The 144,179-nt window shown below is 44.4% G+C and overlaps 3 protein-coding genes across 3 annotated transcripts in view; 1 reads left to right on the plus strand and 2 right to left on the minus strand.

The window, feature by feature from the left end:
- Positions 1-47,981: 47,981 nt before the first annotated feature.
- Positions 47,982-98,349, minus strand: TRPM8 (transient receptor potential cation channel subfamily M member 8). Its single transcript, XM_069985197.1, has 26 exons — positions 98,234-98,349; positions 85,760-85,880; positions 85,605-85,678; positions 81,382-81,538; positions 79,228-79,405; positions 77,006-77,178; positions 75,796-75,970; positions 74,517-74,584; positions 73,261-73,461; positions 70,810-70,912; positions 68,581-68,699; positions 67,494-67,775; positions 65,201-65,296; positions 63,287-63,416; positions 60,727-60,872; positions 60,256-60,368; positions 59,941-60,154; positions 58,531-58,622; positions 54,323-54,464; positions 52,953-53,124; positions 52,680-52,857; positions 51,515-51,705; positions 49,875-49,971; positions 48,876-48,909; positions 48,703-48,780; positions 47,982-48,044 (listed from the first exon to the last, which is right to left on the minus strand). Exons 1-25 carry the CDS (start codon positions 98,347-98,349, stop codon positions 48,730-48,732), a joined length of 3,423 nt encoding a protein of 1,140 aa, XP_069841298.1. The 3' UTR covers positions 47,982-48,044; positions 48,703-48,729.
- Positions 98,350-128,160: 29,811 nt separating this feature from the next.
- Positions 128,161-131,075, minus strand: LOC138800920 (SRSF protein kinase 1-like). The gene has a single exon (XM_069983139.1). The coding sequence runs from the start codon at positions 130,845-130,847 to the stop codon at positions 129,075-129,077; it is 1,773 nt and encodes a 590-aa protein (XP_069839240.1). The 5' UTR covers positions 130,848-131,075; the 3' UTR covers positions 128,161-129,074.
- TRUB2 (TruB pseudouridine synthase family member 2) overlaps positions 130,630-144,179 on the plus strand; it is a 16,845-nt gene continuing 3,295 nt past the window's right edge. The window contains exons 1-7 of the mRNA XM_069983140.1: positions 130,630-131,217; positions 131,544-131,677; positions 135,882-136,013; positions 136,097-136,171; positions 140,787-140,848; positions 140,997-141,078; positions 142,538-142,610. Coding sequence (XP_069839241.1) covers positions 131,560-131,677; positions 135,882-136,013; positions 136,097-136,171; positions 140,787-140,848; positions 140,997-141,078; positions 142,538-142,610 — 542 coding nt within the window. The 5' untranslated portion in view covers positions 130,630-131,217; positions 131,544-131,559. The remainder of the gene's footprint in view (positions 131,218-131,543; positions 131,678-135,881; positions 136,014-136,096; positions 136,172-140,786; positions 140,849-140,996; positions 141,079-142,537; positions 142,611-144,179) is intronic.

Raw genomic sequence — 144,179 nt, forward strand, 5'->3', positions numbered from 1 at the left:
TGTTCTCAAATTATCGTTGGTCGTTCACTGAAAATTAGCAGATCGCTTCGTCTAAACAGTCTTTCACCGATTCACCCTATGTGTGAGATGGGCTTAAGCGATCTTAAAACGATCGCAATAACAATTTTTTCAAACAATATATTGTTCCGTCTAAACGCTGACCATTATAAAAAACACATCATTACTAGGAAATCGTTAATCGTTTAATTGGGTGAATTATCACTCTGGGCAAAAGGACCGTTAGGGTTACATTACTGAAAACTAGTCTAGGGCAGCAGGGGGGAAGCACTTTTTACATCCTCTTGTGGCAAGAGCCACTTATATCCCCACAGCTGCAGAAGTTGGATGCCACCCTAGAGCTGGCAGGAAAACATGAATACAGCATATGGCTATATATCACTGCCTCGAGAATCATAAAACTTAACTTTTATTATGTTTTAAAATGTCACCATATAATCAAAAACTATATTGTGCACCCACACCAATTGCCAAAAATAAAAAATAAAAAATTTAATAAATAATACACAAACTCAAACACAAACACCTAAAATTGCCAGTTATTCACTGGTCTTACCAATATAAGGTGCCTGAGGTCTGGTCTTATTACTGAGGTTTCCTGCATGTACCATACACTAACCAGTAGGGAACTCTAAAATGGAAGTCCCTATACCTATGCCCCAGGTGCGGGATAGGGTATAATTAGACAAGGGCAGGGCCGGCCTTTGGGGTGTGCGACCAGTGCTTTTGCACAGGGCGCATCACTCCTGGCCAGCTGGGGGGGCGCTCTGGCAGACAGCTGCACATCTAACTGTTTTGGCAGACAGACGTTCTATCTGTCTGCCAGAGCGCCCCCCTAGCTGTCCGCTCACCCTCCGAGCACAGTGGTTGTTTTGGGGCGCTTCTAAAGTCAGTGTCGGGTAAGTCCCAGTAAGCCCCGCCTCCCGCCGATAAGCCCCGCCCCGGCGCGTACTGCGAATACGGACTCTCTCCTTGCAGAGTGCACTCTCCTTGCAGTGTGGCCATGACATTATCTGGGTCCCCCTCACTATGTCATCCTCTGTGCCTCCTCCTGTCTCCTTCCAGACCCCCATCTGTATCTCTACCTTACCAACCTCCATAGTGTTATGTGGACACTGATGTGGTTGGGAATCTCAGACATTAGGAGGATTGTACAGCATTAGAGAAACATGGCTGCTTTCCTCCAGCACACAGCACCACCCCTGTGCACAGGTGACACCAGGTATTGCAGCTCCCTCCAGTCTCTTCTCTGGGGATGAGCTGCAATACCACAAACAACCTGGAGCAGTGCTGTTTTATTTTTAAGCAAATTAAATGAAATCCTTTGATGTTTCTCACAGCTGAGGGTTTGCTACGAGTACATGTACTCTATTCCCTGACAGACAGCAGAGACACTGGAAAGAACTGCAACTATTAGAGAGTTCCAGAACTTTTCATACAATAATCCCTTTAATTCCCCTCTGACCTCGGGAGTCTTTGCCGCAGTCACTCATGACCCCCTCGGTGACTCTCCATTTAAATCAAAAATTTTACGTTAATCTCTGTCAGTGTGGAGTCATCTTCCTGTATGGCGGTGGCGGCTCCCAGGAGCTGAGGTACCGAGTAGCCAGGACGGTTCCCTGAGGAGCCATGAGGGGGCGATACTGAGAGCTCACTGATTGGTCACCAGGAGCAGCGATCTCCAAGGCCTGATGATAGACATGGAGGTCACGCAGCGCCGTTTCTAGGTTACTGGCTCTCTGTGTTATGGCGGGAGTCTGTGCGCCATGTTATCCTGTATGTGCTGAAGCCGCAACGTGTCTGCTGTGGTGCTGACACAGTATCTTATACTCAGTATGATGGAGGTCACCCAGCTTTCCAGCATCTTATACTCAGTATGATGGAGGTCACCCAGCTTTCTGGCATCCTGTAGTCAGTATGATAGAGGTGACCCAGCTTTCCCAACATCTTATACTCAGTATGATGGAGGTCACCAGCTTTCCCAGTATCTTGTAGTCAGTATGATGGAAGTCACCCTGCCTTCCCAGTATCTTGTAGTCAGTATGATGAAGGTCACCCAGCTTTCCCACCATCATATACTCAGTATGATGGAGGTCACCCAGCTTTCCCAGTATCTTGTAGTAAGTATGATGGAGGTCACCCAGCTTTCCTAGTATCTTATACTCAGTATGATGGAGGTCACCAGCTTTCCAGTATCTTGTAGTCAGCATGACGGAGGTCACCCAGCTTTCCTAGCATCTTGTAGTAAGTATGATGGAGGTCACCCAGCTTTTCCAGCATCCTATAGTAAGTATGATGAAGGTCACCCAGCTTTCCTAGCATCCTGTAGTAAGTACGATGGAGGTCACCCAGCTTTCCTAGTATGTTATACTCAGTATAATGGAGGTCACCCAGCTTTCCAGCATCTTGTAGTCAGTATGATAGAGGTCACACAGCTTTCCAGCATCTTGTCAGTATGATGGAGGTCACCCAGCTTTCCCAGTATCTTGTAGTCAGTATGATAGAGGTCTCACAGCTTTCCCAGCATCTTGTAGTAAGTATGATGGAGGTGACCCAGCTTTCCCAGTATCCTGTACTCAGTATGATGAGGGTCACCCAGCTTTCCCAGTATCTTGTAGTAAGTATGATGGAGGTCACCCAGCTTTCCTAGTATCTTATACTCAGTAAGATGGGGGTCACCAGCTTTCCCAGCACCCTGTAGTCAGTATGATGAAGGTCACCAAGCTTTCCCAGCATCCTGTAGTCATTATGATGAATGTCACCCAGCTTTCCCAGCATCCTGTAGTCATTATGATGAATGTCACCCAGCTTTCCTAGCATCTTGTAGTAAGTATGATGGAGGTCACCCAGCTTTTCTTGTGTCTTACACTGAGTATGATAGAGGTCACACAGCTTTCCAGCATCTTGAAGTCAGTATGATAGAGGTCACACAGCTTTCCTAGCATCTTGTATAGTAGGCAGTATAATGGAGATTACACAGCTTTCCCAGCATACTGTATAGTACTCAGTATGATAGAGGTCACCCAGCTAGATAGATACTGTAGATTGATAGGTAGATACCTAGATAGATAGATAGATAGATAGATAGATAGATAGATAGATAGATAGATAGATAAATAGATAGATAAATAGATAGATAGATAGATAGATATAGAGATACAAAGAGAGATAGATAGTCTATGTTACTATTGGGGTATCAACAGGGGGGGGCGCCAAAAGAAAATTTCGCACAGGGCGCCATCTACCTTAAGGCCGGCCCTGGACAAGGGCGTGTGGGTCGGTAAGGTGGGAGTGACTATCTGCCCCTAACTTGGGGGTCCCTACCCTAACCTGCCCTAGGCGGAGTTGTCGCCCTAAGATCCTAAGATCGCTCCTGGATCCTAGCCCTCGACTCCTATGCTCCTCCTAATCCTAATGACGGCTAGCTGTCTCACTGATTGGCCCTATGATATCTCAGGGAGCTAGTGACACCGTCTAGGCATATATAACTTTCCCATATCTAATAAAGTGCATACGTATGAGTAGGTGCATATGTTTAGTAAAGTGCTTCCATAAGATAAGGTGCACCTTAAGATAAAGTGTATCATGCATAAAGTGACAATGCCAGATATTGCACTATTCACTATCTATGGTACACTGCAGATAAATATAATAATTTATGCATCCAATAAAGTTGTGATATACTGAATAATATACTGAAAAACTCATCCCGCTGCACAGCCCATTGGGATGAGTATTTTCAATACGTTTTTTGATTTCATAATATCTCACTGGTCTGTTGTTGTGAATTAATCATCTTATGGAGGTGCACATTATAGTTTTTGATTATATGGTGGCATTTTAAAACATGATAAAAGTTAAGTTTTATGATTCCCAAGGCAGTGATAATATATATATATTTTTTCCAGCATATGGCTATACCCATGTTTTCTAGGAGTCCCAAGGGATGCATCCAGAGTTTGGGTTCAGAGAACATTGCTGAACCCGAACAGTTTGAAAAGCCTGCTCAACACTACTCTGCGCCCAAACTCAACAAAAAGCCAATGCATGATAAAACAAGCTACATAACATTATAAAACCAAGCTGACCATGGATAATTTTAAACCCAATAAAGAAGTGATTACTGCTATATTAGTAGGGATAGGGCCTGTCAAGGTACTAGTTTTGTATTTGTTTGTGCAACCTAGTGAATCCACTTTAAAAAATATTAAAGGATTATTCATATAGTGTAAAACCAAAGCATATTACTTAGTTATGTCATCACTGGTTGATTGGTGGGAGTCCAATCCAGTGGCGAAATTAGTGGGGGGCAAAGGGGGCGGTCGCCCCCGGGCCCACCAAGGCTGGGGGCCCCCCCGGGCCGGTCCCCCCCAGTACACTTAAGAGCCGCAGAGGCCGGATGTTAATTAGGCTGCTCTGCCACTTTAAGGCTGCCCAGAAGTAGCGGCCGCTGCTCTCAGGGTAGACACTGCACCTTCCTGTCTGTGTGTCTGCTCACTCTATACCAGGGCAGAAGAGACACAGACAGGACCCCCTCCTCACAGCCCGGGCCCCTCCCCCACTCCCTCACTACCTCCTCCGGCTGCTTCCTGCTCTCCTGGATGTCGGGACAGAAGAAGAGGAGGGGCCCAGAGTCCGACTGTGAGGAGAAGATCAGAGAACTGCACCACATGGCCCCCTCAGAGCTTCCCTGCAATTACAGTAAGTGCTGTGTGTCCTGGGTGCATGGGATGTGTGTGTGTGTCCCTGGGTGCATGAGATGTGTGTGTCCCTGGGTGCATGGGATGTGTGTGTGTCCTGGGTGCATGGGATGTGTGTGTCCTGGGTGCATGGGATGTGTGTGTCCTGGGTGCATGGGATGTGTGTGTGTGTCCTGGGTGCATGGGATGTGTGTGTCCTGGGTGCATGGGATGTGTGTGTCCTGGGTGCATGAGATGTGTGTGTCCTGGGTGCATGGGATGTGTGTGTCCTGGGTGCATGGGATGTGTGTGTCCTGGGTGCATGGGATGTGTGTGTCCTGGGTGCATGGGATGTGTGTGTGTCCTGGGTGCATGGGATGTGTGTGTGTCCTGGGTGCATGGGATGTGTGTGTGTGTGTGTGTGTGTGTGTGTGTGTGTGTGTCCTGGGTGCATGTGATGTGTTTGTCCTGCGTGCATGTGATGTGTGTGCCCTGGGTGCATCAGATGTGTGTGTCCTGGGTGCATGAGATGTGTGTGTGTCCTGGGTGCATGTGATGTGTGTGCCCTGGGTGCATCAGATGTGTGTGTCCTGGGTGCATGAGATGTGTGTGTGTCCTGGGTGCATGTGATGTGTGTGCCCTGAGTGCATGGGATGTGTGTGTGTCCTGGGTGCATGGGATGTGTGTGTGTCCTGGGTGCATGGGATGTGTGTGTGTCCTGGGTGCATGGGATGTGTGTGTGTCCTGGGTGCATGGGATGTGTGTGTCCTGGGTGCATGGGATGTGTGTGTGTCCTGGGTGCATGGGATGTGTGTGTGTCCTGGGTGCATGGGATGTATGTGTGTGTGTGTGTGTGTGTGTGTGTGTGTCCTGGGTGCATGTGATGTGTGTGCCCTGGGTGCATCAGATGTGTGTGTCCTGGGTGCATGAGATGTGTGTGTGTCCTGGGTGCATGTGATGTGTGTGCCCTGGGTGCATGGGATGTGTGTGTGTCCTGGGTGCATGGGATGTGTGTGTGTCCTGGGTGCATGGGATGTGTGTGTGTCCTGGGTGCATGTGATGTGTGTGCCCTGGGTGCATGGGATGTGTCTGTGTCCTGGGTGCATGGGATGTGTGTGTCCTGGGTGCATGTGATGTGTGTGCCCTGGGTGCATGGGATGTGTGTGTGTGTCCTGGGTGCATGTGATGTGTGTGTGTCCTGGGTGCATGTAATGTGTGTGTGTGTCCTGGGTGCATGTGATGTGTGTGTGTGTCCTGGGTGCATGGGATGTGTGTGTGTCCTGGGTGCATGAGATGTGTGTGTCCTGGGTGCATGGGATGTGTGTGTGTGTGTCCCTGGGTGTATGTAATGTGATGTAAGAAGAGATAAGTAAAACTTAGTGTTTAAGGCTATGTTCACACTACATACAGTAAGTTCCGTAGTAATCATGGCCGTTGTAACAATGGCCGTGATTTCTACGGAACTTATGTAGTACTGCCTTCTGAGGAATCCCGGCTGGAGTGTATACACATAGGTAGAGTTTATTTAGTAGTGTTCTCAAACCTGTGACAAAACTACAGCTCCCATCATGCCCTTCTGGCAGGAGATAGTGGGGATTGTAGTTTAAGAACAGCAGGAGGGTCACATGTTGGAGAATACTTTACTAAATAAACTGTACCCCTAAATGATTGCTTCCTAACAGTGGCTCCTGAGCTGTTACCAAACTAAAACTCTCATCATGTCCTGCCACCAGGGTACAATGGGAGTTGTAGTTTTGCCACTGGTAGGGAAACCATAATTTAGGAGGGAGGTTTATTTAGTATAGTGTTCTCCAACATGTGACCCTTCAGTCGCTACAAGACTAGAACTCCCATCATGTCCTGACATAATGGAGGTTGTAGTTAAGGAACAGCTGAGGAGACACTGGTTGGAAAACAATGATTTAGGAGGTCAGTAGTAAAGTACATTAGAGGGGACAGTGGTACAATACATTAGGGAAGGACAGTGGTACAGTACATTAGGGAAGGACAGTGGTACAGTACATTAGAGGGCAGTGGTACAGTACATTAGAGAGGACAGTGGTACAGTACATTAGAGAGGACAGTGGTACAGTACATGAGAGAGAACAGTGGTACGGTACATTACAGGGGGCAGTGGTACAGTACATTAGAGAGGACAGTGGTACAATACATTAGAGAGGACAGTGGTACAGTACATTAGAGGACAGTGGTACAGTACATGAGAGAGGACAGTGGTACGGTACATTACAGGGGGCAGTGGTACAGTACATTGGAGGGCAGTAGTAATATAGTTTATTAGGTAGGCAGTGGCAAACTACATTGTGGGCACAGTATAATACGGGGACAGTGGCACTATTTAATATAAAAACAGTTTATAAGAGGCACAGTTTATACAGGGGGGCGGTGGTACAGTTCATTAGGACAAAGGGGTACCATTTATTTAGCACAAAGGGGGGGGGCTAACTGCAGATGGAGGCACAAAGTGGGGGCCCAACTAGTGTTGAGGGCATAAGGGGGGGGGCTAACTACAGAGGGCAAAGAGAGGGAACACAACTACAGATAGGGCATGAAGAGGATGTCTTACTACAGATGAGGACACAATGATGGATCCTAACTACAGATACAGGCATAAAGAAGGGATCTAAGTATAGAAAGAAGCACAGAAAAGGAAAAATGACTACATATTGGTCTTCAAAGAAGTCTCTGTTACTGTTTAAGGGCACTATGATGGAGAGTTTGTATAGAGGTGGTTAAAGGTGCTGTAAAAGTAAGGTGCTGAAGATGTTTGTCTGGCAGATACTGCTGTGATGATTTGTGGTTAGAAGAGTCTTCACAATGAAAAAGAAAAGGAAACCTGACCCACTCATCAGAGAAGACGTCACCTGTGAGTCACTGGATGTGTCTGCACTTTACTTACACCTCTATTTGTTTGGGGTCTACTGAGGTTCCCTATGGGTAACATAATAGGTTGGGGGCCCACTCAGACTCACTCGCCCCCCCTAGGCTGAACCCCTAGCTACGCCCCTGGTCCAATCTCTAGGACATCATCATCCCCTTAAACAAAATGATAGCATATCCCAACAGCCATCCCTTTACAAGAAGAGGATAAAGCGAATAGCCCCTTGAAGAGGTTGACCCAAGAACAAGTCTTAGCTTATATTCCCACAATGATTTTTCCTCTACGGTTTTAAAAATAAAAAATGACGTCTGTCATTTTGCTGTTTGGCTGCCCTTCGGTGCAATGATGGCTGTTGGTACATTATTCTAATTTAGGCGGACTAATTGCCCTTTGGGTGTGTCTATAGTTGAAAAGTCTATAGAATTTAATAGTAAAAACAGTGAATGGACAGCGGAAAAAGACAAACTGTGTGTGAACAACTAAAAAATATCATCCGGTGTTTGCAAAAGACGTCCGAAAATAATTGTCATGATTGGGTCTGTCATTCCTTTGACTTTAATACGGACATCTTTTCAAATAGAAAAAGCGGACGCCTTTTCTCTTTTTTTTACCATAGTGTGAACATAAAGGGAATCTGTCAGCTCTATATCATGCTGCACAAATGGGCAGATAGCTGAGATAAAACAAATGACACACATCTATTAGCTAATGGCTTTTTGCAAAGTTATAAAAACATGTTTTCCTTCCAAGCTCAAATGTAATAGAAGAAGTGCTGAGCTTCAGAATACATGTCTCATCTGTGCCTTACTTACCCCACTATGCTCTGCATGATTTATGAACAGAGCTCAGTGCTAGACTCTAAGTTCTGCACATCAACCATGTAGGGCAGGGATGGGGAGGAAGGGAGGTGGTTCCCATACTTCAGCTCAGCACCCACTCCTTGAAACTTGAGCTTGGAAAGAAAACATTATTTTATAACTTTGCAAACAACCATGAGCTAAGAGACAAGTATGATTTGTTTTATCTCCCAATCAATTGTCTGTTCATGTCTTCAGCCCTGGGCATGATACAGAGCTGACAGATTCCCTTTATGTCTTAACTACAGCTTCACATAAAGGGGTATTCCTCCTAAAATTATTATTGCTCTGATATATAGCTAATCCCACACTTGAACTCTTTGTAATATACTATAATTACGCTCTATGTGCAGTCACTGAGCTTTGACTGAGACCAGGTGGGGTTTGGAAACGTTTTTCTAGGTAGGGCATGAGCAGAATACTCCTTTAAGGGATTAAAATTAAATTAAAGTCAACATTCACTTTTAGGTGCGATCATGCTTAAAAGCTTTAATTTCACAGAATAATTTTACAGTTTATTTATTTAAAAATGAAGACAAATATTGATAATGGAAAGAAATAATCTGTATGTCATGTCCATATTGTCTCACATGGTGTAATACAGGCCTAAACCACACAACAGAACAGTGGTATTATACAGAAACCATTGGGAAGCTATGACAAGCATTTATGTCTGACTGAGGCATAAATAATAAAACACCATACTGGGAATTCAAGCTAATAATGAGGACAGGAGGAACATTATACTTGTACGACATGTCAGGCGTAATTGGTAAAAAGCCTGAAAATATCGCTGGAAATGGACACTATGGCCCAGATATTCTAACGCTGTCTCACACTCTGTGGATGCATCAGACCTGTGGTTGGGCCAGGACTTCTGGCCCTAGTAAAAAAACACAAAAATGCATCCATATTATGCCAGTGTGAACTAATCCTAATAGGGAAAACAGTGCAAAATGTGTTTTTGTATTGTAACAAACTCAGAGAAAATAATGAGATTTTTATTGCTGATGTATTTAGCTCACAGGCTCGCAGCAAACACTTAGCTATAAAGGGGAATACCCAGGGGGCTTCTATAAGGGGACATACACAGGGGGCTTCTATAAGGGGGAATACACAGGGGGCTTCTATAAGGGGAGACGACACAGGGGGCTTCTATAAGGGGAGACGACACAGGGGGCTTCTATAAGGGGTGACGACACAGGGGGTTTCTATAAGGGGAGACTACACAGGGGGCTTCTATAAGGGGTGACGACACAGGGGGCTTCTATAAGGGGAGACTACACAGGGGGCTTCTATAAGGGGAGACTGGACTACACAGGGAGCATCTATAAGGGGCGACTACAAAGGGGGCTTCTGAGAGGCGTGACTACACAGGGGGCTTCTGAGAGGGGTGACTACACAGGGGGCTTCTATAAGGGGTGACTACACAGGGGGCTTTAAGGGGAGACTACACAGGGGGCTTCTATAAGGGGAGACTACACAGGGAGCTTCTATAAAGGGAGACTACACAGGGGGCTTCTATAAAGGGAGACTACACAGGGGGCTTCTATAAGGGGAGACTACACAGGGAGCTTCTATATGGGGAGACTACACAGGGGGCTTCTATAAGGGGTGACTACACAGGGGGCTTCTATAAGGGGTGACTACACAGGGGGCTTCTATAAGGGGTGACTACACAGGGGGCTTCTATAAGGGGGGACTACAAAGGGGGCATCTATAAGGGGGATTACACGGGGGCATATACAATAGGGCATGCACAGAGTGGTATGCATGTACTATAGTGGTCTACTCAGAGGGGGGGCATATACTATAAGGGGGTCACATAGAGTCAGCCTACCCACTAAACGAGGGTGTAAAGTGGCCAATACAGATGTGCTGTTTGTATAAAGATGAGGATGGTGCCAGAGTGAGGAGTCTAATATGTCTGTCTGGCAGATTCTGTGGATTCGTGGCTCTGAGAAGTTCTCATAATGGCCCAGGGCAGATGGAGAAGATGAAAAAGGAAGAACTCCGATCAGAGAAGATGTCCCCTGTGAGTCCCTAAATATAACTGCGCTATAATGTATATGGTGTATATGAACCTGTGTAGAGCTGCGTCCACCTCTATAGGACTGGATAAGGTGATAGTGATCTGCGTACAGTGGGTTATTCAGTAGCAGCGGTGGTGTTAGTATACTGGATTTGGTCTGTAACAGTATGGCGGTATTATGTATGGTGATAATATTTCCTTCCTATGTACTGGTATTATTGGTAATAGCAATTAAGCAATAGTATCGCTTGGTCGAGGAAGGGGGGGCCCCAAGTTGGCTTCTTGCACCAGAGCCCAGGAGACATTAGCTACGCCTCTGGGTGGGAGGATCCCTGCCGGGCGGCGGAGGAGGGCTCTGGCTAGGGGATCTGCGCCGCGATCCTCCTCTGGATCACGGCATGGATCGTGTGAATGAGCCCTAACTCCATGGCATTTTTTTTTAAATGCCAGCAGCCTGATGTTAGCTGGAAGTCAATGGAAGATTATGATCTGCCTTACACACATGGCATTTTTGTTGGAGGTGGCGTTTTTCTCTCTACTGGTGTTTTTGAAGCTGTGGCAGTTTTTCCAAAATGCAGCATGCTGAGGATGTGCTATTTTTTCTGCAAACTGTTGTGTTTTTTTCTCCCACAGACTTCAATGGGATTGTTCTGGTTGTCTCAAAAAATGCCATTGCCGTGCGTACTTTTTTTATGCGTTTTTGTCACCTCTTGTGGTCCAGCAGCTAAATTATGTGATGGAAAAAAGTTCAGCACACAAAAACACCTAAACCACAAATAAGATCATTCAAACATAAAGGGAAAAAAAAACCAAAAATCCAAGAAAAAACGCATGTGTGTATTGGGGTTTTTTATTGCTTTTTTTTTTTAGGCCTGAAAAATGCCAGACAAAACGTGTGTGTGAGGTCAGTCTGACTTGTGCGCTGCACTCCACTACAGTCCAGATTAAAAAAAAAATCACACAATAATGCTTTTCAGCGGTATTTATACTCCCTTCATCAGATTGATGTAAAGCATAGCATTATATACATTACAAGATGTCACCACTGGGGTCAGTGGGCATTGCCTGAGATGTTACAAGTACATAAAAATAGATTTAAAAAAAAAAGAGTAGTAGATGCTTGGAACACACTTCCAGCAGAGGTGGTTGGTAAATCTACAATAACAGAATGTAAACATGTCTGGGATAAACATATATCAATCCTAAGGTAATAAGAAGGGAAATACTAAAGGGGCAGAATAGACAGTGGTCTTTTTCTGCTGACAATCTTTTATGTTTCTATAAAAATAAACCAAAATTTATAAAGGCTGTTATAAAATTCTTATAAATCTATACAATTAATTGAATCAGTAAAAATATATAGTTACACTTAGTAATACAAAAAACAATTCTGACCTCAGGGAACTGAGATGGAGGCCTGGATTGATACAGAAAAGTTGCTCAGATATAAGCCTTTCCCATACCTGAGGTAATATACAAGGTATTGTCATCTTTTTTGCCATTTGGCACACCAAAAAACTTTGCATAGATCAATAGTACACGTATACATCATTAGTTCTACTTCATTCACTTGAGGGACAAGGGACTCCCACCAATCAACTAGCTATCCTGTGGATTGAGACAACCCTTACACGCAAAAACCCCTTACTGAAAAATATGACAAGTGATCATAGTGTAAAGATCAGATGGTAGAAGAGTTGACCATGTTTAAGACTGACATCAACTTAAAGGGGAACTCCAATAAAAAAATTTCTTTCAGCTCAACTAGTCATTTATTGTGGTGTATTCTTCCCAGTCTGACACAGTGCTCTCTGCTGCCACCTCTGTCCATGTCAGGAACTGTCCAGAGCAGCAGCAAATCCTCATAGAAAACCTTTGTTAGCTTGTTGTACAAACATGTTAACTTTACTATTGGCACTAAAGTCAGTGCTTATAGATTTTCTCTTTTGTAATATGTTCTTAAAAAACCTAATAAAAACATTGAACCAGAAAACCTTTAGAGTTGCTGTTCCTTTTCCTGTTCCTTTTACAGTTCCTGTCACAGACAGAGGTGGCATAAGAGAGCACTGTGTCAGACTGGAAAGAATACACCACTTCCTGCAGGACCTACAGCAGCTGATCAGTACTGGAAGACTTGAGATTTTTAAATAGCAGTAAAGTACAAATCTATATAACTTTCTGACACTATTTAATAAATAAAAAAAATCTTTGAGAATTTTTAATATTTTTAATATTGTTTTTAATAGTTTTAATATTTCATCATCTATACAAAAAGGCAGAAGTTATTTTTTCTGGTTTGAGAACTTGGTACAGTTTAAATAGAGTAACCGGCAATGTAGTTTTGGTGAAAACAGTTCTTACTTTTTATCATCACTTCTGTCATCCTTATAATGATAAAATGTAATTGTAATCCCAAATTTAGTCAGGTCATACCATAACCAAAATAATATTAATCCTAAAACAGGACGGGATTGCTGTCTTTTTACAGTTTGGTGCTTTATTATTTCGATATAATGTATTGGGAATCGTGCACTGTTATGCGGCATGCTAAATAACAGTTGAAAGTGTCTGGTGCTGTGGTCTACAGATAGCAGCGATTCCACAGAACATCAGAAGAAATGAATCTTCAGCAGCTTAGAAGCACTGAGTCTCAGGTCATAAATTATGTAAAATTGATTGAACAAAGATGAGGTTCATACAGAGTTCTCCTGCAGGAAATATCTATTGTGTTACTCTGCCACCTGCTGGTGACACCAGGTAACACAGTGTTCAGACTGGTTAATAAAGGTTAGCTCTAGGCCCTTATCATTTGTGAAATCTAACACTTCCTTCACACTTTCACTGTATCACTGTCTTTATTCATTACAATAATACACAACACAATGGCAGATGTTCTCACATTTCTGTGTTTTTGCTAACAAATACAGGAGCTTATTATTATGCATTTTCCATTGTATTTCTTCTATTGAAATGGGAACTACTGTACTAGCTTGGCCTGTGGGAAAAATCAGTATCTGACAAACTGGTATTCTATCTGGAATAAAGTTACATCTAGCAGTACCTGTAAGCAAGTTTTATGTAAAACAGTAAAAGGAAATTGTTGCTCAGTCTCAAATGTCACTTTTTATAAATTGTTTCTGGCCTTCTGGTCTTTAAAGAAATTACATTACTAGATCAGTGTTTCCCGTGTTCTTTGTAACCTTTCTTTCCCCTATAAAATAGCAGAAGCCAGAGTCATGACTCTGGTGAGAGGGTCACAGCCTCCTCAGTAGCACCAGTCTGTTAGTAGTGGTGATGCACAGTACTGCAGCCTTGCACCATTTCCATTAAAGTGGAACTCCGGATAAAAAAAAACTTTTTTTCTATTAAAAGTACATTAAAGGGAACCTGTCACCCCCCATGCCAGGGTGACAGGCTCCCGACCCCCCGTTAGAGCCCCATATACTTACCTCATCCCGCGGGGTCCCGCTTCTGGAGGTGGTCGGGTGATGAAGATGCGATGCCCTGGCCCCTGGGGGCCACTTCCGCAGTGCTGGTGTTATGAGCGGGCAATGACCGGGGCAGCTGCAGGGTGTATACTTGTCACGGTATAGGCCTGAGGGCAGCACAGCTGCAGGGCCGGTCTGAGGAATCTGCGGGTGATGATGGGCATGCGATTCTTCGCTGCACTTAGTCGGGGCACCAGTTAGTGGACACCAATGCCAGGGTTCAGTAACAGCGGTTTTATTATAGATAAGGTAACTAGTAGCAACAGTTCTGTCCGGATGCAACCGGGTATATAGCAGGCTTTGACAAATAAGGCAGGAGTGGTGCTGCATAGGCTGTGAGAATACGTGCCGGATGATGGGAGTAGGAGTATGAGAGGAATAGCGTTGCTGGGTGGATTAGCTTGAGAATAATACTTGCTGTGAATCCTTGCAGCGATGAGGAGAGATAACGGAATGACACCCAGATGAGAGAAAAGAATCCGGTCACTTGAGCAGGCAGATACAGCCGAAGACTGGTATACAGCAGCAGAATCAGTCACTCTTCTTATGGTGAAGAGGCTGCAGAGAAGAAGCCCAACTCCTCTGAGGCAGGAGAGGGACGACACACATCCTCCTTGCTTGGAAGCAGGGGGAAGACTAACTTGTTAGGAGGAAGTGGGAGGTCACATGGTTGCTCCTGGCCAGAGCTAGTCGGCCATTGGAGGAACCATGGTTACAGGTCACGTGATCAACAGCCTTGCATACCACTGTACACTGTAATAATACACAGGAATACATGAGAATACACATGAAAATGCACAATACCAGAGAATACTAGGGGAAAACCAGCAGCAGTTGCAGTGCAAACACTTACCAGAACAGGCATTGACACAGAAATAGAAATGGCCATAATAGGAGTAGTAGTCTGCATGTTCTGGGACACTGCATACCTCCCTAGCAAATTTGAGCCGACCTCGGCGAATCTAGAAGGCAGCAAACATGAATAGACTGGACAATCAAACAACAGGAATGAATGATGAGAGTGAGTGTGATGAGGTGTGTGTTTCCCACGCCCAAGGCACAGGTGAGAAGAGAGAGAGAATGAGAAACCCTAGTGGCAGGACTTCACCTAGGGGTGCCTAACGTACTCTGGCGACCAGGTAGCTAGTGCGTGAACCATCTGACGTGTCAGCCAGGACAACTTAACTGCTGGCGGGTGACCCTCCATATTCCAGCCAGTTAGACAGTAGGTTTTCTGTTAAATGTGTTACCCTACTGGAAAAGAGAACTGTGAAGACCTGTGTACTACCTTGGCGTGTCTGAGTAGTGTCTTGGATACCTGGAAGAGAAAAGAACAAAATAATAAAAGCAAACATACATGGGGAGCTCCCTTTCATACCACTCAATCACACACACAAGCACTCCACAGGCCAAACACACGAAAAGGCATCCAAGGTGCGATATGTATGGACCAGTGTGAAGGTTAGGTATGACTATGTGTGATAACTACTGTGTTGGGACAAGACAGAGGCGAACAAATACTGGAAACAAAAGGAAGGGAAACACAAAAGACAACAAATACTGCGAGGTCTTGAGGAGAACTGGCTCACATGAAACCTGAGAGAAATCTGAATGAAAATCTGAGAAAAATCTGAATGAAAATCTGAGAAAAATATGCATACGAACTGGCTCAACTAAATCTTTCCAGCTAAAGATATGATAATAATACACAATAATGAGACTGGATGAGAAAATACACTCCTACATAAATTGGACTTTCTCTGAGGTATATGCAAACTAACTTCTCTTACTCAGAGGAGGAGCTATCTGTCTTAGACACTGGAAAAATATACTGTTTTACAAAAGAGGCACTCTACTCTGAGGCAATCTATGTAACCTTGTGCTTACTCAGAGGAGGAAATACAAATGACTTCGATAACACTGGAATGCAATAGAAAAAAAAAAGTGCAATAATGAAATAAGTGCAATAATACCCTGTGTGGAACACACAATCACAGGAAAGTGCATCAGGAAGGAATGGGTTAAGTGTCTCTGTGAGGTAGAGTCTCTTTTAGGCAATTGGAACATCGTCCATGTAAAAGGCTCTGGGACAGGCACTAGAGAACCTTTTGTTATTGTAAGTGTCCATCAGCTCATGGCTGGTTAGTACAGGGAACTTGGTCAGGAGGACCAGGCACGAACCTTGAACGTTGCATACACTGGAATAATTAAACAGTTAGACAACAGAAACAGTTAAGGACTCTGGTCTCTGTAGCGAAGTGGAGGAATTCCTCTGGTAGAGCGCTCGGACCGTCTCAGCGGAGGATCCTCTTCAACAGTGATTGGTGCAGGTACAGGTGGAAGATCACCCCCAGTGTCTGGTTGTAGAGATGGAGTTGTTGGAGGCACAATTGGAAGTGGAGGGGCCACTGGAATGTGCACAGGGACCGCTGGATAGCCTATGGCCATGAGGAACGGTTCAACTTGGAACATTTCTTCCAGAGAGAGAGGTTTAGCTGGAGCTGCTGGGGGAGCCGGAGGTGTGGATGCAGGTACCGGACACGGTGCTGTAAGGCCCTGTAGGTCCTCCTTAGTGCAACGTTTTATCCTATTCCGGTGCACCGTCTGCGGGGCTAGCCCTGGTTTTTTGACTTCATACACATCAGTCTCTGGGTAAGGGATAGAAGAGATGACATAGGGCTCAGGCTCCCAAAGGCTTTCAAGTTTGTGAGAGCGATGATATTTCTTTAGCCAAACTTTATCTCCCACTTGTAGTGGTGTGGCATTCGCCCTTTGGTTGTAGGCATCCTCTTGGCGCTGCTGAGCCTCCCCCATCCTCCGGTCAACAATTTCCCGGGCATCCTGGATTCTCCTCTGATGCTCCCGAACCCAGTCAGTTTCAGGTAGGGGGTTGAAGGTGTCAGGAGCTTGGACTCCAAGAGCACGGTCCTGAGGGAGTTGGCCTTGGCGGCCAAACATCAGGTAGAACGGGGAGTAGCCAGTGGAACAATGAGTGGTATTGTTATAGATCTCCACTAGTTCATCCAACAAGTGGGGCCACTCTACTCTCTTCGTCACTGCAGCCGTTCGGAGCATGTTGATAAAGACCTGGTTAACTTTTTCACACAGACCATTCCCTTGGGGGTGATAGGCCGTGGTACGGAGCTTCTTACATTCATGGTAGGCACACAGCTCCTGGAAAAGTTGCGACTCGAAGGCCGGACCCCGGTCCGTCAGCAGAGACTCTGGGCACCCATAGTGCTTTACATACTCCTTGTAAAAAGTAAGGGCGGTGGTCTTGGCGGTCAAGTCCCTGACAGGTACCACGACTACCCACTTGGAGTAATGGTCGACCATGGTGAGGGCGTAGGTGTACCCGCATCTTGTAGGGGCCAGCTTCACATGGTCCAGGGCGACTAGCTGATTCGGCCGGTGGGAGGTGATTGGGTGCAAAGGGGCCCTGACTTCTCTTCCCCCAGCTTTGGAGATATTACAGGCAGGACACTCGGCACACCAGTTCTCAATGTCAGCCCTCATCCCGATCCAGTAGAACCGCTGTCGGATAGTGGCCTCCGTCTTGTGTACCCCAAAATGACCGGACCGGTCATGGTAGGCATCTAGCACCATCTTAGCGTCTCGTCGGGGAATGAGGATCTGGTGGCACCTCTCCCCGGAGACCGGGTCAAGAGAGTTCCGCAGGATCAGTCCCTTCTGTAGGAAGAGTCTCTTTCTTTGCCTCCAGAGTCGCCTTAGCTCGACATCAGGATAGGGCCTCTTTATCCGCATGGGGACCCGACCAGTAGAGAGGTAGTCATAGATCTCCCCCAGGACGCGGGACTCTTCCTGGATGGTCTGCCACCTGGCCAAGTCTTGCGGGGCCCTAGGTGGAGGCGAAGGCGCTTCAGGCCTAGCTGCATCAATAGCACTCTGGGTAGCAAACCTTTGGTAGAAGGGAGGCATTTCTACATCTTCCCAATCGCTGTCCTCTGGGGCCTCTTCGCCCTTGGGTAGTCGGGACAGGAGGTCTGCATTGACGTTAGCCTTGCCACTGCGGTACTTAATTTCAAACTGGAAATTGGCCAGTCGAGAAGCCCACCGCTGTTCCAGGGCACCCAGCCGAGCAGTGCTGAGATGCGCCAACGGGTTGTTATCCGTATAGATGGTAACAGGGGTGGCAGCCAGGTAGTCCTTGAACTTTTCGGTGACGGCCCACACTAGGGCTAGTAACTCCAACTTGAAGGAGCTATAATTGTTGTCGTTCTTTTCAGCGCCCCGAAGACTCCGGCTTGCATAAGCTACAACTCTCTCTTGGCCATCTTGAACCTGGGACAGCACAGCTCCCAGGCCTTGGAAGCTGGCATCCGTGTAGAGCCGGAAAGGAAGGTTATAGTCCGGGTAGGCCAGTATAGGAGGCGTAGTCAACAGGCGTTTCAGGGTTTGAAAGGCAACCTCTTGCCGTTCGGACCACTCTACGGGGAGCCGTCGGTTGTAACTTTCTCGAGGGCAACCCCGGAGTAACTCATTGAGGGGCTCGGCCACTTGGGCAAAGTGGGGAATGAAGCGGCGGTAATAGCCGGCGAATCCCAGAAAGCTTCTCACCTCCTTGACGGTCTTAGGGGTATCCCAGTGTTCCACAGCCGAGATCTTCTCTGGATCGGGTCGTATCCCCTCAGCACTCACAACATGCCCCAGATAGTTCACTTGGGGTTTGAGAAGGTGGCACTTGGAGGGCTTAATTTTCAGGCCGTGATCGATCAGGACCTGGAACACTTCAGCCAGATGATGGACGTGGTCTTCATAGGTACGTGAATAGACAATCACATCATCTAGGTAGAGCAGGACACTCTGAAAGTTGAGATGGCCGAGACACCTTTCCATCAACCGCTGGAAGGTAGCGGGGGCGTTGCACAGACCGAAGGGCATGCTGGTGAATTCGAAGAGCCCCATGGGGGTGGTGAAGGCTGTCTTCTCACGGTCTTCGGGTGCCATGGGCACCTGCCAGTACCCACTGGTGAGGTCCAAGGTGGAGAAGTAGGCGGCTGACCCCAAAGCAGCAATAGACTCTTCGATCCGGGGCAAAGGATAGGCATCCTTGTGGGTGATTGAGTTTATCTTCCTATAATCCACGCAGAAACGGATGTTACCGTCTTTCTTCCTCACGAGGACAATAGGGGCAGCCCACGGACTCTGACTTTCTTGGATAACGTTAGAGTCTTTCATCTCCCTGAGCAGTTTCTTGACCTGCTGATAGCTGGCAGGAGGGATTGGCCGATGTTTCTCTTTGATAGGCAAATGGTCCCCAGTGTTGATCCGATGCTGGACCAGATTGGTCTTCCCGAAATCGAGGGAGTGTTTGCTGAAGGCCTCGTGATACCTTTTGGCCACCTTGAGGATGCCGTGGAGGTATTCAAGTGGGGTATTGGTATCGCCAATATGGAGTTCATCCCACCAAGGGGCGAGAGCCCTGTTTGAGTCCCTTTGAGTGCCACGGATGGAGCTCTGATAGGCGATGGTCTCCTCACAGACGATGTCCTCAGGATCGAGTTGGTATAGCATGGCCACGGTGGTGAACTTGGGTAGGTCAGCTGGGGAGTCTCCAAGGTTCACCAGACGGACAGGGACCTGACCATTGGAGACGGTCACCAGGCTTCTAGCGGCCCTGACAAGAGGTTGCCCCTCAATTTCAGTAGCATCCAGAAGAGCCACATAGTCAGCATTGTTGAGGCCCGGACGGACCCTGCACCAGATGAGGAACTCACTGTTAGCTGGGATGGTGATTGGACGAGCATCTCTAGTGCGGACACGGCAGATTTCTCCTCGAGGATTGGCAAATTTCCACTGAGCGGTGAGCACTTTTATGGTCTTCTGGACGGCTTGCCTGTACTGAGGAGAAGCACAAGACATAGAGGCATTCAAGGCATCCAACACTTCAGTGAATACATGACGGATAATATTCATGCCTAATACCACGGTCCCACTATCTCCCTGAGCCTCAGTAACAATGATACCCTGACGTGCTAGCTCTCGCTTCCCTATGCAGACAGTGGGTTCCCAGTAACCTAGTTGCACAATAGGACGACCATTACTAGCAATAAGTTTCAGACGGTATTTCTCAACTGGACCTAGGGTTCTCAGATCCCAATGTTCTTCAAACACATGCCTCGGGATAGTGGTAACCTGGGAACCTGTATCCACCAGAGCCTCCAGGGGGACTCCGTCCACCCAGAGAGTCACATGCGGGCATTGTGAGAGGAACCTTGAGAACCACTGTGCTTCCTGCGGGCCTGGATCTCGACCTCCTGGGTGTTGGCCCTCGGACCCAGGGGTAGCCCGTTTAACTGATAGCACTGAGAGCGGTAGTGTCCATGTCGCCTACAGTGGCGGCAGTAGGGGTGCTCAGGGGATCTACGTCTCTGTGGAGGAGGCCGATCGGGAACGGCATACCCAGGGCAGGGGTCCTGTGGTGGTGGAGGTGTTGGATAAGCCCCTTGTAGCCCCCTTAGGGCGTGGCAGAGAGAGTCAACCACTTGCGTAAGGAGAGCAGGGATCGCTGGAGAACTAGCCGGGATAGACTGTTGGGCAGCTTGTATAGCGGAAACCGGCGGAACCATAGCGGGCACTGGAGGTGAGGGTATAGGTCCCACCGGGTCCGGGCAATCTGAACCTGGAGTACAGCCGGCACAGGGATTGTCAATGCCAACCACCCTCAGAGCCAGAGTCTTGAAGTCCAGGAAAGGCATTGTAGGGTTTTGGGCAGCTAGCATACGCAGTTGGCTCTGGATGAGTCTAGAGTCCACCCCCTCTATGAAGCGGTCAGTGATCATACTCTCCACAGCCGAGGGGGCTATGGTATCAACCTGTCTCAGGGCCCGGTAGGCAGATTGGAGGGCTAGTGCATAGTCTCTGAGGGTCTCACCTGGCCTTTGTCGTCGGTCATAAAACTTAAGGCGGACCTCCGTGGATGTCTGTACCTCAAATTCTTTACTCAGCCGGGCCAGGATCTGTTGTACATTAGCTTTCTCCGTAGCTGGCCACGACCGCACCTCCTCTGCAGCGGGACCCTCAAGTTGTCCTAGCAGCAACTGCACCTGCTGAGTGGGAGAGAGTGAGACAAGTTCAAGGGTGCGGGAAATTTTTTCCTTGAAATCAGCCAACGTGTGGGGTTCCCCTTTATAACTGGGAAGATTGTTGGGCCCAATGAAGAACGGGACCGCTGCGGTAGCCATAGCAACGGGAGCCGCAGGAAGTCTTCGCCGGGCCATCGGCGGACTGCCGGACCCGTCAGAGTCACTGTGATGGCCGGTGGACATGATGAGGGGTTCTGGTGTAAGGCGTCTGGAAGAAAGCAGAGGTGAGGAGAGCTTGCGGGAACAGCAGGCACCAATAGGCAGGGTGTCCGGGACCGGAGAGGGATAGGGCGGAAGTCAGCACCAACGCTTCCGGCGGTCCGGGCACAATCTCCTTCCCTCCTGCAACAGAGGCTTGGATACTGCAGGGCCGGGGCGGAGCTGGGGCGGAGCGCGCGCGCGAAGATAGTGCGTCACCAGCTGACTTGACCCCTTAGCAGGCCGCAGCGCGGCAATAGCAGAGTCTCTGAGGATGATGAGGGGTAGCAAATATGAACACCGCGGGGTGTACGCGATCCTGTTCGTGACGCCAAATGCGATGCCCTGGCCCCTGGGGGCCACTTCCGCAGTGCTGGTGTTATGAGCGGGCAATGACCGGGGCAGCTGCAGGGTGTATACTTGTCACGGTATAGGCCTGAGGGCAGCACAGCTGCAGGGCCGGTCTGAGGAATCTGCGGGTGATGATGGGCATGCGATTCTTCGCTGCACTTAGTCGGGGCACCAGTTAGTGGACACCAATGCCAGGGTTCAGTAACAGCGGTTTTATTATAGATAAGGTAACTAGTAGCAACAGTTCTGTCCGGATGCAACCGGGTATATAGCAGGCTTTGACAAATAAGGCAGGAGTGGTGCTGCATAGGCTGTGAGAATACGTGCCGGATGATGGGAGTAGGAGTATGAGAGGAATAGCGTTGCTGGGTGGATTAGCTTGAGAATAATACTTGCTGTGAATCCTTGCAGCGATGAGGAGAGATAACGGAATGACACCCAGATGAGAGAAAAGAATCCGGTCACTTGAGCAGGCAGATACAGCCGAAGACTGGTATACAGCAGCAGAATCAGTCACTCTTCTTATGGTGAAGAGGCTGCAGAGAAGAAGCCCAACTCCTCTGAGGCAGGAGAGGGACGACACACATCCTCCTTGCTTGGAAGCAGGGGGAAGACTAACTTGTTAGGAGGAAGTGGGAGGTCACATGGTTGCTCCTGGCCAGAGCTAGTCGGCCATTGGAGGAACCATGGTTACAGGTCACGTGATCAACAGCCTTGCATACCACTGTACACTGTAATAATACACAGGAATACATGAGAATACACATGAAAATGCACAATACCAGAGAATACTAGGGGAAAACCAGCAGCAGTTGCAGTGCAAACACTTACCAGAACAGGCATTGACACAGAAATAGAAATGGCCATAATAGGAGTAGTAGTCTGCATGTTCTGGGACACTGCAAAGATCTCAGCCGCTGCAGCCCGGCGCGCGCGCTGAGAGATGAGTCCAACACCCATAGAGAATGACAGGAGAGTCCAGCGCTCCGTCATTCCCTATGAGCGTTGGACTCATCTCTCAGTGCGCGCGCCGGGCTGCAGCGGCTGAGATCTTCATCACCCGACCACCTCCAGAAGCGGGACCCCGCGGGATGAGGTGAGTATAGGGGGCTCTAACGGGGGGTCGGGAGCCTGTCACCCCCCTTTATGGCTGGGTTCACACTACGTATATTTCAGTCAGTATTGTGGTCCTCATATTGCAACCAAAACCAGGAGTGGATTAAAAACACAGAAAGGCTCTGTCCACACAATGGTGAAATTGAGTGGATGGCCGCCATTTAACAGTAAAGAACTGCCATTATTTCAATATAACAGCCGTTGTTTTAAAATAACAGCAAATATTTGCCATTAAATGGTGGCCGTCCACTCAATTTCAACATTGTGTGAACAGAGCCTGTGTTTTTAATCCACTCCTGGTTTTGGTTGCAATATGAGGACCACAATACTGACTGAAATATACATAGTGTGAAACCAGCCTCAGGGCGGATAATTGTTTGGTGTGATAGGTCATGTTAAAATGCAACGATCAGCTGACATGCACAATGTCAGCTGATCGTTTTCTTTCGTTGTGTTCTATCACCATGATCACGATAGTGAGGGTCCGCTGCATGTCGCTCTATGTAATAGGAGCGGTGGCAGCAGACCGCCACTCTCTTCAAATAGCTTTGGCAGCTCTCCGTGGTCCCTTTGCTTCTCCCTGCTGTTGTCTGTGATTGTAATAGCACAGATAGTGAGTGGGAAATAGGAAGTAAACGAGTGCTGATCTGACAGGTTGGTGCTCGTGTAATACTATAGATTGTGCCATGTAATACGGCCCTAACTCTGAATATCTTACAATGAAGTTCCCTTAAAGAGGATGTACCATCAGGTACATCCTCTTCAATATGACCCGCGGATAGAGCGGCATCATCACGGGGAAGCCAGTGTCTTGATCCATTTTTTTGAACCGCGGCCCGGTTCCCGTGTACGGCGCCATTCTATCCGCGATTACCGGGCCAGGGCTGAAGCACTGGAGGCAGGCCAGCCCGCCCCCAGTGGGAGGGAATTAGAATCAATGGAGCTGTGTCATAGAGGGGCGGGGGTTCCCCCCACTGGGGGTGGGCCCGGCCTGCCTCCCGTGCTTCAGCCCTGGCCCGTTACCCGTGGATAGAATGGCGCTGTACATGGGAACTGGGCCGCGGTTCAAAAAACGGACCGCGGCACCGGCTTCCCCGTGACGGCGCTGTTCTATCCGCGGGTCATATTAAAGAGGATCGACCATCAGGTACTCTAATGCTTTTAGAACACTTTATATGTAAAATCAAGTGACATTTCATTGTTGCTCTACCATAGCTTTCACCCTAGGGCCACAATCAGACCATTTCCCAAAGGTGAAATTTATATCAGGGCCAATAATATTACAATGATCAGGGAGTCTAAAGCATCTTATATCATTGCCTGGAGCACACATCCCGAAACCTAGACCATCACGCCAGTGCTTAGTAAAAGCAAATCTTTAAGGTAATGTCCCTCCTTTCCTTGACACTGCGGCAGTGTTATTGATTTTTTATATTATATTGTAATATTATTTAATATCCTTTCTCCTTTCTGCTGATCCCCCAGGAAACAATGGGGCACCCATTGCACATGTATTTACAATCTTACAATATGTGCCAGTATATGCAGAAACCCAGCAGAAAGAAAGTCATAGTCATATGAAGATGGAGGAGAGATCATTTTGCAGGAAGGTTAGTCAGTGATATGCTTGTAATTTTTGTTACATATGACTTTAGACTCTCATTCAATTTAAGAAAAGTAATTTATTCATCTTTTACAAAAACCACATTCACGGATCTGTATTTTCTTTATCTATGGACAAATCTCCTGCATCTGTTTACATGTAGCTTATCTCAAGGGAGTTATGTAGGCTCTGACAGTATATGTATGTACATTGCATGCATCTATTCTGCTAGGTAATAGTCTTGGATCCTTTCCTCTTCTTCTTCCCAACGAGGGTTCACATTCTGATGTCTCGTTCCATATGGATCCCACTCAGACGGGAACCTGCCTGGTGGGCAATGAAGAAGTGTAAATGCAAACAGACTGGATTAAGCTGGAACATCTGCACGATAAATAGGTTTTACAAGATTTTGGTACTGATCTCCTATTGGTGGCAATGTACCACGACCCTCACCAATTAGGTGAGGAAGACAACCATGGTGCCCCACAAATGCTGCACCCCCTTGACTTTTTATGTACACACAAGCTGAACATAGGGGAAGTGAGCTGCTAAGTGTTCTATTTATATGTGTGTACACTGTACGGGATACACTGTACTGTGTCGTGATCTGTGCCCAAAAAAATGCAGTGGTCTGTGAATTGCGGAGCAGTATGGTTGCACATGTGTAGTTGTAATTGCAGGTCCACAATTATGGGTCGCACTACTGATAAGGCCTGAATAAGGCCTAAGAAAAGCATAGACCATATTCCACAAGGGGAAATTTCACAATAACTAGTTTTATCAATTATGTACATTTATAAATGATAAGATTTGGGTCAGGTAGTGGTCATGGAAAGATAGTTAATAGTTTTCTAGATGCATAATAAAGCTTGGCTTGTCAGCTTGTCTTTATTGCATATTCAGGCTATGTACACAGACTGACAAAATGACGTCCTTTTATATTGGACGGCCATCATTTAATGGCAAATAACGTCCTTTATTTTATAACAATGGCTGTTGTTTTAAAGGAAAACATTCAGCAGGTTCATAGTTCCTGGTAGCTGCTTACTCTCTCCTACCGGCACCAATCTTCTGAAGCTTGTAAGTCCCGTAGGCATGGGCCTTAGAGTCCGCGGACGGGCCAAACGGTGCTCTGGGGGGCCAAGAAACACCCCCCAGTGCTCTTTAGGGCCACGTTCACTCAACGTATGTTATCATTAAACAACAGCCATTGTTGCAGGTTTCCAACATTACAGCCTATGGAATCCTGGCCGTAGTGTATACACACTGTATACACTATGGCCAGGGTTCTTTGCAGCCGCACAGAAAACTGACATGTCTATTTTGTGCAGCCACCATTTAGTGAACAGCGGCTGCACATCATAGTCTGTACACACAATGTAAAGTACGGCTCCCAGACGTACTTTACATTGTGTCCTATGGTTAATTGGAGTGCAGGTACACCCGAATTAATATAAAGAGATGTTCATCCAGCCGATATTATATACTACTGCACTACTATTTGCTTATTTTTATAGGATTGAATTTCACTAAAATCGGGGGACTTGGGGGGGCGTGGCGAACCGCCGATGAGACCGGCCGCAGGATAGAGGAGCTCCCGGCCGCACAGCTCTTTTACCTGACCCAGACCCGCTACACAGCACCCAAACACCCCAGCATATGTGGAGGACGAAGCGGGGACCCCCTAGACCGCAGCCGCCTGCAGCGGATCCGGCTCCCAGAGCTCTATCGGCGCACCCGTACCTTACACGTGGTGCCGCCTGTAAGCTGCAGCCGTGGCCATCTTCTCCGGCATCCTCCCCTGGTCTGGTGCTGCCTGCTCGCCTGGCCCCCGGCGCACAGTGTCCCGCGCTGAACGGGCTCCCCTCCGGACTGAGCCATCCTCCCCTGAGTCCCCGGGATCACGCTTCAGCCCTGGCTGACCCCTCCGTGCACAGGGTACCAGTGGAGGCGCCATCTTGTTGCACTGCACGTGCTGCCGGCATCGTGGGTGAGTTAACCCCTTCCCTGCCGCCTGCCAGCTGTCAACCTCCAATCCCCCTGCACCCTGACCAGGAGCTCCAGCACACTGATATTCTGGACTCTTCTCCCTCTCCTAGCCTCCCCAGTGCCACTGCAACAAAGCCCCATAACCTCTTAAAGGGCCAGCAGCACATTTACTCTTATATGATGGCAGCTGCCAAACCGCCTAAGAAAGACAAAACTAAAGCCACGGGAGATAATTTGGTGGCCTCCCTCCCTAAAACCTCTCAGCCTAGCAAACCTGGCGCCCTTTGCAACCCTGGAGGCAGAACCTCGGACTCGGACTCTGATGCCTCTCTAATGGGCCCATCTTCTCCCCAGGGTGTTCGAGACTTGCTTTCCCAACTCCCTACAAAGAATGACTTACAGACCCTCATCTCAGAGGTTAAAGAGGCATTTAGAGTTGAAATTGCTGTGGTCCGCAAGGACATTCAGCACATTGCCCTCAGGGTTGAAACCCTGGAAGAGGACCATGACTCTACACAGGAGTACATTTCTAGTCTACAGACCGCAGTATCTACTCATGCGGCAGCCTTGGACGATATGCAGCGCCACATTGAGGACCTGGATAATAGAGGCAGGCGCAATAACATCAGGGTGCGGGGACTCCCAGAGGCGACGCAGGACAATGATTTGGAGTCCACCCTCGAGGGCCTCTTCAATATGCTCCTGGGCGAACCATCTACCCACAAAATCAAATTTGATAGAGCTCACCCTGCGGCCCAAGCCTGCGTCCGGTCCCCCCAGAGATGTCGTTTGCTGTCTGCATGATTTCACGCTGAAGGAAAGTATTATGAACAAGGCTCACTCCCTACGAGAGCTGGACTTCTATGGTGCTCGAATACAACTCTTCCCGGACCTCTCCTGGATTACCTTGCAAAAGCGCCGGATCTTGCGACCCCTCCTCACCATCCTTAAGGATCACGATGCATCTTACCGATGGAATTTTCCCTTTGGGCTCACGGCCCGACGAGATGGACGCTCTGCCGTCTTCCGGAATTTGGCCGACCTCCCTGAATTCTGTGACACTTTGGAAATCCCGCTCCCGAAGATCACAGACTGGACAGTTGCCCCCCCTCCTCCTCCCCCACCATCTGTCTGGCAGTCCGCTAGTCAGAAGAGGCGTCGTCCTAGATCAGAGGGTTCGCGCTCTCCCCCTAGCCCTACAGGCTGAAGAGGGCCTCCTTATGGGAATGGGGTCGTCCCTCCTATGTTCCTCACGCTGATACTGCCCTTTTTTGCTGATGTTCTGGGTCTCATTGCATTAGTATTTTCTTCATTGCATAGCTGTGTGGTTTTCCACGATTCTCCTTTCTCCTAGTTCTATTTTTTCTGTGTTCTCATGTTCTCGGTTCTCCCATGGTGGCTCCTTCTCCCCCTCGGGGGCCGCCAGTTGACAACTTTGGAGTTGTTTTGGTACAGTTTTTGCCTCGTTACTGGCCGACTAGACCTGGATGTTGGGCCTTGTTGGGCCCTTACCCCTTCGGAACTACTTGTTCTTTTAATGTTTATCGTTTTCGTGTGTATTGTTGTTTTGTGTTTCTCCTTACCCCTTCCCCCCTTCTCCCTCCCCTCTCCTTCTAGGAATGTACTTTGCCTGGTGGTGTCTCGGAGACTGGTCCCGTCTGACTCCCGAGAAGGGGTGAGTAACCACATTCTCATAGTCGCTGTTACTACCCTCCCCAATGGCTAAGTGTGTCTCCTTGAATGTCAAGGGCCTCAACTCCAATGTGAAGAGACGCCTTCTCCTGAGAGAGCTCCGCAGCCTTCACGCAGATGTGGCGTTCCTTCAGGAGACACACTTTGACCACGAGGCCTCATTTAGATTTGCCCGTCATGTCTATCCTACAGCCATCTCGGCTTCTAAGGTCAACAAAACGGCGGGGGTAGCCATTCTATTTTCTCGTACTTGCCCCATACAGATTTCCTCTTCCTTCTTAGACCCCGGTGGGAGGTTTGTCATTGTAGACGGCACCCTGCAGGGTCGACAAATTATCTTTTGCAACATTTATGCTCCTAATCGGTCCCAAATACCCTTTCTCCGTAGGGTCCTCAATAGGCTAGCTAAATACCCTCCAGCCCCCCGGATCCTTGGTGGGGACTTTAACTTACCATTCTCAGAAGTAGTAGACAGGCACTCAGTAGATGGCCGGCCTACTCCACCAGAACAGACTAAACTCTCATCAGAATTCCGCAAGCTCATACGTACTCATAAGTTGTATGACCTTTGGTGGATTGATCACCCTACGGAACGGGGGTATACTTTCTTCTCCCACCCTCACAAACTCCACTCTCGCATAGATTATTTCTTCGGCAACTTTCCAACAGTGCGACTCCTACAGAGCGCGGCCCTTGACCCCATCTCCTGGTCTGATCATGGCCCAGTCATAGTTCACCTTAAGGCGGTAGTGTCCCCAACACGCCAATGTCATTGGCGCTTGAACGACACTCTCCTGAAGAACCAGATCTCCAGGGACTCTATTAAAGTGAATATTTCAAATTATTTCTTAGAAAATGGGGGGTCTGTCACCTCTGAGGGGACTCTATGGGAAGCCCACAAGGCGGTGATTCGAGGACATTGTATAGCGCTCAGCTCTCGCCAGAAGAAGGACTCCCTGCTAGCTATCCAGAATGCCCAAAACTCTATAGCTTCCCTAGAACAGCGTCTAGCTCGTCGCCCCTCTCTGGGCGTCCTGCAGAGACTCACAGCGGCTCGTGCACACCTTAAGGAGCTGTTGCTCTTTAGGGTGGAGAAGCTTCTCCTTTACTCCAAACAGCGCTTCTACGAGAAGGGTAATAAAGCTCATACTCTCCTCGCTAAGATGCTCAATGACCGTGCTGCTGCTCAGTCCCCCCAGGTCCTCAGAGTTTCGATGGGAACCTTGCGATACAACCCTAGAGATATCTCCTCTATCTTTCTTCGATATTACTCCAATCTTTATTCTCTCCCCTCAACCTTGCCGTCTGACCCGGAGGCTCGCGCCCATTGTCTATCTGAATTCCTCAGCGAATGTAATCTGCCCTCTTTAACTCCCAGTGCACTTGAAGAGTTGAATGCACCTATTACCGCTGAGGAACTTGCGGAGGTTCTTAAATCTCTCCCGACGGGGCGAGCCCCTGGACCACATGGGTTCTCTTATCTCTACTATAAAACTTTCTCCTCTGAGCTATCCCCCAAACTACTCTCCCTCTACAACTCCTTCCTTCAGGGCTCTCCTATCCCTCCCTCTATGTCCCACTCTTTCATTACTCTTATTCCTAAACCTGGCAGAGACCCCATGGACTGCACAAACTACCGTCCCATAGCCCTTTTGAATTCGGACTTCAAGATTTTCACAAAAATATTGGCCACTCGGTTGGGTTATTGGCTCCCTTCCCTCATCGATGCGGACCAAGTGGGATTCGTCCCGGGTCGACAGGGTGGGGACAACACGAGGAGAGCTATAGACCTTATTGACGCCGTTAATCAGCAAAATGGGAGAGCCCTTGTACTGAGCTTGGACGCTGAAAAGGCCTTTGACCGCCTTGGCTGGTCTTTCATGTTTGAGGCATTGAAGTCCTATGGCTTTACTGCGCCTTTCATTACGGCGATCCATGCCCTGTACTCTGGCCCCACGGCTGCGCTCAAATTCCCCCATATGACTTCTGAGACTTTCTCTCTTTCTAATGGCACTCGCCAGGGCTGCCCTCTATCACCCTTGCTTTTTGTCCTCTGCATTGAGCCCCTGGTGGCTGCGGTTCGAAATTGCCCTGACATTAAAGGGGTCTCAGTGAGATGGACTGCCGACGACGTCCTCCTCACCCTGTCTGACCCACTTACCTCCCTGCCAAACCTCCGGGCCCTACTTACTAAGTATGGTCGCCTGTCTGGCTACAAGGTCAACACCTCCAAGTCAGAGGCCATGCCCCTAAACCTCACAGGTCCCCTAGTTACTCAACTTCAAGTGGGCCTCATCCTCCATAAAATACCTAGGTATCCGTCTTACCGCCTCATATTCATCCCTCTACTCTGCTAACTACCCTGGTCTTTTCCGAAACGTACAGACTCTCATGTCCAAGTGGTCCTCTCACTATATTTCCCTTCTAGGCCGAGTAGCGGCGATAAAAATGACCATATTACCCAAACTTTTGTACTACTTTGAAACTCTCCCGGTCCGCATTCCCCTCTCTGAATTACGCAGAATTCAAAGGGCGATCTTCCAATTCATTTGGGCATCCAAGAGACATCGCATACCCAACTCGGTCATGATGAGTAGCAAATCCCAAGGCGGGCTAGCAGTCCCTAACTTCCTCCATTATTGTTGGGCGACTCACCTTCGCCAAATCACAACGTGGTCCAAGTATCTGGCCTACAAAAAGTGGACTGAGATAGAAAAGATTTGGCTGGCCCCCTCCCACCCCAACTCCTTCCTTTGGCATGCCTCTCTGCCCAGTTTCTCCCACCTCTCGCTCCTGGGCCCTATTCGTTTTACTCTCCATATATGGTCCTCTTGCTCTGCCAGGTTTAGGCTTGTCTCTTCTGACTCTCCTCTACACTCTTTCCTCCTTTTTCCGAACTTTCCTCCGGGTCTCCAATCCCATACGATTAGACTTTGGGGCTCCAAGAAGCTCTTTCAATTCGCAGATGTAGTTGACCCCCTCTCTCGCACACTTCTCCCTTTCGACAAACTTGCTGATAAATATGATCTCCCGACTTCAGAGCACTTTGCCTACCTCCAGCTTCGCCACTTTATGGTGGCTCGTCTGGGGGCCCTCATGGTCTCTAAACCTTCAGCCTTCGAACAGCTGGTCAGGTTGGGAACTTCGACCTCTGGCCTAATCTCTGACATATACCGCATTCTTGGATCACCTGCTGAGGGTACCCAGGCGAGACATTCTTATATGGCTAAGTGGGAAACTTTGCTAGGACGGACACTACCCCCAGAATGTTGGAATACCATATGGGATAGAGCTGCTACCTCTTCAATATGCACTACCTACAAAGAATCCCATTACAAGGTACTGATGTTCTGGTACCATACACCAGAATTACTCCACAAGCTCAATGCCTCAATATCCCCGTTATGCTGGAGGTGCTCCAGAGGGTTGGGTCCCCAATTCCACATCTTTTGGGAATGCGAGCTTGTGCGGCCATTCTGGTCGGAAATTTGTGAGGTCTCTTCGGCTATACTTGGGGATAAGATTACTAGGGACCCGGGTCTCTGTCTCCTCAACCCCTTCCCTAAAAATCTCCGGAAAAAACAGGCTAAACTGTTACTGGTCCTCCTGACCGCAGCGAAGTCTCTAATTGCAAAATGTTGGAAACAAAGTACCCTTCCCTCAATTCAACACTTTAAAAACAGGGTCCGGGAGCTGCGCTCCCTTGAGCGTCTCACGGCATCCATAAACAATAAGCTGGGCGCCTTTGACACCATTTGGGCTCCTTATAGTTCTCCCTCAGCGTCCACTGGCAGTGCATCCTAGAATCCCCCCCCCTCTCCTTCCCCCCTCCCTATATCCCTTTGTTGCCCCTTTTTCCCTATCTTCTCTTCACCATCCGTACCTCCTACTAGCCATTGTCCTGTGTCCATGTCTTGTTTGTTGTTTAAAGTGACTGGCTTAATTCACCCCGATGGCCTGCACCAGTCAGATATAGACTACAAATGCCCAGACCAGGGCTCTGGCAGTTAATCTTGTTAAGCTACATTAAGTTCCATGTCTGCCCTGTATTACTAATATGACTGTTTTTTCTTTGCCTTTACTGTATGACAAAAGCCTGGCTGAACCTCTGTCTATGAAGTCCAGTCTATATGTTTACTTGTTCTTCTTCACTGTACAAACTTATAAAAAATTAATAAAAATTACAATTATAAAAAAAAAAAAAACTGGGGACTTACAAGCTTCAGAAGATTGGCGCCAGTAATAGGAAGTAAGCGGCTACTGGAAACTGTTAGCAAGTTCGTACGCACAAACCTGCTAATAGTTTTCCCTTACATTAATGCCCATCATTTGCTGTTAAATGACGACCCTCCAATGAAAACAGCAATCATTTTGACGGTGTTTGAACATAGCTAATTCAAAATCCAAAATCCACAATACATTGGCAGCACAAATATTACCATATTGGTTTTCATTGCGTCAAATCCACATTAACATGGTGAGATTTTCTGCAGCGGATTTCAATGGGAAAATACTGCAGGTTTTTCTCTTCATGTCGCTGTACTCTGAGGCAATGAAGTTTGCTGTTATTTACTACATACCTGGTTTGGCCCTTTTATGTCCTTGAGCAGAGCTGATGGTTCTCAAGAGCATCTTGTGTTATAAAATAATAAAAAAAAACATTAGATCTGCAAATCTGGACAAATTCCTTCAAAAGTATATTATATGAAATGCGAAAAGTGATCAGAGAATGGGATGTGTACAATAACCTACAATGCATTCAGGAAGTCTTTTTTGTTATGTTGCACCCTACTAACTAAAACGTCATGTTTTACATATATATATACATATATACATACATATGTATTCAAACCCTTTGCTATGGCTTCAACTTTTGTTCATCATCTCTGAGATGCACATTGACTGGACCTTGACTGTGGCAAATTCCTTTGCTTGGAGAGGAGTTGGAAGTATATAACCCTGTCTATATAAGATCTCACAGCTGACTGCATATCAGAGCAAAGACCAAGCCATGAGGAGGAAATAACTGCCTGTAGAGCTCAGAGAAAGAATTGTATGAAGAGAAGGGTATCTGGAGAAGGGTAAAAAAAAGATTCTGCTGCACTGAAAGTTCCTAAGAGCACATCGGCCTACATAATTCCTAAAAGAGGCACTGTCACGAAATTTTATTTTTCAGAAATTAACAGGGGTTGTGATAGCAAGCAGTTTTTCAATATACTCTCTTTCTTTCTATGTTTAAATCAACTTTATACATATAGCCACTAGGTGTCTCCCTTCCTGTCAAACTGCTGTCTTTGGTTCCTCCATGCCAATATTTGGTCTTTTCTCTGTTAAAATAAAAGTCTGAACCCAGGAAGTCCCAGTCTTTTGCAAACGGAGCAAAACAAGTCTTCACTGCGCTTTCATACAGCTGCTGCGCATTAACATTCAGTAGCAAAAATTCCTGGTGTTGCTTGCATTGTATGGTCAGCTCTCCTGTTGCAAAGCACCTCAACCCCTGTAACCATACAGTGACATTATACTGACTGAACTCTTACATAACAAAGAGCATTGTCTCCTGGTTAGTATGCAGAGTTGAGAATATAATTAGTAAAAGTTAATTGCCCTCAGGTGATATCCAACCTGCATGATGAACAGGTGTCTTTCCTTGCATGAGTGCACAAAGGACTGGGACTTCCTGCATTTGGTCTCTAGAGTCGATAGAGCCATTGGTAATGTACCCTGGCCCCTACATTATTCGTACCTTCTGAAGGCACTGCAAACGAACGCCGATGTTGCTTGCATCCTTGCCAAGCCCCATATCGAGCCATGCAAAAGGAGCCTTTTTTTAGAGAATTTTTACATGCATTCCTGAACCACACAGCATTGGTTTCTTACCTCCTCACTGCTCTGAGATTCAGATGAGCTGGACATCCGTAGGTTGCAGTGGGCTTTTAAGACTATAGCTTTTCCTTGTGACATTAATACTCGGCTTTCACATGGTGTTTCCTGCTACAAAGAAAGAGACCATAAGAGGACATTCTTGGCACCTCTTTAGCTTACAGGACAACTCCGGCGTTGAAAAAAAAAAAAAACAAGAAAAAAACACTGACATAAATTGTATACTTACCATCCTTCCTGAGTCAATCGCTGTTTAAATTTCCTGCCGGCCATGGACACCTTTAGCTCTGGTCAGCGTCTTCAGATCTAGCTCACTTCTGAGTTCCAGTGTAATGAATAGGAGAGGAAAGGCTACTGGCTAATGGCACCAGATGGTTTATTAACACACATTACATAGTTATAGAACTTTGTAATGTGTGTTAATTAAGGGGAGAGAACACCGGAGTTGTTCTTTAAAGAGGTTATCCAGAGAATAAAAAAAACTTCATATTTTCATAGGGATAACCAGGAAAAAAAAAAAAAAGACAATGACCCTGACCTTGGACGAAATCTTTACTGCAGTAATTGCTAGTGATGAGCGAATACTGTTCGATCAAATATATATTCGATCAAATAGTAAGGTATTCGATCTATTGAATATTATCGAATAGTTCGCAGAATATTTGATAAATATTCGATAAGCGGTCAAATCCCCCAGCTTCCGGTTTTTACCTCCAAGTGGTCGAATAGATGTTTTTCAATAATTGAATACTTGTTCCCATAGACTTTAATGGGATCGAATATTCTATCAAATATTTGAATATTCGGGAGATATTCGTACGAATATCGAATATTCAAATATTTCACTATTCACTCTTCACTAGTAATTGCCCATTTTGTCTTTCCTCCCCTACTTGCAGCTGCAGGAAACCGGGAAGCCAAAAAACATCCGCACAGGCAATTTTACACAATTTGTGTAAACTCTATTGACTTCAGTGGGAGTTGTGTTAAAGGGGTATCCACCTAAGAGCTAAAAATGAAATGCTCCCGTACCCACCTGGTCCTACCAAGTCTTCCTGAGTATTTGGGGCCTTCTCCTGTCTTTCTAACTTCTGCCATTCCTACAGGTTCTTCTAAAAGCTGATCTATATCCAAGATGGCGGCAACCAGGAAACTACATTTTCTATCATACATCTCCCTGATTGGTATGCCAGCGTACTCGCTCCCTTACCTTTCTTTCCTGCCCACTGCTGTCATTACTATTGCTCAGTAAACACAGGACTGTTTTTTTTCACAGAATCTGCATCACATCACCCCAGTATGTATTCCATACTACATAACGGCCGTGATTATTACAAAAATATATGTTACCTTTCTGTCTATCGGATCCCAGCCGGAGCGTATACACATAGTATACGCTTCATCCGAGATCCCTCGCGGCGCAGCAAAGAACTGACATGTCCATTTTCTGCAGCCGCTATTCATCAAATAGCGGCCGCAGAAACCCATGTCAGTGCACACTGTGGAGCAAGCGGCTCTGGCCACAAGCTCCATAGTGTGCTGTGGGGAGTTCGGATGCAGGCGCACACAGATGCGCCCACATCAGGACTTTGCGGCCCGAAAGATCATCTGATCATCCAGGATGATCTTTTCAGAGAACGGCCGGTCTCAAAAGCTGGGAACATAGCCTTATGATGTAGCAGAGCTGACGCGCGCATGATGTAGCTATGTGCTGCATAATGGGCAGCTGTTTAGGTTAACCCTTCAGAGTTGACAAGGGTGATATTAGTGCTCTCACTGCTGTTATTGAGGTGCTGAGATTCCCTCCATGATATATAGGTATTTCTCATTCTCTTCATTTTACATAAGGGCTGTCTTTGACTTAGTTGCCTGGCCTACACCTACTTACTACAGCACTACACATACTCTTCTCTGCTGGCTGCACTGTGGTGGGGGATGATTTACAGTACACTACTATAGATGGCATGTGTAAGGTGAAGTGGTTAATAATTGCAGGTGCACGGCTCAAGCCATCTCCTACACACAGCAGTAGCTAAGCCCTGCCCCAACATCCCATATTTTGTATTGTTTTCTCTGTTTCTTTAAGCTGGCCCACCTGCCAGTGACTGACAGCTTTCTGTCTATCCACAGTATGAGGCTGCATTCCCATGTTCCGTCATCCTGACGAATCACGGACGTGGAATGCATGTACCGGAGTCCCCCCGTATCTGTAATTAGATGCTGGGAGCGGGGGAGACTGTATTCATAAGCGCCGCGCTGTAGTGAATCAGCCGCGCGGTGCTGTTACTACAGCGCGGCGCTTATGAATACAGTCTCCCCCGCTCCCAGCATCTAATTACAGATGCTGTCCGGCGCGGGGGGACTCCAGTACATGCATTCCACGTCCGTGATCCGTCAGGATCACGGAACGTGGGAATGCAGCCTTAACCAAATGTGGTCAGTCACTGGCAGGTTATGAGTGGCTGTGGTTTGGAGCAGAAGGTCATGAATATCGCGGACCACTGAGCACATGCTCATTTTTTGGGTACAGGTATCTTCAAAGAAAACTATAAATGGAACTAATAACAAAGCTTTTGGATTTATTCTGCCCTTATATGATCTCCAGCTTGAAAAGTCAGTTTGCCATAACACAAGCTGAGGCTGCGTTCACACTACATATATTTCAGTCAGTATATGTATATTTCAGTCAGTATATTTCAGTCAGTATATTTCAGTCAGTATTGCAACCAAAACCAGGAGTGGATTAAAAACACAGAAAGGCTCTGTTCACACAATGTTGAAATTGAGTGGATAGCCGTCATATAATGGCAAATATTTGCTGTTATTTTAGAACAACGGCTGTTATATTGAAATAATGGCCGTTATTTACTGTTATATGGCGGCCATCCACTCAATTTCACCATTATGTGAACAGATCCTTTCTGTGTTTTTAATCCACTCCTGGTTTTGGTTGCAATACTGACTGAAATATACGCAGTGTGAACATAGCCTAAAAGTGAATATATTTCTTCTATATTTCTTTACTACAATCCTACAGATATCATTTAGTACTTACCATGTATAACCCTTCTTTAAACTCACAATCCGAGAGATCAATAGCTGTATTCTTGTTGCATGTCGTTTCTCTTACTGTGAATTTTAGTAATACTTCAGTAACATCTTCAGCCTCTTTTCTGTCTCCCAGCTACAACAAAACAAATAGGGGTGAACTGCTGTTAAATATATCTGGTATTTTATTATCTTGGTGGGCAATAGCTGGCCATAAACTTAAAGGGGTACTCCGTAAATTTTTCCTTCTTTCAAATTAACTGGTGTCAGAAAGTTATACATATTTGTAGTTTACTTTTATTCAAAAATCTCGTCTTCCAGTACTTATTAGCTGCTGTATACCCTGCAGAAAGTGGTTTATTGTTTTCAGTCTGACAAAGTGATCTTATCTGTACAGTTCCTGTAACTGACAGAGGTGACAGAAGAGAGCACTGTGTCAGACTGGAAAGAGTACACCATTTCCTGCAGAACATTCAGTGGATGATAAGTAATGGAAGGCTTGAGATTTTAAAATAGAAGTAAATTGCAAATTTATATAATTTTCAGACACCAGTTGATCTGAAATAAATATAATATCTGTACATAAAAGTACAGATATTATATTTATTTCAGATCAACTGGTGTCTGAAAATGCAAACACCATCACCATAAGGCTATGTTCACACTACGTAAAAGTACAGCCGTTGTTGCCATCGTCAACAACGGCCGAACTTTATGCGCCTGTGAACATTGCCTCTTGTTCTATGGGATTCCGGACAGAGCGTATACACATCGTATACGCTCTGTCCGGAATCCCATGCGGATCCGCAAATAACTGACATGTCAGTTTCCTGCGGCCGCAATTCAGTAAATTGCGGCCGCAGACAGCTCTGTCAGTTCCGGCCGCTTGCTTCATTGTGTGCTGTAGAGTGTTCTGATGCGGGCGCGCGCTGATACGCCCACATCAGAACACTACAGCCATAAAGATCATCCGGCCGTTACTGCAGTATCGGCCGGGATGATCTGTGCAGAGACCGGCCGTTCCGTGACCCGGCCGGGGTCACGAAACGGCCGGTCTCTTACAGAGTGGGAACATAGCCTAAACATGCAAACAAAATGCATATGTCTGCGTCTGGTCTATTCTTTGAAGGCATTCCAAGGTATGGGATATAGTCCCAAAGTGTAATGTAAATGTAATATAACAGATGGAATATGGAAAATGAATCTTACCTGGATCAAAGGTTTCAACTTTATTTCCCCAGTCCTTGACAATTTTAGTAGGTTTCTTCCCTTAAATTGGTTGTTCAGCTCATCAATAGAAGCATCTAATGCGCTGGTGATTGTTTCTTGCCTGGGGCTGGGATTATATGTTGGTAGGCCTGGGAAAATTAAAAGAAATATTTGTGTTTGCTAATTTAAAGGGGTTGGACACTTTATAGTAAAATTGTCTTGTGTGTCATATAAGTAAGTGTACTCACATTACTTACTGACAGCAGCTCCCTGTGTACCTCATAGAGCTCAAATCAGTCTCCCCTCCTCCAGGCTGTGCTGTCCTGCTCTGTGCTCAGTCTGTCCATAAGATGGCTGACATGGAGGAGCATGTGACCATGCCTCACCACCAGTGTCCACCTTAGACATATACAGGCTCAGTGTTTGACACTTAGGGCAGAGTGGGCAATGGTCACATGCTCTTTCATGTCAGCCATCTTATGGACAGACAGACAGACTCGCCACAGAGCAGGGCAGCACAGCCTGGAGGAGAAGAGTCTGATTTTATCTCTATGAGGCACACAGGGAGCTGCTGTCAGTATATACAGTGAGTACACTTAATAATAGGCCCCGTTCACACTGAGCAAAATGGTGAAATCAAGCCGCGGAATCCCTCCATGCTCAGTGTCCTGCAGTAAGTGAATGAGAGGGTGCATGCGCGTCCGCTCCCGACGCTTTCCGCTCAAAGAAGTGTGAACGGGGCCATAAGGTACACTGAACTATTTTACTATAAAGTGGCCAACCCCTTTAACTGTTTGCCACAATATAATATCTGTCATGTGACTAGAAATAATATGGAGCAAGACAGAGGAGGGCATTATTACTATCTAGGGGTACAAATGAGGGCACTATTATTTTCTGGGGGTACAAAAGTAGGAACCAATTACTTCAGCTTCAGAGCTGCTAAGCACATAATTCTTGCATAAGGTGACAGATAACCTTCAAGAGACCCAGCGATGAAGTTGAAATTCATGGACAAGGTGGGACCGGCATCAGTCAAGAGAAGTTGTGCAGAAAGGGGAGGAAAGAGGGTTGTAGCAAACTTTTACACCAGAGCCTATAAGCTTTCAGGTATGCATGCTGTGGGGTATGTAATATCTGGGACACCATGCGTTGAGAAATGCGCGGTCATAGTATAAATTTTATGGACAAAGATATTGTGCAACTTTTTTTGGGCACATGCCAGGTAAGGACATTCTAGGGCCTCCAAATCGCGTTGGTTTTAGGCTTTGATGTATAATAATGTTTAATTGTTTTACAGAGCTGGAGGACCTCTCTTTGTGTGCTACATACAACTGTAGGATCCTGTGGTATCCTTACATGCTCCAATCTATACCTCGAGGGAATCTCAAGATTACTCCAAGAGAGCTGATACTTTTCTTGACATTTCTAATTTTGTCACCCTTTGTAACAGCTCTGAACTGAGAACAGGGGATCCCGCTCCACTGTCCTAGAATTCTCTAACATAGTGCGAGAAAATGAAAATATAAAAATGGGTTTTCTAAACTGGACAATCTCTTTAAGCATGAGAACAATATATATAGAGAGACAAAAATGTCATTTTTTGTATATCAAAAACAGGAAATACTTTTTGCCAAATAGTCTTTCATACATTACCAGAGCAATAGGAAAAAGACACCAACAGAAGTAAGTTGAGCAGCATCTTTCTCGTCCCTGCAGAACACGGCAAATGAAATTGCTGTACTGTACAGAGGCCCTTATGTCTATACCACTGTCTGATCTCACCGAATGTAAATTATTAACACACATTACAGATTTGGCCTTTGGCCTTAAAATTTCTGTAAAAATGTAGAAATAGATGTGGTAAGATGTTGCAAAAGTTTGCTGTCTTTTAACAGAACAGGTATACAGTATATATATATATATATATATATATATATATATATACACACGTGTATATATATATATATATATATATATATATATATACACATATATATATATGTCTCTGCTATATATTATAATTCTGTGTGTAATGAATTGTAACTCCAATCATGTTATGTGTAGGGTTTTCCTGGAATGTATAATTAAATGTCAAACATTTGAAAACTGCTGTTTTTTTCCTATTGTCTACTAAGGTTTGTGCTGTGTAATAGAAGCAAGCAGACAGGAATATCATTGGCTATGAGTGAAAACAATCCAGAATTTGGATATTTGACAGCAATGTGAAACTACAGATCCCAGAATGACCTAAGCAATAGTGGGTATGCCGGGAGTTTTGGCTTTGCCCGCGATCGCTGCAGACCGCAGATAGAACACAGGCAGAATACACAATGACATTTAGTGACTCATTGGAGTTCTCTCTAGTTGTTCAATTCTTTTCCATCTGGTCCAGACCACCATGATTTCTTTCAGCCGCCTCTCACCTCTGTAGAGCATAGATGAGCACAACTTAAGTATGCTTGGGTCCGTCTAAAACTGAGCATGCAGCATTTGATTACCGGTGGCTAAAGAAGTTGGATGCAACCCTAGGGAGTCCTGGAAAACATGGATACAGCCTAAGGCCTATGACTGTGTCCATGTTTAGCAGGCAGCCTTAAAGCGACTCTGTACCCACAATCTGTCCCCCCAAAACCACTTGTACCTTTGGATAGCTGCTTTTAATCCAAGATCTGTCCTGGGGTCCGTTCAGCAGGGGATGCAGTTATTGTCATAAAAATAACTTTTAATCTAGCAGCTCTGTGTCTAACGGCCGGGGCTTACATTTGTATATGCATTAGGCTGGCACACCCTCTCTGTCCTTCCTTTCCACCCTCCTCAATATTTACTGCTGTTTGAGCTTTGCAAAGGTGTATTAATGATCCAGCCCATGTTCATTATACAAACAAGTGGGGAATAGGGAGCAATCTGCCTGGAGCATTCCTAATGCTGAGGAGGGTGGGGAGGAGGGACAGAGAGGGTGTGCCAGCCTAATGCATATACAAATGTAAGCCCCGGCCGTTAGACACAGCGCTACTGGATTAAAAGTTATTTTTATGACAATAACTGCATCCCCTGCTGAACGGACCCCAGGACAGATCTTGGATTAAAAGCAGCTATCCGAAGGTACAAGTGGTTTGGAGGGGTCAGATTGTGGGTACAGAGTCGCTTTAAAGGGGTATTCCGAGAAAAAATTACTTTTAGTAATTAACTTTTAAACTAACTTTAAGTCGGAGATCGCGGGGAGTCCGACCCCTGAACCTCCTGTGATCTCCGTATTGGACCCCGCCGTCACTGTTATGAATTGATTGACGTTCACTTATCTGTAATATTGGGCCGTGCAGTACGGACCTTTTAATTGTTCCTTGAACCTAACAAAATTGGTCTTCCTGTCATGTGTGTAAATGTTTGGAGCTATAGTATAGTATACATCACAGTTGATAAAGGCTATTGCCGAAACACATTCTGTGTTCGTTATATTGGATATGTGAATCTTTAATAAAACTACTAAGCACATACTGGTGAGAGCTAGTATTTACTTTGGATAATATACTTCACAAAATGGTGAGAAATAATTTATATACTGGGGGGCTGTCTTGTGTGGTTTTGTGTATCGAGATGCTGGTCTCATCTCCTTTCCCATTTTTCCAGGCCTCTATTTTGTCTCCATGCACCAGCACATATAATTGTCGAACCTTGGTCTCTACCAATTGAATTGTTTTCAATACATTACAATAGGAGTTGTTCTTGTAGCATCATCATGACCAATAGCAACACTGGTGACATTGTGCAGCCCTTGCGGTTAAGAAAATCCCAGGACTCACCTAGTAAAGTTATGCTTGTTTATTATGTGCAAAACATCATAGGGTACAGGAGGACGCGTTTTGGCATGTAGCCTTCACCAGATCTAGCTTATGAACGGTAAATGTGAAACACGTCCTCCTGTACCCTATGATGTTTTGCACATAATAAACAAGCATAACTTTACTAGGTGAGTGCCGGGATTTTCTTAACTGCTACTTCTGGGACGCCATCCTGCCACGAGCACCACCATCGCAGAAGTGCACTCTCCCCTACAATACAAGATTGTGCAGCCCTTGGGCATTGCGTGTGGATGTGGTTTTGCCGAGACTTGATGATCAAGATAAACAGCCACCCCCTTTTGTCACCCACCCCTCTTCTGCAGCCATTGAACATTATTTGTGAATGTGGTTTTTGCCGAGACTCGATGATCAGGATCTACACCCATCCTCTCTTGTGCAGCCATTGGACATTACGTGTGGATGTGGTTTTTGCCGAGATTTGATAATCAGGATATACACCTGACTTCCCAGAAGGTATACTTATATACTTCTTAAAGTGACTCTGTAACCACAATCTGCCCACCCCAAACAGTTTGTACCTTCAGATAGCTGCTTTTAATCCAAGATCTGTCTGTTCGGCAGGTGATGCAGTTATTGTCCTAAAAAACAACTTTTAAACATGCAGCCCTATGTCAAACTGGCGTGGCCTAGAGTGTCCGTGCATTAGGTTGGCACAATCTCTCTGTCCCTCCTCCCCGTCTTTTTCATCATTAGGAATATCCAGGCAGGTATTCTCCTATTCATCAGCTGTGTGAACACGGCACATGGGCTGGATCGTTAAGGCACCTGTGCAGTGTACACTGCAGAGGAATAGGAAAAATCCTGCCAGTGGCATTCCTAATGATGAAGAGGGTGGGGAGGAGGGACGGAGGGGTGGTGCTCGGTTAGGGCACAGATACTCTAGGCCACGGCAGTTTGGCGCAGGGCTGCAAGTTAACAAGTTGTTTTTTAGGACAATAACTGCATCACCTGCCGAATGGACCCCAGGACAGATCTTGGATTAAAAGCAGCTATCTCAAGGTACAAGTGGTTTGGGGGGTTAGATTGTGGGTACAGTGTCTCTTTAAGCCCCTTTTACACAGGCTGATTATGAACAAGGAGCATTGCTAGAAATGCTCCTTTGGCCCTTGTAAAAGCATCAGCAATCAGCGTACGCTCTTTGGCTGATCGGCTTTAAAATTCATCGGCTTGTTTAAACAGGAGATGTGCAGCCAATAGCAATTTATTGAAATGGCAACACAAATGATACAGTGATCATTTATGTGGCCCTGCCACGCCTTGAGTGATCTTATGATGTCTGCACAACCCCTTTAAATCCACTGTCAGTCTGATCTCTTATGGTGAGTGTTAGTCAGTTGAGACTGCACCAGTGAATCCCTGTTCTTCCTGAGCATATCCGTACTGCTCTGATGTGCATACTCATTCTCTTGCTGTTGAGTTTGGTGATGGCTGCTTATATGGTGGTTGTGCCTACAGGATTACCATGCATTCCTTTGTTCATACTTAATGTTTTATTTGCATTCCTTTCTGATATTCAGATGAATTTGTAAAAAATCTGACATTTCTGTTTAAAACCTGCTGCATGTAATATAGCCTTGTAACCAATTTATACAGACTTGGTCACAGATTGCAATTACTTATGCTGCGTTTACACACAGAGATTTATCTGACAGATTTTGGAAGCCAAAGCCAGGAATGGATTTTAAAGGGGATAGATCCCAGTCTTTCTTTTATGAACTGGTCCCTGTTTATAGTCTGTTCCTGGTTTGGGCTTCAAAGATCTGTCAGATAAATCTGTCTGTGTAAACGCACCATTAGTCTAATAAACCAACCATGTTACCTGAGATTTAACAAGCAACCTGAAAGCTGCCTTTGTACTATAATAGTGTACATTAGTAATCAGAACTGTACAGTACATTACTTAGTACCGCACTGCAGGTTGGAGACAGTCAACCCGTCTATTCAGTATGAAATCTATTAGTGCAATGACCCAGGACATGAGCTGTACATTAACTGGACTAATAGGAACACCAGCTATCAAGGCCATTTTGTGGGTTCAGTGAAATGTCATAGTCTGTGATGAAGCCAAATGTATGACAGTTATCTAAGAATATAAATGACCTACACATCATTTTATGTTCTTGCTTATATAAATTATTCTATTCCTGGGTCTAGAAGCAAAGAAACAGTCAGAACACAGTGTACTTCAATGGGATGTTTTACTGAAGAATGAAACAAAAAACAGAACACGTACTGTCTCTTCTCTAAAAAGGTAAAGCACTATTGTAATGTATACGTTCATAAATTGATGACATAACAATGGGTATCACCTTCCGCAGGGAAAATGGAGGATAGATATTCTTTATCCTAACAATTCGATGGATACTTGTGAAAAAGAAAGAAAATAAGAAAGAAAGAGAAAAAGTTCTCATTATAGAAAAATAGAATGATGATATGTATCATGATTATAGTATCAATATCCATATAGAGACATTTATGAATAAAACAAGATACAGATCCCACAAGTATACAGCATAGTGCACAATGTAGAGGCTCTGGGGAGCTATTATAGTCAAAACTGCCAACTAGCACAGATTAGTCATTTTAATGTGTCACTATGTATTTACTGCAACCAATTTTTCATTACCAAAATGCAACCAAAATTTTACAAAAAAAAATTAAGTTTGCAAGTAGTCTTGATATATAACTTTGTATTTTTATAGTTAGAGACCAAAAATTAACTTTGTGTAGTCTGATCCTGCCTTTATTACATCTGTCACCCAGTTCATGCTAACCTACAAAACAATAGAACTTAGAGAACTTTACTAAGAACATTGACATTTTTTTGTTTAATCATACAGTATATAAAATGCTATTTTCTTATAGTCAATACTTGCTTTTAGACTTGGGCGAATCTACAGTAACCAACCCAAATCTTACGAATCAGCAATAGATTAAAGAGGTTGTCTAGAAGGTTGTAAGAAACTGACAACACAGATATGCGTATAACCATGCCGGAAGTTTCCAGACGCTGAGCAGTGCATACTTACCTTCTACACTGCACTGTGATCCGGCTTGTACATGAAAAATTATCTTCCTTCCAGACTGACAGTGTCACAGAGATGTGTCTGCAACACTGTCAGCGCCCCATACAGTCGAGATCGGGCAGAGGCTATGCAGGTGCTGACAGTGTCACTGTCAGCCCAGTGTTCATGAACACGCCGGATCAGAGAGCAGCTCAAAAGGTAAGTATGCACTGCTTGCGTGATCGGCGAGGAGAAACTGGCAGCATGGATATATGCATATGTGTGCTATCAGTTTCCCCTTAAAGTGTCATTGTCATTTATTCATAGTAGGTCCCACTGCTAACACCTGCTGTGATCCTGAGATACAGCCAGATGGAGTATGTGGCAGTGAGTATTTCTCCCAGGCTGTCAATCTTTAACTTCATTATAGTCCAAGAAATGAAATAGTAGAATCTACAGGCAGCTGAGGAGTCACCCCAGCAGTATCTAAGGATCGCAATGGGTTTCAGCAGTGGGGCTTCCTGGTTGAGGGTTGTGATAACACAGAACTGCTCAGCCAATCAGCAAAAGAGACCAGAGCTACATGTGAGGGAGGTGTGTATGTGTTTTTTTTTCTTCCCAACTCCCAGGGCGTTATTTAAAAAAATAACTGGACAATCCCTTTGACACTACCTTACTACCAAATATATGTCAGCAATGATAAAGTAATAGATGCAAGGGACTGTCCTTATAGTATCTGAGAAAAAAGAGTCTGTTCGTTGTCTATTACCACAGCAACTCAGGTCTGTATAATAGCTGTAGACAAATTTTAATAGGACATTTTTAATTAAATCCATTTGAAAAGTTGTCTTAGGCTTCTGTCACACACAGCAATTTTTATGGAAAATTAGCACTAAATTAATATTCTTTTATTCTGGTGTGCGAGAATGCAGAGAGTTGTGAACTTGTCATCTGGGCCTTGACTAGTCTTGTCTCTCTGCCTGTCAGCGTGGTCTGCAGGATGATTAACAAGAATAGAGGCTTCTAACTGGCCTCTTTTCCTGTCAATCATCCTGCAGAGCACGCTGACAGGCAGAGAGACGTGACTAGTCAAGGCCCAGATGACTAGTTCACAACTCTCTGCATTCTCGCACACCAGAAGGGAGCGTTTTAGCAGATCTTTAGAGCGCTGCTAGTAGCGTTACCTGGAAAATCTGGGTGATTGGTTGTCTTTAAAGTGTAACTGTAATTTATTTTTATTTTTTTTTGCAGAAATCAATAGCATAAGTGATTTTAAGAAACTCTATAATAGATTTTATTAGGCAGAAAAGCCTCTTTCTGTGCTCAAAAAGCAGTTTCCCAGCCTCCCCCCTCCCTCACTTCTTATCTGTGCATTACCAGGCAAATCTGTCTTCATTACAGAGAAGCAAAATGTAGACGGGTCTGCTGTGTCCATTATATCCTATGGAGGGGGGAGGGGCCGAGGGAGATGAGTGAGCAGGAAGAAGAGACATGAAGGTCAGCTGTTTGTAGGCTGTCTGGGCGCCTAATATGCTGGATTGAGAGGTCAGAAAGGTCAGTGCTTATCTAGGAACTTGCTGAGAGAAGATTGCAGGGTGTTGTTAAGTGAGGGGGGAGCTAGGAAAACAGCTTTTTCAGTACAGAAGGAAACTCTTTTGCTAAATAAAACCTATTACAGAGCTTTATAAAATCGCTTGTACTATTGATATTAATTGTTTTCAGAAAAATGACATTGAAATGACAGCTACGCTTTAAATACACTTTCAGTTTTGGATCAAAAACATCAGTGACAGTTTTCCAAGAATGCTGCCATGTGTGACAGCAGCCTAATTATTCATTTCAGATGCATGGCCCTAGACTTCAAAGCTTTCATATTGGAGAGACAGTAGGAAATCAGACTCCACACTTGTTTTATATGTGAAAAAAAAACAACTACAGCTGTTTCTGTTCATCCGTCTATTGTGCGATAATAACTATTCATTTGATTCATTTCATTAAACAACAGACGTAGTTGCAGGTTTGCAACCAAGGACATTATTTTGTGAAATAACTGATCAAATTAAAGTCTATAGAATCCCAGATGGACTCTATACACTCTGTATACACTCCGGCGGGAATTCAAGCAGCCGCACAAAAAACTGACATTTCAGTTTTGTGCGGCCGATATTCATTGAATGTGTGGCTTCGGCCGCACTTTATATTGTCAGCTATGGTGATTTGAAATGGAAACACTGGAACGTGCTGTACTGCAGTACCGTCAGAAATAAACTTCACTGACACTATAGGGTCACAGAATGGCCGGTGTCATACACAGTGTGAACCCGGCCTGAAAATTATAATGTCAGGTACACTTTAAGGATATATAATACCTTCTGGAGTCGACCAGTTGTTCTTGATTGAATTGATCTTATATACTGGAAAGTACAATAAAATTGCCCCATACTTTTTGGAAACTGTTTCTTAAAAACATTGGAGGGGTTTTGCCCCTGTGGGCACTTGATTGATTAATGTATTCCTATTTTATTTCCATGTTTTTATGTCTCTGTTCTGATATATATTTTATATTGTGGAGATCTATATTTATCATTTATCCATAAATGTCAATGTGAGGATATTGATCATTCAAACTAAATAATAAAATGTTTAGTATAATAAAATAATATGTGAAGATTTTCCTTCTAGTCTTAACTTAGTATGAGAGTCAAAATAAATCTTGTACTTCCGTTACATACATTATAGCCATTCATCCTCTTTAAATGTGGTCAATTCAGTTGTTGTAGGGCTTACGCTGGGGAGATTTGTTAAGTTTCATAAAAAAAAGTATTTGATTTAACATGATTAATATGCATTTTGGATTGGGGTTTTTAACTTTTCTATTTAACTATACCATTTTATTACTGGAAATAGAAATATTAAGGCTAAGTAATAAGAGAGGTATAGTATGGTATTAAGTAGTTAGGTAATTCAGGAAAGGCAGCAAGGACATCCAAAGACGATCACATTGTCAAAACCTGTGCAGAAAAGAGAAAGAAGATTCACAACAAGCCCAACCAATTCCTCATAACTACTATTTGTAATTCCGATTGTAGTCATGGTTTCATCAAGAAATACTCATCAGATTACACTTGATATTGTTAGAGGATGTAACATGCAGAATTTTAATCTTCTAAAGCCACCCAAAGCCACCATCTACCAAGCACCTCCCTCCTTAGACCGATGGAACCATCAACAAATGGCCACTGTCATTGGTTGATTAATATCATTAAAACTATTCAGAGGAATGCTCATTCCTGATAACTGGCCAATGTAAAAGGGCCACCAGTCAATCTATGCACGAGCAAGTGCTAGCTCCTAGCTTAGAGGGTTACTCTTATTTCCGAATGTAATACCCTATCCACAGAATGGGAGATAACTTTCAGAGAGTTCCAAAACTGTAGCCCCAAATAAATAGAACATGGCACTGGCCATTCTCTACGGACCTTCCAAGCATTGGTGACATATGACTAGGCAGGTTGTACAACTCTAAAGCCGCCCCCTAATTGTGGTCATACTGTTTCTTCATTAAGACTTAATAGGCATGGTAAGCTGGTGTACTAGATTAGTCACCTAAAAGTTTAATGACCTGTACAAAGCACCCATCATCATTATTCTTTAAATTGAGGGACTCACCCATATTCTCCTCCTAAGTAAACAACATCACTTTATCTTGTTTCTAATGTCCTTCATTATTGTTTTCAAGTCATTTAGCTGCACAGACAGAATGGCAGATTGAGTTAGTGGAGAATGCATAGAAAGCTATATTACACTTAATGACTAGTAGCATAAAAATACATTAGCGTTACCTTCATTTCCAACTGTTTGAATCTATTCTCCATTCTGACAGGAAAGAAATTGTGTAAAAAAAAAAAAGTTAATTTATATAAACTCTCAGCTTGATGATTTTTTCTTTATATAAAATTACCATATTAACAAGACATTTAGCGAGCAAACAAAATATATTAGTTGCAGTGCACAATGGATTGGACACATGGCTGCACACAGTAGTAGCAGCCATTTAGAGCAATTAAAGTGTCTTCTAATTCTTCATTAGTCTTCCAAACTCCCTAGTGAATGGGCTTCCTTAGTTGCCCTGCTTTCTAAACAGCTCGAGTATGTTTAGGCAGTTCCTAAGTAAGGCTATGTTCCCACAAGGTTTTTTCTTGTCCGTTTCTAAGTTTTAAAATGATGTCGGTCATTTTGAGTCTAAAATTACATCCATTATTTTGAGGATTGGCTGGCCGTCAGTGCAATAACAGCTATTATTCTAGTTTAGGTGGACTGATTGGCCTTTGGATGTGTCTTTAATGAAAAAGTCCATTGAAATTAATAGTAAAAACAAAGAAAGGACGGTAAAAAAAGAAAAACTGTGTGTGAACAACAAAAAAATTAACATCTGCTCTTTGCAAAAGACGTCGAAAAATAATTGACAATCATTTTGCCGTCCGCGCAGATAACGTTCGTCATTTTATATACTGTGGGCATTGAACATCGGTCATTCCATTGACTTCAATACATTGCATGGCAGTTAGTTAAAACGCGGCAATTATGGACATCTTTTTAATTAGAAAAAGCGGACGCCTTAGGCGGTTTCTCACCATCCAAACTTTTACTTGCAAAGTGCAAACCCACCTTGTTGGAAGAGCTTACATTCGGCTATAAGTCTATACTATGCACCTAATTAGGCAGATTCTACCATTGGCTAATACAGTTTTCCCTTTCCTTCATAAATTCTCTTGGGTAATTCCATCGCTTCTCCTGTGTCCTCTGAAGCCCACATAGACCTTTATGTAGAAAGCACTTACTCCATGTTATTGTGTGTCTGACTGATCAGTTTCACCAAATAATTCTCCTTCATCACAGCTTCCCAAGCCAGCGTCTCAATATCATCCTTCTTATGGCCTAAAGGAACAACCAATACAAAACATACAAGGACACCTGATGAGATTGACGCTAGAAGGAACATGTCTACACATCTGAGAATATTATTTATTACAGACATTTGTTTCTCACATTGGTTTCTGTTATAGACTATTTTAGACTTTTATGCCAATTTGAGTTTGGTTTAAAAAGAAAATCTAGGACTATATTTTGGAGCACTTTGGGGCAGTGTATTACGTGTTACTCCATGCCCTTTGTTGTTGAGCCACGCCCCACCCTGTTAGTCACATCTACATTTCGGTGCAAACAGTGTCTAAAGGTCCTATTAGATTTTAATGATTTAAATAATTACCAATTGCAAACGAGATTGTGTATCGTTAACCTGAAATTGTTCACCATATTACACAGATCAATAGTCATTAGTTACGATCGTTACTGTGATCGTTTACTCCATCTGATCCCAGAAAATGAAAAAATGATGCTGAATTACACTGAACGATTAGTGAACAAATGTGGAATTACAGCAAACGATTAGGAGAGGTCTGGTATTGTATTGCCCCCCTTAAGTTATACAAATCCCCAATATACACTTATTATGGGAAATGCTTATAAAGTGTTTTTTTCCCTGCACTTACTACTACATCAAGGCTTCACTTCCTGGATGACATGGTGATGTCACGACCCGACTCCCAGAGCTGTGCGGGCTGTGGCTGCTGGAGAGGGTGATGGCAGGGGGACTCTGAGGGACACAGGGCACTGGAGGGACACTGAGCATCCCTCTGCCATCATCCTCTCCAGCAGCCACAGCCCGCACAGCTCTGGGAGTTGGGACGTAACATCACCATTTTATCCAGGAAGTGAAGCCTTGATGTAGTAGTAAGTGCAGGGGAAAAACATTTTATAAGCATTTCTTGTAATAAGTGTATATTGGTAATTTGTATAACTTTTGGGGGGCAATATAATACTTTAATATAAATTTTGGTTGGAGTTCTCCTTTAACCCATAGACGACCCTGGACGTAAAGTAACGCCATGGAAGTCTGTCACCAGACGACATTCAGGGTGTTTCTCCTGCTATGAAGCACACTCCGGAACGGAACGCACTTCATGGGAGGTGGAGGCCGGCTGCATTGAGCAGCTGACACCTCACCGTTAAAGGGGTAGTGCGGCGGTAAAAAATTATTCACAGAATAACACACATTACAAAGTTATACAACTTTGTAATGTATGTTATGTCTGTGAATGGCCCCCTTCCCCGTGTCCCACCACCCCCACCCGTGTACCCGGAAGTGTAGTGCATTATGCATACCTGATCCGTGCCGACACGCGTCCTCCATCTTGTGCCAAATGTCATCTTCGCCGGCCGGCCCGAACACCTTCGATCTTCCCGAGTGCCGGCCGCGTCATCAGCTGCTCAGCCGCGATTGGCTGAGCATAACTGTGCTCGGCCAATCGCGGCTCAGCGGCTGATGACGCGGCCGGCACTGCGGCTGTATTACCCAGACACCCAATAAAAAATGCTGCAGAAACTGTCCATAGTACTATAATATGTTATACTGACTTACAGCAAGGTGTGGCCTCTGGTTCTTGTTGTTTGCAACAACAACTGAACATCTTCCTTAGTACCATGAAGAAATAAGCAAAGATGACAAAGGGAAATGGAATTGTCAATCTATTACAATATTCCTGGACGAGAAAATATCGCTGGAACTTCCAGACTTGGTCATTATTTTCTTGAACTGATCCCACAGTGTACCTGGTATGGTAAAAAAAAAAAAAAAAAAAAAAGGATTACTGAGAAAAGCAGGTGTACACATAATAGCTAGCATCTTTCGCCCATGCTTCCACAACATTTTTTTTTTTTTTTTAGGGAGGAGGGGGCGTTTTGGACAGACGTCATTTTGGTGCTGTTTTATGCAAATTACAGTCCCCATTTGCCGAAACCGCTCATTTTTGGATGCTAGAATGACAACCAGAAATAAACAAAGGTCTTGAGACAGCCAAAAAAAAAGACATTGTGGGAACATAGCCTTTCTCAAAAACTGATAGTAAGGCCACAACCACACAAAGTCTATTCTTGGCTGTATGATGGACGTCTTTTTGGAGGGCCGTCATTGCAAGCCCAAATTATGGCCATTATTCTCCAAATAACGGCCGTTGTTATGAAAAAATGGCCATTATTTGGTCTCGCAATGAAGGCTGTCCAAATAAACGGCCATCAAATGGCCAAAAAAGACTTTGTGTGGTTGTGGCCTAAGGCTGTGTTTTTAATATGTATTCTTTGTTTTGGCTGGTGAACTCTTTGAGAGACAGGGAAGTTTACCAATTAAAACTGAGAATGTTTGATAGAATAGCAACAAAAACATCATGTGAATAGGGTATAATACTGTCACCTCATTATTGGTAGAACATGCTGATAGAATGACTATTTGTCCTCAGTTTCTGACATGTGATAACCAATATGGCTGCATTTCCTGTCACTTGATATCACAAGATCCCTTCGTCAGGCAGGTTCACAAATGAATGATTGAAGTCATTCATTTGTGAACTTGTCTCACGAAGGGATCTTTTGAATCCTGAAAGCTCACAATTCTAACAATTTTTTGTTGGCCAATAATATCACTCCTAAAATACTTTGATCACAAGTATCTACCACAATATGGATTTTTCTGGCTAACACGGTACTATACTATTGAATGGCAAATTCATTCAATAAATTATGTTACTCACCCAAACATGGCAATTAGCAGGTTTACAAGTAGAATGTTGGTAGATAGCATGTAGATACAGACTAGAGGGATTGTGATCCACTCTGGGAATCTGGGGTGGTTGTCACTATCCAACTCTACACACAATGGTTTAGATTCATTCCCATTAATAGTGCAGTGATCAAAATCAATAGTGGTACCTAGAAGCACAAAGAGGAGTATTTACAGCCTCAATAATCTGTATACATACTGGATACATACAAATGTAGATAATTGAGCTGTCTACAATAATCACCATCTACATCCGCAATGTACTGTCCAAACACAGCCAGGTATGGTTCGTAAACAACAGAACGGAAGATCCATTCCCAGCGATGCTCATTCCATCTCAGGATTCCTTGCCGAGCAACTCCAAATGCAATCACCCACACGGCAAAAAGGAAGAGGAAAAAGAATACATCGATAAGCTAAAAAAAAGAAACAAAAAGAGAAGACGTGAGGTTTACCAATATTTGTTTAACCTGGAGTCAAAGCTCTAACAGATTATGTTAAAGAGTTATTATCTGTATATGAAGTGTCCTGGTACAGGTGTGCCACTAAGTCTTATGCCACTTATGCCACTTAGGTGTCACACTCTGGGATGATGGGTGCCTTTTGCATTGTCACCACTTGGTGTCACACTCTCCCCTATTTGTTTTTCAAAGCACAGCTTAAGGCTAAGGGTTAACTGTTGGTTTCTGTTGCTCACTGTTTAACCAATCACTGGTGGAGGTACCTAACATACAACCTACCAACTACACTTTTTCCCTCGTATTTCTCCTACACTTCCCCACCAATAAGAGGTTAGACCCGGTTGACCCTATTTAAGGCTAGTTAGGTCCTGGTGGGAGGTCTTTTGTCTAGTGTGTGATGGAGAGAGCAAGCGACCTATATAGGTCCTGCTGCCGTATATACCCGGGCCTGGCCAGGCACCATAGCACTTGTCAGGAACTAGAGATACAGATTTTGGGTGGGGTAACCGTCCACTGGGTCAACCTTGTCAAGGCTTGGGATCCTTCTTGCACGTCAGAACAGTCTACAAAAGTCAAGGGAATGATCCCCAGAACAAAGAGCCTAGGCTGACGTATGCTGCCTGTACACCCCCTAAGCACCCCGGGCCAAGGCATAAAGGTGGCAATACACTTCCAATAGCTGTCTGCGCAAAGTTCCTTTAGGCAACAGCTTTATCTTCCAACCTCCCCATACACATAAACAGTCTACACGGCTCAAAGTTCACGTATTCCCTATTGAGAAGGGAGGAGTAAGCTGCTCCAGACAGCTCTAGCGGCAGCTTATCTCTCCCAAAACAATAGAGTTGACTATTAGAAAATCAACATGCCTAACTGTTCCTTCCCCTGTCCACCATACACCATAGACAGTTGGCCAAAGCTGCTGAACTCGTGGGTTTGGCTTGCTTTGATCTAAAGTATGTGGGCACCTTATTCTGTCCCTAATTCCAAACAATTTTTCAAACTAAATGTGAGTATACAGCATCTTCTTCCATCCTGCTTATCTTGGTAGGTTGCACCATGTTTATTAACCAGCAATAATAGGTAAGGCATATAGACAAAAGTTGTGGGCAACGCCTTTGACATCTATGCATGTTTTCTCCCATTTGCTCCTCACCATTCTTTGCAGCATAATAATCTTTGGTCCAAGATTTCGACTGACAGTGAAGATGTGGATAAGGCGGACAGTAAAAATTATATAATCAAGGCAAAAAATGACTCTTCCAGTGTATAGTGAGCCGGAGTTGGAACTGTTCATTCTGAGGAGAAAGAATATAACATCACAAAGTAAAAACAGCTTTCTATCTACAGGATATACCAACTTTATTCAGGATCAGTATATTTTCTTGTTTTCTTAAGGGGTGATCCAGTGAAAAAGAAATATTTCAAATACACTGGTGTCAGAAGGTGCCAGAGATCTGTAATTTACTTCTACAACCTCAATTCCAAAAAAGTTGGGACACTAAACAAATTGTGAATAAAAACTGAATGCAATGATGTGGAGGTGCCAACATCTAATATTTTATTCAGAATAGAACACAAATCACAGATCAAAAGTTTAAACTGAGAGAATGTATCATTTTAAGTGAAAAATATGTTCTTTCAAAATTTCAAAGTGTCTATAAATCCCCAAAACGTTGGGACCATGCTGTTATTACCACTGTGTGGCATCCCCCCCTTCTTCTTACAACAGTCAACAGACCTCTGGGGACAGAGGAGACCAGTTTCTCAATATTAGAAATAGGAATGCTCTCCTATTCATGTCTAATACAGGCCTCTAACTGTTCAATCGTCTTGGGCCTTCTTTGTCGCACCTTCCTCCTTATGATGCGCCAAATGTTCTCTATAGGTGAAAGATCTGGACTACAGGCTGGCCATTTCAGTACCCGGATCCTTCTACGTAGCCATGATGTTGTGATTGCTGCAAATTGTTGTCTGGCATTATCTTGTTGAAAAATGCAGGGTCTTCCCTGAAAGAGATGGTGTCTAGATGGGAGCAATCGTTGTTCTAGAACCTGAACATAGCTCTCTGCATTTATGGTGCCTTTCCAGACATGCAATCTGCCCATGCCACAAGCACTCATGCAACCCCATACCATCAGTGATGCAGGTTCCTGAAGGAGCATTGATAACAACTTGGGTTGTCCAGTTGTCCTCTCTGGTCCGGATGACATGGCGTCCCACTGTTCCATAAATAACTTCAAATCGTGACTCACCTGACCACAGAACAGTTTTCCATTTTGCCACACTCCATCTTAAATGACCGCTGGCCCAGTGTAAACGGCTGAGCTTGTGGAGCTTGCTTAGAAATGGCTTCCTCTTTGCACTGTAGAGTTTCAGCTGACAAGGGCGGATGGCACGGTGGATTGTGTTCACTGACAATGCTTTCTGGAAGTATTCCTGAGCCCAATCTGTTATTTCCTTGACAGTGGCATTCCTGTTTGAGGTGCAGTGACGTTTAGGGTATATTCACACGGGCGGGCTCGCAGCGAGATTCTCGCTGCGAGCCCGGCAGGTCCTGGCAGTTCCCATACACTACATACTTGCTGCGGTCTAAACGACTGCAGCGAGTATGTAATTATACCGCCCTTAACCCCTTCTACTACCGCCGGCTCCCCCGCTGTAAGCAGCATACATTACCTGTCCTTGCTGCACGGGTCCGGCGTCCTGCTCTCCCGCCCGGCCAATCAGTGGCTGCGGCTGGGCAACACACTGATTGGCCGGACAGGAGAGCAGGACGCCGGACCCGTGCAGCGAGGACAGGTAAAGTATATACACAGCGGGGGAGCAGAAGGGGTTAAGGGCGGTATAATTACATACTCGCTGCGGTCGTTTAGACCGCAGCAAGTATGTAGTGTATGGGAACTTCCAGGACCTGCCGGGCTCGCAGCGAGAATCTCGCTGCGAGCCCGCCCGTGTGAATATACCCTTAAGGGCCCTTAAATCTTTTGATGATGTTATGTATGGTTGATGATGATAACTTGAAATTCTTTGCTATTTTACGCTGGGTAACCATCCTGGTATTGCTGCACCTTTCTGCGCAACAATGGTGGAATTGGTGATCCTCTTACCATCTTGGCCTTATGCTGCGTTTACACAGAACAATTATCGTTCGAATTTGCACGATAACGATCAAATTCAAACGATAATCGTACGTGTAAACGCAGCAAAGCAAGAAATCGTTCATTTTGATCTTACAACATGTTCTTAAATCGTCGTTCGCAAAAAATTCGCAGATCGTTCCGTGTAAGCAGTCGTTCACCAATTTAACCTATGTGCGAGATAGGCTTAAGCGATCGCAAAACAATGGCAAAACGATTTTTCTGTACGATATATCATTCCGTCTAAATGCTGATCGTTATTAGAGAGACACTGACACTCTGAGTAGCTCTTTTTATACCCAAACATCAATTGTCAATTCATCTAGTAATAAGGGTTGATTAATCTTCCAGCTGTTCGTTATATGCTCAATGTAATTTTTCCAGCCACTTGTCCCAACTTTTTTGGGGATTTGTAGACACTGTGAAATTTTGAAACAACATATTTTTCAATTTAACCTTAGGGACATATGACGTACCAGGGGGTGTTTAGAGCGGGGCCGCGCGGTGACCCCGCTCTGAACCGCCGCGATCCCTAGTGCCGCGTGTAGCCCGGGATCACGGCTATTAGCGGGCACGGTCTGATCGCCGTGCCCGCTAATAAGGTAATTGGAAGCAGCTGTCAAAGTTGACAGCTGCCTCCGATTACCGGAGGCAGCCGTTCCCTGGTGTCTAGTGGGGGGAGATCGCTCCTCCAGGACGTTGTCCCGGAGAAGCCATCTCCGTGACTGAAGCCGGCCGGGGTCCGCTCCAAGATGGCGCCGACCCTGGCTTGGCACTCGAGTGCCGATCTCATTGATCTTTGCTGTATTACTATACAGCAAAGATCTCAATGAGAGATCAATGCACTTATACTAAAGTCCCCCAGGGGGGCTTCTAGTATATGTGTAAAAAAAAAAAAAAAGTATTGTTATTAGTAAAAAGCCCCCTCCCCTAATAAAAGTTTGAATCACCCCCCTTTTCCCATGTTTTAAATAAAAGCAAATAAATAAATAAATAAACATGTTTGCTATCGCCGCGTGTGTAATCACCTGAACTATTAATTAATCACATTCCTGATCTCGCACGATAAACGGCGTAAGCGCAAAAAAATCCCAAAGTTTAAAATTGCGCATTTTTGGTCGCATCAAATCTAGAAAAAATGTAATAAAAAGCGAACAAAAAGTCGTATATGCGCAATCAAGGTACCGATAGAAAGTAAACATCATGGCGCAAAAAATGACATCTCCCACAGCCCCATAGACCAAAGGATAAAAGCGCTACAAGCCTGGGAATAGAGCGATTTTAAGGAACGTATATTTGTTAACAATGGTATGAATTTTTTACAGGCCATCAGATACAACAAAAGTTATACATGTTATATATTGTTGTAATCGTAACGACTTGAGGAACATGCATAACTAGTCAGTTTTACCCCAGGGCGAATGGCGTAATAAACAAATACCCCCCAAATAAAAGAAATGCGTTTTTTTTTCTTTTCAATTTCACCACACTTTGAATTTTTTTCTGGTTTTGCAGTGTACTTTATGCAAAAATGCAGCCTGTCATTGCAAAGTACAATTAGTGATGCAAAAAATAAGGGCTCATGTGGGTTTCTAGGTGGAAAAACGCAAGTGCTATGGCCTTTTAAACACAAGGAGGAAAAAACGAAACCGCAAAAATGAAAATTGGCCCTGTCCTTAAAGGGTTAAACTTTTGATCTGTGATTTGTGTTCTATTCTGAATAAAAAATTAGATGTTGGCACCTACACATCATTGCATTCAGTTTTTATTCACAATTTGTTTAGTGTCCCAACTTTTTTTGGAATTAAGATTGTATTAATACTATCCAGCCTTCCAGTACTTATGAGCTGCTGTATGTCCTGAGGGAAGTGATGAATTCTTTCCAGTCTGACACAGTGATCTCTGATGCTACCTCTGTCTATGACCAGAGCAGTAGCAAATTCCCATAGAAAACCTCTCCTGCTCTCCAGACTGTTAAGAATACATCACTTCCTGCAGGACATACAGCAGCTGATAAGTACTGGAAGACTGGAAATGTTTTAATAGAAGTAAATTGAAAATCTCTGGCACTTTCTAGCAGAAGTTGGTTTGAAAGAATTTTTTTTGTTTGTTTAGTTTTTTGTTTCCTTTGTTTTAATACTATTTGGTGATAGAAGTCTGTAACCTTTACAGTTATGTAGCATCAGGAATAAATAAGAACCTTACATGTAAGAAACGTAATTACCTGAACACAATCCCAGCAATGAAATACAAAAGGGCCAGGATATCCATAATGTTCCATAGGTCAGTGAAATACTTTATTCCACTCATGTACATCTGTAGATAGAGAGGTTGTTCATATGTACATAAGTGTGACCCACTGCTATGTACAATGCACTATACACAACAATACAGCATTAGCATCAACATTAGCTTTAAAATCCTAACTGATCTCTGGACTGAAAGCCAAATGGGCCATAGGGTTTGTCATTCCAGCAATAAATAGGCCGTCTAGCTGAATATTGGATATTTATTTCATTGAGCAAACACTGTATTTACTACTGTAATGGACAACTATTGCAATTATTTCTAGCCCATCCTTGTTAAGGAGTTTGTTATTGCCCTGTGCATTTAAACAGTGAATGGTGATCTACAACATTTTTGGCCCACTTGGGTTGTGGTAAGGATGACCTAACTCTGTGTCATAATTCCTATTTGTACCTCTTTTTCACTTCTTATATTGGTTGAATGAATATGTAACTATTTTAGAGATATCTTTTCACAATTTGAGCATGTAGTGCTCTCTTCTACAGTTTTTGTATTTTGCTTGTTTCTCTTGGCTTTGTTAGGGTATGTTCACACTGAGCACAATCGATGGAATTCCGTGGCGGTGCTCTCCGCCGCAGAATTCCGCCTGCCTCAGTGTCAGTGTGTCTATGGGAGGGCTTGTGCGCCTCCACTCTCCGCTCAAAGAATTGACATGTTAATTCTTTGAAAGAAGAGCCACGGAGAGCGGAGGTGCGCGAGCCCTCCCAAAGATACACTGTTTGACTCTGAGGCAGGCGGGATTCTGCAGCGGAGAACAACGCCATGGGATTCCATCGATTTTACTCAGTGTGAACATACCCTTAGGCCATGTTCACACAATGTAAATTCCGTATTAATCATGATTGGTACGGAACCTACGTTGTGCTGCAGGCCGAGGGAATCCCGGCTGAAGTGTATACACAGGGTATACACTCCGGTCGGGATCCCTAGCAGCACCATAGAAAACTGACATGTCAGTGCATGTCAGTAGAAAGTGCATGTCAGCATAAAACCCTGTCAGTGCACACTATGGAGGGATCGGCTCCATACTCTCCATAGAGCGGCCGGTCTCATACTGCGTGTAAACATAGCCTTACACTGCAAAAAAATAATAAAACTTGAAATTTGAAAAAATAAAATAAATATATACTTTTTTTTCTTTATATATCTACTTCCATTGAGTGGTAGCCATAAGGGGTAACACAGGCCCCTCTTTTGCCACCAATGTTCCAACATGATCGATGTTGGAGGAGAGCCAGGAGGCACCCATACACGGTAGATAGAAGCCAGTTTGGCCTCCACGTGTATAGTAAGTATGGAGGCTTTAGACTATAACAGGAAATCATACCTGTCTTATCTCATCACAAAGCAAGATAAAAACCAGTGTATATACTGCAATCTCAAGACCAGTAGGGGATCGTTGGAAATCCATCAGTAGGACGTATGCAAACAGCAGCAGGAATCCAATATAGAAGATGACTGTCCAGGAGAACACCACAAACGGAGAAGTAAAAAAGTGAAACAAATTGGACAGAATTGTTCTTTCCCCGTCTGTTTTTTTTCTGCATTAAAAAGTAAGAAGATACATAGGTGACCAATCTGCTACAGCTTTTACAATATGCAACCATGTATATTATATCAAAGCTTTATCAGTGATACAAACCTGAAGGATATGAACCCACAGCAGATTAGAGGAAAGAAGAAGAGGGACATGAGGATCTTCCAGTTCTTAGTATCCCTGGAAATTTCTCCATACCATTGCTTAGAGAGAAAGTTCTGAGCCACAAGAAAAGAAAGAAATGATGAGATGGAGGCAGGTTGTAAATTAAATGATGGCTATAAAACATGGTGAGTGGCCATAGGAATGCCAAGGGTTGGCCTGGTGTAAAGAGGAAAAACCAATTCAAGAATACTACAGCTAGATGTACCTCCCAACCAGTACAATACAATATGGTTTCCTAAAATAAAAGTCAAGTTTGAAACGACTGATGAATAATGCAAAGCTACTATATCGCATGTATCATGTGCACAATATAACAACATAAACCCAAATAGGGGGCATGTAACTGATGTAATAAGCTTTTGTGCCACCAGGTCTGTGACATCCTCACTATGAGATGACTATGTCTCTTACCTGCACCCCCGGCTGTGCTATAAATTGCTGGTCTTTTGCTTCGACTGCCATCTCAAGACAGTTACTCTTACCCCAGGCTTCACAGGAATAGACTAGCAGCATCTCTGCCAAATCCTCATCATTACTGTAACACTCTGTGAACAGTTCTAAGCCAATAACATAATTATAGTCAGATATAATATATAGACAAGGCTTAAAAAAAGAGGCTTTATTAAAGGGGTACTCCAGTGGGAAAAAAAATCAACTGATGTCAGAAAGTTATACAGATTTGTAAATGACTTCTGTTTAAAAATCTCAAGGCTTCAGCTGCTGTATTTCCTGCAGGAAGTGGTGTATTCCTTCCGGTCTGACTCGCTGCTGCCACCTCTGTCCATGACAGGAACTGTCCAAAGCAGAGGTTTTCTATGGGAATTTATAACTACTCTGGACAGTTCCTTTCAGGGACAGAGGTGGAAGCAGAGAGCACCTTGTCAGACTGGAAAGAATACACCATTTCCTGTAGGACATACAGCAGCTGATAGGTACTGGAAGATTGACATTTTAAATACAGGTTGTTTACAAATATGTATAACTTTATGGCACCAGCTGATTTGAAAACATTGTTTTTTTTTTCTCCAGAAAACCCCTTTAGATACTTAAAGGGGTTGTCCAGTGAAAAACTTTTTCTTTCAAATCAACTGGCATCAAAAAGTTATATAAATTTGTAATTTACTTCTATTAAAAAATCTCATGTCTTTTCATACTTATTAGCTGCTGTATGTCCGGCAGGAAATGTTTTATTTTCAGTCTGACACAGTGCTCTCTGCTGACATCTCTGGGCGAGACAGGAACTTTGTCTCGGTTTTCTATGAATCCCCATAGAAGACATCTCTGGCCGAGACAGGAACTGTTCAGAGCAGGAGAGGTTAGCAGAGAGCACTGTGTCAGACTGGAAATAAAAAAACACTTCCTGCAGGACATAAAGCAGCTGATAAGTATGGGAAGACTTGAGATTTTTTGATAGTATTAAATTACAAATCTATATAACTTTCTGATACCAGTTGATTTGAAAGAAAACGTTTTTCGCTGGACAACCCCTTTAAATTTAGTTCTAGAAGGAAAATGTCACAGTACTTTTCCTCAGCTTTCTTGCGTGCTCCTAATCTAATAAATAATGGCCTAACAACAAGAGCTGAATTAAAGACCACAGAGGATCCTAAACAGTGAATAGTATATCCTCCAAAAGATGTAAAGTAGTAATAAAAGCATAAATCAAAACCTAAGGCTACAGGTAACACATCATTTGCAAAGCTACACTGTATTGCTGTAGTAAAGGATTACATAAAGTAGGAATACACTTATGTTAATACTAATACAAGGTAGTTAAATTAGGCTGGCTGCATGGACTAATGGAATTGCATTTGTTATGCTCTGATGTGTTTTAGGCTGGTTTTACACAAAAGAAGAACACTAATACTAATAAATCATGGGTTCAGCTTGGCCAATTTAAATGTAAAATTTAACAGATTTTACTCCCCCTTCTGGATCTGCCAGGTTTCTGAGCGGGTGTGATATCTATTACTGATTATAATCCTGCATTAATTTAGCTACTGCAATATATATATATATATATATATATATATATATATATATATATATATACACACACAGTATATATATATATATATATATATATATATATATATATATATATATATATACAGTATATATGTAAAGAAAAACAGGGCTTCCTTCATGCAGTGTGCCCTTTATAGTACTGGTGTCTTCTATCTTCTTTATAGTCTATGTCTTCTTTATAGTACTGTGTCTAACCCATGTAACTATTCCAACATTTTGAAAGGGCAATTTGGAAGCGCACAATTTTATTTTGCTGCTGTAATGTTGCCCTAATAAAAGAAAAAAAATATTTACACATTATGGTGCATTTACACGGAGAGAATTATCTGACAGATTTTAGAAGCCAAAGCCAGGAACAGATTTGAAAGAGGAGAAATCTCAGTCTTTCCTTTATGACCTGTTCTGTTTATAGTCTGTTCCTGGCTTTGGCTTCAAAAATATGTCAGATACATCTTTCTGTGTAAACGTACCATTAGTGCTCCTTGTAGATGTTCTACAGTAAATTATTGATCTAAAATTAGACGCTCAATATAGATAATTATATTTGCATTTTAAAGTAATTTCTTGTAGCAACCTAACAGAACAGCATTTTATAGTATAAGTGCTGTGTATACCTAAGGGAAGACTTTGTTTCACCACATAAAGAAAGACGTCATAAAATATTAATACTTTGCTACCCTCTCAGCTTATTTTATAAGATTCTACTATACATCAATACTTCGTCTAGCCAACTAATAATTGTATCAAGTCTATACAGACCGAGCTGGAAGCGGTCCCTTGGGTACAGGTATGTTCCCACTGATTAAATGCATACTTCCAATGTGATTGTTTATACAGGACGTTGCTTTAACTACACAATGAATATACAGTAGCTCCTAATTGATGCTATATAGAAGCTCATTCATTCCCGTTTTATAACATAGCATAGTCATCCAAACTTTACCCACGGCTCTGGTTTCATACTCATTTGCAATCTCCTCGGATTCCCCGGCAGCATTGATATCATTCTTTACTTTGGCCAAGCTTTTCAGTAGTTTGCTTGCTCCCAATGCAGCCAAGGTGCACCCCCTTGTCTGGAATTATACATTAATAACATATTACAGTACTAGTTCCAAAAGAACCTTCCATTAGTAAACAGCGTTATAATATGTATAGAAAAACACCAATGACCTTTTAGGTAGTTATTGTGAATTAACTTTATTACCCAGTGATTATTAGAAAGATATCCAGTGTGTAACTCTACTTGCTTTATAGAAATACAAAAGGAGTAAGTGAGTAAGTAAAGATTTTATTTCTGGATTTCTATGACACCCAATAATGCAATTTTTTAAAGCAACTTTGTACCCACTTTGTGACCATTGTGCCGTTGCGCTATGTTTCGGGCACGCGCAGTGACGCACAGAGTCGGTAGCGTTACTGCGCGTGCGTGGGATCGTAGCTCAGCGGAACGCAACTGCGCATGTGCGGAGAAGAGGACCAGCTGATTCAGCGGGCGGCACAATGGTATGCGGGGGAGGGGGACAGGCAGGAGAGGCGGGGAAAGGCCGGGTGCAACACAAACACTGGGCGGGGGCGGCGTTGTGAGGATACACCAGAGAGGCGGTGCGGACCCGCCTACGTCATTGCAGCGGCGCCAGGGGGTCAGGAGGTGGCGTATGCGCAATGGCTGCTAATACTGTGCGGCCAGACAGAGGGCAGATTGGGAGGCAGGGCGAGACGGACAACCATACCACACAGGCGGCGCTGGCCTAGATCACGATCGCTCTAGGCCACACCTCTTTGGCACGGCTACAGCCCGAATAAAGTATCAATTTCAGCCTCTAGAAAGCGACACCAGCATGGATAAACATACCAGCAAAAAGAAGGTATAAGTAGTTGGGGGGCGGAGTCAAAAAGTGGGTACAGAGTCGCTTTAACACCGAAGTTCCCCTTCAAAGGTATTAAAAACAGCACCTCTTTTGTCCATGAGTTTTCTTTGGTTATGTAGCACAGCCCAACTCAAGTGAATACATGGTAGGCAGTAGTGGATTATAATAGGGGCGTTTTGGGCGGTAGACCGGGGCCCTGAGCTCCTGGGGGGCCCATGACCACCCAAAAAGACTTTCAATGGTGTACTGTCTCCTGGCTACACTTCTGCCATGATTTGCAAAAAAATTACTGTTTTTTTATGGCAATTTTGCACAAATCAGGACATCATGACATTATCTATCCTGTACTATGAACGCCAGGCTAGTGTCGCCATAGTTACAGTGGGGTGGGGGGGCCCAGGCTTGGTGAACAGCCCGGGGCCTATGGTAAATTTAATCCGCCCCTGATGGTAGGTGACTGGAGACCCTCTTTCTGGAGATTGCTGCATATCCCAGTGGTGGATCAGATATGTGTGGTGTATCCTGTGTAATAACCCTTTTACTGGCTGAATTGTTTTTTGCTCTTTAATATTTCAATTAGTATGAGTAACAACCAATTAAATGGCATTTTAAATGGTATTTTTTAACATAAGATACTGTAGACAGATATTAAATTAAACATAAAATGCTTTAAATGTTGTAATTCATGCTTAAAAGACTACCTGTCATGAAAAGTAACAAGTCAAACAGATGACATATTTAAAGTTATTGACAACACTGCTAAAACCCACTGTGATCAGGAGATACAGCCAGAGAGAGCATTTCAGCAGCGCAATTCACTCCCTGGCTGACCACTAATGCCGTCAATGTAGCCTCATGGACTTACATTGTTAGAATTGGCCTTTTGTCAGAATTGGCCCAGCTATATTACCTCATAATTGAACAAGAAGTTCAAAAAAAAGTAAATAATGCAAATAAATGTGAAGCCATGAACATTACAGTGATCTTACCTGCTCCCATATTACTTTAGAAAGTTCTCTTTTATTCTGTAGTATGGCCCATATAAATAGAACCTGGACAGGATGCTTTATTATTGGAGTCAGATCCTGATCAATGAGAAACAGCAGATACAGATTACAAGTTATTAGCCTGCATTGTTTTATTCAAGTAACACATGGGTGTAATCATATCCTGTTGCACATGCAGTTTCATCTGTCAATATCATGGTAAGCTGTGGAGGTATGGCATGGTTTTGTGGGGAAAAATATTTATCTTAAAGGACAAGTGCCATGAAAAACTTTTTCCCAGTAATTGAAGCACATTACAAAGTTATATAACTCTGTAATATGCTTCAATCACCTATCTGCCTCCCTTCCCTGTCTTTTCCCCCCTCCACCCCCCACCAGGAAGTCCTTTAATTTGGGAAGACGTAATCAGTAACTGACAGCTATCTGTATATGGGGCTGCGCAAGGAATCAGCAAAATCAGCGCTAGTTTGCAGTGCCTATAGAAGGCACAATTATTCTCACAGCCAGGCCGCACGAACAATTACCATGTCATTTGTGTAGCCATTTAGATATATTATCAGCCACACATCCCCTGTGTACAGTTAGGCTAAGTTCACACCGCATTTTTTAACATATACGTTTTAGGGGGGGAGTAATGAAAAAACAGATGCAACTGTGTGTCGTCCATTTGGATCAGTTTTTTCATTGGCTTCCGTTATAAAAAAAATTGGATCAGTTTTTTATTATTTTTTAGCATACACAAAAATCCATTTAAGGGTGCGTTCACACCTACAGGATCTGCAGCAGATTTGATGCTGTGTTCAGTTATTTAAATGAAATCTGCTGCAGAAAATCAGCTGCAGATCCTGTAGGTGTGAACGCACCATAAAAATGGATCAGTTAAACTGACTCCAAAAACGCAGAATGAACCTAGCCTAAGCAATAAAATTTGCCGCCACACAAAGGGGGCAATCAGCCATCAAGTGGATGTCTTCCTGCTTATTGGCTGATCGCTGACACTATTATACGGGCTGATTATCCGCCAAAGCAGTGCTTCTAGCAACGTTCCTTGCTGATAACTGGCCCATATAAAAGAGGCTTTATACACATGTCAGTCACTGAGTGAAACCACCCACTCGACATCTAAAAATAGAAGGAGCAGAAGCCTCAACCAATAAATTACAAGTAATACTGAATATTTTCTCACATTACTATATATCAGTCTTTTCACCTCCCTCCGGCTCTATAACATGATACTGGTAGATTATATAGTATTCTAATGGCGACAGGTTTCCTTTAAAGGGATGTTAAGCCAATAAAACAAGCACTTCATAGTCAGTTATCAGATTTTTAAAAACATCCTTCACAGTGACCAATGCATATTAAAGAGATGATAGATAGATAGATAGATAGATAGATAGATAGATAGATAGATAGATAGAGAGATAGATAGATAGATAGATAGATAGATAGATAGATAGATAGATAGATAATAGAAGATAGATAGATAGATAGATAGATAATAGAAGATAGATAGATAGATAGATAGATAGATAGATAGATAGATAGATAGATAGATAGATAGATAGATATGCAAAGATATTCCGCAGCACACCAGCATACTTGGAAGAAGTTGTAATTTATTACAAAAAGTGCAAAAAATACAAAAGATGCAACGTTTCGATCTTCTCACAAGATCATTATCAAGCATGCTTGCTTGCTGATGCTTGATAATGATCTTGTGAGAAGATCGGAACGGTTCCTTTTTTTTATTTTTTGCACTTTTTGTAATACATTACAACTTTTTCCACGTATGCTGGTGTGCTGCGGAATATATTTGCATACTTCTGGGGATCCCCGAGCCAAGGGACTGACTCTGTGCAGCACCCGCTTCTTGAGGATTTGGATGTGCGGCTTTTTCTTGTATCTAGATAGATAGATAGATAGATAGATAGACAGATAGATAGATAATAGAAGATAGATAGATAGATAGATAGATAGATAGATAGATAGATAGATAGATAGATAGATAGATAGATGATAGATAGATAGATGATAGATAGATAGATAGATAGATAGATAATAGATAGATAGATGATAGATAGATAGATAGATAGATAGATAGATAGATAGATAGATAGATAATAGATAGATAGATGATAGATAGATAGATAGATAGATAGATAGATAGATAGATAATAGATAGATAGATAGATAGATAGATGATAAAATTAGATGTAGAATTTTATCTGTGCATCGACTAACAACCTGTGCAAAATGTTCCCTAGTCATTCACCTGAATCTCTGATTCATCACAGCTGTTCCTATCGTCTTTTCGATTCCTCTGATAGCTCAAAACCATTTTCCAGATAAAAGTGAGTAAAGAATCGTTGTAAGAATTTTTGGCAATTTGCAAATTACGAAAAACTAGAGTACTAAAATGTTGAGAAAAAAGCTCACTGAGGATTTCACTGGTAAGAAACTTGCGTAGATTCAAGCCATTCTCTAAGAGAAGACGCACAAATTTTGGCCTATCCTTTACCAGTGCGGCAAACATGGCATCCTCCAAGTCAGCTGACTATGAAAAACAGGAAAAAGAAGAGCAAAGGAAAAAGGCGAAACATTAATGAACAAACTGTAACAAGAAAAGCGGGTCTCTGCAGTAAGGACTACTGTGATCAATAACTTTTGACATGCCTGATGAGAAGTTATTTTTCATGACAGTAGTGACTCTTATATGGCATAGTAAATACATCTAAAAATTCTCAAAAAACAAGGACATGTCAAAAGTTTTGATGTGAGACCTCCAGGAGAATGAGCCAGGAAAAAGGCATGGTAAAACGCTTTAACCAGCCTGCAGCAATTTCCATCCAAGCATCTCCATTATAAATCTTTGAGGCCGCTGGATGGAGATGATTGACAGGTAAAGCATGCTTCCTCTCTCTCCTGTTTGGTGGGGGGTCTCTCCTGAGATCTGGACCAATCAAAACATTTGATATGTCAATAGTTTCTCTCCTTCAATAATTCCTTTATTTATATGGTGCCAACACATTCCGTAACACTGTACAGAAATTGTCATCAAAACACATATAGACATTAGCATTAGTATACAAATGAAAATATAAAAATTAATGATTTAATATCTACTGACACCATTCAACCATCCCACATTAGAGGACGAAATAGCTCAAGCAGTGGCCATAAGCTAAAGACGACAACTAACATATTTCAATCTAGGCTAAAAAACTAGACAAAGATTAAAAAGAAAATGGACATCATCATCTATATGTATTTGTTTTCCTACATATCTGTTGTAATGGCCTCCTTCTGTTCTTACGTGTGCCTCGTCATGGACCAGTGTTTTACATTGTGATGTTACGCACCTCCCATCTCCGGTCATTGGTGAAGATCTCCTCGCTGGCCAATTCCAGCTGATTCCATTCCAGAAGTAGTTTCAGCTGAGCATTCCAGTTATCCTTATCCTGCTCATTGGTGCTAAAGGCTATGATAAGGAACTGGCATTAGGAAAATGTAGGAACCAATTCAGTTCAAAGAAAGTAACCGTTTCTTTATGTTTCTATACATTTCTCTATATATTTCTATAACTCCCTATATCAGGGAGAGATGATGTTTCACGATCCTCCTGAGGAAGCGGGAAGATTGCGAAACGCACTCACCTGTCACGCTACATGGGTAAGTGCAATAGGACCGTTTGATCAGCTACAGTGTTTCCCTGGATGTCTAGTCTATGTTTTTGCCTTAATTTTAGCGGACCTTACTGTGATATGGCTGGCATCGAGGTCTGAATAGGTTAGACCATAGAACGTTCACATGGCTGTTGATTATGTGCATTATATGTTTACAATGATACTGACACTTTATATTGTCTGATTGTTACTCTGTCGCTTTGGAATCTTTCGCACTTTTTTCATATGTATTAATAAAACATTGCTTTATTGAGATAATATGCCTTAGGTGTTTCTTTCAGTATAAATGGTTATGTACAGGCATAGTAACGATTAATGATTCCATGCATGTCTACTTACTGCCGGTGATAAGAGGTTTTGTCAATTATGAGCTATTGTGTAAAGATTTTAGAGAGAGATTTATATAGAAAAGATGAGAAATAAAATATTAATTAGACATTACTAATATCTATTTTTTTCTATATTAGTAGAAAATGTTTTGAGCTGGTGCGCTTCATTATAGTATGTAGTTTACATTTATTGTGTTTTATACATTTTTGTTGAATTATTTAATACTTGCATTTACTTAATAGGGGCTTAGTACTACAGCGTTGGCCATTATTATGCCAGAAATTAGGATATGATTCCCCTTTAAGACTCCTCAGCAATAGATCAGAATGCAGGAATGAATCACAGGGGCAGTTATAGCTGATGATATCAGGGACATAGCCTGGTAGGTTCCATTTATTGTACCAATGCATGTAATTATGTCAGACCTCATAGGGGTGATGATGTCACAGGTGGGGTCTTGGCTAACAATTACATCTAAAAAAAACAGAGGTGGTTGCTTGCCATGTACAATGAGCACTAATGATTTTTAGGCTATGTTCACACAACCTATCCTGTACTCCTTTAACAGCTGTTGACCAAATGTTCGTCCAGCTGACAGCTGTATCTTCCGACCCCCACCAATACCCATGAAAGTTTGGCATGGCTGAATGCACTAACCATAGAAAGAGAGGGGGGTAAGCCACTGCCAGATCATTTTGATGGCAGTCTATCCCTCTGGTTGGGTAGTTAAAATCCAATATGCCCAACTCTTCTACCTCCAACATCATCTGTCGGAGAAGAGTTAAAAGGCCCATATACACGTTAGATGATTGGCCCAAATATGTAGGGTTCATACAACTTTTGACAAAAGTGTATGAGAACCTTTAATCTTGCCCTGCTTGCAATGGGAATATGTGGCTAATTTACTACCCTAACCATTAACTGCACAAACTACTGTATGGTAATTTGGTGTTACACCCTAAAATAAGTATTTAGAGTAGATAATCACTTTCTCAGTCTTTGCTTATAGTAAAATTGTTCAGTGTACAGTAATAGTAAGTGTACTCACTGTGTATATTGACAGCAGCTCCCTGTGTACCTCATAGAGCTAAAATCAGACTCTACTCCTCCAGGCGGGTCTGTCCTGCTCTGTGGTGAGTCTGTCCATAAGATGGCCGACATAGAGGAGCATGTGACCATGCCTCAACTCCAGTGTTCACCACTGAGCCTGTATATGTCTATGGGTCTATGGTGGACACAGGGAGGGGGGGGGGCTTGGTCACATAAGGACAGAAAAACCACGGAGCAGGACAGCACAGCCTGAAGGAGGGGAATCCCAATTTTAGATCTATGAGGTACACAGGGAGCTGCTATCAGTATATACAGTGAGTACACTTACTAATAATGTACACAGAACAATTTTACTATAAAGCGGCCAACCCCTTTAGGGTGGTTTGGTGATCTCCCTACCTGGCGGCACCCCTTAGCAATGGGTTTCCTTCACAGAAGGGATATCTGGCTAATCCCATGTTTTGAGACTCGTGACTGAGGCTCTGTGGACCCCCCCCCCCCTCCCCTTTATTTTTTTTTGCATACCTTTATAAAGTGCAAAAGAAATGGCATTAGTCACAATCTCATCTCCAGCTTGTTCCATCTTTATCACAGTCAAAAGATGCAAGTTATCCATTATTTCTTTAATCTGCAAAAAAAAAGAAACCAATCCAATCACTCTGGGACTTGTGCTGTCTGCTCTGCCAACCTAACCTAAATGTTATTTTATGATAATAACTAATTATCATATATAAAGTAAAAAATTATAGAATATTCACACCAGTTGATATCCTCTGACCCAATCATTTATGCTTAAAGTGGTTGTTCACCAAAAAAAAAAACAAAAAAAAAAACACACACACACACACATTTCTTTCAAATCAACTGGTGCCAGAAACTGCCAGAGATTTGTAATTTACTAGTTTAAAAAAAATCTCAAGTCTTCCAGTACTGATCAGCTGCTGTATGTCCTGCAGGAAGTGGTGTATTCTGTCCAGTCTGACACAGTGTTCTCTGCTGCCACCTTTGTCCATCTCAGGAACTGTCCAGAGCAGTAGCAAATCCCCATAGAAAACCTCTCCTGCTCTCTAGACTAGAAATAATACACCACTTCCTGCAGGACATACATTAGCTAATAAGTACTGAAGGACTTGAGATTTTTTTTATAGAAGTAAATCCCATATCTATATAACTTTCTGGCGCCAGTTGATTTGAAAGATTTTTTTTTTTTTATTGCTGAACTACTCTTTCAATGAAAAAGTATTAATTTTTTCTGAACCTGACAAATGTAGAAATCTCTGCACTATACATAATTATGCAATACAATTCCCACTGCCATCAGCTGAGTCATATGGGAATACTTTCAATCCCAGTTCATTGCAGGAGGTTAATCACCCTCTTCCTTTCTAAAGATAGCTAAAAATAATGTCTATGAATAAATATATTATCCTTAATGGCTGTTCATTTTTCCCAACATCATGGGAATGGTTCTGTATGACTAATGTAGATATTAGGTAATGTTCTGTGGAAGTGAAATGCAATTTGGTACACATATCAGGAGCACAAAATGCTACATCTGCCCTGTAATAGCATCATACACCTTCTAATAAAAGAACACTATGTCCCATGGCAAGAAGAGTGGAAGCTAAAACCTTCATTAGAAATTCATCCTTTTATAAAAATACTTATTACAAGAACACAGTCTACATGGAAGTTACTGGGATCAACAATAGTGCTTTCAACTAGCACAGCATTCTGGTAAGAGCAAATCTATATTTGACCCGTTATATATTTCTCCATAATGTAATATTTTCAAAGAATGCTATGAGTAGAGTGCTAACATGAAATGGACAAACAGACAGAACTTGCCATCGGTACTCAAAGTGGTGCATAAACTTAGAAAAGTATAATAAGAAGAGCTGGACCACTTTAAAGGGGATATTCAGGTTAAGAAAAACATGGTCGCTTTCTTCCAAAAAACAGCACAATTCTTGTCTTCGGTTTGGGTGTGTTCTTTCAATTCAGTTCCATTGAAATTAATGGAGCCTAAAGGGGTTGTCCGGCATTCAGTAATTTTTAATATACTGCTGCTGGTGCATATAAAAGAATAAACATCCTGGGGGGGATTTACAAAGACCGGCGTACAAGTACACCGGTCTTATATTAGGCCCCGCCCCTTTTCTCCGGCAGGATTTGCTAGAAGGAGTACGCCAGCTGGGCGCCCGAATCTGCACCCGGCAAACCAAATCTACACCTGCTTCCAGCAGGTTTAGATTTGCGTCCTGATTTGTGCCTGATCATGATAAATTAGGCGTGGGAGGAGGCCACATCTCCTCCCCGCCTTATCACACACCCCCAAGCTCCACCAGCCTGCCCATTGGGCAAGTCGGGTGTACGGGAGGGGTGCGCCAGGGAGAAGGGGTGAATCTGCACCTTCTTCCTGTAGTACGCCTCTGGCGTATGCTTCATAAATCCCCCCCCCCCATGTTTACCTCTCCATGCTCCATGCTTCATGTGTGACCTGCCTCACTATTGGAATGGGAGACTTGGATCCACATTCTTGAGAGTGCGGCATCAAGGGGTTAGACTCCCCATAATAGTAAGCAGCCGTGTTTTTGTAACCCTGGATAAACTCTTTCATTTCAGAAGTGACATGCAATAGCATAAACAGAAACAGGGGGCATAGCCAACAGCAGGAGCAGGTCATCAGAATGCGGTTCTGGAATCAAGTGAGGTGAGTACTTGAGTCCATCAAGTTCAACCAAGGGAGGGGATGGAAAACCAAAGTAGGGGGTGGGAAGCTCTGTGTAAAAAAAAATTGAGGTTTTGTCGATATAAATATATTATGTTCATATTTATTGATCCAGGGGAGTTTTACTTGCCCAAACCAAAAAGCTAAAACGGCAGTAGAAATGGAATACTATGCTAGCTACATTGTTGAACATTTGTTAAAAAAAAAAAAAAAAAAGTGTTTAAAAGAATTTAGAAATTTTCTACCCATCGTATCCAGGTCTCCATCTCATCTTCTGCCAACCGAGATATAGTGCGTGGCAGGTATCGAACAAGCTTTTCCTTAATGGCGGAAGAAGCAAGAGAGGTGCCCTCGGCGTCCACAAGGCTGGCAATCACATCGGCTGTCTGGCCAGATCCCTCTACTACAACACATGGAATCTTACTCTTAATGGCGTTGTTTATAGCCTGTAGAAGATAGACAAACTGATGAGTTCATCATCTACATTGATATTTGTAATGAGAAGAACAATTATGAATACTTTTTCTTTTATTGTGCCTTTCTACTCGGAAGTACATCTGTAGTGGCCATACACAGTAGACTAACACTGAATTATACTCACTCTCCAAAAATTAAACAGGTATAATAAATAGCTTTTCATTGAGAAAACATGCATGCTTAGCCAAACCAACTGTGTATGTGGGAGTCAGGAAGAATAGATGTTGGCCACAAACCAATTTGGCCACCTTCATGTAAATGAGACACAAGTGGGCTGTAGTATACATTAAAAAATATTTGACTGTTTTGAATTCCGCTTGCCTTATTTTAAGTATTTTAAAGGGGTACTCCAGCCAAATCTAAAAATCCAGGGCCGGTCGGGGGAAGATAATAAAGAATCTATACTATAATACTATACAATAGTATATCATCTACACCCGTCTACGCGCCCCCACAGCGCAGCGTCCCCAGCTCACAACCCCCTGCCTCCAGTTTCTTCCAGCTTTCTGCATTGTCACATTCCAAGTGGAAGTACCAGCTCAGCCAGTCAGTGAATGCAGAGGCGTCCCACCCAAATCATTGGCTTAGTGGGCATTTCTTAGCCGGGACGTAACGTTGCAGGAACGAGAGCTGCAGGAAGCCAGCGTCTGTCAGTGAGCTGGTGATGCTGTGCTGCAGGGGCACAGGGACAGGTAAGTATAGCTTCTTTATTACTTTGCACCCCCGCTGGGATTTTTAGATTTCCCCGGCGATTTAATTTAAGCCACTCTGATGACCCGAAGGAAATTCTGAAGAAACGCTATTTCTACTGTTTTCAGGGCTCAAAAGTGACTTGATGGCAAAGAACACACTGATGCACAAAGAAGCATGTTTCACTTCAACATATTATGAAATAACATGTTATCAGCATTATATTTTTTAAATAACCAATCTAACAAATGTCTGTCACAAAATATTTTCCCAATTTTACGAAAAGTAAGAGTTTTTGAATAATTTCTATTCTAAATATTCTGTCGGCACTCACCCTTAATGTCTCTTTCCCTCCTCCCTGAGCAAAGCAGACAATAGGAATTTTTCCACCATAATTAGAATCTGCAGAAAAGCAAGGATGAAGAATGTCTGGCGTGTAACAAGAAATTGTAATATTAACTGTAATTGTATCAACATTGTTTTGATGAAGTAACAATACAGTAAGAAGGATATTTACTGCTGTGTCTAAAACGTGCGACTTTTCTACCAAGTATTCGTCGGTGTTGTACCCAGCCGAATAGGAATAATTTTAAAAAAATATTCATAAATTTGTAAAAAAAAAAAATAGTTGCAAAAAGAAAAAGAAAAGTTGCAAACAAATTCCCCTGGTACTGACCAGACGTAGGCCTGCATCTGTTTGTGTGACTTTTTAAAAGGTTGCAAATGATAACTTGAGGGCAAATATCGGATTATGCAAATTGTTTGTGATTATTTAAAACCGACAAGTTAAAAAAATATTTGCTTGTTGAATACTGGTTCATAAATAGAACTTAGACCAAAAATAGATGAAAAATCCAATTATTCACCTAAAAATAGGCACCCTTGATCAATTTCCCCCAAGTATTGATTTGGACTAAAGCATTTGTTTCTAGTTTTTAACACTGTAATAGCAGCAGGTGGCTCCAGCTCTCACTCACCACCACTGGCATTAGTCCCTTCCTCTACTCCCTGTTTGATGCCATCTACTGCGCCTGTTATACACTGCTTCTGTGTGCAGCACTCCTCCAGCCAGTGCCATTCCTTCTCTCATGCTATTTTCAGTTCTGGCTTATAAGGGTTCCTGCCTCAACCCCCTTACATGTTCTTGCCTCACCTTGATCCCTGTGTTCCAACACACTATCCAGCATCTGACCCAGACTGCTGACTACACCTACCTGACTTACCCCCTGGCGTCTCCAGGTTTAGTGCCTAGGGCAGCAGCAGCTGTTAATACAGCCCTGGGCATGGCCCAAAGCCAAACTGGTTCAGTAGCAAAGCAGGTCCACATTTAATTTGACAATGATCAAATCCAACCATATTACTTTCAGGGGGATAACTTGGAGGCCTGGGAGTACATATACTATTAGTGCACAGATATCTGCATGTGCCACAGTACAGTCACAGATGTACCCAAATTATTATAGGATTTATAAATGCCACTATTAATAGATTCCCCATTTTATTTTCCAGTTACCAGAAGATTTGAATAGAAATATTATTAAAATTAGTTTTAAAAAATGAGCCTCTAAGGCTAGAGGCATCAGAGAGATTACATGTATCTACATAACTCATACCTGGGACATTAAGTTCTGAGATGTATTTCTCCAATGACGCACGGAGATCAGCTTCTGTGGTTGGATGGCCATTGGATCCATTGTCCACCAGGATCATGTGGGTGTGGTTGTTGTCTAGACAGTAGAGAGGGTCACGCTTTTGCTCATCCATGGTATAATGAGCCACATAATTTCCCTGTCACATAGAAAGTTATGTTAGAGATCATTTCAATGTTTTCCCTTTTATATATGCCTATTCCACTGATAATCATTATAAGGAGCGGGCCAGCCTGGGGCGGATCAGCGCTATGGGGCGGGGCAGTGCTCCTAATGGTCTTACCGGACCGCGGAGTGAACAGCTAAGTGCAAGGGAATGCCACTGAGGATAAAGGTCACAGACATACAGTACCTTCATCCTCGGCGCCGGCTGTGCAATATCAGAGGTATCAGCAGGTTAGATTAGTCTAACCTGCTGATAGTTCCCATTTAATTCAATGTAATACACTATGTCCTCCAATTTAACTGTAATACAAGCTAAGTCCCCCTCAGTTAATGTTAAGACCAGGGTGCCACAGTACAGTTAATGCATGGAGAAGAAATCATGTCCACATGCAGAGGTCAATGGCCGCACTTTTTTTTCAGGAAAGTTGTGTCATCACCTGTATGACCATTGGCAACCACATGTGGATATGGGTTCATCTGCATGCAGTAAATGCACCGTGGGACCCTAACCTCACACACTGTGCCCAGTCAATTTTAATATGCTAGACTCTCCTTGAGCCCTGCACCCTTCTACAAATCATATTATTCTGGTACCCTCTATGAGTTGAAATACTCTGTGCCCACTCTATGATTTGTAATATCTTGTGCCCCCCCCCCCCGACTATCACCTTGCCCTCTCTATGATTTCTAGTACCCTGTGCCATTTGTACTACACTGTGCTCCTCTCTATTGTATGTAATAAACTGTATAATCTATTATACATAGCTCCATCCAAGAATAGCAATAAGACACTGTTCTGTCACCATGCCCACACTGTGCTCACTAGATGCCAGGCCTGTTACCCAGGAAGAGATGCAAGGGATGCAATGACATGATCAGGCCACCTGCATCCCATAGAGAGTGCCGCACAGCAGTGTAGGGAGCCAGCTGCTCCATTACACCACCAGCAGGCTGAGCTTTCTATTATAAGAGTGTCCTATGAATGCAATTACTGATTATTGATCCAAACCTCAGCTGCTGACGGACGGATAAGTGTGTCACGATTGGAGATCATTCCCCAGGCTGCAATGCCAATGGCTACCACCTTCTCTTCTGAGCTCCGACTGATGGTATTATCTCTTACCACCTCTCCAATGTACTTCATAAGACCATAATGGGTGCCTCCTGTGAAGATCCAGGCACCTGCAAGTAAGTAATAAAACACACTTAAGTGTCCCTGTCATTTACCAACACTTTTGACATGTCACAGAGACATAGCAAAAAGTGATTGGAGTCCAACAGCACAAAGGAACCTGGTCCAGATAATTGCAGGGTAGAAGGAAGGATGCTGGGTGTCTCTAATCCCGACGCTGACTTGTATCATACACAGAAGTGAAGGGATCTAACAGCATCCAGGTTATGTCATCTTTAATTTATTGAATACCCATAAGCACAAAATGGCGACGTAAAGAACAATAGAGGTCGACACATCTCCATTTTGGATATTTAAAGGGGTTGGCCACTATATAGTAAAATAAGTCAGTACAAAGTATTAGTGTGCTCAATGTATATACGGACAGCAGCTCTCTGTGTACCTCATAGAGCTAATACCAGACTCCCCTCCTCCAGGCTGGGCTGCCCTGCTCTGTTTAGTTTCTGTCCATAAAATAGCCTACATGGAGGAGCATGTGACCATGCCCCGCCTCCAGAGTTCTCCATAGGCATATACAGGCTCAGTGGGGGACACCGGGGGGCGGGGCATGGTCACATGCTCCTCCATGTCAGAAATCTTATGGACAGACTCACCACAGAGCAGGGCAGCCTAGCCTGGTAAAGGGAAGTCTGATATTAGCTCTATGAGGTACACGGGGAGCTGCTGTCAGTATATACAGTAAGTACAGTTACTAATACTGTACACTGAGCAATTTTACTATAAAGTGGCCAACCTCTTTAATAAATTGATAATTACATAACCTGGATGCTGGGAATATCCTGTGTTGACTATTGCATAAAAAATTGCCTAGATTTTATAGCCTAGATTGTTTTCTTTACCAGTGAGATACTGCAATATATTCTTTTTTCTAATCAGTTTCTATTTTCAGATTGTAATTTTTAAAATTTCATTTCTAGTACAGTATTATGGAGGCAGCGTGCACACCCACATCCAAATTCCATGCTGCGTGCAACGGAGCATGCGGCCGGAGCCGCACACTCCATTGTGTGAACTGACAGGGTTTTCTGCGGCTGCTATTCATTGAATAGTGGCCGCAGAAAACTGACATGTCAGTTTCTTGCGGCGCCACTAGGGATCCCGGTCAGAGTGTATACTATGGGGGAGATTTATGAAAGGGTGTAAATATACACCTGGTGTAAACTGCCCACAGCCACCAATCACAGCTCAGCTTTCTGCTCTGGTAAAATATAAGAGGAGCTGTGATTGGTTGCTGTGGGCAGTTTACACCAGGTGTATATTTACACCCTTTCATAAATCTCTCCCTATGTGTATACACTCCAGCAGGGATTCCCTCAGCACAACGTAAGTTCCGTAGTAATCATGGACATTGTTGCAACGGCCGTGATTAGTACGGAACTTACGTTGTGTGAACATAGCCTTATACTGTAATCCTGCCTGTAATTATAAAGATGAGACTGATGAAATGTTTTAAGTACAGAATAGGAAATCTTATCTTATTATTAGTCCTAGTGACAGAAGGAGACCTGATCAATTGTATTACTTTATAATATAAATAGTAAAATATAAAATAAGAAAAATATCACCAAAATTATTGTTATTTTTAACACAAAAGTGTGATTTAAACGACAAGTAATTTTCTGATAACATACATCCTTTAAAAGGGTACTCCGGCCGGGAAGCTTTTTTTCATAATTGCTGGAAAGAGATTGAATAAAAACATCTACTTACCTCTCTGGCTCCAGTGCTGACTGACCACTTCCTGGTTTGAGACGGGCCTTGAGACGTGACGTTGGCAGGTCTGCTCAGACACTCAGCAGCTATAGCGGGGTCCCGTATCTGCTACTGAATGCCTGAACAGGCCTGAGACATCATGTCTCAAGGCCCGTCTCAAACCAGGAAGCGACCAGGGATCTGGGTAGTGTGATGCCGGAGCCAGGGAGATAAGGAGATGTAATTGTTTTCATCCACCCCCTCCCCAGCTATTGTGAAAAAAAGTGTCCCCTTTGAGTTTCTTAGTTGTTCATTCTTGTGCATGCAGTCACACTCTTCCAGGATACCTTTGGTTTGTGCAATGTAAATGAGACGACTGAAGATCTTGCGCATTCGTGGCTTGAGAGAAAAGTTTTTAGCACCACCAGTCACTGAGATGATGAGATTTGGAGTTTTAAGCTGCCAGAACTTGGTCATGAGCTCATACAACGTCTCTGGGGCAGTGTCTCGGGACAAGCGAATGTACTAAAAGAAGAGAGATTTGTTTATGACTAGAGATAATTGCAACTTGCATATGCTCGGGGTTCGCCCAAACCCAAATGTGCAGGGTTTGTTTAGCAGTGACTCAAGACGTTGGATGCAGCCCTAGGCTATGTTCACACGACGTAAGGGACCCCGGCCAGGTCACAGAATGGACTGTCTCTGCTCAGGTCATCTCGGCCGGTACTTAGGTACTGGCCGGATGATCTTTCCGGCCACAGAGCTCTGATGCGTGCGCATCAGCACGCGCCCGCATCAGAGCTTCCCATAGCACACAGTGAAGCGAGCGGCCGGAGCTGCTTGATTCACTATGTAAACTGACAGGGTTTCCAACCGCCGCAATTCATTGAACTGCAGCCGCAGAAAACTGCCATGTCAGTTATTTGCGGAGCCGCATGGGATCCCGGCCGAAACCTGTACGATGTGTATATGCTCCGGCCGAGATCCCATTGAAAATATGGCATTGTTCCACCCCGCAAAAAGTATGGCCGTTGTTGCCGATGACAACATTGGCCGTACTTTTACATAGTGTGAACATAGCCCTAAGGAGTCCTGCCTTAAGGCTGCAGCCACCGGTTATCAAATGCTGCATGCTTGAATTTGGTCAGACCACAGCATGCTCGAGTTTTGTTCATCTGGAGTTATGACCCTAAACTATGGACTATTAGATGCACCAAATACATTGTAATTTTATCCCATAATTGTCCATAGCTGTTAAATTGTTTTTATTTCTCTATACTTTTATTGGCACTACCTATAAGTTACAACCTGACGCTGGGTTCACACACAGTATATTTCAGGCTGTATTTGGTCCTCATGTCAGGTCCTCATAGCAACCAAAACCAGGAGTGGATTAAAAACACAGAAAGGCTCTGTTCACACAATGGTGAAATTGAGTGGATGGCCGCCGTATAGCGGTAAATAACTGCCATTATTTTAATACAACAGCCATTGTTTTAAGATAACAGCAAATATTTGCCATTAAATGGCGGCCATCCACTCAATTACAACATTGTGTAAACAGATCCTTTCTGTGTTTTCAATCCACTCCTGGTTTTGGTTGCTATGAGAACCTGACATGAGGACCAAATACTGCCTGAAATATACTGTGTGAACCCAGCCTTAGCATTTATATTAACTCCCATTGTAAAGTCTATTGGTCCTTATTTCACAGTGGAACAAAAACAATTCAAGCTGGATCTAGAGCTATATTTTTAACCACATGGTTTTTGACAAGGAAATCAGTGTGGTTTCCACACTAAAACCATGCAGTTAACGGCTGTGTGAACATACCATAGGAAGTGTTCTTGCACTGTTCTTTCATGTAATTTCTTAAGGCTAAAGCCAGAAACCAATCATAAATGGATGATACTGATTAAGAAATGTTCAAGGTTTCTCTTTTGGAAAACTGCCATTGCAGTTTTTGTGCCAAAACCAAAAGTTGATCCAACAGGAAAGAGATGAACCAGTCCGACCTTTATATTTTCCATCATATTTGAATCCACTTCTGGCTTTGGCACAAAAACTGCAATGGCACTTTTCCAAAACAAAAATATCAGTAGCTTCTAAAGGCCCTATTCCACGGAACGATTATCGGCCGTATTCGGCCGATATCGGCTGTTACGGCCGATAATCATCCCGTGGAATAGAAGGCAATGTTCAAGTCGGCTGATTGTTGCGTCGTTTGTCTTTCAAACATGTTGAAAAACAAACTAATGTAATAGCTGCGATCTACTGCCATCACTCCATGGAATAGGAGCGGCGTCTGCAGATCGTCACTATCCTCTTTGGGCTGCCCGGATGATCTAGAGATCAACCGGGCAGCCCCCTGCGTGGAATAGCGGCAGCGCTTATAGCTCTAGTTTGCTCCTCACTGTCAGCCCGTGGAATAGGGCCTTAAGCAATGTATATTTACTTTGTATTGTTGTGGACACTTAAGAAAAAAATTGAAAGGGACCTACCTTTCCTCTTCTCCCAAATGCATCAAACTGAATATCTCCATAGGCATCAGTGGGGAGCTCTTTTGTATGCTTCTTGTAATTCCATTTATCACATGTGTTGACCTGAGTTCCTTCAATATGCTGCACCTTGGTGTATCCGCACTTACAAACACTATCCCTGCAATGAGTGGATTAAATTAGTCATCTTCATTTGCCAGCAGAAGCTGTCCTCTCTATATGAGCCTAATCTAAGAGACATTTCTATCGGAAAGGCTTTATTACACCAGGGAATGTGTCATCAGAAAATGAGCTCTTGTTTAAATCACCTATATATGCCAAATTTCTTTAAAAGAATTTTTTGTGATTTGTCATCACAAACAGGAGTGCAGTGTACCCTCTGTTCTTAAACTGCTTGGAACTCAAACAGTATTTTCAAGAAAAGTTTACTTTGGTTTTCAAACATTTTTCGGGCACCCAATCTTGAAGTACAGTAATAATGCGGCATTCAAACAAATAATTACCTGGAAGTAATGTTCAGGATTCAAACTTTGCTTGGTATCTGAAGGTTTTTGCGAGCGTAGATCATGGGTGAGTTTAGCACAGGTGAGGCTTCACATACAGTACAGTACTGTATAAGACTGCTGGAGTGCATATACAGTACAGTAGTAGTACAGTCAGTGCACCACCATCTCCCATCCTGTGCTATATAAGACTGCTGGAGTGCATATTGTCACGGCCGCGGCGTCCCATGCTCCGGGCCGCCGCCGCGACCTCTCTCTGCCCCATGCAGCCGTCGGGTCCTTGTGAAGGGACCTGGCGCTGCTACCTGTTCGGACCTGGGGGGCACCTTATTTCGCCCCGCTCCTGTCACCGTCTGTGCCGGCAGGCGCGAGCGTCCTTGCCTCCTAGGGCGCGCGCGCGCCGGCTATCTCAGATTTAAAGGGCCAGTCAGCCTTTAATTGGAAGTTGCACTAATCACTCCCTATAAATTCCAGCCCTGCCCCACTTCAGGTGTTGGAGTCTCTGCATGCTTCCCATAGCGTTTGGCCCAGCTCCCTGTTGTTCCTGACCTTAGTCCTTGTTCCTTGTTCCTGTCCGCAGTCCTTGTCCCTAGTCACTGCCCGCTGCCTTCCCATTGTTCCTGAGTCCTGTCCGCCACCTGCGATCACGCCTACAGACCTCTGCCTGCACTATCTCCTGCCTACTGCTCCTGCCACGCCTCGCCTGCCGTCACTAGCAACCAAGCCAGGGGTAGCGACCTGGGGGTCGCCCGCCGCAGCAAGTCCATCCCGCCTTGCGGCGGGCTCTGGTGAAAACCAGCGGCCCCTTAGACTCCGCTCCCTGGTGAGGTTAGTGCCATCGCTGGTGACGGTTCAGTGGATCCACGACTCCAGGCGTTACACATATACAGTACAGTATTAGTACAGTCAGTGCACCACCAGCTCCCATCGTGTACAGTACTGTATAAGACTGCTGGAGTGCATATATAGTACAGTAGTAGTACAGTCAGTGCACCACCATCTCCCATCCTGTGCTATATAAGACTGCTAAAGTGCATATACAGTACAGTACTAGTACAGTCAGTGCACCACCAGCTCCCGTTGTGTACAGTACTGTATAAGACTGCTGGAGTGCATATACAGTACAGTAGTAGTACAGTCAGTGCACCACCATCTCCCATACAGTACTGTATAAGACTGCTGGAGTGCATATATAGTACAGTAGTAGTACAGTCAGTGCACCACCATCTCCCATACAGTACTGTATAAGACTGCTGGAGTGCATATACAGTACAGTAGTAGTACAGTCAGTGCACCACCATCTCCCATACAGTACTGTATAAGACTGCTGGAGTGCATATATAGTACAGTAGTAGTACAGTCAGTGCACCACCATCTCCCATACAGTACTGTATAAGACTGCTGGAGTGCATATACAGTACAGTAGTAGTACAGTCAGTGCACCACCATCTCCCATACAGTACTGTATAAGACTGCTGGAGTGCATATATAGTACAGTAGTAGTACAGTCAGTGCACCACCTTCTCCCATCCTTTACAGTGCTGGGATGGGGGGGGGGGCACTATACAGTAAAGGATGAGTGAGGAGTTAGTGACTACTGTAATATAATTGCTGGTTTTGTTAAATGTTTCTTGTGTATAATGTACTGTACCGTATATAGTGCTGCTATGTAATGTCCTGTAGTGATTATACTTGGCACTTTTCAATGTAATATATGGATACTGTAGGTAATTGGTGGGTGTGGGAACCAATTAAACACATTTACATTATTTCCTATGGGAAAACACTGCTTGGTTCTCAAACTGCCTTCCGGAACCAATTAAAGTTTGAGAACCGAGGAACTTGCTGTAAAGAATATTTCTAAGTAACATGACAAACAGCTCAGGCAAGATGACTGCCTTAAAGGAATGTATTAAAAAATAAACAGAATGTAAAATGTAAAAACAATCAGAAAATACAAACAGATTAGAAAAATATATATATATTTTAGTATCTGAAGCTAATCACTATAAAAAACAAAATACAGACAACACATTCTTTTACAGACGATAACAGTAGATTTGTACATATGAACCTGCTGTTACGTATCTGTGGTATTCTGATTCAGATTCTAAAGGTATCATCTTTTCATTTTGACTTGTTGCACCATAACTGTGTTCACACTACGTATATTTCAGTCAGTATTGTGGTCCTCATATTGCAACCAAAATTAGGAGTGGATTGAAAACACAGAAAGGATCTGTTCACACAATGTTGAAATTGAGTGGATGGCCGCCATTTAATGGCAAATATTTGCTATTATTTTAAAATAATGGCTGTTGTATTGAAATAATGGCAGTTATTTACCGTTATATGGCGGCCATCCACTCAATTTCAACATTGTGTGAACAGAGCCTTTCTGTGTTTTCAATCCACTCCTGGTTGAGGTTGCGAAATACTGACCAAATACTGACTGAAATATACTGTGTGTGAACCCAGCCTAATACCTTGTAATTTTTTTTTTTTTAAGTAAATATGTAAAAGAGCATTCCCCAACCCTTCAGTGCACCTGCCCGCTCTTTTAATGCCAGTGGAAATGTGGTGCTCAATTTTATGGTGCTCAATTTTTATTAGGATCACATATCTCCTCCAATGGTGAACTGATGGTTGACCAGAGAGTGTTAAGTAATCCTCTCTGCCTTTCTATCAAGGAAGAAGTTAAAAAAAACAACCCAAAAAAACCCCAAAACAAACAAAAATAAGTGTCCCTTTAAAAAATAATAAACACTTTAAGCAATAAATTCTCAGCCTACCTGATATAATCTGTTATCCTTTCTACGTAAAACTTTTTCATATTCTGTTCTGTCATTTCTCTCTTATCTTTTTTCAGCAGACATTGAATTGAAAAGGTGACAATAACTAACAGCAGCTAATATCATGCCCACAGCGATGATATCTCCTTACAGACTTGCGGAGAGGTATTTGCTCCCTCTCAGTTATTTTTGCTCCCTCCTAGTTATTTTCGATGACTAGGAAGCTCAGGATGAACAGTGCTAAGTGTTTCTTGGGGCAAAAGCACATGTAGCAATAAAAAACACATGGCACTGCTCTCATGCACCACATGCGGTATGGCATCTTCTTTTTAATCACGGATGATGACTCATTAAAGCATGTCTGTCATTATGCAGATCTTCCCTGATCGGCGCGCCGACACTGCTGATGCCAGAAAATCGGGCTGCCAGGAATATGTGACGCTGGGTGAGTTCTGTGCACGGGCCCTATTCCGATTCAATAGGGCTCATGCACAAGACCCATATAGAGCTGATGTGTCCATGGAAACCTGCTTGGCAAAAATCACAGGTACACTTTAACTGGAACCAAATAGCCTTCAGGTAAAAACAAGTCCACTAGGTATCCAGCAGATGTAGTCTATGTAGGCGATTCTCATTGCAGAAATACTTTGTTTTCTTTTGCCTGTTGCACTTACAGAGCACAGGAAAAAAAAAAGCCAAGCCGCAGTGATACAGAAGTGTAGAGGAGATAAAAGATACAGTAATATTGGCATAATCATCCAGGCTTCTGGAGTGCCAGTGTAGAGAGCATTTTGGGTGCAAATGGGAAGGAAAATTCAAGCTTCCATCTTTATTATGTTCCTCTCCTCAGGTTACTTCCCTAAATATTTTATAGAAATGGGTAAGTATGCAATCGTTTTAATATTACTGAGTTTAGTATAGTGTTACTTACTGTGATTTTGAATCTTTGGTATAGGTAACACATTCCCTCTTCTTAAAGTTCTCTTGAATAAACTTGACAGCATCCTGAAGAAGGACGGGATCATATTTAAAATCAAACAGAAAAACTTCATTTTACATAATCAAACATTAAAAAAAAAAACTTACTAACTCATCCAGAGACAACTCAATACTACGAGACATGCTAGAGTAGAGTGTCCGGGAGCTTCCCAGCATCCCACTCCTGCGACTCCTCATTCTGGCTAAATCTGTAGAGTTTTCCAATAATCTGAATGGAGAAGAAATGCAACAGACTGAATTGTTGTGTATGAGATCATATTTTTTTTGTAACGATCCATAAATGCATTAATAATATTTTAACAGTCTGAACTGTGCTGTACTTACATGGTACAGCAGTACAAATGGGGATACGGGGGTTACTGATGCACTGGCTTTGCAAGGTGTTATGTGAGCAGAAATAATAGAAACAGCAGCAGCATAGAAAGAAAGGGATTACACTGAGCATTGAACTGCTGCTGCTGGTGCTAATGGTGACAAACCTGCAGACTAAATGGAGGATGGGGGAGATTAGATACAGAAGGTAACACTGTGTACATGCTGTGCAGCAGCAAGTAAGGGGTTACACTAACAATTACAATACTGCTGCTAAGAGGAGGTGGAAGCCTTGATTTACCTTTCAGGCAGTGCATTGATCCTTCTGGAAGAAGCAGACAGGCTAACACAGACTCTCTCCTGCATATAATAATACACGCTAAGTCCTGCTCCCTGTGTTCTGTCTTGTCATGTCTGTTACTAGAGATGGATTTCCCCTAACTAGAGGCAGTGGATGGCAGATTGTAGGGAAGGGAGACACCTAGAGACAAGACTTTTTTAGAGCTTTCATTCTGAATAAAGTTATTAACAAAAATATTAGGAATCAAATGGAAGGAAGGTGTTTGAAACAACAGAGAGCAGATTACACAACTGCTGTTTCTTATTCTGTAGCAGACAGAGACAACTTATTTTTACAGACATTTTGGGCAGTCCTCTCAAATATGCTTCCTTGTATATGATTAGGACGTTATATCAGTGAATCTTCATATAACTGTTCCTTGCATGGTCAGGTTTACTTTTCAGTCTCTAGGAATGCATCTCTGTAACCATTTACTATGGTCTTAAAGGAACACTAAACATAGAAATTGTACAATAAAAACTATCATAGTACTATGCGACTTCAAAACATCTCATTTGATTCTATTAATTGGGCATGGGTATGGATGAGAAGATGCCTCGGTAGTGTGACCTACAAATTCCAATTTACCTATGCTTAGTATTCATATAGTAGGTGAACAATCAAAACCAATGGTACAATAGGATGCATTTTGGCAAGAAATGCATTTGCTTAAATTGCCAAACCAAACGGACTTCATTTGAACTTTAATTGAACTGAAATTTCAAAATGCCCTAAGCTATAATATACATCAAATGTTAATTATCCTTACATAAACTGTTTCTCAGCAATGTACAGTTCAGATAAAAAAATCATTGTTAAAAAAGTAATTCTTCTGCCATTCTATATTATAGATGTGAACAGAACAACCACCCAGTTGCTACCACAATAAGCTACAACCACCTGTATATAGACTGGAATATATATATATATATATATATATATATATATATATATATATATATATATATATGAACAGAAATAGACTTTATAATAAGAATAGTAAAGAAACAACAAAGAATAGCAAATTACACATACAATGCATGACTCTACCTGAGAAGAGTGTAGGGGCTTCTAGCTGTGATGGCACCAGCACTACTCTGCCAGCACAGGTGATATATTCCAGCTTGGGCACAGTCTCCACCTCCAGTCCAGCCTCCAGTCATTAGATGGTGTGACTGCTAGACAGCTAGATGTTGTACATCACATACAGCTCACAGCATTACAGAATACTTATCTGTTCTTGAGGAATGAACATAACCTTTCTATTTCAGAAGTGGAGCAGGTTTTACTGCCGATATTCCATCATGTCTGCGATTACTGACACCTTAGTGATTGTGATACTGTCACTGTGCAGTTTTCTTGTCATCACTCATAAGCAAGAAAATAAGGGTATAACAATACTCTGGATTCTGACAATATATGATATAAATGGTTTACAACTGTGTAGTAAAAATGGCATCCTGTAGCTGAAACCTTATCGCTTTATTAAGTAAAATACGAATATGCATTAAGTTCAGTATACTGCCAAACTACAGAGAGCATTGAACACTAACAGGGTTTTCCCTATTACAATGATCTGTACATCACTTTGAATGGTTGTGTCCTTTATATGAGTAATCATATGTGTAACTTTAAATAGTCACTGACATCATAAATAACTTCTGACACCAGGCATCAGGTTACTGATCACAGTGGGTCTCACTGCTGAGACCCACTATGATCAGGAGATATAACCAGGGAGAGAGCATTGCAGCAGTGTTATCTACTCCCCTCCTGATTGGCTAATTCCAACAATGTAAGTAATGAGGCTACATTGTCAGAATTTAGCAAGCGGCCGGGGAGTGGATCACATGGCCGCACAATCTCTGAGACCAGCTGTGATCGATACCTTTTGACATGCCTGATGACAAGTCAAAAGTTAATTAATAGTTTTTAATGACAGCAATGGAGTCAATGGGGAGGACCATGGATGCCTCTGATTGGCAAATTTGTCACAATATGCAGATAAGAAGAGATCTGTCAATCAGGGCAAGGGACCTTCCTGATGACTTGAAGTCCCATTCCCAGTTGATGACACAACTATCATTACTCTGACCATTTAGAATGAATGATAGATCATTGTGAGTCTGTCAGCGTTTTATACTTCTCATGGTTTGGGCAGCGTAAAACTAGTAGTAGGTTCACTTCACAAATAACTGTCAGAACTTTTGTAGAATAGTTTTCAGGTGGAGTCAGGGAGCAGGTAAAAAGTTTAACTTTCTGGTCCTATCTCTGTATAGGTGAAGGGCGAGTTGCAAGTGAGAGCAGGAAGATAGAACATAGCCTGTTACTGTTATCTCTCCATCTGTATATCCTCTTTAAGTGACCGTGAGTAATTTTGTTTTTGTACATTGTAACAAATAATCAGAAAAGTATACAAACTGTCCAAACTGATAACAAGTCTTTGCGAAATTTGTATTCTACACATTTAGTTTTTGTTTGTTACTTTTTTGATCCACAACTTAATTGTAACCCACTCACCTGGACACATTGTACTCAATGGTGTTGCTACCCTACCTTAGGAGTATGGGTAAAGGAACTGGCTGCAATGGTGGAAAGACTCCAAGTGGATGGTAGAATAAATCGGGTGAGAATATAGGTTTCTCAAATGTGTCTTTCATTGTTCATATAGTGCAAATGGACAGTTGTCAGTGTAAGACTGCATACCCATTATTAGAACTATGGCAGGCCACAATTATAGCAATTGTCCATAGTGTTGAACAATGCTGTAATTTTTAAGCCTGTAGAAGAACAGTGACAGCAAGAGATTTGGATACCCTGGACTCGTGACAGCCCCAAACTTGCAGAACATGTACACCAAGCATGAACAGGGCCCTCTCTCCCTATGCACCAGTCAATTACTTTATTCATGTTGTTTTTTTCTTGATTTTATGTTATGTTCTGTATGTTAACCCTTATCATTTGTATAGTGCTCTGGCGTTAAGGGTGCTTTAATAATAAATAATAATAATAATCTAAAAAGTCAGATAATTTAACCTTGTCTGGTGTAGGTCTTATGACGATCTCCCAGCCTCAGCGGGCACAACCATACATTGCCATTCAACAAAGCTGATCTCAGATCAATATTTTAGAGTAGCCTGTAATGAGCTAACAATCCTTTGACTACAAAAGTAACATCAACTATGTTAATAGCCTTCTTCTCCTCCCGCTTTCTAAAACTCAACATGGACAAAACAGAATTAATCATCTTTCCCCCATCTCGTTCCACCCTGCCATCTAATCTGTCAATCACTATCAATGGCTGCACTCTGTCCCCTGTCCCTCAAGTCCGCTGCCTTGGGGTCACCTTTGATTTGTCCCTGTCTTTTAAACCATATATTCAGGCCCTGACCACCTCCTGCCGCCTTCACCTCAAAAACATTTCCTGAATCAGCTCTTTTCTCACCCCTGACTACACAAAACTGCTGGTCCATGCTCTCATTATTTCCCGCTTGGACTACTGTAACATCCTCCTCTCTGGCCTTCCATCTAACTCCCTTGATCCCCTCCAGTCTATCCTTAACTCTGCTGCCCAACTAATCCACCTTTTCCCTCTCTTCACCTCTGCCTCTCCCCTCTGCCAATCCCTTCACTGGCTCCCCATTGCACAAAGTATTCACTTTAAATTGTTGACCATGACATACAAGCAGGTGCGTAGCTAATGTCCCTTGGGCCCTGGTGCAAGAGTTCAACTTGGGCCCCCCCTTCCGTTACCGAGCTATGCGATAGATATATAGATGGATCAAGACCGATATTACCAATAATACCAGTATATAGGAAGGAAATATTATCACCATACATATAACCACCAAATGCTGTATACTGAGACCAATATAACCAAGGGGAAAATATTACAACCACACCACAACCACTACCATCACCACTATATTGTTACTGACCAAATCCAGTATACTAAAGCCAATAAAACAAAGTACTGGATTACAAGTAGCAAATATTACCACCACATACTGACTAACACCACCACATACTGACTAACCCCACCGCTGCTACTAACACCACCACATACTGACTAACACCACCGCTGCTACTAACACTACCACATACTGACTAACACCACCACATACTGACTAATACCTCAACATACTGACTAACACCACCACATACTACCACCACATACTACCACCACCGCTGCTACTGACTAATACCACCACATACTGACTAATACCACCGCTGCTACTGAATAACACCCCCTGTACACAGATCACTATCTAGTATATAGCCCCCCTCTGTGTAGTCCCCCTTTCAGATTGCCCTTCTGTGTAGTGTCCCTTACAGACTGCCTTTCTCTGTGTATTCCCTCTTATAGATGGCCCCCTCTGTGTAGTCCTCCTTACAGATGCCCCCCTGTGTTGTCCCCCTCTACCCCTCTTTTAGATGCCCCCTGTATTGTCCCCCTTATAGATGGCCCCCTTATGTTGCCTCCCATTATAGGCTACACCCTTATGTTTCCCCCCCCCCATAGATGGCCCCCTGTATTGTACCACTTACAGATGCCCCCCTCCGCCCTTGTAGGTGGCCCCCTGTGTTGTACCACTTATAGATGCCCCCCCCCGCTCTTGTAGGCTGACCCCTGTGTTGTCTCTCTTATGTTGCTCCCCATGTTTCCCCCTTATAGATGCCCCACCTTATAGATGGCCCCTCTGTGTTGTCCCCCTTATTTTTTCCCCCATAAAGATGCCTCCCTTATGTTGCCCCCCCTTGTAGATGCCCCCACTGTGTTGTCTCCTTATACATTCCCCTATATGTTGCCCCCCCATGTAGATGCCCCCACTGTGTTGTCTTCTTATACATTCCCCCCCATGTATATGCCCCCACTGTGTTGTCTTCTTATACATTCCCCCTATGTTGCCCCCCCATGTAGATGCCCCCACTGTGTTGTCTTCTTATACATTCCCCCCTATGTTACCCCCTATGAGCGCTCCCTGACCCGGAAGTAACAGCCCCAGCGTACACAGCTCTCTGGTGCTTGTGCTGCAGGGGAATCCTGGGCACACCACCAGGGAGCGGGCACAGGGGATGCAAGGAGGGAGCCAGCGTCAACCGGGGGCCCTTCCGGGAGAGTGGAGCGGCGAGCGTGGAGGATGCAGGGAGAGGGGCCGCGGTCGCTACGCCACTGCGTACAAGGCCATCCACAACCTGTCCCCTCTGTACATCTCAGACCTGATATCCTGCTACCGACCCTCATGCAACCTTTGATCCTCCAGTGACATCCTTCTGCGCTCCCACGTTGTTCATTCCTCGCACAACCTCCTCCAAGACTTTGCCCGAGCCTCCCCTATACTCTGGAACTCGCTACCCCGACACATGCGGCTCTCACCCACCATCAAATCCTTCAAGAGTAACCTGAAAATCCATCTCTTCAAACAAGGCTACAACCTACAATAACTCTGCATCACACTTGACTGGCAGCACTTTACCTCCTCTCTCTCTCCCAGTACCTCATAGATTGTAAGCCCTCGCGGGCAGGGTCCCAATCCCCATGTACCAGCCTGCCATTTGTCTTCATGTAATGTGTTTTTGATCTTGTATTGTTCCAGTTTGTTACCCCCTATCTCTAGAATAGCGCTCTGGAATTAAGGGTGCTCTACAAATAAATAAATAAATAAATAAATAATAATAATATTCTGGAAAGTTGCAGAATTTTGAAAGCTATCTCATACTATATAGAGTTTTATTTCTGAAATGTTGTAAAAGCAACTAGTTGGTGAGTAACGCAGTATTAAACATTTTAAATACTATATTGGAATTTGTACAAATAGGAATTACCTGTAATATTACATTTATTAGAATTTCTTGCTTCGACTCAGGGTGGACTGGTTAAATAAATTATATATGAATAGTATGTTTACATATTCAGTTATTATAAGCATTGGTAACAACAATACGGTTTGCATGGAAGCTGCCTGGGGCAGACCTTATATATGACAGAAGCTATTCTCTATTTTATGTGTTGCTATAAATTATGTTGAGTTGCCTGCAGTACCGAATATGACCACTAGATGCCATTAAGTCTTTCAACAGAAAAAGCACGGTATATTGAGCAGCATCCTTGTCAGACTACAGTAACTTACTATATCCATCTCAACTTCATGTCACATTCTCAGGGTTCCAGGAGACTGAGATAGGTAGCTCCTATACTGTAAAGCTGGTTTTGCTGCCGTTATCCTTACCAATGATATATGGGAACACTATGGTTACAAGTTGTTGTTTTTTTTAACCCTTAGCACAGGTTAATGCCAGTAGTTCAAAGTAGGGTTTTAGTTCTGTCATGAATATCCACACTGGTTGTGCTTGTGCAAACACCCATGGCTATGATTTATAGTCTTCATTTCATGGCAACAGGTTGGGATTAGAGGAAACTATCGAGTATCACAAGAGATGGGAGTTCCCTTTGCAGCTCAATCATCGGTTATGAGCATAGTTAGTGATCAACTGGGACTGGCATTTTTATGGAACCACTCTGTCCTCAAAGGCCACTAGGGATGCCCAGGAAGAATCACTGAGGTATGCTCTGAGAGCTGCCTATGTATTTTATATTTGAAGTGAAAATCCATATTGTAATTTAAAGGGAATCTTTCAGCCCTATATCCTGTTCAGAGCTCAAAAATCATGGTGAAGTTGCCAAGTCATAGCATGCATACCTCCTACCCTACCCTACCCTACCCTACCCTACCCTGAAGATCAGTTGGGGAGGGAGGCGTACATGCTGTGGATCAGCAGCGTCTCCATGATACTTGAGCCCTGAGCATGATAAAGGGCTGACAGATTCCCGGGGAAAAAAATCACAGCATCCTGAAAGCCACATCCAGCTAAAGTGTGAAAGCAGCTGTGGAAAGAACATGAGAAAATGAACCCTCTAATGTAATTGTAAGAAGATTAATAGTCTTTGTGGAGTTCTGTGACCATATAAAAACCTCCTATTTCCAAGGGCACAATACCAGCCGCAGGGTCAGTCTCTAAGAAGATGTGTATGTGTAGAAGAAATAGGACACCCCCAAAATACAGTCAGGGGTGGACCTAGAACTGAAATCTAGGAGGGCAGGGGGACTTTTACTTTAAAGCGAATGTACTGTATTTACCATAAATAGACCGGCGCCATCACAATATTGTTTCCCACGCATGGAGCCGGTCTATTACCGAGGACCGACGCAGCCTGAAGCACTGCAGGTGGGCCGCCCCATCCCCAGTGGGAGGTAACCCCCTTCCCTCTATGACGCGACTCCATTGATTCTAAAAATCATAGAGGGGGTTTCCTCCCACTGGGGTCTGGCTGGCCCGTCTCCAGTGCTTTAGGCTGGGCTGGTGTTTGGTAATGAACCGGCACCATGCACGAGAATGGGGCTCCAGTTCAAAAAAAGGACCGCAGCACCAGCATCGCCACGCCAGCGCCGGTCTATTCATGGTAAAAACAGAAAAGCAATGTACCGCTGGTTCATTCGCTTTAATTTGTTACACCCCTCCCCACTCCCTTCATTGTGGTAACTACGCCACCAAGACAAGGAAAAGTGGAAAATACTTTACTAATCAACTGAACTACTAATCACAAAGTAAAGAGCAGTCATTGCTTTGTTAATCATGGACAAGTATACACTACCACTATACAAGCACCAATAGAACTGATAATACCACCATATAGTGACCAGATACAAGCAATCTATTATCACACTGCAGACAATACAAGAGAATATGGTACTGATCAGACACAGACTAGGACATACAGTAACATATAATTATCATACATCAGCCACACTGCCTCCTTGAAATGATCTAGAAATAAAAATTGCAGACCACATTTATTTAGAACTCTACATTTTGTGGTTTATCTGTAATCCTTCTGAAAATATAAGACTACATTGACAGCTGGATGTCAAAAGACTGTATCCTTAAACAACCTGACAGCGTCCAATCATCGATGACAGACTTTGTAGGGGTACATCCTATTAGAACTAGACCAGACCCCAAAACTAAATAAATTCAGATACCTAAATGAATTCAGACTGCAGACAAGACCCCTAAAAAAAGACCCCAGACTAGACCCCCAAGAAAATTCAGACCCCAAACAAGAACCCATAATTAAGTCAGATACCAGACCCCAAAATTGTCATACCCCAGACACGATGCCTAAATTATTTTAGATTACCAAATTAATTTAGACCAGATCACTAAATAATTCAGACCCTAGATCTGACCCCTCAACAAATTTACAGATAATATTCCTAAATTATTTCTGCCACCAGGAAGATGTGACACATAAATTATTTCAGAACCCAGACCACGCACCTTAATTAACCCTTTCACGACCTGGGGTCATTGATGCCTCAATGCCCAGGTCGTGTTTGGTCATCAGCTTAAGGGATCATAATGACTGCTCCCTTTCCTCTGTCCACTGCCGCTGTTACTATCTTGTAACAGCGGCAGGGGAGAGAGGGGAGGGGGCAAAGGTCACGGCACAAGCCCCGTGCGCCCAGCCTTTCCTCCTGACTAGAGATGAGCGAGTTTGCCGAAGTTTGGGTTCGTATGACAATGAACTATCGGCTTCCGATTCCCGCTGTCTGCAGCCTACGTGAACAGGGTGGATACAGCCTAAGGACCACTTGGAAAACTGGGATACAGCCTATGCCAATGTCTGTGTCCCAGTTTTTCAGGCGGTCCGTAAGGCTGTATCCAGCTTGTTAACGGAGGCTGCAGACAGCGGCAATCAGAAACCGATAGTTTAGGTTCATACGAACCCGAACTTCGGCAAATTTGCTCATCTCTACTCCTGACCCCCCGCCGGCTTCCGTAGTCAGGAAACCGGAAGTCTCCGATGTCCATGAACGCAGAGCCCAGATGGACACCGGAGAGAGAATTCTCCCTCTGTGGAGAGAGAATTCTCCCTCTGTAGAGGGAAAATTCTCTATCTGGAGCCCTATAGATGCTGTGGTCGTGCTGACCGCAGTATCTATAGGGTTAACTCTCAGCACTGGAGTGCAACTCTGGTGCTGAGAGTTGCGGCGGGTCCCCGGCTATCATTGATAGCCGGAACCCACCGCGGATGACACAGGTGCAGCTCCTGCGCCTGTGTCATCCTGGATCGTTAATTAATGTCGCTGCAGCATCGGGCATAGCCTACAGCGACGTTACACACGGTTCTGAGGGCTACAGACTGTCAGTAAATGCTGGGAGTTGTAGTGCTTACAGCTGTTGTAGTTGGAGGTGCATTTTACACTAGATGCTTTGTGGAAGATTAAAATACATGATTCTGTGTAGGGGCCCCAAAACAACACTATATGGGATAAAATATGTATCACTATACTTATCAGCATAACCAATAATACCATTATATACAAAAATATCACCACCACATAGTGACTAATAACACCATGCCATTACTAAATAAAATCCACTATACAAAGACCACTATCCCTCCATATACTGACCTATATAGAGGTAGATACTATTGGTACAAAGGTTGTGCACGCCATATAAGTGGTTACTGTGCAGTTACATCCAGTGACTCACATTAACTCTTCTCTGATTGGAGTCATTTACTTTTATTTTTTCTCCCTCTGGCTCAGCCATCATGAAGACCTCCTGGTGATGACTCCACAGAATCTGCCAGACAAACATTTTAGGGTCTTTGGTCCACCACCATCTTTACCTGTATACAATTTCTCCAGGTGTATTGCTCCCGACAGTAACAGTTCACACTTTTTGCCCCATGTAGTAGGTAAACCCTTCTGTGCCCTCAAATAACAGACAGGCACCCTCTGTGCCCTCATATAATAGAAAATCCCCCATCTATGCCCCCTATAGTAGATAAACCCTCTCTGTAACCCATCTAGTAGTTAGACCCCTCTGTGGCCCTATATGGTAGATAGGTTACTTTTTGCCCCCATGGAGCTCGTCCATGCCTCCATATAGTAGATAGGCCTCCCTTTGCTCCTAGACAGTAGTTATGCCCACTCTGTAAACATTTAGGTCCTCTGTGCCTCCATATAGTAGTTTGCCCCCTCAATGATCCCCCTATAATATTAGGTCCCTCCATGCAGGTAGGCCCCCTGTTTATAGTATCATGTAGGCACACCTACAGGTAATCTCCCCCCTAGTTAGCTTCCCCAGTAGACAGTATTCCTTATGTATTAGTGAGAGCCAGCCCCCCCCCCCCCTTTTAGTATCCCCCTCTGTAATATTGAATTTAAAAAACACCAGTACTCACCTGGCTTCTGTGCAGTCTGGCAGCATCTCCTGCTGTTCTCCATTCTGCAGCTGACCTTTGGCGCACAAGTAATGTCACTCCTGTGCTGCAGGAGCTTAGTTGGTGAGAATGCACTCTTGTGACCGCTGGCATAACACTGCCTGTGGTCACAAGAGTGATTGACAGGATGGGGAGCCTATAGTTCCTCTGTCTGTCAATAATATCACTGCATGTAACTGCATGTGCTTGTTGGACCACTTTCATTTAATGGAGTAGGCGCAGCACCCGGCGAATGAGAGGTCACCCCAGGAACAGGGGGCCCACCAGGTGCTGACACCAGCCCTGTGGGCCAAGTTTTGCATCCTTTTGGGGGGGGGGGGGCCCACTTTAGCTTGGGGCCAACCGGGAGATTCCCCGGTTCCCCAGTGTGCCTGTCCAAGCCTGTAACTGAATATTTACCACCTATTTTGCAAAATTGTTCCCGCACATCTGACTATCTATGGAAAAAGTACAGATAGTCAACCAAATAGCAAAATCACTATATCTCAGAAACAGTAGGGCAAGGCAAGAAATAAAAAAAACAGTGGAATTAGAGTAATTTAGGGTATATAATGATAAAAAGTATTTTTTTTAGGACTGGCCAAAGCTCCTCTTTAAATATGGCAGCTACAGTGGTAATCATCTGATTGCCGGGCACTAGGCCCCTCCACCACCAAAAAATAGAAGTTTATACAATATGGACATTTATACAGTTAAAAAAAAATGTACAGCGCGCTAAACAGTAAAAGAATTGGTGGGATTTAACCGTTTGAGTTATAATGTCATTCATAATTACAGGAGACTTGCTAAAAAATTTAAATCCTTAGATGAAACAGATGGGATTTATGAATTTCCCTGTATGAAATGTTTAGGGATGCCTTTAACATTATATGCATTATCAGCAATTAACACCCAGCAAGGGGCCATAACTTGGCACTCCTCAGGACAATAGGCTAGGATGTATAGCTAAAGGTAAGGTTTTTTAACACGACAGACGTGGAGGGGCAAAATCACATAGAAATTAAGTAAAGGGCCTGTGATAAGGAAAAGTAGGGGGTTTATAGGGCCGGTGACAAACATAATTTTAAGGAGGTTGGTCTCCTTTTTAGCTAATGTTGTAGGTTTTCTAGAGAGGAAGAACTTTTCATGGATTCTTAGGACTCATGAGAGGTAAGATGCAGCAACCTAATCTCAGGCACCAATTCTCCATGTCCACATAGCAATTGCCTGTCCTGCGTCTATGCTCATGGTCACACACACTAGCTTGTTGCACATTATCTGTCTAGTCTTATAGGTTTGCATCCATGCATGATTGATGGACATTGACTTTTGCCTTTAGCAGTCAGATCTATACAGATACTGATTGTAACCGGTCAAATTCATTTTACCTTTTGTGAATTGCAGAATATGTCATTTACATATTCCTTGTTAAACTATATATATATATATATATATATATATATATTTTTTTTTTTTTTTTTATTATTATTTTTTTTTTTTTTGCAGTTCGTTACATTGTTATTTAGTTAACCCAGAAACGTTCATGAACTGTACAATATAAATGATTCCAATAAGCAAGATAAAAAAGACAGACACATTGAAAAGCGATAAAGCACATAAAGAAAAAACTTGCCTCTGTCGGGGTCTTTCCCTGGACTGAGACCTCTCTCGGGAGCTGGAACCAGATCTGATCTCTGTGTGAGGTACAAACTCCCGGCTCCATCTTCTGGTGTTTTGTCTCACAGTCATTACACAGTTGGAAGCAAAAACAGAAAATAACCTAGAAATGAAGTAAGTGCAAGTAAGCAAAGGAAAATTAGGAAAAGAAAACAATTTAAATCCTTCTTAAATCTGACAATGACAACTTTTTCCCCCAACCCGTAACTATTTACATCAATCAATTTTTGCAGGATGATAAAGATTACTTTTATACTAGCTTACAGCCTAAATTTGTGCATGAACATTATCTTATCTTTGGACTTTACACTAACAAAATTAAAGATTTTTAAAACTCTAGAACCAGTTATTGTACTCTTACAATCTGTAATAGAGAAGTGCAAGGAACTCACCTAATCTTCTCCAGCAGTCCTACACACCCATGATCTCTGCCACTGTCACTGAATCATACTACAGAAAGCCTTTCATCCAAATCAGTCCTGTGTTCCTGTAAACTCAATGTACCTGTCTTCTCATCAAAGACTTTCTGCTGTGATCTGCTCAGCTTCCCTCTATTTCTCTGCACTTCTTTCTTCCTTCCTTCCTTCCTTCCTGGCTGCTTATACTCCCTATGGTCCCATCGCCCGCTGGCAGAGACATTGTGTTGGCACTGCCTCAGGCAAAGCACCCTGGTATGAGTACAAGATGAAAATTCTAGAGAAAAAAGTAGAGAACACAGCAAATAAATGCAAACCAATGAAAACATGAAGATTATTCTCAAGGTCTTAAGATATTTTGCAAGAGAACGCAGTTAATCTGGATCATAAAATGAGCTGATTGATTTTATGATTTTATTGTGAAGTTAAAAGGCACATACAAAATCATAAAAAAAAATACGGAAATTGCCTGAGTATACCCAAAATGGGTGAGGATGAGTAAGTGACCATGTCTCAGGGGTCATGAGACTGTTGAATGAGTATAAACCCCGTTGTTATATTATTCATGTCTATGTCAAAATTGTACTTGGCAAATTTAGCAGAATTACATGTGCTGGTTTATGAATGTCGTCAGGATTTTTTGCTGCATCATGATCTATAGAGTACCCAAGAAATCAAAAAACAAAGAACGAACAGTTTTAATTAATATCAAAATGACAGGTTTGGGTTGTTGGCCAGAGCCAGAATATGAGTCACATCAGTGTTGGTGACGGTCACTGACATGAAAGCTGTAAAAGCATTAATGAGTATAATAAGTCCCAGTTGGCAGGGGTTGTGAAATACATGGATGCATGATGCCACCTCAAAGGGACACATAATGAATGAATTTACACTTTGTAGAAATTAGGTAGGTTCTGAAGGTAAAAGCTGATCTTACCTTTTTTTTTATCAGTTAATAAAAGGACACTATGAAAATTGAGTGGAGAGAGGAAAAAAGGTACCTGGGAGTATAAGGGTGCCTTCACACGTACCTGATCCGCAGCGGATATCACGATGGGAATTCACAATGAAATCCGCTGCAGATCCAGTCCTGTTCATCCCTATGAGAATACATACTCGCATTAAATTAACCCCCCTCAGCCAGAGAATACATCACTCCCTCCCCGCTCCGGCTTGCTTCGGGGGTACACGGCTGATTCAGTGGCTGATTGGCATAAGCTGGGGACCCCCCGAAGCAAGCCGGAGCGGGGAACAGGTTATGTAGTCTCCGGCCGGCGGGGGGGGGGGTTATTTACATACTCAGAGGGATGTCAATTCCATTGCGAGTATGTATTCTCATAGGGATGAATAGGACTGGATCCGCAGTGGATTTCACTGCAAATTCGCAGCGTGAAATCTGCTGCAAAGCCGGTACGTGTGAAGGCACCCTAAAAAATAAAATACAGAAAAATGCAAAAAGGTAAGTATACAGACATAGAAAAGTAGGATTTCCTCTTAGGTGCATGTTCTGTGTATGGAAGCCATAGATGTTAGGCTCCACTAACTCAAAGACAATTAGAGATTAAGTCTTTAAAGGGAAAAAGTGGTGAAAATGCCACATACAGAGTATATAACAGCAAGAAACATCGTTACTCCCCACGTACACACAAATTACAGTTTATACCGAGAAAATACCTAAAACAGCATGTACACTTTAAGACACAGACTTTGTCATTGGCACTTAAATAAGAGAGATGACACAGATTAAGCATTGCATAGCACAGACCCTTCTCCTACAATTACTGTAAATGTAAGCACAAATGTTTGCTGCCAACTATTCCACAGAGATGTTAATGAAACATCTCCTCTATTGCAGGACAACTACATTTATGCACCTCAAATCCTCCGCCTCTCCAATATACAGTTTACTGAAATACAACAGCCAAGGGCAGACAGAAAACTGAGAGAATTGGCTCTGCATCTTCCTTCTGCACGGATCCTAGAACAGAAGCTGTGTACATTGATTTCTATGTACAGAGCTTCTGGCTCGAAGAAAGTTGAAAGCACTTGATATGCTGACTATAATACATAGTAAGATTAAGAAAGGTTAAAAAAAAACTCATGTCCATCCAGTTCAACCCATTATCCTAAAATGTTTATTACTAAAGGCATGATGTAGGAGCCAATTGCCCTCAGGGTATGGAAAAAGCATGCCTTCCTACAATCAACAAATCCCATGATAACAAATCACCTCAGCAATAAGTACAATAGGGGTCATTTATCAATAGTGATGAGTGAACAGTAAAATGTTCGGGTTTGAGTCGAACTTCGAACAGTAGTGGTGTTCGGGTAGAAATTCGACTCGAACTTGAACCCCATTAAAGTCAATGGGAGATGTTCGGGTTAATTTTTTATACCTATACAGGTAAGAAGAAGCTGGGGTTACCGTCCAGAAGAATCAACTGGAGACATGAAACAACTTAAAGAAGAAAATTTTGCTCTAAGAATGACAGAAAAATATTAAGAGGGTAAAATATCGCATTTTTTTCAATGGATAACTGAAAAGAGGAGGACAGCTTACAAGCAGTGGCATAGCTATAGGGGGTGCAGCGGTAGCAGCCTCTACAGGCTGGAGTGGATTAGATGGCAGTACCATTGGCGGACATCTCTATCTCCCTATGCCTGTCGTTGCTTGCTTACCACCTCTAGTTCTCACCAAGTTCAAAAGCAAAATATGATAGCTCTGCGCATGGCACAAGATATATGTAATAAAAAATACAAAAAGTATATATATATATATATATATATATATATATATATATATTTATTTATTTATTATCACAACAAGGCACTAGTATATTTCAGCGTTAGGTGCACTTAAAAGATGTGAAAATTACACTTTTTAGTAACAGAGAGAACTTCCTGGATGAATATCTGTATGACAAATAACACACAGTATATTTGAAAGTTATTTCACCCCCACAACTAACAAAAATAGACACGTACCCACTCAGGATAAATTTCACTAAGCAACCCCTATGTACAATTGATTAATTTGTATAAGAGATGTAAAGACATTATTATTTTTTTTAAATATTCACCAATGTAAACTGATTAAAATAAACTTGTACTCTTTTAGGATAAATTTCACCAAGCAACGCCTATGTACGATAGATTAATTTGTATAACAGATGTGGCGACCAGTGGCGTCGCTAGGCAGTTTTATTCGGGGCTCATGCCCCGAATAAAATGCCTGCTGCCCCGGATCTCTTCTGCCCCGCTCTTGCGAGCCAGATGCGGCTCTTTTGGTGGCCGCATCCGGCTCGCAGATTGCAGCTGCTGCTCTCCTCCTCCTTACCTACTGGCCGCCCGCAGCGCCCGGACACGCTCCTCCATCCAATCAGCGGAAAACGGGAGTGTGGGGCCGCTGCGGTGGGCCGTGGTGCACGTATCCAATTAACGCGTGCGCTACGGCCCACCGCAGCGTCCCCACGCTCCCGCTCTGAGCTGATTGAGTTGTAGGAGCACCTCCGGCCGCTACGGTAGGTGAGGCGGACAACAGCAGCCGCGATCTAGGAGGAGGTGAGCAGGCACGGGGGGAGAGAAACGGGCGAGAAGCACAGGGGGAGAGAAGCAAGGGGGGAGAGAAACGGGAGAAAAGCATGGGGGAGAGAAACAGGGGAGAAAAGCATGGGGGAGAGAAAGAGGGGAGAAAGCATGGGGGAGAGAAAGAGGGGAGAAAGCATGGGGGAGAGAAACAGGGGAGAGAAAGAGGGGAGAAAGCATGGAGGAGAGAAACAGGGGAGAGAAAGAGGGGAGAAAAGCATGGGGGAGAGAAAGAGGGGAGAAAAGCATGGGGGAGAGAAACAGGGGAGAAAAGCATGGGGGAGAAAAGCATGGGGGAGAGAAAGAGGGGAGAAAGCATGGGGAGAGAAACAGGGGAGAAAGCATGGGGGAGAGAAACAGGGGAGAAAAGCATGGAGGAGAGAAAGAGGGGAGAAAAGCATGGAGGAGAGAAAGAGGGGAGAAAAGCATGGGGGAGAGAAAGAGGGGAGAAAAGCATGGGGGAGAAAAGCATGGAGGAGAGAAAGAGGGGAGAAAAGCATGGAGGAGAGAAAGAGGGGAGAAAAGCATGGGGGAGAGAAACAGGGGAGAAAAGCATGGGGGAGAGAAAGAGGGGAGAAAAGCATGGAGGAGAGAAAGAGGGGAGAAAAGCATGGGGGAGAGAAACAGGGGAGAAAAGCATGGGGGAGAGAAACAGGGGAGAAAAGCATGGGGGAGAGAAAGAGGGGAGAAAAGCATGGGGGAGAGAAAGAGGGGAGAAAAGCATGGGGGAGAGAAAGAGGGGAGAAAAGCATGGGGGAGAGAAACAGGGGAGAAAAGCATGGGGGAGAGAAACAGGGGAGAAAAGCATGGGGGAGAGAAACAGGGGAGAAAGTAACAGAGGAGAGAAATGGGGGAGAGAAACAGGGGAGAAAAGCATGGGGGAGAGAAACAGGGGAGAAAAGCATGGGGGAGAGAAACAGGGGAGAAAAGCATGGGGGAGAGAAACAGGGGAGAAAGTAACAGAGGAGAGAAATGGGGGAGAGAAACAGGGGAGAAAAGCATGGGGGAGAGAAAGAGGGGAGAAAAGCATGGGGGAGAGAAAGAGGGGAGAAAAGCATGGGGGAGAGAAACAGGGGAGAAAGCATGGGGGAGAGAAACAGGGGAGAAAGCATGGGGGAGAGAAACAGGGGAGAAAGCATGGGGGAGAGAAACAGAGGAGAGAAATGGGGGAGAGAAACAGGGGAGAAAAGCATGGGGGAGAGAAAGAGGGGAGAAAAGCATGGGGGAGAGAAAGAGGGGAGAAAAGCATGGGGGAGAGAAACAGGGGAGAAAGCATGGGGGAGAGAAACAGGGGAGAAAGCATGGGGGAGAGAAACAGGGGAGAAAGCATGGGGGAGAGAAACAGGGGAGAAAGCATGGGGGAGAGAAACAGGGGAGAAAAGCATGGGGGAGAGAAACAGGGGAGAAAAGCATGGGGGAGAGAAACAGGGGAGAAAAGCATGGAGGAGAGAAACGGGAGAAAAGCATGGGGGAGAGAAACAGGGGAGAAAGCATGGGGGAGAGAAAGAGGGGAGAAAAGCACGGGGGAGAGAAACAGGGGAGAAAAGCATGGGGGAGAGAAACAGGGGAAAAAAGCATGGGGGAGAGAAAGGGGAGAAAAGCATGGGGGAGAGAAAGGGGAGAAAAGCATGGAGGGGGAGAAACAGGGGAGAAAAGCATGGAGGAGAGAAACAGGGGAGAAAAGCATGGGGGAGAGAAAGAGGGGAGAAAAGCATGGGGGAGAGAAAGAGGGGAGAAAAGCATGGGGGAGAAAAGCATGGAGGAGAGAAAGAGGGGAGAAAAGCATGGAGGAGAGAAAGAGGGGAGAAAAGCATGGAGGAGAGAAAGAGGGGAGAAAAGCATGGGGGAGAGAAAGAGGGGAGAAAAGCATGGGGGAGAGAAAGAGGGGAGAAAAGCATGGAGGAGAGAAAGAGGGGAGAAAAGCATGGGGGAGAGAAATGGGGGAGAGAAACAGGGGAGAAAAGCATGGGGGAGAGAAACAGGGGAGAAAAGCCATGGGGGAGAAAAGCATGGGGGAGAGAAACAGGGGAGAAAGTAACAGAGGAGAGAAATGGAGGAGAGAAAGAGGGGAGAAAAGCATGGGGAAGAGAAACAGGGGAGAAAAGCATGGGGGAGAGAAAGAGGGGAGAAAAGCATGGAGGAGAGAAAGAGGGGAGAAAAGCATGGGGGAGAGAAACAGGGGAGAAAAGCATGGGGGAGAGAAAGGGGAGAAAAGCATGGAGGAGAGAAACAGGGGAGAAAAGCATGGGGGAGAGAAACAGGGGAGAAAAGCATGGGGGAGAGAAACAGGGGAGAAAAGCATGGGGGAGAGAAACAGGGGAGAAAGCATGGGGGAGAGAAACAGGGGAGAAAGTATGGGGGAGAGAAACAGGGGAGAAAAGCATGGGGGAGAGAAACAGGGGAGAAAGTAACAGAGGAGAGAAATGGGGGAGAGAAACAGGGGGAAAAGCATGGGGGAGAGAAACAGGGGAGAAAGAATGGGGGAGACAAACGGGAGAAAGAATGGAGGAGAGAAACAGGGGAGAAAGTAACAGAGGAGAGAAATGGAGGAGAGAAACAGGAGAGATAACCATGGGGAGAGAAACAGGGGAGAGAAACAGGGGAGAAAGCATGGGGGAGAGAAACAGGGGAGAAAAGCATGGGGGAGAGAAACAGGGGAGAAAGCATGGGGGAGAGAAACAGGGGAGAAAGCATGGGGGAGAGAAACAGGGGAGAAAAGCATGGGGGAGAGAAACAGGGGAGAAAGTAACAGAGGAGAGAAATGGGGGAGAGAAACAGGGGAGAAAAGCATGGGGGAGAGAAACAGGGGAGAAAGAATGGGGGAGACAAACGGGAGAAAGAATGGAGGAGAGAAACAGGGGAGAAAGTAACAGAGGAGAGAAATGGAGGAGAGAAACAGGAGAGATAACCATGGGGAGAGAAACAGGGGAGAGAAACAGGGGAGAAAAGCATGGGGGAGAGAAACAGGGGAGAAAGCATGGGGGAGAGAAACAGGGGAGAAAGTATGGGGGAGAGAAACAGGGGAGAAAGCATGGGGGAGAGAAAGAGGGGAGATAAGCATGGGGGAGAGAAAAACGGGGGAGAGAAACGGGAGATAAGCATGGGGGAGAGAAAAATGGGGGAGAGAAAGAGGGGAGAAAAGCATGGGGGAGAGAAAGAGGGGAGAAAAGCATGGAGGAGAGAAACAGGGGAGAGAAACTCAGAGGGCCCGGGCCCCGGATGTTTTAGGACCCTAGCAACGCCCCTGGTGGCGACTATTATGCAGCAATGAAAACTGACAAAAATGGATTTTAGAGCACTGAATATCAATTAGCAAATCCAAGATGCAGCCAGAAATACCAAGCCTAAGTATTGCTGTCTACTGATAGGAAAATGCTAGGTAACTAAGTCTAAGCTTGTCCCTAAGCTTGCTAAACACCTTTCTAACTACCTATCTAAATAATCTAAATAGCAGCATGCAAGCAAGCACACAGAAAGAGAGCAGTGAGCAGAAAATGGCTGTATGCACTGGGGGCGGGCTCTTCAGTGGGACCATATCACCTCCCCTAAACAAGGCTTAGAAACAAATCATTATCTCTTTCTTCCAGAACCAGTACCACTCCAGTTTAGGTGTGGGTTTGCAACTCAGTTTCCTTGAAGTGAATAAGTCTAACTGCAAAACTCCACCTAACTGGAGACAAGAGTTGTGCTCGTCTGGAAGAGGCCATGTTTTTCTAAGCCTGGATAACCCCTTTAAGGTAATATAAGACCTCAACTAATAATTAGAAATGAAAACAGTACTAATATTCCAGCTAAGTCCAGAAATCAATATTTAGTGGAATATTTCAAATCACCTTGAAATTCCAACTTTGCTGAAAGACCTCCAAATCATCACCCATCCTCCATCCTCCAACAAATTCACAGGGAATGTGAAACACTGTGGCTTATAGGTCTCTCCAGGTCTCCTTCGTACCATTACATGATCTGGTGTTGGAAAAGGCAGAAAATTGGACCCATCAAGGAAGATGGCCTTACTCCAGTGCTCTATGGTTCAATCCTTATGGTCTTTGTAAACTTCAGCTTGTCTCTTCTTTGCTTCTCATTGATGAAGGATTTTTCTTTTAGCTTTGAATGACTTTAGCCCCTCCTCTAGAAGTCTGTTTCAAACTGATTTACTCATATATTTCACCCCAACTCCCGATTGCCATTCTCTTTGTAGGTCACTTGATGTCATCCAAATGAGATGGCAGCCGTCACTGTCAGCAGAGAGGCCTTTCCATTCTTGACCACTGCCCTAAAATATTAAGAATGGAAGAAATCTGACACTCAGTTTATCCCTCTGCCATTAAATCTAAAATTGAACCTATGTATTCCTCACTCAGAATTTTTCTTTTTAAAAAAAAAAAAAACTCTTTGGCATGGCCTGTAGTATAAATTTTTGGATTACACTTACTTCTCGTATACTACTAGCACTGCTTTTGCCATTCTGCAGGTTCAATAACAAAATACATACTATTGCTTGCTCAATAAGACTTGGTTTGAGTGATCAGCACCTCAATAACTTGAATGAGATGTGTCTGCGATGGAATTCAGCAAACACTGGAATCAAATTTAAGAAAAAATTGGTGTGGTCTCTTATTTTTTTTTTTGTGCTAGACAAGTGGACGCCACTTGTTACATTAATACAGAGAAGTTATCATTAAATAACGGGATGCATCACGATAATGAAATGTTACATTAGACTATAAAATATCCCTGGTGTAATGCTGGAGTCTTCTTAGTAAAATGCAAATCTTGTACGTGCCAAGTGAAGACTATTAACAGTCCAGTTGCGGGATATAGCGTGCCCTTTAACAATTAGCTTTTCCCATTATAATGTGATTAGAGGTGAGTTTTACAATGAATAGCTTTATTGATATTCTGAAACATGCCCATGGTATCGGAAAGAGCCGCATTTAATAATAATTCAGGAGAAGGAGTCATGATATAACCATGGGACCTATACTGGGTATCCAGATGATAAATGGTTTACTTATAACTGGCAAGGAATGAATGACACTGCTACATGAGGCTTCCGGCCTGAGAACTTCATAATTTTATGAAGAGGTGCCAAGAACTCTGTTTTGAAGGATCCGCCGTGGCTCCGCTTTCCGCACAAAGAAGATGGATTCCACTAGATAAATCCCATAGAAGTCATTGGGGCTTCAAATTTCCGCTTTCCCTCGTATTCCGCTTGAATGACAATCAAATTTTGCTCAAATGCTCCTCGAATTCCACGCCTATTCCACCAGAGCTGAAGAAGAAATTTAAAGCAGAAAACTTTCATTTCTCGCCTATTCCTCAGTGTGAACATACCCTTAGTGAGCAATCATTGAGCTCATCTATGGTCATCTAACTTTTACTTCTAGAACACTCCTTACCACTATCACTGAACTACAACACTAAACAGTAGGATGGCTATTGGAAATGGAAGAAGCTACATTCAATATACTGCTATAAAATGAAATAAACATGGAAAATGTATTTCATTGTGGGCAATAGAAGAAATCAACTCTGTATATCTTTAGTTTCAAAAGTTTCAAAACATTCCATGCTACATATTCGGGATGAAGCCATTTCTCATACCTTCATTTGCCATTTACCAGTAATACATGTTATTATCAGTAATGAAATTTGTGACATGACTAAATATATACTAGAATAAAGGGGAGATATGTCAATAACAGAAAGAACAATCAGTGCCTGTCTGCTTTAGGATGGCACTGTGCCTGAAACCGCTGGCAGTGTTCATGCTATAAAAATGGCACAGCGGGAGGAGAAACACAGGCACATGAAATATAGATGATACTTCCCGTAAAAACTCCTGGCTGAGGAGATGTCTCCTTTATTGCTCATTAATTTAGATCAATTATTTACTGATGCTCTCACTGTTTTCTGCCTTCCCCACCTTTCCCTGTCCTGGGATGTAAAAATATCTCATAGACACTGCTTTTCTTTCTAATTCAGAATGCCTGTTCTTTACAAGCAACATATTTTGGCTACAGTAAAGAGGCTTAAAGGGGTTGTTCGGGGAGAAGAAATTGTCATAGCTGTTCTACTCCACAGTGCTCACTTTCTCTTTATGCTCGTATTAGAAGGTGTACTTTACAAGATGAGAAGGGAGCAGATGCATCGATTATGTAATTGAAACGATTATGTCGTCAGATCAGTTATGTCATTCAAGATGTAATCGATGATGTCATTGAATGCATGATGTCATCGATGATGTCATCAGATCGATAATGTCATTAATGATGTCAATGATGATGGCATCAGATCAATGAAGTCATCAGTGATGTTATTGATGATGTCATCAGATCAAAGATGTCATTGATGATGTCAATGATTATAGCATCGGGTTGATGATATCATTGATGATGTAATCGGATCAATGACATAATTGATTACATCATTGACCTGATGACATCATCGATCCGATGACATAAATTACATAATTAATTATTGATCATCGATGGCATCTGACATCATTGGTGACATCATTGATGAGATATCATCGATGACATCATCAATTACATCATCGGCGAGATATTATCATCGAGGACATCATCGATTCGATTACCTCATCAATGATGTAATCGATGACATCGTCAATGACATCTTTGATGACTTCATCAAAATTAAAGGGTCAAAGTACCCCCTTAAATAGAAATAGAATAGAACAGATATGAACTTTTCTGCTCCCCAGACAACCCTTTTAACTTAAAAAGAAAGGATCCTGCTGCAATTCCTAATATACAATACCCCAAACACCTGTGCACTCTTACAACAATGGATGTATCTGTAGTTATGATATGACTGCTTAAAGGGGTGTCCAGTTTTTTCTCGGCAAGAGTGCAGAGCAGTCATGCTAGGTTGACATCATGTTTATGCATTCTGCTAAAACATCCTATTTTATACCGAAAAAAATGTTCTTAAAAGCAATCAAGAAAAACTTTTGAAACTATAAGTTCAGAGTTCGTCTCCCATCCATTCTACAAAGATCTGTGTGGGAGAAGCAGGTGATATTAGGTGGTACAGTTGCCCAGGAAACTGTCTTATCCCCAGAAAGTTTTGTGCACAAGTCCTGTTCATCACAAAAGGGCCTGTGGGTGTCAGAAGGTTGCCTCCACCAAGCATCAGCTGCATCTTCTCGCACCAATCTTTGCAAGATGCACAGGAGACAAACTCTACGCTTTAAGATCAACAGATTTGGTATTAAAGTCAGTTGCAAATTCTATTAAGAAATAAATAGAAGTGAAATAGTATGGTAGAACAGGATGCCATACAATCAAAAGGTGCAAACTGTCATCCACCAGGGTCCTGCTTTTTAACAGGACGGGAATATTATTTGTAATGCATTTCCTATTACTCTTGTCCTGATCTTGAGTGACATGCTTTATTCCAGAGCTACAATCATGATTCTGCTAATCATTACTGGAAACCATCAATAAGTCTTTATGCAGAATCATCCCTTCCCCATGGTTTAGCTGAGCTCCCCTAAGGCAGTTCTACTGTTAGTTTTTCCTAGATCAGAGTACTGTACAATTCTTTGCTATAACCATTACATTTCCCAGGAAACAAACGACTAGAGCAAGACCACACCACACCAGAAGAAATGGTTTAATTCACAATTGTGATGTTTTCACTGAACAATACTGTACAGCTTTTGTCAAGCATACCCAAGCCATAAGCAAATGCACTAATATATACACACAGCCAGGGGTGTTGCTAGGGTCCTAAAACATCCGGGGCATGGGCCCAGAGTTGACTTCTGAGCTGACGTTACACACACACTATATATGTGTGTGTGTGTGTATATATATATATATATATATATATGTGACTCACAGTTGACGGATACTCTGATCAGAGTCCCTCACTTTTCTCATTCTTTTCCATTTGGCCCAAGCCATAAACCTTCTCTTCAGAATCTGCTAGGAAAAACCTTTTAGGCTTCTTGCTCCAGCACACACAGTAATTAGGTCTCCTCTGTGCCCTACATGCCCTATCTGTGCTTCCATATAGTATAGGCCTTCTCTCTACCCCCACATAGTAGTAGCCCCCCTTCCCTCTGTGTCTGCATAAATTATAGGCCTCAACTGTGCCTCCATATAGTATAGATCCCCATGCAGCAGTCCTCATGTAGTATTTGGCCCCCTGTGCAACACACCCTATATAGTATATGCCCCCGTGCATCAGACCCCATATATGCTCCCCTCTGCTGTGCAGCATCTCCATATAGAATATTCCCCCTGCTGTACAGCAACCCCATGTAGAATACCCCCCTGCTGTGCAGCATCCCTATATAGAATACCCCCCTGCTGTGCAGCATACCCATATAGAATACCCCCTGCTGTGCAGCATGCCCATATAAAATACCCCCCTGCTGTGCAGCATGCCGATATAGAATAGCCCCCCCCCGCTGTGCAGCACTCCCATATAGAATACCCCCTGCTGTGAACATTCCCATATAGAATATCTCCCCTGTTGTGCAGCATTCCCATATAGAATAGCCCCCTGCTCTGCACCCAAATATAGTAATAATGCTCCCTGCTGTGCTATCCCACATTGTAAAATGCCCCTAATGTGCCCCATATCGTAATAATACCCCCTGTGCACTCCATATAGTAATAATGCCTCCTGCTGTGCACCCAAATAGTAATTATGTCCCCTGCTGTGCACCCAAATATAGTAATAATGTCCCCTGCTGTGCCCTCCATATACTTATAATGCCCCCTGCTGTGTCCTCAATATAGTAATAATGTCCCCCTGCTGTACCCCCTATATAGTAATAATGCTCCTGCTGTTCACCCAAATATAGTAATGTCCTCTGCTGTGCCCCACATTGTAAAATGCCCCTAGTGTGCTCCCATATAGTAATAATGCCCCTTGCTGTGTCCCCCCATAGTAAAAATGCTCCCACTGCTGTGCCCTTATATAGTAATAATGCGCCTGCTTTACCCACCATAGTAATAAAGTTCCCCCCTCTGCCTGCAATAAACCTGCCCCACAACCCCACCTGACCCTCCCTACACACACTATCCCACCTGACCCCCCCATACACACACACTATCCTACCTGGCCACCATCCCCCCACACACATACCCACTACCCCACCTGGCCACCATGCTCATGCACACAGTCAACCCCCCCGCTAACATCCCCCAGGTTACAATACTCACCAGCTGGTTGCCAATATCGCCGGCTGTAGGACAGGCCAGGTGACGTAATTCTAGAGGGGAGAGAGGCGTCGCAGGAGCGTGGAGCCACTGCGGCCATCCCTCCAATGTATAAAGGGCCGGATGTCCTCACTGGAGCAGCGTGCCCCCAGCATGCGGTTTGTCCGTGAAGTCCAGCCTAGAGGGGAGAGAGAGAGCTGCTGTGAGCTGCCGTGAGTGCGGGGGCGCTGCCGGGCGCCCCGTGCGACTACCCTGACCCTGTAGCATGACATCAGTAGGCAAAAGATTCGGGGCAGTGAACTTCCTATCTGGGGCACTGGCCCCGAATCTTAATGCCTAGCGACGCTACTGCACACAGCCCAGTTATTTCATAGATAGTACCCATTGACCAGGTCCACTGCCTGATTCCACTGTCTAAATCTGTATTCCTGTGTATCCATTTACCAAATCTGTGCATCCATGGATGCAACTTATGTATTAAAAGAAACAGACCTGAAAGTCTACAGGCTTAAAGGGGTTGTCCAGCATGGGGGCTATTTTTTCATATGGCCGGGGAGGAGGTGGCTGAAAGAAAAGACGTCCACTCACCTCCCCGGTTCCAGCGGCGGGTCCCGCATCGCGTCGCTCCGGTTCCCGGCCGCTTCCGGGTGTCTGACGCTGGCCCGAGACGTGACGTCTCAGGTCCGCTCAGCCACTCAGTGAAGGAGGCGGGATCGCATGGTTTGCATGTTCCAGCTCCATTTAACTATATGAAACTAATGAGGATGGTTGAATGGCTCCGAAGTACAAACGCTGGTTGGGAATTGAGCAGGTTTAATCTAGGAAAAGTAAATGTGTTTAAAGCGAATGCACCAATGTACATTCGCTTTAAGTTTTGCACACGGATAGAACGGCGCCTTTGCTGCAGTCCTTTGTTTTGAACCACGGCCCGGTTCCCACGTATGGCGCCATTCTATTCCCGGGCACCGGCCCCTCTATGACGTGGCTCCATTATAATCTCCTGTAGAGCCCGCTCAGCCAGTAAATGACCTGGGCAGGACGCCGCTGCAGTTACTGAATGAATAAGCAGGCTGTCCATCAGCCGTGACGGGCATTTTCCCCCTTCCGGTGGGGGTCCCAAAGTCTGTCATGCAGCACATTGCGAGCGCGGTGAGAGGTAAGAAATTTATTGGTTGTTATGTTCTTCCCTGCCACCTGTGAGATTTTTTTAAATGGCCAGACTCATCCTTTAATAGTAAAACAGCTATTGGCACACAATACAGCTGTATTTCTTACTGAAGTGAAATTGACTTGCACTTTTTCCAGGCGATTTAGAGTATTTCGAGCATCAACAAAAGAGCTTATCACTAGCACTATTGTCCCATGGAATAGGGCCCTTATATGTCATAAGTATTGGTGGATACGGCCATTGTGGGGTATTTGGTGAATTTACTAGCGGCATTTACTTTGCTGTGCCATGCTGTTTTCGCATGACTTTCCCCTTGTTCTTGTGGGCAATTAGATATTTAGTTCTCTCTGTTCTAGACACAAACCCACAAAGTCAGACACAGGAAACAGGAATCTCCACAATCTGAGCTCAGCCCAAAGGCCGCTGTACCGCTGGGTAAAGCTAAAAGCTGAAAGGAACACAAGCCAGAGATCAGAGCCAGCTTTCTAATTGTCTAATCCATTAATGATGGAGCTGCACCCTCACTGCACATACTGTGTGGGCACAGGGCACCCACCGTGCATAGTGTCTTAAAATGTTCCTTGCAAGAAAACCACAAACTTCAATCAATATGGGTGACGGATGTGGATTTTAATATGCTCCTGTTTACTAGATAAAATATCAAAAAGGTCTTGAAGAAGATTTCCCACTAAAGGAAGTGATGGCATACGCTAGCATATATCATTGCTTCTTCATAGGCAGGTGCTCTAAACTATTTAGTAAGTGTGGCACTGAATAAAGTGCAATGACAGGCCACTGAACATTGTTCATCCGTCAGTTTTTGGGGCACTCAGGACCTGACAAGTTTCATTTAAGTCTAAGAAGTAAAGGGGTTTATTCACCCTGCAAAAATTGATGGTCTAACATCAGATTGAGTTCTGACTCCCAGTACCCCAGCTCATCAGCTGTTTGAAGGAATGGAGGATTTGTATTTTTGCTTTGTCATAACCAGAGAGCCATAACTTTATTACTTTTTCTGACATAGCCGGTTGAGCATACCTTCAAACTTCCAAAGAGGGACAATTGAGGCAACGTGCAATACTGCATTGTCATGGCAGCAAAGCCAGGAATTGATTTGAAAAGAAGAGAAATCTAAATCTTTTCTCTATGACCTGCTCCCGTTTATAGTCTGTTCCTGGCTTTGGCTTCAAAGAGCTATCAGATAAGTGTTTGTAGACAGAGAGGAACAGGAGAAGCAGAGCTGCAGCAGGAGAACAGCATCCCCCCCCCCATGTACTACTATGCCTCCCTATAGTGTACTACTGTGCCTCCCATGTAGTGCTGTGCCACCGCTGTACTGCTGTGCCTCCATTGTTCTACTGTTCTGTGGTGTCCCACCATGAGTGGTGCTGTTAGTTACACCCTTTGCAAAAGCCTGTACTATTAAGTTAAGTGGTAATGTTGCAGTACCAAAGTTTTACCACTAGATGTGGTTATTGCATGTACGTATGCCTAGATATTGCACGGCTGTAGAAGATAAAGGGTTTGTTTGTTTATGTATCACATGGATCTGTACGCCAATGAGAGTTCCTCATCTCTTCACCTATCGTCTCTCTCTTAACTTCTTTACATGCACTCATTACCCACTCACAGCAAAGTTTACACATGCTGTAGGAAGGAAGTCACATGGGTAAGAGAAGTGTGAGGTCTTTTGCCTGAGATTCTGTAGAGGAAGGACGCAAGCTAGGACGCTCCCTACAGCAGCCAAGTTGGGCCCTGGCTCCTGCCAGGTCCCCAGTCTATGTATGGTCTAGACGTAGAACACATGTACCTAGATCCTGTTTGTCTTCAAGCAACCTTATTCCACACTATGCAGTGTTAAGTCACTACTAGAGAGGACAAGTCAGGGATCACCCTAACGCACGCCGTGGACCAGAGGAACACAGTGCAGGACAGTCTCCACAAAAAAATAAAGGAACTGATCCGGATAGAGCAAAGTTGCTAGAAGCCTTTGCACTCTATCTTGCAGCGTGGGTGTCATCAGAGAACTCTGACCACTCTGAGATCTGAGACTTGTGTCACCCTATAGGATGGGTCACCCGACACTGGTGGGCAATCAAGTATTCTTCTTATTCTTCTTTATATCTCTGAAGTTCCAGCAGAGCACAGTATTAAATTGGGTTAGGACTCGCTCGCCATCCTCCTCTATACTCTTCTGAACTTTCTACCTCTCGACACGCAACCCAGCCAGCACGGCTGTATCTTCTGCTCCTCTCTCAGTACAGATCTAGCCTATCAAGTATAAAGTACCCTATCAAGGCCAAGCTGTATTACCTGCTTCCAATATTAAGTAAACAGATCTTATTTATTGTAACGGGACTCTGTGATTCTTTACTAAGCACCTACACAGTCAATACACCTTCCTTGGGTCATCTCCCATTTCTGTGGGTGACAGTGCCAATAGTCCAGGTGGGTCACTACTTCACTCCGGACCACCGTGACATTTGCCCAAGGGACCTTGAAACAGCCTGGCAGGCCACTGTCCACAGGGGAAAAAGATATAGCCAGCCCACTAAAATAAAAGCAGGTGTGCCACCATACCTGTATGCCCATTCGGCACTGGCGTCACAACAAATTACAACCTGGCAGGGCTGTACCTCGGCCAGCCACCACAGGAGTGGTGTCACAGCTAACCATCTGGTAAGTGACCGGCCGTGCCTCTACACCGGAGGTACCATGACCACCACAGAACCTCCCATCTTCTTGTGTGCTTCCCATTTACTACTGTCCCTACCATGTACTGTACCTCCCATGTACAATGCCTCCCACACACTGTGCTTCCCATGTTCCATGTCAGACTTGGTGGGGGCCCAAGTTGAACTTTTGCACCGGGGCCCATGAAACTCTGGCTACACCCCTGGCTCTGGCTTCACCTATAGCTAGGGCCTCCACCTGTCATCAGTCTCCAGGAAACACCACTACTTCTGTTAGGAGTACCCACAGAGTGGAGTCATTGTGACAATTACAGACAATGCTCTGCCATTGGTTCAGTTGAGGGAGCCCATAATGCTGTTAAGACGGCCCAGTATAACCATGCCCCTAACCATGCCCAAACACTTCTCCCACTGTTGTTCACACAGTGGCAGCACCATACGGTGAAGATTTTTTGCAGCACAAAATATGGCAGAAGCTTTCAGAGCTTCAAAATGAAGGTATATTCACATGTAGTTCAATGGGTAGCAAAAAATTCAGCAAACCTGTGGCATTTACTCTCCAGCCCACAGAGTGTAGTTAAAGAAGTTGTCCAGCAGAAGATGGCTGAAGCCTTATCTCTGAGGATTTAGAGGAAGTGAGAGCCATGGAGCATTAGTAGTTAACTAATATGCAGGGGCAGATTAAATGCACCCTTCCCCCCCCTTACAGCATTTATGAATATATTTAAAGGCTACGAGACCATCTGCGCCCTAAAAAGGCATTTTAGCTTGATAAAAAATGTCCCCCCTTGTCTATGTGTAGTAACTAAGGAATTCCTCCTGTCAGTTATCACCCCAGGTAGACATTTCTCCTGTTAGTTAGCACCACATAAAGGCATTCCTCCTGTTAGATAGCCCCCCCCCCCCATTGTATTGATTGCTACTGTTAGCCCCCCACCCCCCCGTGTAAGCATTCCTTCTGTCAGATAGCCCCCAAGTAGTCATTTCCCCTGGTAGCTAGTTCCCTTCCAATGGAGTGTCACAGTCACTGGAAGAGAGCGGCCTCTTAGAGAGAGCAGCCTCAAAGGCAGAAGAAGGGGAAGAAGGACACATGAAGGTCGTTCCGGGATGGTGGAACATCACCCCAAAATCGTGAATGTGGGATCCTGGACCGTTGCGAGTTATGGATTGAGGGCTTATTTTTTGAAGGGTGAATTTTAATTTTATTAATTCTAGAGATGAGCGAACCGGGTTCGGGTTCGAGACGATCCGAACCTGATCATTCGGTATTTGATTAGCGGGGGCTGCTGAACTTGGATAAAGCTCTAAGGTTGTCTGGAAAACATGGATACAGCCAATGACTATATCCATGTTTTCCACATAGCCTTAGGGCTTTATCCAACTTCAGCAGCCACCGCTAATCAAATGCCGAAAGTTCGGGTTCGGATGGACTCGAGCATGCTCCAGGTTTGCTCATCTCTAATTAATTCCCATTTACACTGGTCATCACACACTTGTGATGTTTGTGCAGCCCTTTCTTCTAATCAGCCCTCGGCCACACACCTACAAGGAGAGATGTGCGGGCGGTGGTGGATTATTCTTTGAATGCTCGCTGGCCCTATTACACAGAGGCATTGTATACCTCATTTGGCAGATAATCGCTCCGTGTAATAGGGCTTATAAGATTTGCACAAAAAGATGGTATATTAATCTTTTGGCTTCTCTAGAAATCTGTAACTTTTCTGGCAGAAGGACCAAATCAAGTTTAGGAAAAATTCAATTATTCATAATCCTAAAGTGCAGATTTTGATGTAAAAAAAAAGACCTTGTATCTCCCCAAGGTGTCTCACCAAAGTGACGGCTATATAAAAAAATGTTGTTTTATAGGAAAGATGGTGCAGGCTAATAGACTCTAGAGGTTCAAATGGGTGTTTTGAATGACACTGGAGAACTATATACAAGTCCCATTAAGAAGCAAGGGATCTAGCTGATGGCCTTCTTTATAATGTGGCTCTCATGAGCCTTTTAATCCATCTATGAGCTGCCAAATTTGTGTCACAAAGGACTCTTAGTGCAGAAGTATGCACTCATACAGTGGAGGAATACATAAAAACGGTGTCATTCTTAGAGAGTGTAACCTTAAAGTGATACTGTCACAGGTGACAACCATAGAGGCTTGTAGCATACCCCATCTTTTACATGACCAGAGGGGACCTAGCTTGGTGTTGATATCCAAGCCAGCCCTTTGGTGACATTAGCATCCAATGTTTATTTGATGCTGTTATATTACTCAGCTGTCTCCACTGTCATGAAATCTGTCCTCAGTCTGGCAGCACATAGTTCAAATGCTCAGACACAATGCAGATATGCCATAGATACAGGAGACTGGTTAGGGAAATACAGCATATGCATCCTGGAGACTCACTTAACTAATGAAAAGTTTAATTTCGAAAGATAAGTGCAAGGAGCTGTCAATACAGGTCAAAGAACCAGCTCTCAAGAAATGTGAGCATCCGCGGTTTAAACAGCCAGTAAAGAGCAAGGTTACTCTGCTGTATGTGGAGGCGATTGCAAGCTGGGAGGGATCTGTTACAGCCAGCACAGTGAGAAGGATGCTGAGAATAAGGGCCTGTTCACACTATCCCCGTGCGCGGACTTGAATCCTGACTGCTATCTGTTTGAATGAAAGGTCTTGCGCGCCTGCACTCTCCGCGTGAACCCTTCTATTCAAACAGATAGCACGCAGGATTCGGCACCAAGTCTGCACGTGGGGGTTCCGCACGGAATTTTCTATAACAGTACAGGAGAAAAATAATAGGGCATTAAGAATGTAAAATCACAGGAGAGCCACTTGAGGCACTCTACTGCCTGAGGACGGGTCCAGCGGAAAGCCGACGGAAAGGCACGCGGCCGTGAGCGCATACAGGCGACGGAATCCTGCGGAATTTATCTGCGAGAATTCCGTAGTCTGAACCCGCCCTAAGGAAGTCTATCTGTTAGAGAAGACATTGCTCTTAGCAGCTGTATAAATTTGATTAACCCTAGTATGCATGACGTTAGAAATCTACACATTCACATAACACAGGCCTTTTAGGCCGGTGTGCAAATCATATGGAGGAACAAAAAAAAAATACTTTTACAAGTTTATTCAAAATTGCCAAGAATAATACACAAAATTGTATTTATAACTGTTTGCAGAAAACACCAAAAAGTAACAACAAGGGCCTAAAATCCCAGAGTTAGAGTACATGCAAACTACAGAATTGCGACAGAAAACCTATTGCGGATTCCACAGCTTGCACCCGCTCACGTCTCCGCCCCTGCCATAGACTCCCATTTTTCCTCTGCTGACAAAAGAAAACATGTCTCTTTCCCATCTTGTTCATTATTTATGAGCTTAAATTAGTCTCATTACTTAATTATATTGCTCTAATAAAGGGAACCTATCAGCCCACTTGGGCTGATATGGTTTTCAGGAGCGCTGGCGGCAGAGACGTGGAGGTAGTCATCTGGTAGTCATCTCTCAGCATGCTCGGAAGGGATGAATGACAGGCAGAGAGGTCCTTTACTGGACTCTCTGCCTGTCAATCATCCCTCCGAGCGTGCTGACAGGCAGAGAGCGGTGACTAGACACGGGGGGAGCCGCCCAGATGACTACTTCCCCGTCTCTGCCTGTCACGCCCCCGGGACATAAAACTCATTTTCCTCCGGTGTAAAGTATCTGCAGCAGCTGCGGCAAGTACATGCTGCGGCTGCTGCAGGAGCTTTATACTGCGCTCCTGGAAACCATATCAGCCCAGTCGGGCTGAGTGGTTCCCTTTAACTTGTTGAGTCATATATTAATCCATGTGTTAATCTCCCAGGACAGGAAAAAAATGGAAACAAAAATTTTTCTGTGATCCTTAAAAAAGTTATACTGAAAGTGACTTGGATTTTGAAAAGTTAGAAGGAACCTGTTACAGGTTTATGTTGCCCTCCAGTTATAGCAATGTGTCACTAACCTGTCAATATGCTGGAGTGCTCAGCTCATACTACGCCCAGGAACCTGTGAATTTATGAGAACTATTGCTTATTCACAAGCATTGCAACACTCTGCTATGAACAAGGTGGTGGTGGTGGTGGGGGGGGGGTGTTGGTTGGGAATTTATCAAGCCTGGCCTCCTACTGAGCCTGATTTATCATGATTTATGCCTGGTATCGATTCCTGCGCCTGCTGTGCAGCGGCCTCAGATTCACCAGATTTATTAAGAGAAGTGCACCACTTACTTTTTTTTTTGCCTGATCTGCACTGAAATGGAACACGTAACCATCCGTAGAAGCACAATTTCACGTGCGAAACAGCTGTCATGTGTTAGCAATCAGCAGAGCGCTGACGTCCCGATTCACTGCTGCACACAGCATGGACGTTTTTAATGAAGACTGAATAAAGATTTTTTATATTTTAAAACAGTGAGTGCCCTCAGTACATTCTTTTTCATTATGGAACGCGTAACCTGTTTGCAGTGGTTTTGGTGCTGTGGCTTTGATGGTTTGTTCAACCATTTTGCTACACTGATTTACACAGCAATAAATCTGCGGCAATCATAGTACATGCAAATACATAGTACATTGCAAATAGTCTGCAACAAAACTTTTATGGTTTTCACTGTAAAACAGCAATAAATAGGGCATTTTGGCCTTCATACTGCTCCACATTACACTGCAAAAAAAATAAATAAAATAAAATAAAATGCCAGCTGCTTCCACCATTAACCACAAGGTGGCACTAAAGGCACAAATTGGCTCGCAAAGACCACTAGGATTAAAAAACCAAAGCAACATAGAGCAGCAGCTGGCGCCAGAGCTGTGTTCGGTAGCTGGCATGAAGCTTATTCAGACACATCTTGTACCAGTGCTGACTGGAGCCATGATATTATATAGGCATTTGTGCTACATCCGAAATGGTTGCCTTCACTTTACTGTAATTGAGGAAAATAGCTCTTGCTGTGCAGCTAACATTTTTAATATACTGGGTTGAACAGTATGTTCTGGACTAAACTAAAGACCTCTTTATAGCCTGAAAATACAGATTATATGGGTAATTTGCTGCTGTAGATTTGGGGACAAAAATGATGGAATTATAAAGACATAAAGTAAATGTATTTCAATTCTGTATTGGTGGATTCTGGGAACTGAAGTTAAAAAGATCAGTTGTGTATTTAACATTTTGTGCAAATTGTGGTCGAGGTTTTGGAATCCTTATCCACTTAGCTGCTACTGTAAATGTGAAAATATGTGCACACAAACTATTTGTAGAAAATCCACCATGTGGTCATACCCTAAAGCACAGGCCTCAAACCCGAGACCCTCCAGCAGGATGGGAGGCTGGGATTATTCTCCCTGTTTTGTGAATGAACCCCTCTGAGGCCAGGGGTGATTGCGGCGGATTATATGACAGTAGCAGCAGAAAGAACATGATCATGATCGTGGGGGACTGTAGAAGGCCGGTTTCACACATACCGCATCACAGCGGATTTTCCTGCTGCAAATCCTGCAGCAATTCTCTGTCCTGTCATTTTCTATGACTCTACATTGTCACATTGGATTTTCATTCCACTGAGGGAATGTAGCCCCTGCCCACTTAACCCACAGCTGCCGTGCTAATACATTACCTGCCTGCGCTCCAGCTTGCTTCTCCGGCTCCCTGGCATCCCACTCAGCCAGTCAGTGCGCTGTCCTGCCGCAGCCACTGATTGGTTGAGCAGGACGTAAGGGAGCCGAAGAAGCAAGCTGGAGTGTGAGTAGGCCCGGCAGCTGTGGGTTAAGTGGGCAGGGGCTACATTGAAAATCCGCTCCGAAAATGTAGATACATAGGAAATGACAGTACAGAGCATTGCAGCGGATTTCATTGTGGAACCTGCAATGCATTATGTATAAAACTGGCCTAATGGTCAAATTGTAACACACCGCCAGAACCCTGCTGCAACTGCCGGGAACAGGGAGGAGTCAGTTCCCAGCATTTTAACCCTAAACATGCCACACAATAGAGGCCACGCCATGTATAGAATAACAGAGGGAGTGAGCTCTGCAGCACTAGAGCAGCATGATCCCAGCTAAAGACACAGTCAGGACTCTGCTACTACTGTCTTAAGTCAGAAGCAACGTTGCAGCATAGGAAGGATCTGACAGCATCACCATACGGCAATAGCAGTTGTGTGCTGTGTGCCAATGGTTGCCATGCCAGCTGGGAGCCTAGCAAACAGCACAGCATGTGCAGCAGAGTGCTTCTGCCCCATTTTAGCCACTGGTGAGGGTCTTAGCACCTGGACACCCACCAATATAAACTTCTGACATGTCATTAATACATGTAGGAAGTTTGATGAAATTATAGGTGCACTTCAAGCTTGGTAATATGCCGTATGTAGTTGAGCGTGAACTGGTAGCAACACTATGAAAGATAAAAGAAATATATGTACCATATATGTTCTTCACGCTCTTCAAAGACAGCTCTTAGGATGGGTTGAACTAGTTAAAAAACCTCAAGGCTAATGAAATAATCGGCTTCAATCAAGACTAATTAGAACTATTTAATTAAACACATTAAACTAATGGAGATTGAAGCAAAGTCATTTGTAATTCTGAAAACCATGGTGTGAATACAAAAATGTACACCGGATTAACATAGCACATAAATATTTGTATGCCCTGGGTATACACACAATTCTATTTCAGTCCTGGTTCCCCCAGTTATGTATTTCATAAGATTATTTACATGTTTCCTGAAATGCACAAATGTGAAGTCAAGGGGTCACAATCCACAAAGCGGTAACTTGGCTCACCCAAAATTCTGGATTGTTCAACCATACGTACATGGCTATATTAAACATAGAACAACCACAAGACCTGAAGGCCTTATGAGCGTATGAGCTATGGCTTTATCTGTAATCTGCCGACACCTGCAATGTATGGAGCAGACTTAGCTTCTGTGCTAGCTCCATACTTCCTCTTCATTTCACTGAAGCAAATATACAGATTAGCGACATAAAGAGGTTAATATATGAAAGCTGAGCTCTGGTTGCTATGGGCAACGAAGCCTTTCCTTACTGTAAGACTGCTTGGTAAGTCTCCCCAAAGTTTTTTTTTTTTTTTTATAATTTAAGGGGGTTGCCGATTTAAACTTGCTTGTCCCCTATCCACAGCGCCCTGACTCTTTTGATATAAATGGAGCTGCAGGTCGGTGCGATCCGCAGCTCCATTCATTCTCTATGGTGCCACCAGAGAGAGCAAAGTACTGCAACATAAGGCTTGAGCAAAAAATGTGTGACTTACAAAACTAACGTACAAGCCTTGATAGATTCTCCTTACTTTGTATTAAAGGGGATGTCCACTTTCTAGTGTTTTACTGTATTTATAGAATAGGAAAAACACACTTAAAAGAAAAAAACAACAACAGTGTAAATGGTGTCAGTCATGTGACCTGCCACCCGCACACCCCATGTGACCATTGGAACGCAGTTGACAACATGATTACATAATATCCATGGCTGAATAGGAATAATGGTGGAATAATTACTATTATTATAGCTAATCCAACAACATCTTCCCACTGTATGCATATAGTAAACTCTACCGTCCGTCTCCAGTTGAGCTTGCTATGTTGTTAAAGTGAATATATATATATGGAGTATCAGGAGTGGGAGTAGTTACTTTCTATGTAGAGGACTGGAGCGTTTTAAGGGTCCTGTACAGATCACACAGGGTGCCAGAACAATGAAAGGAAGTGGCCCTCATCCTGGCACAGGTAAAGAGCAGTACAGGGCATGTAGTATCACACTATAGTATAGCGAATGACTAGACAGTCAACCCCAACCTACTCCCCCGTATCGGCCAGCTTACTTGTTCACCAAAGGTGGCCTGGACTACGCTGCCTTCTTCTCCCGGCAGCATAGTCCAGGCCACTTCCGGTGAGTGTGTGAAGCCGGCCGCCACGGGGGAGTAGGCGAGTAGTCAGATGTGATGACAGGAGTGCACATTATGTCATCTCTGCTGCCGAGACTGCACTGCTAGGGGATCAGTGCCAGGATTCTCCTCCGGATCGCGGCATTGATCGTGTGAATGAGGCCTCAGTTTCCAGCTGCTGACACTCTTGGAAAGTCTCATGTGTGGACGTGGATATGCTCGATCCAGAAGTGGGCACTCTGACCTGCAGTTGGAGTAGCTTGCAGCTCTGGGCCTGGGCTCTGAGCACCACTGCGCCCCCTGCAGGGCAGAGCATAGGTTTTTTCTTGTTTGAAAATCAGATTTGTGATTTTGAAGTTTAGGGCAAAATAATCTAATTAAGTTAATTGCCTAGCCCCATATATTTATATATATATAAATAAAACGCTGCAGCCAAATGTTACCTGATAATCAATGGGGGAAAATGAAACGCAATACCTACAGTGTTTCTTCAGGTCACTTACAATTTTAATAAATAAAAACAGGATCGGGGCGCTTCCTAGTGTATTAACTTTAAAAACATAAAGGGCGAGTTGTAGATAATAGACTCACTCACCTGGTGGAGTTGTGCTAAAGGATAGGCACAACTCTATGGAGCGCTTTAGCAAAGTAACACTGCAGCCAAGGTAGGAGGACCAGTAGGTTGGTGTGTGAAGATGAGATGAAGTGATCCACGTGGGACCAGTGGATCCCCCTTTTAGACCAGCACTGGTGTTGAAAGCAAACAGGGTATCGGCATGCAAGTGTAATATAAAAAGTATAACATTACCACACTCTTCACTGTGAGGTGGTTTATTTAATGCAACGCGTTTTGGCTCAGCTAATAGAAGAGCGGCCTTTCTCAAGCATCAAAGGGCAAATAAGCAACCCATTTAGTAGATTACCACTCAATGGAAAAGGCCCTTAAAGGGGTTGTCCAGAAGCAGAGAAGGTTTCACCTATTCTGCTCTTCAACACTCTTCATACATCCATGGTCCATCTCGAAGCTTCAGAAATAAGAGGAGGCAGGTACTAAGTCGTGATGATCACCTGTGGTTTTGCCAATATGCAGCTATTGCACTTTACCCATGGGCATGGTATGCCCCCAATGCAGTAATCATGAATTACTGACCACCCTCTCTTGTCTCAAAAGTATACTGAGGGCAGAAGAAGAGGATTGGGTCACAAAACAGGTCAGACTTTCTCTGCTCCCCCAATGAAATACTCTCCCACTCTTTATGTCAGTGGTCTGCAACATGTGGTAATACCCTGTAGGGGACATGCTAGGAGCTGTTGATTTACAACGGTTGAGGGTATACAGAATGCAGAGTAAGGCACTGTCCTTCCTTTAAAACCATGGCTGTTTAATAAAGTGGACCTGTCACAGTGTGATCTTTGAAATTTCCATGTGCACAAGCATGCAAGTTCTGTGTACGAGCCCTATTAAAGCGGCACTATCAGTAGGTTCGGGTCAGTGAACCTGCTGATATGAGCCAGCTGCTATTTACCTCTGGAATCCTGGGCTGTACTCCTTATTCCGGTGGGGTCCGGTATACTAGTGTTTTCTGCCAATTGCTGATATGCTAATCAGCGTGTTTGGAGCATTTGGGGCGCTCCCCATGCTCCCGGATCACCCGCTTGTCCCGCCTAGCCTGCTCCCTCCCAGGCCGCTTATTAAGGCGCATGTGCAGAAAGCGGCCCGTAACAAGTAGCCTAACTATGTATATATGAATATGCATAGTGGGCGGGCCGGACAGGTGCTCCGGGAGCACAGGGAACGCCCCAAATGCTCCGAACACGCTTATTAGCATATCAGCAATTAGCCGAAACACCAGTATACCAGATCCCACCGGAATAAGAAGGACAGCCCAGGATTCCAGAGGTAAATAGCGGCTGACTCATATCAGTAGGTTCACTGGCGCAAACCTGCTGATAGTGCCGCTTTAAGTTAGGGCTTATATGCAAAACTTGCAGATCCCTGGGACGTTACAAGGCAAGGCAAATGTCCGTCACCAGATGTGTCTGCACATGGAAGTTTCAAAGAACACACTGCAAATTTGCTGCCTATTGTTCAGCCACCGGTATTCAAATGCTGAATGATCAGACTCCACCATGCTCTAGTTGTGCTCATCTCTAGGAAAAACCTATAACCAGCCTGCATCCCCTAGCTACTTGTTTAAATGCCCACTTAAAGTAAAATGAGCTATAGCCACAACCAATCCCAAAATTCCTGTTATTTGAATGCAAAGTTATGAAAACCATATGCACTGTACCCTTATAGCTTTAGGTGGTAACACTATAGCCACTCATTTTCATGAGGTATGGAGAAAATGTACCACAGACAACAAATATGTCTAAAACGAAAGAGCAAAGGGAGATTCCAAAAATCTTACCAGTTTTGCAATGTTAATTTCAGGAGTGTGAAAACTTTGGTGTTGTACATAGCTTTTTAAGAGAAATATATATTACTGTACGTTTAGTATGCTTTATTTCTAAGGTGCAGTGACACAGCAAGCAAACCTAGAGAGAGAGCAACTCTAGCACGCTAAAAATGCATTTGGTATTTGAATACCGGTGGCTGAAGAAGTTGGGAGTCTGGGAAAACATGGATACAGCCTTAGGCTATGTTCACACTACGTATCTTTCCAGCCGTAGTGCGAACCGCGAATATACGCACGTAGTTTTGAGGTTGATGCGTTCGCTTGAAAGTATACGATATACGCCCGCACAATGCACACTACGTATGAGCTTACGGCCGGATCGTATATGGCGCCGTGAAAAATGAACAAGACCATTGTTTGAGGACGGAAATGTTCTAACTCACGGCCGTGGATTTCCATGCGGTCCCGTACAGAGTACTTATTTCAGCCAAATTGAACGTGATTTTTAGATTCAAAAGGTTCTGTGTGTTTTATTGGGCTGGGCGAACATTTCCAAGTAAATTACCTGTTTCAGATCACTTTGAAACAAGCTAGGGAAGCATAACCGTACTACGGGCGTATGTTCGCGGTTTACCCGCATGTTCGCAATCCAGCCGCATGTGTATTTTTCCCACAGCCGTACTTTCAGCCGCACATGTACGGCTGCGTACGAACTACGGACGGACTTATACGTAGTGTGAACATAGCTTTAGGCCGTATCCATGTTTTCCCAGACTCCCACCAGTATTCAAATTCCAAATGATCGGACTAAGCATGGTCAAGCTGCGCTCATCTCAAATTAGGAACGATTTCTTGAAGGTGGGGGCGGTTATTTGGCTGGTGCTTACACAGTATTTTGGTAAATATTCTGTTACCAAAACCAGCAGCTGCCGTGCACTCCTCTCCCTGCTATGTCAATGAGACCTGGACGGTTCTATAGAATTGTGATGGGACTGGGAACCCATCCAGGTCACTTGACACAGAGGCGGGAGTGGACACGCTAAGCACATACCTCTCCTGGCTTGTTTTCCTGACTGATCGTCGTCTAACTACTCCCACCACAACTGATTAAAACTTTTTATATGTCTCTGAGGTATTAAAAGTTTTTTTTAATGACAGGTATGCTTTAATGTAGGGGTAGGAACTTTGGCTCTCCAGCTGTTGCATAACTACAACTCCCATCATGCATAGACAGCCAAAGCTAAAGCTTTGTCTGTCCAGGCATGATGGGAGTTGTAGTTTCCAAACAGCTGGAGAGCCAAGGTTCCCTAATCCTGCTTTAAAGTATCCAAACTGTTATACCACACACAAAAAAAGAACACAGCTGTGTTTTGGAAGAAACACAGCTACTTACTTGCAAAAACAGCCCCACCCCTATCCTCAGGTTGTGTATGGTATTGCAGTTCAGCTCCATTCACTTTAAAGGACCAGAGCTGCAAAACCAACACCCAGAGGACAAGAGTCGTGTTGGATCTAGTTTTTCTAAGCCTAGATCAACCTTTAAGAGCAGTATTACTCAACCTGTAGCTCTCTAGCTGTTGAAAGACTACAACTCACTGCATGCATACTGAGAGTTGTAGTTCTGCAACATCTGGAGAGCCACAGGTTGATTAACACTGCCTTAAGATGTTATACTAACAGATATGCCAGATTCACACGTACCAGATCCGCAGTGGCTTTCAAGGCGTGAATTTGCAGCAAAATCTGCCGCAGATCCCTTGCCTGCTAGTTTCTATGAGAATCCATAGCAATCCTGCTGCGAGTATGTAAGTGACAGCCCCTTAAACCACCCGCCAGAGCATATATTACCTTCTCCACACACCAGCTTGTTCTGTGGTTCCTGGCTGGACCTCCTGATCAGCCAATCAGTGCGCTGCCCCGCCACAGATTGGCTGAGTGTGACATCCAAACACCAGGAGCCCCAAAGCAAGCCAAAGCAGGTAATGTATGCTCCGACTGGCGAGAGGTTAAGGGGCAGTGACTTACATACTCTCAGTGGGAATGGTATGGATTCTCATAGAAACTAACAGGCAAGGGATCCGCAGCAAATTTCGCTGCAAATTCACAGCATGAAATCCCCTGCGGATCCGGTATGTGTGAATCTGGCTATATAGTAGTGAGTAACAGTATCATTCCATGTAGCAGCAAATATAACCAAGACTTCTCTATTACTGTAGCACACAAGAACGAAACTGTAATACAAGCTACAGCACAAAATTAAAGAACCAAAATGATCATCACTAGCGATGAGCAAACCCTATTGTTCATCATTCAATTACCAATGCCTGAAGAAGTTGGATGCCTGGAAACCATGGACACAGATATAGGCTGTATCTATGTTTTCCAGGACTCCCTTGGACTGCATCCAACTTCTTCAGCCACCGATAACCAAATGCCACACGCTTGGGTTGGCTCATCTCTCATCATCAAATCTACATGAACAAAAACTGACAGCCTAAAACCCCGCAGTCCATTTTTAATGGCAACAGTATTTTATTCCATAACTTCTTACAAGAATACGTCACATATTAAAATGTGGTCAAAAAGAGGAGGAGAATCTTTTATGCACGGTATATGGAACAAATGTGATGTAGAACTTCCTCTCACCGCACCCTCTACTTATGTCAGACACAAAAAAAGTAGGTTTCAGGACTTTGCATAAAGGGACAAATAACAAAAGGAACCTTCAAAACGGCACAGACTCAAACTGAAAAAAACGGATAACATGAAACAAATCAAAAAAAGTAACAATGGTAGGTTTATCTGAAGAGTCCCAGCCACTTTAACTTAGTATTACTAATGTCCATCTGCATAGCACTCTCATACCAACTACTTGAGGAGTCGGATGCATTTACGACTCTGGGTCTGAAATGTGTCAGACCATACTCAGAACTTATTTCCAGGAATCATAGCAGGATTTTGTCATTTAAATAATAAAGTTCACAACTTTTTAACAGGCATGGAGCATCTCCTCCTTTGCTACCTATTGGATGTAGGGTAAAAAAAAACAAAACAAAAACAAAAAAAAAAACAGATGGGAGAGAGTAAGTTATTGATGGATGGTATTTGCTCCTCTGCTGATGATTATTTTAGTCACCAGGGTTTATTGTAGCATGGAACTCTACTAGTGCCAGGAACTCAATGGCATTTTAGGGCTTTGTTTTCAACCTCAAAAGAACATTAATCCCTTTAATTTTTACTATAAAAAGTCAGCTGGAAAACCCCCAATATCCAATAGTAACATCCTTGCTGGTCACTCAACTTAGGACATGACAGTACCAAGGGGTTCCCTCTGCCTGTAGGATGGATGATAGCCCTTTGAAACAGAACATGGAACAATCTGAACGGTGTCCATAACAAGAGTCCGAGCAGTGCAGATGCCTCTATGACTGGAGCCAGGGGTGCAGGAGGCATAAAGCGGCCGTAGCGCGCTTCTCGGGCACTAATTCCAACATGGGCAACAGGAAGTCTGCAAAGCAAGAAGCATCCTCCTCAGACCACTCGTATTTTTCCTTCAGGACGTCAGCCAGACCCCACGGCTTTAGCTTTGAAATATGTTTCAGGTCGCCTTTTTTGGTGAAGAATTCCTTGGAGTGTTTGCCGGCTGCGATGAGTTTGCGTGGTATCTGGCCTAAGAGCTCGATGATCAGTGCGATGTGGTCTTCATCCCGGGAGTAGTCCTCACCGGAGTGAGGCTCAAACAAGTAATCTCCTGTGGCCAGCTCAAAGGCCATGCAGGCCGTACTCCAGATATCAGCCGGGGTACTGTACCCTGACCCAATGAGAACTTCCAGGGATCGGTACTGCCTGGTCTGAATGTCCTCCGTGAAGTGTTTGTGCACCCAGCAAGCGTTTCCCAGGTCGGCAACCTTCACTCTTATTTTGTCAGCATTCTGGGGTTCTAGAGGATTTAGGAGGAAGTCAGCGGCTGACAGTTTTCCATCGGCCGTTAGCGCTGCGTCTTGTTCATCTTTCACATCGGGTTCTTTGGGCTCCTCACTGGCGTCTCCTTGTTGGGGGCAGATCTCAGCGTCACCCTGCTCTGGTGGTTCAGTGACGGATGGTGGGCCAGAATCACCATCTGGAGAGACAGCTGTATAATTTTCATCTATTGCACCGGGATGTGGAAAGCTGGGGGACAATGAGCCGGCGTTGGTGAGGCTGTCAGATGAGGACTCGGAGGGAAGGCCATTTAGAGTCAGTTCTGATTCCTTGCTGGGTGTGGGCGAATCTTCCTCCTCTTGGATGGGGGCGCTGTCTTCATCTTCTACTTCCATCCCCACAATCTCTTGCACCCGTTTTTCCAGCAGCTCCGCCTGTCGCTTCTGCTTCTTCTTCAGCTTCTTCTTCTTGTTCTTGGTCAGCTTGGTGGAAGGTTTGGGCGGCGGGGCGGTGCTCACCACAGATCCGGAGGGCGGCGGGGCACCGGAGCGCAGCCATTGGGTAGCATCACAGGCCAGCCTGCGGATGTAGGACTCGTCCACGCACAGCAGGATATTCTCCGGCTTCAGGTCGGTGTGGATGATCTTACACTTGGTGTGCATGTAGTCCAGGCCCTGGAGGACCTGCCGGATGATGCTCCTGACACACGGCAGCGGTAGGCCCTGATAGTTGGACTTGATGATCCACTTGAGCAGGTGATGGCCCAGGACCTCAAACACCATACACACATGGGTGCCATTGGCCCCTGCGATCTTGAAGTCATCGAGGAGCTGGACCACCATGTGGCGGCCGCCGTCGTTGGGGTCGGTGTCTCGGACAGACCTCAGCAGTCGGATCTCATCCTGGGCGGTCTCGGTGTAGTGCTCAGCACTCTTCACCACCTTCAGGGCCACAAACTGCTTGGCCTGGATGTCCCAGCACAGCCACACGGTGGAGAAGTGGCCCCAGCCCAGCTTCCGGATCACGTGGTAGCGGTTGTTGAACAGGTCCCCGATCTGCACCCGGTGATAGCCCCCCTTACAGTAATCGTACGGGTCCTCCTGCTCCTCGTCATCGCTGCCCAGGATCTCCTCCTCCTCTTCCTCCGGCGGCTCTTCGGCAGGAGGATCCGGGGCAGAGTTGCGCCGCTGAGCCGCTTCTGCCGGTTTCTTGGGGATTTTCTTGGCTTTCGCCCGTTTCTTACGAGCCTGCAGCGCCAGGACTTTCCTCTCCATGTTCTCAGCCGGTGAGCAGAAATGACATGCGCGGCGACCTCTCACCTCTGCAACTTTTTCCCGTCCCGCCTAACCGCCGCGCCGTTCTCAGGACACGCCCACTGTCATTTACGTCAGTCACTTCCAGCTCAGGTCACGCCCCTTCCATAGCTTTCCCTTGGTTTATACTCCGCCTAACCGCCGCGCCGTTCTCAGGACACGCCCACTGTGATTTAGTGGCAGAGAGTGGGCGTCGCTTTCAATGCGACACCGGAAGCTGAACGAGCCAATAGCCTCGTTTGTAAACTGATGCTGAGCGGAAGTCAATGGCGGCCACCATGAGAGGCATGGAAACCAGTGTGACGTCTATGGCGGGGACATGGGGATAGAGGTGAGCGCTGTTACTACTGTATGTCACCCTCCCCAACTACTACTCCCATCATGTGTGGTGTGCATAACTCAATATCTCAGTATTTCTCTCTTTTTTTACATGCTGTCCATGTGTATTAACCTATGGCCTTCCAGCTGCTGTAATAGTACAACTCCCATCATGCTATGACAGACTGACTGCCCATCTGGTAACGGTCTGCTAGCCCTGTGACTGAGTAACCAGGCCAGGTGGAGTGGCGCCCCCTTGGTACACAGCATCCAGGATAGATATATATCTATCTATCCAGAGCCCCTCCTCCCTCACTTCATGTTCTTCTCTCTCCTCAGTGACTGATGTGCAGCCATGGCGCTCTCCTCTTCTTCAGCATTCCGGATGTTACATGGCATATTCGCAGTATATAAACCTCCAGGGATGAAATGGAAGTCTATACGGGATACGGTAGAGATGAAGCTGTTACAAGGTATTTCTGCTTTACATGTGTTCACACGTACCGCACCTGCAGCGGATTTCACACTGCAGGAGCCAAAGCGAAATCCGCTGCGGTATGTGGTGCGGTTATTCCCTATGGTCAGATTTTCTGCTGCCCCTCTGCCTTATTAACTAATTGTCTGCCGCTAGTCAGAGGCTCATACATTACCTGCCCACGCTCCGGCTTGTTTCTCGGATCACTGACGGCGCTCAGTTAATTAGTCTGCTCTCCCACCACAACGCACTGATTGGCTGAGAGCCGTCAGTGACCCGGGAGCTGGAGAAACAAGCTGGAGCGTGGGCAGGTAATATATGAGCCTGCACAAGTACCCGACTTGCGGCGGACAGTTAGTTAATAAGGCAGAGGGGCTGCATTCACAGTATCGGGGGACTATAAGCCATGATGCTGCACTGGGGGACGGGAGGGGCACGGGGATGGGTAAATATGAATTCTTTATTATGATTCCACCACCCCCTGCCCCCCCTAGATTTTTCACTGTGTCACAGAATACCCCTTTAATTTCTGCCTCTATCTCTCTCAAACACGCAGCCTGCAGGCATACACACACACACACACACACACACACACACACACCCACCCTGCTGCAGCCATAGCAAGCACTAACACACACACACACACACACACACACCCTGCTGCAGCCATAGCAAGCACTAACACACACACACACACACAGCCTGCTGCAGCCATAGCAAGCACTAACACACACACACACACACAGCCTGCTGCAGCCATAGCAAGCACTAACACACACACACACACAGCCTGCTGCAGCCATAGCACGCACACGGACACAGCCTGCTGCAGCCATAGCACGCACACGGACACAGCCTGCTGCAGCCATAGCACGCACACGGACACAGCCTGCTGCAGCCATAGCACGCACACGGACACAGCCTGCTGCAGCCATAGCACGCACACGGACACAGCCTGCTGCAGCCATAGCACGCACACGGACACAGCCTGCTGCAGCCATAGCACGCACACGGACACAGCCTGCTGCAGCCATAGCACGCACACGGACACAGCCTGCTGCAGCCATAGCACGCACACGGACACAGCCTGCTGCAGCCATAGCACGCACACGGACACAGCCTGCTGCAGCCATAGCACGCACACGGACACAGCCTGCTGCAGCCATAGCACGCACACGGACACAGCCTGCTGCAGCCATAGCAAGCACACGGACACAGCCTGCTGCAGCCATAGCAAGCACACACACACACACACACACACACACCCTGCTGCAGCCATAGCAAGCACTAACACACACACACACACACACACACACCCTGCTGCAGCCATAGCAAGCACTAACACACACACACAGCCTGCTGCAGCCATAGCACGCGCACGGACACAGCCTGCTGCAGCCATAGCACGCGCACGGACACAGCCTGCTGCAGCCATAGCACGCGCACGGACACAGCCTGCTGCAGCCATAGCACGCGCACGGACACAGCCTGCTGCAGCCATAGCACGCGCACGGACACAGCCTGCTGCAGCCATAGCACGCGCACGGACACAGCCTGCTGCAGCCATAGCACGCGCACGGACACAGCCTGCTGCAGCCATAGCACGCGCACGGACACAGCCTGCTGCAGCCATAGCACGCGCACGGACACAGCCTGCTGCAGCCATAGCACGCGCACGGACACAGCCTGCTGCAGCCATAGCACGCGCACGGACACAGCCTGCTGCAGCCATAGCACGCGCACGGACACAGCCTGCTGCAGCCATAGCACGCGCACGGACACAGCCTGCTGCAGCCATAGCACGCGCACGGACACAGCCTGCTGCAGCCATAGCACGCGCACGGACACAGCCTGCTGCAGCCATAGCACGCGCACGGACACAGCCTGCTGCAGCCATAGCACGCGCACGGACACAGCCTGCTGCAGCCATAGCACGCGCACGGACACAGCCTGCTGCAGCCATAGCACGCGCACGGACACAGCCTGCTGCAGCCATAGCACGCGCACGGACACAGCCTGCTGCAGCCATAGCACGCGCACGGACACAGCCTGCTGCAGCCATAGCACGCGCACGGACACAGCCTGCTGCAGCCATAGCACGCGCACGGACACAGCCTGCTGCAGCCATAGCACGCGCACGGACACAGCCTGCTGCAGCCATAGCACGCGCACGGACACAGCCTGCTGCAGCCATAGCACGCGCACGGACACAGCCTGCTGCAGCCATAGCACGCGCACGGACACAGCCTGCTGCAGCCATAGCACGCGCACGGACACAGCCTGCTGCAGCCATAGCACGCGCACGGACACAGCCTGCTGCAGCCATAGCACGCGCACGGACACAGCCTGCTGCAGCCATAGCACGCGCACGGACACAGCCTGCTGCAGCCATAGCACGCGCACGGACACAGCCTGCTGCAGCCATAGCACGCGCACGGACACAGCCTGCTGCAGCCATAGCACGCGCACGGACACAGCCTGCTGCAGCCATAGCACGCGCACGGACACAGCCTGCTGCAGCCATAGCACGCGCACGGACACAGCCTGCTGCAGCCATAGCACGCGCACGGACACAGCCTGCTGCAGCCATAGCACGCGCACGGACACAGCCTGCTGCAGCCATAGCACGCGCACGGACACAGCCTGCTGCAGCCATAGCACGCGCACGGACACAGCCTGCTGCAGCCATAGCACGCGCACGGACACAGCCTGCTGCAGCCATAGCACGCGCACGGACACAGCCTGCTGCAGCCATAGCACGCGCACGGACACAGCCTGCTGCAGCCATAGCACGCGCACGGACACAGCCTGCTGCAGCCATAGCACGCGCACGGACACAGCCTGCTGCAGCCATAGCACGCGCACGGACACAGCCTGCTGCAGCCATAGCACACGCACACACACAGAGCCTGCTGCAGCCATAGCACGCACACACACACACACACAGAGCCTGCTGCAGCCATAGCACGCACACACACACACACACAGAGCCTGCTGCAGCCATAGCACGCACACACACACACACACACAGAGCCTGCTGCAGCCATAGCACGCGCACGGACACAGCCTGCTGCAGCCATAGCACGCGCACGGACACAGCCTGCTGCAGCCATAGCACGCGCACGGACACAGCCTGCTGCAGCCATAGCACGCGCACGGACACAGCCTGCTGCAGCCATAGCACGCGCACGGACACAGCCTGCTGCAGCCATAGCACGCGCACGGACACAGCCTGCTGCAGCCATAGCACGCGCACGGACACAGCCTGCTGCAGCCATAGCACGCGCACGGACACAGCCTGCTGCAGCCATAGCACGCGCACGGACACAGCCTGCTGCAGCCATAGCACGCGCACGGACACAGCCTGCTGCAGCCATAGCACGCGCACGGGCACATGCGGTCTGCTGTGGAGTGTGTGCAGGTAATGTATGAGACGAATACATATAATAGGATCCTTAAATCTCAGTAGATCTCCATCTAAAACTTGATGCAAAAAAGGTAAACTATGCAGTTTGCGGAAGTGTCACTTGTTTATGATGTTTGCAGCACCCCCTCCCAGTATTTTTTTTTTTTTTGCCCAGACACTCCCTTTACGGTAACCACATTGGAGACAGGATGTCATGAGATTTGATGCATTTTTTGGCAAAGTATTCATGCTAAAATCTGAGTCAAATCCAGCCAGTGGGCACAGAGCCTTGAATTTACATGGGTTGTCCAGCGAAAATCTTTTTCTTTCAAATCATCTGATATCAGAAAGTTATATAGATTTGTAATTGACTTCTATAAAAAAAAAATCTTAAGTCTTCCCATACTTATTAGCTGCTGTATGTCATGCAGGAAATGTTTTATTTTCAGTCTGACACAGTGCTCTCTGCTGACACCTCTGGCAGGGACAGGAACTGTCCACAGTAGGAGAGGTTTTCTATAGGGATTCATAGAAAACCGAGACAGAGTTCCTGTCTCGGCCAGAGAGGTCAGCAGAGAGCACTGTGTCAGACTGAAAATAAAACAACATTCCTCGATGACATACAGCAGCTAATAAGTATGGGAAAACTTGCGATTTTCTAATAGGTCAGTTACAAATCTATATAACTTTCTGATATCAGTTGATTAAAAAGATTTTTGCTGGACAACACCTTTAAAGCTTGTGTATTATATGATTAGATAGATGTACAGAATTAATGGTTACTTTGTTCTTTTAGAGCTGAACTCTCTCCAGCAACCACCGCCTCGGCAGAAAATCCTCTTCTTACCACAAAATACTGACAACAGCAGCGGAGGGGAGCTAACCAAAGTTGTCACCTCAGTCCCCGTTCTGGCTGATCATGTACTGGGTTAGTATCACACGCAAGATAATAATACATTTATCTTATCAATATAAATTATATAGCTCATGTTTTTTTGTTTGCCTTAACAGTTAAAGGACCCCGCTTTACTTATCTGAAGGTTGGTGTGGGACACAAGCTGGATACAAAATCATCAGGAGTCTTTGGTGAGTTTGTCATTACTTTAAAGCAAATGTACCAGCAGGTACATCGCTTTAAGATCTTTACATTAATAGACTGGCGCAGGGAGGTCCTTTTTTTGAACCCCCTTTTCCACTCATGGCGCTGGTCCATTCCCGGTCACCAGCCTGGCCTGAAGCTCGGGTGGCGGGCCCATCCACCTCCAGTGTGACGTTCTGCCCTCCCCTCTGTGACGCGGCTCCATTATAATTAAAAGGACAAGGGCTCAGGCTGCCATTAAACATTTACAAGGGATCTGTGGTCCACCACTGCTGCCATTCTGATAGTGCTAAGTCCCTGCTGCTCAGGGCTACATGCTTACATCCCAAATTGCAGGAAATGCCTTGCCATCTATTGGCATTGGTGGTGACTCATCTCCAAAGATTGGCCAAGCAAGCATGAAGAAAAGCATGAAGCTCTGTTCAGAGGGGACCATTGGGACAGCAGCAGTGGGGTTTAGGTTGTTGTTGTGTGTGTGTGTTTTTTTTTTTTTTAACATAAACTTTAACTCCTTAGCGACGTCATGGTGCCGAGGGGGGTGTTCAGAGCGGGGTCCCGCCGGGCCCTTATTAGCCGGCGCGGGTCCCGTTGCCGCGTCGGCTAATTAAGCCTCTAAGTGCAGCTGTCAAACCTGACAGCTGCACTTAGATGCTTAGACCCACACATCCCTGGTGTCTAGTGGGACGGATCCCCCCCCCCCCCCCCCCCCCCCCCCGCTGATCCCGGCTCGGCAATAGATTGCTATGGCCTGCAGCAGGCCATAGCAATCTATGACCGATCTGATCGATCTTTGCTGTGTATATACAAGTCCCCCAGGGGGCTTCTAGTTAAAGTAAAAATAAAAGTAAAAATGTTTTTTTATTAATAAAAAGCCCCCTCCCCTATTAAAGGAGAAGTCCGGCCAAAATTAATTTTTGATATGTTGTTACTTATGAAAAGTTATACAAATTTCTAATGTACATTAATTATGGGAAATGCACATATAGAGCTATTTCCCTTAATTTAGTAGATCAGGAAGTGTTAGAAATATCTCTGAAGAAGTGACGTCACGACCCAGGGTGTAATTCCTATGGAGTGTCCAGCAGGGGGCGCTCTCTATATAGAAGTCTATGGGACTTTATTGTTTCTATGGGTTTCTATGTAATGTAATGTAATGTAGTGTACAGTGCTTTATTGAATGAATACATCTATGGAATACTTTGGGGAGCAAGTGTCCTTGCTCCCCAAAGTATTGCATAAATGTATTCATTCAATACATTCAATACACAGTAAGCCCGCCGATCCGCCGCATTTCCGCCGCATTCCCGCCGATCCGCCACACGCTGATCCGCCGCATTCCCGCCGATCCGGACCATATACATTGAACTACAGCTCCCATCATCTGCTTCTAGTATGAACAGGTGATGGGAGCTGTAGCTGGGTAATGGATATGACATGCCGCCGGGCGCAGGGGGGAGCCGCTCAGTACACAGGAGCGCTCCCCCCTCCTCCTCCTTCCGGGATAACTTCCGCCTATACCAATGCTGAGTCCCTGCCTGGCCGCCGCTCTCCGCTCTCCCCCCCATACATACCGGCTCCCGATGCATCCTGGTGTCCGCGCTGATGCCGGGAGCCGGTATATGTGAGCGGAGAGCGGCGGCCAGGCAGGGAGTCAGCATTGGTATAGGCGGAAGTTATCACGGAAGGAGGAGGAGGAGGGGGGAGCGCTCCTGTGTACTGAGCGGCTCCCCCCTGCGCCCGGCGGCATGTCATATCCCTTACCCAACTACAGCTCCCATCACCTGTTCATACTAGAAGCAGATGATGGGAGCTGTAGTTCAATGTATATGGTCCGGATCGGCGGGAATGCGGCGGATCAGCGTGTGGCGGATCGGCGGAAATGCGGCGGATCGGCGGGCTTACTGTGTATTGAATGAATACATTTATGCAATACTTTGGGGAGCAAGGACACTTGCTCCCCAAAGTATTCCATAGATGTATTCATTCAATAAAGCACTGTACACTACATTACATTACATTACATAGAAACCCATAGAAACAATAAAGTCCCATAGACTTCTATATAGAGAGCGCCCCCTGCTGGACACTCCATAGGAATTACACCCTGGGTCGTGACGTCACTTCTTCAGAGATATTTCTAACACTTCCTGATCTACTAAATTAAGGGAAATAGCTCTATATGTGCATTTCCCATAATTAATGTACATTAGAAATTTGTATAACTTTTCATAAGTAACAACATATCAAAAATTAATTTTGGCCGGACTTCTCCTTTAAAAGTCCAAATAACCCCCCTTTTCCCATTTTATAAATATAAATAAACATATTTAGTATCGCCGCATGCGTAATTGCCCAAACTATTAATCACATTCCTGATCTCGCACTGTAAACGGCGTAAGCGCCAAAAATTCCAAAGTGCAAAATTGCGCATTTTTGGTCGCATCAAATCCAGAAAAATTGTAATAAAAAGTTATCAAAAAGTCGCATATGCGCAATCAAGGTACCGATAGAAAGAACACATCATGGCGCAAAAAATGACACCTGACACAGCCCCATAGACCAAAGGATAAAAGCGCTATGAGCCTGGGAATAGAGCGATTTTAAGGAACATATATTTGTTAACAATGGTTTGAATTTTTTACAAGCCATCACATAATATAAAAGTTATACATGTTACATATCGTTGTAATCGTAACGACTTGAGGAACATGCATAACAAGTCAGTTTTACCATAGGGCGAACGGCGTAAATGCAAAACTCTCCGAAATCAATACAAATTCCTTTTTTTTTTTTTTTTTTCAATTTGACAGCGCAAATTATTTTTTTCCAGTTTCGCAGCATATGTTATGGAAAAATAATGCCTGCCATTGCAAAGTACAATTGGTTTAGCAAAAAATAAGGGCTCATGTGGATCTCTAGGTGAGAAAATGCAAGCGCTATGGACTTTTAAACAAAGGGGAAAAAGCAAAAGTGGGGGGACTTCTAGTATAAGTATACAGATCTCTCATTGAGATCTTTGATGTATAGTAATACAGCAAAGATCAATGAGATCGGCACTCGGATGCTTTCGGCTGCTGCCGAGACCCGGCAGGCACCAGTAACGTTCCGGAGGAGTGATCTCCCCCACTAGACACCAGGGAAGTGCTGCATCCGATTACTGTATTAGCGGGCACGGCGATCAGACCGTGCCCGCTAATACCCGCGGTCCCGGGCTACAAGCGACATCCGGGACCGCGGCCCTGCTCTGAACACCTCTTACGGGCGCATGCGTCCTTAAGAGGTTAAAGGAGTAGTGCGGTGCTACACAATTATTCACTAAATAACACACATTACAAAGTTATACAACTTTATGTTAATGAATGGCCCCCTTCCCAATGTTCCCCCCCCCGTTTGCGACTATCATGAGTATAGCTAGACTGTAGTCAGTACCTGCTTTAACCCGCACTGAATTACTATATGGAATTACTGATATTGGTAGCATAGACATTGCTCGATAGTGCCTAGCAGCACCGAGCGCCAAATCAGTAACAAGATTACTATATTTATGACTATATGTGTGTGTGGATGTTACCACTCTCCGTATACTGAGTACCTGTGAAGCTGTGTGTGTGATACCACTCTTTGTGTGTTGGACATTTGTATAGTTAAAGCAGCAGGCTATTTTGGCACATCAAGCCACTTTTCAGTTTTCCTATACTGAAAGCTATCACTGTATTTGACTGCTGATTTTAAATACACTCACTACAGCGTAGTCTCGATATGTAAAATATAATACATAGAGACACATATCTATACATAGACACATATCTATACATAACGGTTGAGTGGACCTAAATATAAGAGCTCTCTCATCACACTAGAATTACAATCCGAACCACATTAACTGCTTTCCCTACACCTCTGTTTTGTTTTAAATTCACTATTTTTCATACTGTTATATTGGATATTAAAAGTTAAGTTTTAAATATCATTTTGATCTTCATAGCCTGAGGCTGTTGTTTGTTAAAAATGATGTAATCTTCGGGAGGCCGGCCGAACCACTGCAGCCGTCCCTCATGCCGCCCCCCCCTCTGCGGCATCATCAGCTGCTCAGCCGCGATTGGCTGAGCATAACTGTGCTCAGCCAATCGCGGCTGAGCAGCTGATGACGCTGCAGAGGGGGGCCCGTTATGAAGGAGGGCTGGTACGGTCCGGCCGGCCTCCCGAAGACGACGTCATTGTCCCCAAGATGGCGGCCGGGGTCGACACAAAACAGGTGAGTATAGAGCACTACACTTCCGGGTCTAGCATGGGTGGGGGGGGAACACGGGGAAGGGGGCCATTCACTAACATAACATACATTACATTGTATGTTGTATGTATACATTACATTGTATGTTGTATGTATAACTTTGTAATGTGTGTTATTTAGTGAATAATTGTTTAGCGCCACACTACCCCTTTAAATCCTATTCTCTATCCATGGAATAGGGGATAACTAGCTGATCAGTGGAAGTCTGACCGCTAGCTATTCACCTCCATGCATGTTCTGGAACTGATGCCAAACAAATTTGCTTAACATTGATCTTTATTAATATGTGTTGTGATCTTTTCTTTTTTCAGTGCTTGGAATCGGGAATGGTAACAAACTCCTTACTGACATGTATGAAAAGCATTATACCAAGGTATGATATAGTTTTGTGTGTAGTTACAATACCTCTAACATACAGTCACTGTCAGATTTTAGAAGTGCATTTATTTTACCTTTGCAGCATTGTTTTATAATGTTTTCTATTACGAACAAATCTCTTATAGTTCTCTTTTATTTCCAAGGACTATACTGTGTCTGGAATGTTTGGTAAAGCTACAGATGATTTTTCAGACGTCGGAAAAGTTATTGAGAAGACCACATACAGTGAGTGTCAATAAGACTGAATAAAAGCTCAGAATTGTTCCGTATTGGATTTAGCAGGAAACAAAACCCTTTAGACTTTCTAGGATGCAAAAACTCTGAGGGTGTTCACAAGAGTTACAACACACCCTTGGTCCTGCGCAGGTCACGGTATCAGTCTTCCAGTATCTTTGTTATGTGTAGGTACAGCATCTCTGAGAACATTTGCCCTGTGTCTTCATTTTGCTGGTTGGGTTTCTTGGCTGGGTTCACACTAAGTTTTTGCAAAAAACGGATGAAAAACTGATGAAAAAAACGGATGCAACTTTGTGCATCTGTTTTGATCAGTTTTTCCATTGACTTTTATTATAAAAAAAGGATCAAAACGGATCAGTTTTTTTTTAGCATACAAAAAAAGTGGTCGACCTTATTTTTGTGTCCGTTAAAAAAAAAACGGATTCGTTTTGATCCGTTTTTTTTTGTAATGGAAGTCAATGGAAAAACGGTTGCACACCATTGCATCCATTTTTTTAATCAGTTTTTCATCCGTTTTTTGCAAACACGTAGTGTGAACCCATCCTTAGCTGTGTGTAAAGCTGGCCATACACCTTCAACAATGGTTCAACCTAAATATACATAAAGATATATACAAGCAGATTGCCCAGTCCCCACTCACAAACTTAGGCTTTGTTCACACACCGCATATGTTCGTAAAACCACGGCCGTTGTACAACAGTTGTGATTTATACAGAAATATACATCCATTGCTGCGTAGGAATCCCGGCCGGATCGTATACACATAGTATACACTCCAGCTGGGATCTCTTGAGGCTCCTCAAACAACTGACATGTCAGTTTTCTGTGGCCGCTATTCATTGAATAGCAGCCGTAGAAATCCATGTCAGTGCACACAGTGGAGCGAGTGGCTCCCGCATCAGAACACTGCGGCCGAAAAGACCATCAGTACCGGCCGGGATGATCTCTTCAGAGGCCGGCCGTTCCATGGCCTCAAACTGGAAGGGCCCTATACGAAATATCTCATATAGGGCCCTTCCAGTTTAGGTTTATGAGTGGTGGCAATCTGTTATCTTTGTTTATTTAGGCTGATTTTTGGATGCTTTTTCATTCATATCTCTAGGATGGCATTGCTTTTCAATATGGCTTGTTGAATTAAATAACCTGACACCAGCATTTTATTACTTAATGGTGCGTTCACACCTACAGGATCTGCAGCTGATTTTCTGCAGCAGATTTCAGTTAAATAACTGAACACAGCATCAGAACGCACCCTAAGAGGTTTTCTTTTAGTTTCTTTTGTGCGACTGCAGCGGATCCAGGGAATGTATTCTTAAATACACTCTGTAGTGATGGATCTCTCCGCATAGATCATACTTTGGCTATTATTTTAGTACTTTGTGTTTAATGTTATGTGAATAAATTGGAAATGGTGTTTAATCCATTTATTTATTCTATCTCCTAACAGAACACATTACAAGAGAGAGATTGGAGCAGGTTTTGGCCATGCTTCAGGGGGCTAACCGAAAGGCAATGCTCATGTACGTGAGTTTACAGTTTACGAAAATAGTTTTGTTTTTTTTGGTTTTGGGTGCACATATACAACACTACCCCTTTTCCACTTTTGCAGTAATAGTATTTTTTAAAAAGTCATTCCTGGAAATGACCATGCTATTACAGTGCAGTAAGGGCGCGTTGCTTCATCACATATTTCCAGTTTTGTACTATACAGCTAACAGGATGGGTCCACACGTACAGGATCTGCGGCAGATTTGAAGTTGTGAATTCAAAGCAAATCTGCTGCAGATCCTGTATGTGTAAACCCACCCTTAGGGTAGGAACATACTTGCCGGATCCGCAGCGAGTCTTCTCGTTGCGTATTTTCAGCTAGACTCGCTGCGGATCCCAGCCCTATACTGTCAATGAGAGACAAACTCGCAGCAGGGGTGTACATCACTGCTGTGAGTTAGTCCGCAGCCGGCCCCGTTAACCCCCCAGCCGCTGGACACTATACATTACAGGGTCCCCGCTCCTGCTTGCTTCGGCACTTCAGCGGTGTGTTCACGTCCCGCTCGGCCAAACAGTGCGCTGCCCCGCCGCATCGCACTGATTGGCCGAGTGGGACGTGCCGGAAGCCACAAGCAAGCAGGAGCGGGGACCCGGTAATGTATAGTGTCCAGCAGCTGGGGACAAACTCGCAGCAGGGATGTACATCCCTGCTGCGAGTTTGTCTCCCATTGAGAGTATAGGGCCGGGATCCGCAGCGAGTCTCGCTTAGGGATGTCACGATACCAGAATTTTGAGTTCAATACCAATACCAGCTTTCTTATTTCGATACTCGATACTAAATAAAGTTTGGAAAACAAATATGTAAAAATACAAATATAATATTTTTTTTTTTTTAAAAAAGGGAACAGGGATTATTAGAACCTTTATTATGATTATTGTTTTTTTAATTTAAACTTTTTTTAAACACTTTTTAATTCCTCTCTACCTCGCAGCATACCTCCCTGTGCACAACTCCCACTATACCTTCTTATGCACTACAACTCCCAGCATACCTTCTTGTGGTGATTTGTAGTGCACAAGTGGTTATACTGGGAGTTGTGGTGCATAAGAAGGTATGCTGGGAGTTGTAGTACACAAGGAGGTATGCTGGGAGTTGTAGTACACAAAGAGGTATGCTGGGATGTTTTGTCGGGAGGCTGCTGCTGCACAACTGCAACTCCCAGCATACCTCCTTGTGCACTACAACTCCAGCATACCTCCTTGTGCACTACAACTCCCAGCATACCTCCTTGTGCACTACAACTCCAGCATACCTCCTTGTGCACTAAAACCCTCAGCATACCTCCTTGTGCACTACAAATCCCCACAATTCCTCCTTGTGTGCAACTCCCCACAAGAAGGTGTGCTGGGAGTTGTAGTGCACAAGAAGGTATGCTGGGAGTTGAAGTGCACAAGGAGGTATGCTGGGAGTTGCAGTTGTGCAGCAGCAACCTCCTGACAACTTCCAGCAGCACAACTTCTTGTGCACTACAACCCCAGCATACCTCATTGTGCACAAAGAGGTATGCTGGGGGTTGTAGTGCACAATGAGGTATGCTGGG

This window comes from Dendropsophus ebraccatus, chromosome 9 (genome assembly GCF_027789765.1).
Source record: "Dendropsophus ebraccatus isolate aDenEbr1 chromosome 9, aDenEbr1.pat, whole genome shotgun sequence".
NCBI lineage: Eukaryota > Metazoa > Chordata > Amphibia > Anura > Hylidae > Dendropsophus > Dendropsophus ebraccatus.

Excerpts from the sequence above, each read along its gene's own strand:
- LOC138800920 (XM_069983139.1), bottom strand. The coding sequence starts at position 130,847 with ATGGAGAGGAAAGTCCTGGCGCTGCAGGCTCGTAAGAAACGGGCGAAA.
- TRPM8 (XM_069985197.1), bottom strand. The coding sequence starts at position 98,349 with ATGACTGTGAGACAAAACACCAGAAGATGGAGCCGGGAGTTTGTACCT. Across the intron at positions 81,539-85,604 it reads ACCAAAGATTCAAAATCACA|GGATAGTGTTTGTAAGTGCG; the intron begins GTAAGTAACACT and ends CACTCATTGCAG. Across the intron at positions 79,406-81,381 it reads CATTTGGGAGAAGAGGAAAG|TACATTCGCTTGTCCCGAGA; the intron begins GTAGGTCCCTTT and ends CTCTTCTTTTAG.